Genomic DNA, 144,179 nt, shown 5'->3' on the forward strand with positions numbered 1-144,179 from the left:
GTTTCAATGTCATCCAAGACCACTGGCTAACTCTTGCCTGGAGCTTGTGCCCTACAAAGGGATGTCTCCCACTCTGGTAGCAAACCATACAATACTTGCAGATATAACTGTGCAAACATTATTCTCTCCACTTTTATACATAACCCACTGCCTATGATCTGCTGTTTTATTTTTTTCTCTATACCTTCTTCTCCCTCATTTATAATTACTGAGCATCATCAGTGTAAATCAGGAGCAACTCCAATGAAGTAATTTGAGAAAAATAAGTGTAGGAGAAACAGAATCAGAATCCTAAGGATGTTTTTATGAACATTTGCATTCGCCTATTTGATATGCCACCTGACAAGTTAGATCTCCCCAAGGAAAATCCTGCACATTTTAACAGGAAACGATGATTTCTCTACATCTTTGTTGTAAACATGTTATAGAATTTAACAAAGAATTGTATCCCTGCAATATAATTTTGTGACACCTACAAAAAAGCAGACAATTCTCTTTCAATTCTATAGGTTTTACAATAATTTCTATAGAACCCTATCACTTTCCTTACTATTAAACTATACAAGATCCTGTCAACTCAAGAATGTTGTTTTCCTTTAAAAACAAAAACAAACAAACAACACATTTCATTTTAAGGAACAGGGCTTGAGCAAAAACCCATTGCAGTCAATGGAAAGACTCCCATGAGCACAAGTGCAGAAACAACAGACAATTGCAAGCAAAGAAAAATCACCCTTAAAAAGGCCAATGCCTATAAAGTACAATCTGGCTATAAGTATCAGTGTCCTATCTTGAAAATGTGATACTGTTATTACATCCACAGCTTAGTGTCTAACTTCTTTTGCAGCTATTATATGCTCCTGTATTAACAATAATACCTAAAATGCAGCTGCATCTCAATCGGTCCAGTGACATGATATTGGGTTCAAAGGAGCCTCAGACCACCTTGTATACCAATGGGATTCTTCACTTCTTTCAAAAAGAAAATTAAATTCAGCAAGCTGTGCTCAAATAGCCATAAGGCTCGGCTATAAACACACTAAAGCAGGAAAAATCTGAATGGAAATGTCATCTTTAATCCACTGCGTTTTGGTTGGGTATTGCCAGATTTGTCAACTAGTCATTTATCTTACAAATCAAGACACAACAGTAGGAATTAAGGAATTGGATGACTTAGGCGCCTGGTAATAGAGCCTGGACCATGTTGGCAGTGACAGTAAGTGAAAGTTGATGCTTATGTGGTTTCCTATATGTAATGAGTTTTGTGGTCTCACTCTAATTCCCAAAGGGCATTCACAGTGACAAAACCCACCCACATCATTGTCTCCTTTAGACTCCACAGAGAACTGAATGGATATAGACAGCAGACTACAAAGCCCTCCACATCAGGGCTGAGCTATTTTGGTTGAGGATGCAGAAGTTTCATTGCCACAATCCATTACTATAGCTGTTCTTTGGCTGCGTGCATGTAAGACTTCAGTGCTTATGAAAAGGGCCAAATTGACAGCCCTGGAGACTAAAGTCACACAGAGTAGGTAGTGGTTGTGGTTGTTTTAAAGAATGGTTTAAGGACAGAGTTAGAGACTTTAATCTAATTTTCTGTCCTTCTTTGTATTAGGGCTATCTCGTGATTAAAAAGATTAATGGCGATTAATCGCACGATTAAAAAATTAATAGTGATTAATTGCACTGTTAAACAACAATAGAATACCATGTATTTTAAATATTTTTTTGATATTTACTACATTTTCAAATATAGTAATTTCAATTACAACATAGAATACAAAGTGTACAGTGCTCACTTTATATTTATTTTTATTACAAATATTTGCACTGTAAAAAACAAAAAAAATGTATTTTTCAGTTCACCTCATACAAGTACTGTAGTGCAGTCTCTTTATCATGAAAGTTAAACTTACAAATGTAGAATTATGTACAAAAAACTGCATTAAAATATAAAACAGTGTAAAACTTTAGAGCCTACTAGTCCACTCAGTCCTACTTTTTGATCAGCCAATCACTCGGACAAACAAGGTTGGTTACAATTAGCAGGAGATAATCATAGAATCATAGAATCATAGAATATCAGGGTTGGAAGGGACCCCAGAAGGTCATCTAGTCCAACCCCCTGCTCAAAGCAGGACCAAGTCCCAGTTAAATCATCCCAGCCAGGGCTTTGTCTAGCCTGACCTTAAAAACCTCTAAGGAAGGAGATTCTACCACCTCCCTAGGTAACGCATTCCAGTGTTTCACCACCCTCTTAGTGAAAAAGTTTTTCCTAATATCCAATCTAAACCTCCCCCATTGCAACTTGAGACCATTACTCCTCGTTCTGTCATCTGCTACCATTGAGAACAGTCTAGAGCCATCCTCTTTGAAACCCCCTTTCAGGTAGTTGAAAGCAGCTATCAAATCCCCCCTCATTCTTCTCTTCTGCAGACTAAACAATCCCAGCTCCCTCAGCCTCTCCTCATAAGTCATGTGCTCTAGACCCCTAATCATTTTTGTTGCCCTTCGTTGTACTCTTTCCAATTTATCCACATCCTTCCTGTAGTGTGGGGCCCAAAACTGGACACAGTACTCCAGATGAGGCCTCACCAGTGTCGAATAGAGGGGAACGATCACGTCCCTCGATCTGCTCGCTATGCCCCTACTTATACATCCCAAAATGCCATTGGCCTTCTTGGCAACAAGGGCACACTGCTGACTCATATCCAGCTTCTCGTCCACTGTCCCCCCTAGGTCCTTTTCCGCAGAACTGCTGCCGAGCCATTCGGTCCCTAGTCTGTAGCGGTGCATTGGATTCTTCCATCCTAAGTGCAGGACCCTGCACTTATCCTTATTGAACCTCATTAGATTTCTTTTGGCCCAATCCTCCAATTTGTCTAGGTCCTTCTGTATCCTATCCCTCCCCTCCAGCGTATCTACCACTCCTCCCAGTTTAGTATCATCCGCAAATTTGCTGAGAGTGCAATCCACACCATCCTCCAGATCATTTATGAAGATATTGAACAAAACGGGCCCCAGGACCGACCCCTGGGGCACTCCACTTGACACCGGCTGCCAACTAGACATGGAGCCATTGATCACTACCCGTTGAGCCCGACAATCTAGCCAGCTTTCTACCCACCTTATAGTGCATTCATCCAGCCCATACTTCCTTAACTTGCTGACAAGAATGCTGTGGGAGACCGTGTCAAAAGCTTTGCTAAAGTCAAGAAACAATACATCCACTGCTTTCCCTTCATCCACAGAACCAGTAATCTCATCATAAAAGGCGATTAGATTAGTCAGGCATGACCTTCCCTTGGTGAATCCATGCTGACTGTTCCTGATCACTTTCCTCTCCTCTAAGTGCTTCAGGATTGATTCTTTGAGGACCTGCTCCATGATTTTTCCAGGGACTGAGGTGAGGCTGACCGGCCTGTAGTTCCCAGGATCCTCCTTCTTCCCTTTTTTAAAGATGGGCACTACATTAGCCTTTTTCCAGTCATCCGGGACTTCCCCCGTTCGCCACGAGTTTTCAAAGATAATGGCCAAGGGCTCTGCAATCACAGCCGCCAATTCCTTCAGCACTCTCGGATGCAATTCGTCCGGCCCCATGGACTTGTGCACGTCCAGCTTTTCTAAATAGTCCCTAACCACCTCTATCTCTACAGAGGGCTGGCCATCTCTTCCCCATTTTGTGTTGCCCAGCACAGCAGTCTGGGAGCTGACCTTGTTAGTGAAAACAGAGGCAAAAAAAGCATTGAGTACATTAGCTTTTTCCACATCCTCTGTCACTAGCTTGCCTCCCTCATTCAGTAAGGGGCCCACACTTTCCTTGGCTTTCTTCTTGTTGCCAACATACCTGAAGAAACCCTTCTTGTTACTCTTGACATCTCTTGCTAGCTGCAGCTCCAGGTGCGATTTGGCCCTCCAAATACTGCCTGACTGCAAATAATACTGCCTGATTCTTGTTTACAATGTCACTTGAAAGTGAGAACAGGAGTTCGGATGGCACTGTTGTAGCTGGCGTTGCAAGATATTTATGTGCCAGATGCGCTAAAGATTCATATGTCCCTTCATGCTTCAACCACCATTCCAGAGTACATGCTTCCATGCTTCTGACGGGTTCTTCTTGATAATGATCCAAAGCAGTGTGGACTGATGCATGTTTATTTTCATCATCTGAGTCAGATGCCACAAGAAGAAGTTTGATTTTCCTTTTTGGTGGTTTGGGTTCTGTAGTTTCCGCATCAGAGTGTTGCTCTTTTAAGACTTCTAAAAGCATGCTCCACACCTCGTCCCTCTCAGATTTTGGACGGCACTTCAGAGTCTTAAATCTTGGGTTGAGTGCTTTTTAGAAATCTCACATCAGTACTTTCTTTGCATTTTGTCAAATCTGCTGTGAAAGTGTTTTTAAAATGAACATGTGCTGGGTCATCATCTGAGACTGCTATACCATGAAATATATGCAGAATGCAGGTAAAACAGAGCAGGAGACATACAATTCTCCCCCCAAGGAGTACAGTCACAAATTTAATTGATACATTATTTTTTTAATGAGCATTATCAGCATGGAAATATGTCCTCTGGAATGGTGGCCGAAGAATAAAGGGGCATACGAAAGTTTAGCATATCTGGCAAGTAAATACCTTGCAACACCAGCTACAAAAGTGCCATGCGAATGCCTGTTCTCACTTTCAGGTGACATTGTAAATAAGAAGCAGCCATTAGTGTAAACAAACTTGCTTGTCTTAGCAATTGGCAGAATAAGAAGTAGGACTGAGTGGACTTGTAGGCTCTAAAGTTTTACACTGTTTTGTTTTTGAGTGTAGTTATGTAATCAAAAAAAATCTGCATTTGTAAGTTACACTTTCACGATACAGAGATTGCACTTCAGTACTTGTATGAGGTGAATCGAAAAATACTATTTCTTTTGTTTATCATTTTTCCAGTACATATAGTTGTAATCAAAAATATAAAGTGAGAACTGTGCACTTTGTATTCTGTGTTGTAATTGAAATCAATATTGAAAATGTAGGAAAACATCCAAAAATATTTAATAAATTTCAATTGGTATTCTATTGTTATAAGTGCGATTAATCACAATACATATTTTTAATCATAATTAATTTTTTTTAGTTAATCGCGTGAGTTAAATGCAATTAATTGACATCCCTAGTTTATATGAGAGCCCACTGCATTATATTAATTTCAATTGTTTGTCTTAATGTAGTCAGTTTTATCATAAAAGAACTGCTGTCTTTTCAGATTCAGCACTACAAAGTAAATCCTTCTCAGGTGCTAGCCAGTGCTTTTCAAAAGTTGTGAACTGCCTCTCCCCGAGGCTTTGATCAGCATATACCTCTATGCCATCAGGATCAATATTTGCAGAATGTGTTTGATATGCTTGCCAAACTTCCTCTTTCCAGAAACTTTGTTCCAGATAGATTAGAAACGATCCAGTACGAGTCTGAAACTTTTAAAAAGCTTGATGCCTTGCCAGATAAACTACAGGCACTACACACTGTAAGCAAGAGAAACATAGGAAAATGAGGACAATAAGGAACAAAACAATTAATAAGAAATATCGTATCATCTTCTCCACAGCGGAGCTAGGGCCTAGTGGGGTCAGAGAGGGGTTAGGCTATAACGTTTCAACTCATTTTGTAAGCTTGTGCTGGATACCCAGTGCAGATATTCCATAGGGGATGGACCCGAATCAGTTAGGCTGGATTGGTAAAGGATTTAAAGGAGGTGCTCTTTAAAGGCTCTTATGACTTCTACAGTGGAGAGCAAACCCCCCTGCTCTTTGTTAGTGCCTCCCTAATGCTTATACAAGGGGTGGGTGGCAGTTTCCCAGCAGCAGGTTGAATGGGATCAGGATGGATAAGGGGGAACACTGATGGAAGCCCTCAAGTACAAGTTTATCTACTGGATACCCCAGATATTTCAGAAAAAAGTTGCCACCTAATTAAAACCACACCCAGTACCTCTTGTACTTCTGCTGCCATAGCTGGACAATAGAAACAACAATAAGAATCAAACAATTAATGAGGAATATCATAATTGACTTTCCTTACAGCTGGCATCTGAGGTCCATAGTGCTGCTTTTTAATAGGTAGCATTCCATTTCTTACAAATGAGGGTCTGCCAAAACCACAGCTCTATAAAGGAAATGGAAAAAAGAAGAAAGAAGCATTTCACTTTTTATGTTTCTGGGAAAAATTTGCAAATTACATGAACTCTCTGATTCTGAAAAACTATTGAGTGTCCAGTTATAGACATAGGTTTCAGAGTAGCAGCCGTGTTAGTCTGTATTCGCAAAAAGAAAAGGAGTACTTGTGGCACCTTAGAGACTAACAAATTTATTAGAGCATAAGCTTTCGTGAGCTACAGCTCACGAAAGCTTATGCTCTAATAAATTTGTTAGTCTCTAAGGTGCCACAAGTACTCCTTTTCTTTCAGTTATAGACATGTGATTCTTTGTAGATCATGATTAATTCTTTCCACTTCAGGCCTGCAGTTGTTGTACTTTGTAATAATTATAACCCTAGGAGTATCCATTTGTCACTTTTGGTTTGTGGAAAAATCAATTATTAACTGCTCAATATTATATTTTTAATTTTAATTAATATTCTACAGCTGAACGACCGAAAGTTTGACACAGATTTTTTCATTTATAAACTCTTATTTTTATGCTCTTTATTTTCATCATTAGGGCTCGATGATGGCATATATGGCAAATAATGATGAAGACAGGTCATTTACACAGAACAATCTGGAACAAACAGATTGCAGTCAAACAACATATATTCCATCCAAAGGCTGGAAGCTGAAGCCAGATTCTTTTTTTTTTCTTTTACAAAGTATAATTGAAATGGTTATTGAAAAATTTTATTTACAAAAAACCTTGGGTTTGATAAATGAAATTGTAGCGAGGGGGCACGGTCTCTCTCCCTGATGGAGGGGGAGAGAGCCACGACCACCCCCTGGTGGGCACCAGTGACCACACCGCCAGAAACAGAGGGGCAGGACAGGAACTGGAGATATAAAAGGCAGGCTCTCCAAATCAGTTGGAGGAGAGCTGCCAGAAGAGCAGGATGTCCCATCCCATCCTACGCTACTGGAGCTCAGACCTGACGGAGGCCGCTACAGCGCCAGAGATGTGGAGGGACTGTCAGACCTGCCAGGCACCGGGAACACTGAGGAGCTTTTGGGGCTGCCAGTAGCCGTTACCCCAGCGAGATGAACAACGACCCTGGAACCCAGATACCCTCTGACTGGAAGTGTAGGAAGGAGCCCAGGGAAGCTGAATAGAGTTTGGCTATGTTATTGACTGCAAGCCAGCCAGCATGTTGCAGCCAGATTTCCCTGCTGACCCAGTGGCAGACCACTCCTCCACTGTTAGGGCCTGGGCTGGGATACAGTGCAATCGGTGGGTCTGCGTCCCCCTGCCACACCATCCCTGGGGGTGGCAGCCTCCCCACCTTTAGGCCAAGAGGCCTGCTTTGGTCTGTCACCCGCCCAAGCTAGGACACAGATGGTTTTGCTGTCTTTCCCGCCAGAGAGCTGATCCCCCTAGACTGCTGTTTTGCTCTGCCTGACTGCAGGCCAGAGCCATTAATTGTTCACTGCCCCATGCTGGTTGAGGGCCCTGGGCATATAGATGTGCTGCTGCTCTGCCTGACTACAGGCCAGAGCCATTAACTGTCAGCTAATTTCCCCCTGAACTGAGTGGCTCCAGAAGCATTGTAGCAGGGGGCGTGGACTCCCTCCCTGGTGGACGGGGAGAGATCTACGACCGCCTGACAGAAATATGTTGATAATATTTTCAGTAATATTTTTGACAATTTAATTGTCAAACACACACCCACTTGTAGCAAAGAATGGAACATTTTGACAGCATTGACAATCTTTTGTGAAAATTTTCATTTTTGAAAAAATGAAGCCATTTTTCAATTTAAAAAAATGTGTTATAAAAATTTCAGCTTAAAATTTAAATAAAAATTTACGTGGGGAGGCTATCTGATATGAAAGGTTCTTTCAACTAACAGACAAAAGCATAACAAAATCTGATGACTGGAAGTTGAAGGCTGACAAATTTAAAACTGGAAATAAGGTGCAATTTTTTAACTGCGAGGGTAGTTAACTACTGGAACAATTTACTTGAGGATGTGGTGAATTTTATATCCGTTGACCTCTTTAAATCAAGGTTAGATATGATGTTGCTTGGCTCCAATTATTGGTGCAGAAATCACTGGGTAAAATGCAGAAGTCACTATGTTAGGCATGCATCCAATGAAGTGAGCTGTAGCTCACGAAAGCTTATGCTCAAATAAATTTGTTAGTCTCTAAGATGCCACAAGTACTCCTGTTCTTTTTGCGGATACAGACTAACACGGCTGCTACTCTGAAATATGTTAATGCAGTAGGTCAGAGTAGATGATCATAATGATCCTTCTAACCTTAAAATATACCTCACATTACTCCAGATAAGCTCCAGAAGGCACTGTACCTTAGGTGCATGTGTATAGACTATAAGAAGAGGAAGAATGTGAACACCTAAAGAAGTGTAGAAGCTAACAAAGAGGAAAATTGTTGCCCAGGGTCTTGTTCTCAAAATAGGTGGTGCACAAAGTTCTCAGCACACATGAAACCTTACAGTCTACATCTAGAGCTTCAATACCAGCAGAGAAATGAAATGACGTCAAATTAAATTCTTTGCATCAGTTTCCTCACTATGAAGTGGAAATAATAATTATAATTTCCCAGCTCATAAGGTATTGCATTAATTAGTCCCAATCCTGCAACTGATTTCACATGGGCAGAGCTGTTGCAGGACAGGGTCTAAATGTTTGCAAAGCGTTTAGAAGAGGAGCAGTGCCAACTATGAACAGTTGGATTTCCTACCCTAACTGCCTAATGCTTTAAGTAGCAATAATTGTTTACCATATGTCTTCTCCACAAAGAAAATTTAACAGATGCTAAGCTCATAAAGATGTAACAATGATCATAGATAGGAAAGACCTGTGGGTTAATGCGCAATATGTCAGCCAGATTTGCTTCCGGAATACTGTCTTCTTTATATGGCCTGGCCTTTTACGGTTACCTCCATCTGGTTAGTTGGGTAATTCAATTAGAAGACCGACTTTGACTGCAGACCTCATTTATCTATATGAGATGGGGCAATAAATCACTGTTTTCTAAGCAACAGTACAAGACAAGTGCCCAATCCTCCTTGCTGATCGATCGATCCTCCACTGGGCTGCTTGTGTATGGTCTAAGTGCTGTGTTGTTCCTTGTATCTGCGGCAGCCTGACGCCAGAAGCGCACAGCACAGCCAAACAGATGAAGAGCTGGAAACCACACTGACCTTAAAAGAAAACTGCCATCATTTTGCTTAACACAGCAATTGGAAAAATACTTGTGGAGAGAAGCATTTCTCGTCACGTGTAGTCTGCAATAGTATTTTATAGTAATAACAATTTTTCTATCTGAGTCTTACTTCTGGCTGCAGTTTTCCAGCTAATATTAGAGCTCAGTTTTAAAAGATTATGGTACAAGTTTCCATCACTATTAATACTAGCTTAACAATTCAGAACTTAGTAATGTAAGTGTATAGATTCATAGATCTTAAGGCCAGAAAGGTCTGTTGTGATCATCTAGTCTGACTTCCTGTATAACACAGGCCAGAGAACTTCCCAGAATAATTCCCAGAGCAGATCATTTAGAAAAACATCCAATCTTTATTTAAAAATTGTCAGCAATGGAGAATCTACCACAACCCTTGGTAAGTTGTTTCAATGGTTAATTACTCTCACCATTAAAAATGTACACCTTATTTCCAGTCTGAATTTGTCTAGCTTCCCTTCAACTTTCAGCCATTGGCTTGTGTTATACTTTTCTCTGGTAGCCTGAATCCTTTATTTAGATGTCTAGATTTACACATAAAGCAGCACAGGTAAGTATGGTTTATAAACCCCCACACCATTGGGGCAGCTGCACTTGAGGGGGTTCCACAAGAGGAGGGAAGCTTTAATTTATGATGTAAACCAGGGGTCGGCAACCTTCAGCACGTGGCCCATCAGGGTAATCCACTGGTGGGCTGTTGGACATTTTGTTTACGTTGACTGTCCCAGGCATGCCCCCCCCCGCAGCTCCTAGTGGCTGCGGTTTGCTGTTCCTGGCAACGGGAGCTGCGGGAGGCGGTGCAGGCCACAGGAATGTGCTGGCCGCCGCTTCCTGCAGCTCCTATTGGCTGAATGGTGAGCCGCGGCCACTGGGAGCTGTGGGGGGAGTGGGGGGGGTGGAAGCAGTGCCTGCGGATGGTCAACATACACAAAATATCTCACGGCCCACCAGTGGATTACCCTGGTGGGCCGTGTGCCAAAGGTTGCCGATCCCTGGTGTAGACTAACTGGGGAATTTTGTGAGTCACTGCATGACCAAACTCTCACCATGGATAGTGTTACCTGCTTCTGGGTTTCAGGATAGGGCACAACTTGGCCCAATGTATCTTACAAAGCAAAGCTGACACAGACTCATTTATTGCTATGCCTCTGCTCTTCTGGAATTACCTCTTCTTTGGATGTGTACATCAAAGTGCCCCTTGTATATAGCAAAATGACTCCTAATGGCTCAGATTTATCAGGGGCCAAAATCAATTTTTGTAAAACATAGCCTCAAACAAATCATATTGGCATGGCTCTAAGGATCCCTTATGATTGTATTAGCTTAGAAAAACATCTCTAGAAGATGAAGTCCTCATGAATTTTAGATACAAATGTGTCTACAACACATATTTATGTCTAAATGGTACTTCCTGACTTGACAGTTTGTCTAATGCTTAGAAATTGGTATGTCACTCAATCTTGATAAAGGCTGAGTGCAGATAATGGGTTCATCAGCCTATCAGAACATAATGAAAATGTTCTGTCCCAGGAGAGCACAGATGCACAAGACAGAATGATCTGTGGGTTGGAATAGCCCATCAATAATTGAAAATACCTTGTTCTTTGATATGCACCTATTAATGCCAGTGATGCAGTGTATGATTTACAGTTTGGTCCCACTTATACTCATTTGTATGGGTAAGTTATTATTTGAGGCACAAGGTAATTAAACAACCTTCCCCAGCATTATGTAGTAGATGATTGGCTTAGCGTGCCTGAATTTAAACCACAGGTATGCTGTGGTAACCAAGGGTACGTCAAAATTATTGTATTCGAATTTTTGGAAGCGATTTTATACATTCAGTCTTGTGTGTCCCCACTAAAGCACGTGAATTTGGCGGAGTGCATCCACAGTACCAAGGCCAACATCTAAGGTTGGAGAGGTGCACTGTGGGTAGCTATCCCACAGTTCCTGCAGTCCCCACTGCCCATTGGAATTCTGGGTTAAGCTCCCAGTGCATGATGAGGCAAAAACATTCTCATGGGCGTTTCTCGGTGTGTGTCGTCAGTCGCTCTTCCCTCCATGAAAGCTACGGCAGACAATCGTTTCTCACCTTTTTGGCATGCAGACGTCATACTGTTCTCAGCAGACGATGCAGTACGGTGCACCGCTTCGCTCCTGGTACTATGAATCCACCTTGCATTTCCTCTCGTCTTTCTATGTAATCTCTATAAGTATCTACTCTTTCTCTTCCTCATCGACCTCTTCCACTGCCAACTCTGCTTGGCCATCGTGAACCGAGCAGCACAGCTTCCACCACCAACTCTGCTCTCCTGCTCTTGCCATGCTACCGAGCTTCTCCATGTTGTCTGTCCTGGGTTCCCGCCTCCGTGAAAGCTACAGAAGACAACCATTTCCTGCCTTTTTTCAGCTATAGTGAACCGAACCGCACCTCTTCCGCTGCCACTCTGCTCTCCTACATTTCACGCCCTTTTTCCAGGATTACCCGTGTAGGCGCCATAGCGCAGCAAGCATGGAGCCCACTCAGATCTCCGCTGCAGTTTTGACCATTGTAAATACCTCACGCATTATACAGCAGTATGTGCAGTACCTGCAAAACCAGGTGAGGAAGCAATGACAGAGCGATTACTATACTGATGAGGGCATGGATACAGACGTTCCTAGAAATATGGCATATGGCGATTGGGAGATCATGGTGGCGTTGGGCCAGGTTCATGCCGTGGAACGCCGATTCTGGGCCTGGGAAACAAGCACAGACTGGTGGGACCGCATAGTGTTGCAGTCCCACGAGGGAGGGATAGCTCAGTGGTTTGAGCATTGGCCTGCTAAACCCAGGGTTGTGAGTTCAATCCTTGAGGGGGTCATTTACAGATCTGGGGCAAAAATTGGGGATTGGTCCTGCTTTGAGCAGGGGGTTGGACTAGATGACCTTCTGAGGTCCCTTCCAACCCTGATATACTATGATTCTATGACTTTTTTTTTTTTTTTTTTTTTTTTTTTTTCCACCAAATGCATCCGATGAAGTGAGCTGTAGCTCACGAAAGCTTATGCTCAAATAAATTTGTTAGTCTCTAAGGTGCCACAAGTACTCCTTTTCTTTTTGCGAATACAGACTAACACGGCTGCTACTCTGAAACCAGCAAAATGAGAGCAGCCCTCACAGTTGAGAAGTGAGTGGCCATAGCCCTGTGGAAGCTTGCAATGCCCGACAGCTACTGGTTAGTCGGGAATCAGTTTGGAGTGGGCAAATCTACTGTGGGGGCTGCTATGCTGCAAGTAGCCAACACAATCATTGACCAGCTGCTATCAAGGGTAGTGACTTTGGGAAATGTGCAGACCATCGTGGATAGCTTTAATGCGCTGGGCCCCCCTAAATGCGGTGGGGCGATAGACGGAAGGCATATCCCTATCTTGGCCCTGGAACACTGGGGTGGCCAGTACGTAAACCGCAAGAGGTACTTTTCCATGGTGCTGCAAGCACTGGTGGATCACAAGGGATGTTTCACCGATATCAATGTGGGATGGCCAGGAAAGGTGCATGATGCTCGCATGTTCAGAAACTCTGGTCTGTTTGAACATCTGCAGGAAGGGAGTTACTTCCCAGACCAGAAAATTACTGTTGGGGATGTTGAAATGCCTATAGTTATCCTCGGGGACCCAGCCTACCCCTTAATACCCTGGTTCATGAAGCCGTACACAGGCACACTGGATAATAGTAAGGAGCAGTTCAACTATAGGCTGAGCAAGTGCAGAATGGTGGTAGAATGTACTTTTGGACATTTGAAAGCTCGCTGGAGCACTTTACTGACTCAGCAAAACCAATATTCCCATTGTTATTACTGCTTGCTGTGTGCTCCACAATATCTGTGAGAGTAAGGGGGAGACGCTTATGGTGGGGTGGGAGGCTGAGGCAACTTGCCTGGGGCCAATTTTGCACAGCCAGACAACAGGCGATTAGAAGAGCACAGCAGGGCGCGGTGTGCATCAGAGAAGCTTTGAAAGCCAGTTTCATGACTGACCAGGGTACGGTGTGACAGTTGTGTTTGTTTCTCTTGAAGTTACCCGCTCCCTATATATATGAAAGGAAATAAAGTCACAATTGTTTAAAAACCATTCTTTATTTGTTGCACAACACATTGAGAGAAATCAGAAGGTAGAATGGGCTGGGGGGGTATTGGGTTAGGGGCGTGGAGGAGGAGGGAAGGACAAATCCAGAAACCAAATCAAAATTTCAGATATGCCAGCTTTCTGCTGCTTGTGCAATCCTCTGGGGTTGAGAATGTGAGTCCCCGTAGCCTTTTCCCCTCTCCCCCTGTGTTCTTGGGTATCTGGGTGAGGAGGCTATGGAACTTGGGGAGGAAGGAGGGCGGTTATACAGGGCTGCAGCAGTAGTCCGTGGTCTTGCTGCTTTCCCGCATTAGATCCACCATACAGTGGAGCATGTCAGTTTGCTCCCTCATGAGCTTGACCATAGCATCCTGCCTGCTCTCATCACATGCATCCCTCCTCTCTTCATGTTCATTTAACACTTTACGGAACTCTGCAATTGTTTGCCTCCACACATTCATCTGGGCCCTATCAGTGTGAGAGGACTGCATGAGTCAGTGAACATGTTGTCCCGACTTCATTTTTTCCGCCTTCTAATCTGGACCAGCCTCTGGGATGGAGTAGATAGGGGCCACGCTGAAACATTTGCACCTGCTGGAGGAGAAAAAGGGAGGGTAGTATTTTAAAAGATAAATTTTAGAGAAGAAAGAGGACACTTTCTCAGTGAAACAGGCAATTCACAGTACACATCACATGTTCTTTCTGTACTAGGTCGCATTTTGCCTCTTATACTGAAGTGCCTGCCACTTTGGTATGAGTAAACCATCACATGCGGCCAGGCAACAGAATTCAGCTTGCAGGCAGCCATGGTAAGCCCTAGGGGCACGCAGGGTTCTGCTTCTTCCGCATTCATTTCAATGCTTTCAAACTGCTGGGCCCTCTTTCCAATAGCAAGCAATGCCTGGTGGGTTTGCCATACAAAAGGAGGGCCTGTGGGCTCTCTGGGATAATCACTTCATACAACAGCCCCCCGACCCCACACCCACCACGTGGCTCTGATGAGGCTCTGAACAGGGATGAGCCCTTTAAACTAAATGTGAATAGCCCAGCACAGCTGGGTTTCCCCCCACCCCCAACCGTGTGGCTCCAATCAGGCTGTCACTCACCAGAAGTGCCTTCTCCAGGGTCATGGTCCGGGAGCCCACCTTGGGAGTAGGGGGAGGCTGTTGGCTCCAGCATTAAGAATAATTTCTGGCTAGGGGAGAAAACGATTCCCCACTTGCCGCCTGTGCACTATCCTCCTCCTCCAATAACTCATCCTCCTCGCTCCGTGCAACTCCCCCCTTGCAGGCATCCATGGACAGTGGTGAGGTAGTGGTTGTGTCACCCTCCATAATTGCATGCAGCTCATGGTAGAAGTGGCATATATGGGGCTGTGACCCAGAGCACCCGTTTGCCTCCCTGTCTTTTTGGTACTCTTGATTTTTGAGCTCCTTGATTTTTGCAGGATACTGCTCTGTGTCCCTGGAGTAGCCTCTTTCCATCATGGCCCTGGAGACTTTAGCGTAGATATTTGCATTTCTTTTTTTGGAACGTAGTTCTGCCATGAGAGATTAGTCTCTCCAACATACATTGAGATCGAGTACCTCCCGTTCGGACCATGCTCGAGCTCGTCTGTGAATCTGGGACTGCATGGTCTCTTGTGATGGTGGACTCTGGATGGTTGCCTGTGATGGTGGACTGTGCTGATGATCGACTGTGCTGATGGTGACCAAACAGGAAATGAAATTCAAAAGTTCCCGGGGCTTTTACTGCCTACCTGGCTAGTGAATCGGAGTTGCGAGTGTTGTCCAGAGCGGTCACAAGGGAGCATTCTGGAATAGCTCCCGGAGGCCGATAACATCGATTTGCATCCACAGTACCTGTAACCTGGAACTGCGATCTCGATTTTAGCCCGACTCCACTTGCCAAGGTGGAGTACAGAAATTGGATTAAAGAGCCCTTTAAATCGAAACACCAGTTTGGTCGTGTGGACGGAATCAGTTTTATTTTGAATTAACTCTGCTAATTCTGAAATAACGGCGTACTGTAGACCAGGCTCAAGTCTCAAACCTTCTTCCCCATCCTGCCCAAATTAGACACAATCCCCTGTATGTGAAATAGATATAATTGGCAGCAGTCACCACTTAAAAAAAAACACATTAACAATACTAAAAAAATCAGTATATTTATTTTCTACTTTAAGTAGTGACAAGACTTGTGATATTTCAGTATCACTGTGGTAGCGTAGTAAATGCTGGTTCCCCCCCTTAAGGGCAATCACTGTGCTTCATGAAATGACCAGAGACTGAGGAATTGAGCTGAATAGATATACAGTACTAAAGTGCATGAAGAGAAATAGGAGGAGAAACTGTGGTTTTGTTAAACATCATTCAGTATAAGCAACTGCATAGGATGAAGTGAGCTGTAGCTCACGAAAGCTTATGCTCAAATAAATTTGTTAGTCTCTAAGGTGCCACAAGTACTCCTGTTCTTTTTGCATAGGGAAATTGAGTTTTCCCTGTTTTAGCTGTTTATGCATGAAGCAGCGTGAACATTCATGACTTAAAGCCTGGAGAGGGAACACATGCTTTTGCACTTTTCTTTCTTTCTTTCTTTCTTTCTTTCTTTCTTTCTTTCTTTCTTTCTTTCTTTCTGTTTAAGTGCCTTCGTTATTTTTGTCCACACCCTCTCATAAATCATAACAAACTGAACAAGGAAGAAAAATAAATTCAGGCACCAGAAATAAAAGAAGAGAACTCTTTTGTACTCCCTTTGACAGGCAAAATATATGCAGAGCCAATTTCTGAGCCTTGTTCAAGTCTGGAGATGGCTGAATAATAACAAAAAAAGAATTATGAATAATTTATTTGCCAAAAAAATTCTCTCATTAGTCAGATGAATTATTCACAATGAATAATTCAGCCAGCTCCATTAAAGTCTTTAAATAATTTCCAATTTATTGACTCAGCCCACTTCTGAAATCCAGCAGTAAAAATAAAAGGACCATTTGCACTTGTAGTCATGATGTTTCAGTGGTACCTCTAAATTCTTACTCCTGTTTGAGGAGCAGAATAGTGACTTTATTATGGGAGTGGGAACTGGGAACTCCTGAATTTTAGTGCTGAAATGCTTCTCTATTGGCTCGCCAAGTGATCTTATACATGTTATTTAAACACTCTGGGACAAATTCGTCCCTGATGTAACTCCATTGGATCCCAAGATGTTATATCAGGGCAAATTTGTCCCTCTATGTCTCGGTTTCACCTTTTGTAAAATGAGGCTGATATATTTCACTCACAGTGGTGCCTTCAAACACACCTGCAGTTACTAGTATGAATCTGGACTAGATGGGTAGCGTGCAAACTTGATTACCATTTGACAGCTACTTAGTAGATTTAGTGAAATGTGTGGGCAGTCTCAAGCCATCTCCTAGCAGACTGTAGTGCCTGGCACATTTGACACTAACAGTCACCCTTGCTGCTGTACTAAGGAGGGAGGCCAAAGATGAACGTGCATGGAAAATGAACAACCCACTCAGCTCCATGTGTGGCGCATCCAAGTCATATAAAAAGGTGAAACACATTCTCAAGACACCATATGGAAGTTTCCACTGTCACTGCTCATGCTGCCCTGCTCTGTGGCTAGAGTGTCAAGCTTCAGGGTTGTCAATCTGTAGTACCTTTCACCAGAACTCAGGTCACTTTAAAAACTGAATGAACATATTTTTGATGATCTATTTTTTAACATTATCTAAGATTTAGTTTAAAGTACAGAATCTCTCTCTTGGAACAATCTCCCTCTTCCTGTTTACCACTCTTTGGCTATTCCATCAAATCTCTTCTTAAAATATTCTGGCCCTGGGTCTTCCTTGCCCTGCACCTTGTGAAGTCATGTACACCACTGCAAAGTGGGTGTAAAATGTATCATTCTGGTGAGGTATAATTTTATACCCACTTTTCACTCACTTTATACTTGTGTAGGGGATTGTATATAGTGCAGGGCAACAAAGAATTGGGTTTGCTTTCTCCACAAAGCCTTGCAACAATGACCTCTGCAAGATTGCTACACTGCCTTCAGCTGATAACATGATTATACCACTCAGAATTGTGGCTGAGCTGTTTTGTTTGTATTTGACCAATACTGCAACTTCCTTCCTTATACCTCATGATAACAGACCACCCATTACCTTCCCAATGATCCTCTGTTTCCTTTTCCTTTCCTGAATATTGAAGCTGCAGACTGTGACTGGATAATTCTGATGCCGTTTTGCATAGCACTGCTGATCTAAACAAATGTCAATGAGTCCCCTATGTTAAATTTAACAGCAGTAGCTGCTTAGGTGAGATTTTGGTTGTGTGAGCCAGGGACCTCTTGATGTCAACTTGATGTCAAGAGGGCAGAGGAGATGCATGAGGTTTTACCCCTGGGTCTGGTACATGCATACTAATTCACCAAAGGGTGGCATCTAAGATGTGTACCAAGAGCCACTAGCTTACTGGTCATCATAGTCACTGCAAAAGATATGTATGGATAATAGTTAAGAAGTTCTGTATCTATACTGGAAATTATGTTCTTAAAACCTCAAAGTTAGAAGCAGGTCACCAGCAGGTGACAGGCCTTGGACAGATTCTGTTCTGGCAGGAGGTAGGAGTTATTTACCTCTCTCTCTCTTATTAGGTGTGTATTGTGCAGTGTATGTATCAAAATGAAGGCCTATTTGCATTACTGAGCCTGAGGCTAATAGAGAGATTGTGAATTCACATGAGAGAAGATCTGCAGGAAGAAACAGAAACAGCCGGTGCGGGTTTGGAGGTGGGGGTACATCATCCTGTTTATGAGGAAAGACAATGGATCTGAGGGCAATAACTGGAGGTATTAAAATACACCCGAGACCCTTCACTGAGAAGACAAGCTGAGAGTGTGGCTTGTTTCATGAGAAATGGATCACAGCTTGTCTGGCTGAAAAAAGAGGATGAGTAATAGAATCAAAGAATATCAGGGTTGGAAGGGACCTTATGAGGTCATCTAGTCCAACCCCCAACTCAAAGCGGGACCAATCCCCAATTTTTGCCCCAGATAGATCCCTAAATGGCCCCCTCAAGGACTGAACTCACAATCCTGAGTTTAGCAGCCTAATGCTCAAACCACTGAGCTAAGACATGACAGTAACTAGTTCAGTAAGACCAGCTTCTAGAATGCACGTTATGATTTTATTTTACTTGTAACCGTTTGTTTCCAATATAGCTACTTGCTCTCATTTAATCTCTACTCTTTGTTAAATAAACTTTACTTGTTTTCACTATACCCATATCTAAGTGCTGTGTGTTAAATGGAGAGGTGATCCTGAGGTGAAAATGGTAAGATGGTGTGTACTGCTTCTTTGGGAGCAGTATATCTGCGAATTCTGTGAGTGGGCCTGGGGCTGGACACTCCAGGGGACACTCGAAGGGCTTGAGGGTTGGAGTTTGCTTATCTCTAGCCTATAGAGAGACAGAAAGCTAGGTGCAGGCCTTGAGTGCTTGTGTTGCCCATGGCTGATAGGGTTGGAGAGCTCCCTCCAGGCAGCACAGGAGCTGAATTTTGGTTTTGCCGGTGGGTACCCAACACTGGCTCCACCTCCTCCCATGGGGGCCTCACCCCCACTCCATCTCTTCCTGTCCCCACTCTACCCCCTCCCCCTGAACACCTCCCACCCTCCACTGGCTCCTTTCTGCCCTCTCCTGCTTTAAGGGCAGTGAGGGGGGAGGGGCAAACAGGAGTGAGTGGGGGGGGGCAGCCCTGCTCAACAGCTGATGGGTGGGGTAGTCTGCTCAACAGCTGATCAATGATGCAGCCGCTGAAGAGCTGTTGGGGACATGGGGCCAGCTGCTGAACAGTTGATTAGTGGCCAGACCCAGGGATGCCAGAACAGCAACATTGGCCAGCCTATTTTTTTTCCATGGGTGCTTGAGCCCCTGATGACCCACGGAGTCCACGCCTATGCCAGGCAAGCCCAGATAATGTTTCCTCATGGCAAGGGCAAGAGGTAGCAAAGTGCCTCACAATCCTGGGAAGCCTCACAGCTGGAGTCATTTTTTTTCTCTTTCTGCAAACAGTGACGCAGCTGAACTATTGACATTCTGAAATCTTGGTGCCCAATTTAGAGACTACACTGTATTACAAAGCAGAGATTCCAGCTGTTTAGCTACTTTTCTTAGCAAGGCCAGTCTGCAGTAGTTTGCAAAGTGTGTTTAACCCATTCAGAACACACATTTTATTAAAAAAAGCTACAAGTTAGCTTTCCAAGCTGGTACCTTTGTCACATCTCTTGCAGCTAGTTTGAGATATTACAGAACAATGCAACATGCAAACACAGTGGGGTGTAGCTAGCAGATTAAAAATCCCCTTCATTCTAGGTCTGACCATGCTCCACTTCCATTGTTTTAAACCCGAGCAAAACTGGGCCATTCCTAAGAGAAGAGCTGCATCCTAGAGCCAACCTTTTAGATGCTGAGGAACCCTGAGTTCAATTGGCATCGAGGGCATCAGTACTTTCCATGATGTGTTTGGCAGATGGCAGACTCAGGCTCTTATTTGTCAGTGTGCCAACTAGCTCTTCTGCAATACTCCAGGTGGAAAACAAACATTAAGACATTTTATTTAGAGGATAAATCCAAGAAATGACATTAGATTAGTTGGAGTTCCCTATTTTCTGGCACAGAAATACTTTAAAGCTTGCTCAGCACTTTATCTCAGATGCTGATTGTCTGTGGTCACAATCTCAGCTTCCTGTTTATGTACTCCTAATATTTCTAGTGAGTCAGCATCTTTTCTGTAAAAATGTGTTGTACAGGACACACTTTTCTTAGACATTGCACTTTTCATGAATGGCAGGGCATGAGTCATCTTTGTTCTTCAATTCAAGGCACTGTCTGATCATGTATTTTTTCTCATGTTTCCTTCAGACTGGTTGCCTTTTAAAGCTTTTCCCCTTACCCAGGAGTTCAGCATTGTTTCAGAAATATAGTAAGTGAAAACAACACTGATCAGTTGTGAGATGCAAGAGCTTAATTTTTAGGACATTTTTGCCTTCAGAAACCTGTAGTTTAGTACCTTGTAAGGGGAGTTAGATGGTACAGTGGTGTTAGAGGGCTTATTCCTTCACCCACTTACTTCCCTGGTCCTTCTCGCATGAACAGAGAGCAACAATACCCGAAGTCCAAAGGTGCAGACAATTGAATGTTTATTGGGGTGAACTTTATTGGGGTGAGCAAGCATGATTCCAGTTTCCTTCCTTAGTGTCCCCCTTCCCAGCTCTGACACCACAGAGCCTTACCTGTGTCCCTGTTCCCATTCCCCTCTTAGCAAAACATGATTCCAATTTTCCTACGCCCATTCCCTGTTCCCATTTCCCCCCATTATTTCCTGATTAACTGCAGACTATATAGTAAAACTTGAGTTCTGCTTAGTTATACCTTAACCAATCATTTTCCTGAAATTTAACTAACCAATCCTAACATATTGTAACATGATTATTTAACCGATTCTATCCCATCACCTTAATTAGTTTACACCCAGCAAACTTAATTATACAGCAGACAGAAACAATCAGACAGAGATTATACAGACAAATATAGGTAAATGGGGACTACCGTGATAGAACAACACAGAAATGAGGATTTCACATCCCAGCTATTGATAAGTGAGTTCTTGCCAGACAGGATGCTAGCACACTAAGTTTCCTTTTACATCTTCTAGGTACTTCCATTTCTCTGGAGGCGATGGCATTATCAGGACAGGACTGTATTCCTAACAGCCCAATAGCACCTTTTTTCAATGTGACTAGGTTGGAATGTGAGGAGGTGACCGGACGCTTCCCAGCTTATGGCTGCCTCTGCTGCTTAGCCAAAGGCCTTACCCTAAGCACAGGGTCTCAGACTGTCACAGTGAGAGAAGGCCCTTACACTGGCAGACAGTGATTTTGATTCTTTCTTTTATACCTCTATAACTAGCCAAGTGATAAGAATACACCTAAATTCTTAGCGTATAGGTCTTTACAGACAGGCCTGAATATCTATATCCTATCAAGTGGCATTTACCAAGATTTTGGTAAAATGGTGGCTTGTATAACAAATTAAAGAAGTTACTTGTGGGTGGGAAGCCCAGGATACAATATATTTTTCTCTACCTCATGCAGATCAGCTCAAGACCTTTGCTGGTGTATATTTCAAACATGAATAAAGCTTTCCCCCTTTTTGGCCATAAACAGAAGTGAAGCCTGACTTTGTATAAAGAAATATGGCTCAGGTTCTCACACACCATCAAAAAGTGGGTGTATTGTTTATAAGGGCATGCTTATTAGGGCAGTAAAATAGCTTGCAGCCACACTGGCGTTCTAATGATGTAGTGCCTAAGTCCCATTTTCAAAAGCAATTTAGGGACTTGGAGTGAGCCACACTTTCCAGGGGCCTTGAGTTCCTATGTGTCTTGTCACTTTTGAAAATGGGAGTTAGGCTCCTCTGTCACTTAGGTACTTTTGAAAATATTCCCTACAGGGTTTAATCTGTGTTTCATCAGCTGAATGTGTTGAAGTCAGAATCCTCTTAAAGGTGGAGTTCTTGAGAAAGCTTAGAGAAGAGATCAAATCCAGAGTTTCCCATGACAATCTTCATATTCGTGACCTCTAGACTTTATTGTTACCACACTTCGTATCTTAAAATTGTTTCAACTGGTTCACAACCCAGCAGGTTATCTGTTGAACAGTGCACGCTGCCTAGAACATATTACCTTGATGCTTTGCTGTCTTCACTGGCTGGCTCCCCATTGAATACTCAGGGTATGTCTATACTGAACCCATCCCACCTCAGCCCCCCCCGAAGCAATGAGTCTCATAGCCCAGGTCAGCTGACTTGGGCTCACACTATGGTGCTAAAAATAGCAGTGTAGACATTCCCACGGCACTCGGGCTGGAACCCAGGTTCTGAGACCAAACCTCCTTGCCTGGTTTCAGAATCAGATTTTAGCTCCATAGTGCTAGCCTGAGTCAGTTGACCTGTGCTCTGAGACTCACTGCTATGGGGTCTTGTTTTGCAAAGTAGATGTCATATTCAATGTTTCAGTCCTCGATTGGCAAAGTTCTCCATAAAAGTGACTCAGGTTACTTGAGGAACCATCTCACTCCCTGTGATCATAACTTCCCATAGTAACTACATTCTCCTGGAACAATGGAATTGTTAACTTTCCAGGAAACATCTTTCTTGGCAACTGACCCATGATTATGGAACTCACTTATGGAATAGATCGGAGTGACAACACGCTTTGGTGCCCTTGGAACAAACATACAATTCATTTCTGAGACTGCAGGATGGAGAGAGAACAAAGGATAAGATAGTCTACAAAGGCCTGATCCTGCTTTCATTGAAGGCAATGGGAGTTTTGTTACTGATAGAAGCAGGAGCAGCATTTGATTGTATATAGCTGAATTTCATCAGTTTTAATAAAAGTTGTTTTTTTCCATTTTACTGCTCAGCTGTTTAAAAAGGGAGTGGAATTTAGGCATTATTTCTTTAGCAATTGCATCATTCATCTAAATTAACAGGTTTAGAAATAGAAATAGTTTAAAAATTTTTAAATAAGGATGAGTTGTCTTGTTCCTAATGTACTTGGGAAAGGCCTTATTATTTATCTTAACCTCTTGTGCAATCTTCTGCTCATTTTCTATTCTTTTTCTTTGTTTTTCTTATTTGCCACTCGCTTCCCTTCATTCCCTTTTCAAATGTATCTTCATCATACCATACAAAACAACAGTTAGAAGCCTCTGGAATAAAAGAAAGAAATTTTAAAAATGGAGCATCGCCCCTGTAATTTATAGCAAGCTGAAATAGTTTCATACGCACTGGAAGAGGTCAAATTGCACAACTGTGCATGTCTGACTGAAGAGACATCCAGGACTATTGCAAACAGGAAATGTTTACACAATTGAGTTGCTAATGAAGGACGCGTGAACATTAGTCACTCTGCATATAGCATGTATTACAGGACAGATTCTACGGACTTTACTCACTCCAACAATCTTCACTATGGGGTGTGTGTGTGTGTGTGTGTGTACGGAGTCTATCAGATCAGCCCCTGATATTTTTTTTCTAATGCATGACTTGATACAGTACTATGTATGCCATGACTTCAGTGAAAAGGGGCTTTTCAGTTGTTAGTTCACTGTTAACTTGTGAATCAGGATTGGGTTTATTGTAAGGAACAATGTATTGTAATAAATTGCCATGGGCAAGGATTCAATTACATAACAGGTATTTTCTGTCTCTAATTTCTTTAGTTATTACAATTCTAATAGAATATAAAAAAATCATGAAGCAAGACTAAGGCAGAGGGGCTAGGGAAGGTTGAGGAAATGGTTCACTATAAGAATCCTGTGTTCCAGGATTTTTTTTATTTTATTTTTATTTTTAAAAAATCCAGACAACAAATTTAACATGTCAGAGGGGAGCTCTTGTTTTAACAGACCTTGTGGAAAGACATTACTTGAAGGAGGAGTTGCGGGGGCACAGCAGATTGGATCAGGGATTGGAATTAGGGTATATGGAAAGGCGCAGAGGCAAGAAAAGGCAGAGGATAGGAATGGGGCAGTTAGTTGTATTACTTGAGTACAACAAAGAAGACAATGAAAGGCAATAAGAGCAGAGAGGTAGATTTTGTAGAGATTTGGTGGTAGAAAATGAAGGGAAGCCATGACTTTGGGGAATAGTCCTCTTGATGCCAACTGAGTTATCTACATATTTAAAGTTAAGCAGGTACTTATGTGCTTCTCTGAATTAGAGCCAGAGTACTCAGCATGTATGAGGATCAAGCCCATGATGAGGCTGGGTGTGGTCAGAGTGGCCCTTAACCTAAAATATGCTGAAGTACAGATGTTTGTAGCCTATGCATCTACTTCCACTACTGTTGCCAGACCTCCCTTAGGGAGCTTTTTTTTTTTTTTTCCAGACAGTAGTTTTTATTTCCATCCATATGTCCCTCTGTTAATGGCAATTTATTTCCTATGATCTCTCTCCTTCCCACCAAAATACATAATACTGTGTAAATTCCACTGCACTTTTCATCTAAAGATCTCAAAGGTCCTTTAAAAACATGAATAAATAAAGCTTGGTTACAACAGAGGGAAAATATTATCTGTAGATGGGGAAGATGAGGCTAGAAAAGTAAAGTTTTCAAGTAACCACTGCTTTTTGATGACTTAGTTTTTGTGACCCAACTTTGGCCTGATTTCAAGAAGTGCTGAGACTCAAAACTCCAATTGAAGGCAAGGGAGTTGTAAGTCCAGCAAACCTGTGAAAAGTGGGTCCACCATATCGCAGTTTGGGCCACCTTTCAAAAATCTAGCCTAAATAATTTACTCCAAGTTACACAGTAAATCAGTTGCATCTGTGATTAGAACCTAGGACTGCTAACTTCCTGAGCCCTCTCTAATGTAACAGCTTCTTTCTAGGTGCCCCTTGGTTGTAGGCTCAGGATCATACTGCTTAGTAGATTTGGGGTCAAGAAGGAATTTCCATCCCCCCGTCAGATTGGCAAGGATCTTGTGGGGGTGGGAAGGGGGATTGCCTTCCTCAGCAGCTTGGGGCATGGATCACCTGTGTATATCTCACCTAATCAATTTTCTGCTATTACAGGCACCTCCAGTACTGGTGGCTTGGCTGCTCCTGTTCTCTGCCTGTGGCATGCTGTCTAGTCTCCTGAGAACTGAAATGCATTCGTCTAACTAAAGTCTTTGGGCTTAGTATAGGGGTAACTGGGTGAAATGGAGTGGCTTCTGATATATAGGAGGTCAGGCTAGGTGAGCTAATGGCCTTAAACTCTATGAAAGGAACTACTTCACAGCATGCATTTATCCCTTATTAGAGTGAGTGTTTGCAGAAAAACTGTAGGTGTTAACTTTTTACATATGAACACTGTTGCTAAAAGAACGCAATTTATGGATTTCATTTTGTATTGGTATGTTACAAAGGTATGTGTACGCTACACCTGTGCCTTTCACCTTCAAAGCCTTCACACAGTTAAGCTGCTCTGAAAGAGTTGATGGCTTGAATCACAAACTCATGCTAGTGAACCTAGTAAATGATGCATGCTTCCCTTTTCTTGTGAAAGAGATAAATAACACTACCATCACAACATTATATTCAGCATCAAAAGAAAATACTGAACTAGAGCTGACAGTTTCCTGTAAAAGCCACTGACCATCTGCTATGTCAGATTTCTGGGTAATGACTGGTGTCAGTTTCACAACTGAGAGCCCTCACTGTCTTACAGAAAGAACCACAAGAACGCCTTTATTTCTCGAGATATTGCGGGGAAGAGCTCATCTGTCTTTGACATTTGTAAGTAAAGGTCAGATCAGAAGTGTTTTCCAGTTCACTAGTAAACTTAAACATTTTGTATCTCCAGAAAATCCAAGTATAGAATGTATACTACTAAAAATATGTACATTAAAATAATAGTGTTTACATTAGTGATGTACATAAAATGTTTCTTTCAGGAGAAGTACTCAATATGGAATTGATTTCTCTCTAATTAAATTAAAGACAGGTTTCTGGAGGGACTAGTGTGCCAACTAAAGTATCGAAGTCTTGTAAAAATGCTGAATCTGCTTTAAATAACACTCAAATAAACAGATGGAAAAACACTATAAATCTATTCTTGCTAAAATTAAGAGCTCACTGTTAATTTGGGGATTTATGATGCCAAAAAGATTTTTAAATAATGACTATTTATTTTTACTAATATTTTTGCTAAATTAGCATATATTTTTATTCTTAGTGAAGGATTAACCTCCTCAGCTATAACCCATAAGCTTCATTTCATTGTAACATGTATCTTCATCATCAACATCACCACTCCAACCTTTTAAGAAATTATCTGATTACAAGTAGAAAGGTTGAAGGACAATTGGGAATAGTCTGTATATCTAATTTTTTTTAAAAAATGAGCTATTAAGACACAATCTTAGTCATTACCTTGACTTCACTTGTATTTTGTCCCCTTTTCCCATATGCTTTTGCATTTGGTTGACTTTCCACATTCTAATCTCTTCAGGGCAGGAATTGAGTCTTCATTTATGTTTTTACAGCAATTGACATTATGGACACAATCAGATATAAAATAAAATAAATAATATAATAAAGCAATAAATATAACAACATGATTTTCGGGACTCTTCTCAAGGTATTTTCTTGCCACTCTCCTCCATAATTAACCAGTCTTTAAAGACAATAAATGAGCCTGCCATCCCTGAACTCTGGTGGTTGTGGAAGGATATTTTAGTCTTCCTGACCCATTCACCTGGCCTCTTTGCATGTCTACCTGGCCGGACCTATAAATTGTAGGTGTTAACTTTTTACATATGGTTGCTTCCAGGGCACAGTTGGAAAAGTTAGGCACTAACCTGCCTTAGCTGGGTAGCACCACTGACGGGACTTTTAATGGTGCTGACAAGAGCAAGGTGACCCAGTGCCTTACATGCCGCTACCCTATCCACGGATTGAAAAACACTGATCTAGACCAACCTCCTGCATAATAGGCCATAGACTCTGACCGAGTCAAGACCATAACTGCTGCTTGAGCTATAGCATATCTTTTAAAAAGACATCCAGTCTTGAGTTAAATATTTCAAGTGATCGAGAATCTATTATGTTCCAAGGTAAGTTGTCCCAATGGTTAAATACCTTCATTCCTAAAAATGTGAACTCCTTTATTTTTAGTCTGAATTTGTCTAGCTTCAGCTTCCAGCTATTTGATCTTGTTATACCTTTGCCTGCTAGATTAAATCTATTCCCCCGTAGGTACTTGTAGACCAGAGGTTCTCAAACTGGGGGTTGGGACCGCTCAGGGGGTCGCAAGGTTATTACATGGGGGATTGCGAGCTGTCAGCCTTCACCCTAAACCTGCTCTGCCTCCAGCATTTATAATGATGTTAAATATCTAAACAAGTGTATTTAATTTTTAAGGGGGATCGCACTCAGAGGCTTGCTATGTGAAAGGGGTCACCAGTACAACAGTTTGAGAACCACTGTCGTAGACCATGATCTTACCCTTCTCTTCCATAAACTAAATATAATGACAGGTTTCAGAGTAGCAGCCGTGTTAGTCTGTATTCGCAAAAATGCATCCGATGAAGTGAGCTGTAGCTCACGAAAGCTTATGCTCTAATAAATTTGTTAGTCTCTAAATATAATGAGTTTCTTAACTCTCTCAATATAACACGTTTTCCTCAAATGTCTTACCATAAGGTAAGTCTCAGTCCCAATGTCTAACTAGAAGACATGTTCTCCTCAATTATTTCCGTGAACGTTTCACCTCTAATCATTCTTATAGCTTTTTCAGAACCCTTTCCAGTTTTCCAACATCCTTTTATAAGTGTTGACACCAGAACTGAACACAGTATTCTAGTAATGGTCTCATTTATGCCATATACAGAGGTACTGCCACTTCCTTAGTCCTACTTGATATCTGACATCTGTAGACTGTGTGCACCTCCTACTACAGCATTACACTGGGATCTCATGTTACAGTGGTTATCTGCTGTTGCTCCGAGTCCTTTTCAGTTTTTTCTGCATTCCAGGGTAAATTTCCCCATCTTGCAAATGTGACATACATTATTTTTTACTGTGTCTAGTTGTGACTTTAACTGAAGATTTTCCCAGCATTGTCTTTCACCTCCCTTAGTATGAGACAATGTTTTGTGTCATGAGGCCCTCTTCCAATAGTTAAATCAGCAGTAGTGATAGCATAACCTTACTTTAATATCTCTGCAGCAATTAGTTCTCAGCCATAGGAGCCTTCACTCTTATGAACACTTCCAATCCATAGGCTCAAAATGCACACAATGACAGCAAAGAAAAAGAGGACAAAAAAGAGAGATTTCAGAGAAAAGAGAATGATTAGAAAAAGTATGTGTTGGGTAAACAGGAAATGTTTTCAGTTCATCCTCTTAACTATGGCTGGCTCAGATGCATGGTAACAAAGTTTATCTGTGGCTTTCACCCAACATAACTTTAAAAATCTCCCTTTCTACTGGTATAGCTACAAAACATACTATGCCAATTCAGCTCAACGTAGTTGTTATTTGAGTGGTATGTTCCATTGAATACTCCTTTTGAAACATCATTTTAATTTCTCTCTTCTCTTATTAACATTCTTTTTCAAATACGTTCGTCTACCTTTTCATGAAGCAGTATCTACCAGACTTTCAAAAAACAAGAAAAGAAGCAAAGATGACATGGGGTACATTGTCAGAGATTTTCTTTATCAAATCACCAATGGTTTTTAGTGAGATGTTATATAATCAGGAAAAACAGCACTGTGAGGAAATGAAGAAACCTGGAAAGCATCTCATTAAACTCAAACCAATGAAGAGGTGACAGCATCATATTAATATTCCTATTTGTACCATCTTATTCCAATACACATTTTCTTCACTACCAGACAATGGTGCTAATGTAATGTGCTGTAAGAGATGTGCTTAATGTATATGAAATGCTTGCCCTGATTATAAAGATTCTTAGCTGTTCCTATTAAATTGCAAACTCATTACGTAGTTGTACTTATTTGATCTGGGCTGTTATTTACTCTGCTTTTAGCTAGACTGATCCTAATATTCGTCTCGTTCATATGCATACAGCGCTTGCATGTGCCATCTCAAGATTAGTACACCACCTGCTTATAGAATTCTCTGACTTAAAGATAATAATGTCAAATCTGTAGTTGTTTTAAATGTTTCTAGTTTTAGGTTCATAAAAGCAGCATTTCTGATTATCTTGATAGGAAACGAACTGAAACACTGTTATGTAAAAGCTCAGTTCTGGATTTTTAAGCAAGAGCCCACAGTACTTATAAGGTAGATTGGACTGGAAAAAAGTGCAAGGAGGGAGGTCTCGAATTCAGCCTATCCAATTCCAAAATGCTGAGGAATGAAGACTCTATGCACCAGTAAATTTGATTTTGTATTTTATATTGTACACCTCTGCATGAAAACACAGTAGCTTCAACTCTGCAGCCAACCTAGCGGTATTAGAAAAACCCTAAGTGGATCAGGAAAACAACTTGTTCAAGATCTGAGTAGATACAGCAGAGTGCAACTCATTAATGCTTGAAGTCAAAGCAAGCACTGTCGCAGAAGCAATGGGAGAACACCATTGTCCAGCAACTACAGGATTAGTGAAATATTTGACAATAATGTGTAGGCAACATTGCTTTGATCGATGTTGTAAAGGTGCGAGATTCCAGTGCTGATTATTGGCAAGAAGAGTATGTAAACAGCTATGATAAAGAATCCAGGCTCTCCTTCTCTAAGTGTAGGATGCTTGAGGAAGGGCATTCAGAAGGCTTTTGTCATTGAGAATCTGAGTTCTTACAACACATCAGCCTGGGAGAAATGACTACAGGAAAAAACATTCATCTTTACAGCTTACTTCTCCTTACGAAAGTAATGCAACCTCATGCTCTAGATTTTATACTTCATGTTAAATCTTATTGCAAAGATGCATTCTCTCATCACTACACATCCTATGTGTACACAAAGCTCTTTGGTCTAAGTGGTAAAAACTGCCACAGGCAAGTCGGATCTAACCAAATGATATAGCTGCCCTAACGAGTCATTTGAAGTTCTTCATTATCTGTCCCCTCCCCCCAAAAGAGGGTGAAATGAAACCAGGCAATTTCCTGTGTGTCTAGTTTTTTTAGGGGGCCTTCAAAGATAGGTTGTAGACACTGAGTCAGGCTCCTCTTTGTTCTTAATCATATGTTCCTGTGGAAGATATTAGTCGTTTGCATCTCTCTTTCTTTAATGGCTTAGAGGTTAAGGTCAGTGACGTACTCTAAAGAATCTTTGTGTGATACTTTACCCATCTTTGGCACTTTGAAACATATGCTTTAACTTTATCTGACAATATGACTCTTATACTGTACCCAAAGCATGTTTTCAGTCGTAGCAGCCTGGCATTTTTAAGGAAAAGGACTTTTTCATGTTAGATAACAGAAGGCTGCCCTGCAGACAATACATGCAAAGGACTTAATTCTTTTTCACACCCACTGACACAGGAGAGAAAAGATAATTAGGAAACTGATTTACGTATCATACAGTCAGAAGACTGTGAAGCAATATCATGAGAAAAACAAAAATATATCTTGCTTATTATCTTTAACACATTAATTTGAATGGATTTTACTGGAAACCAGACTACATGATGCAGGTGTAGCTCAGCATAGTCAATACTGGAGATCTTGCCAAAAAAGTAGATATCTTAACATGATTTTTTTAAGATCATTTGAACAATGATTACAGAAGTCTTCCCACAGTTCTAAATATTAAGATTTGTCCTGTTCAAAAAATCCATGTAGTGGATTGCTAGGTAAATTAAATCTTCCAGTTAACACCATGAAATGGGTACTCATGATTTTGTTAATAATAAAAAATGTAATAATCAGATAACAGAACTCTAACACAACTCCAGTACATTACAAATGGTAGAAACAATATCAAAGCCTTAATGGAGAAAATTTAACTTTACATGGGTGACAAAATGGGGAAAAATACACTATTGAGGTCATGATGTAATATGTCTTTCATGTACGATGGCATTACAAAAATCAACATTTTATAGATGATGAACCAGATCCCCAAATGGTATAGATCAATATGGTCCACTGACTTCAACAGAGGTACGCCAGTTTAAACCAGCTAAAGATCTAACTCAAATATGTAGTTTTTAATATATTGATGTCAGGATTTTGTGATCCTGTGATTTAAAAAAAAAATTACAAAAAAAACAGAAGTTAAAGTGGTAGCTGTGTATGTTTGCATATCTTCCCAAGGAGCTGGGATCTGGCCACAGCTGTCAATCTGAGAATTTCCCCACCATTTCTCAGATGGTGTGAACCTGGCAGAATCTCTGGCTCTGAGCAGATCAAAACACAGGAGAAAATATGCCCCCCATTGTCTGATGCTGTACAATGCTTCCTAATGCACTGAGGTCCTGGCCCTTAATCTATAAAAGGGGCCTATCTGTATTAGGAAAAGACTAGCTGTTAAGTGATCAACTTCACCCAGACTACAGCAAGTTTAAAACTATGACCTGGCTTACACTTGCAGCTGTGCTGTGTATCTAAAGGGAACAAACAGATTAGTTCCCATACAGTAGCAACAACAAATTGTGTGTAATGAACCTTCTGATTAAAGAGTTTATAGAAGGTTTGGATATCTTGGGCTTTAGTAATGAGCCAGAGATTTTCTATTGGATCTTTTGCATTCAGAGCAGTAGTTGGCTGGTTTGAATCCAGGTCAGTATTGACAAAATTATTACCATCTGTAAGATAAATCGGTGTTTAGTCCAGTTCCCTGGGGACAAAATCCCACCACCACAATGGGTACCAACTGGCAAACTCAGTAGAGCCTCTGAGGAAGGAATAGGCATAGACACTAATCTAAGCCTTACAGCTGATTTCCCCCTAGCCAGGAATGTAATGTTGTAGTAGGACAGTATTTGTCATATTGATGTTTGTATATGAATCAATAGGACCGCCAACTCCAGGGCCATCAATCCAATGCATAGGTAAGTATTAAATTGGTGCCATTTTAACGAATGAGATGTTTGACTTTACAGGTGACTTATGTGTTTCTAGGGAGTTAGGCCAGACCATAAATAAATGATTAAAAATTGCATGATTTTTATCTCTCTCCCCATCAGAGTATATATAATCAATTGGCATCCAGATTTGATCTTGGGATCTAGGCCCCTGAGCCCTGTAAAAGTCCATCTCCTAGAGACTCTTATAGAGGTGATACAGATAGTCCCGCCGTAAGTTTAAAAAGTATAAAGAATTTCATTTTTCTTATTTTTCATGGATTGTAGTCATCGACAGGTGTGTGATGGGATGGAAGTTATTCACACAACTTACTCTCATGATTTCATGTATACACCTAAACTTTGTAGCACCACCACCTCTTCATTTACTTTTGTGAAGTGCTGCACAACTCATACAGACTAGCACCCTTTTTAATCTTACGTACCGATTTCTAGTCGGACATATTGAATATCCATATAGACACATAGACACCAGTTTTTAGATACAGGAATAGAGCATGGCATTTTAGGGCAGATTCTGGTCCCTGCTCTGCTTTGGGTTGATTCAAAGGGGGAGTAACCTGGTCACTTCTGCACTCTGGTTTTCCTTAGTCTCTGGAACAGCCCTTCGGGGTTGTTGTGGGAAGCAAGGGGTAAATTAAAGCAGTCTTCAGGGATTGTACTACTCCCCATCCTGCGCCGCATTGAGTGGAGGCAACTTAGAATTAGGGCCTCTGGAGTCAAATTATAAATGGCTTTTAATGTTTGCAAATAAACACAGGGAGTTAAAACTCCATGTGAATTTACATTAAACCTTTCCTTACTATACTACTGGAGACATTTACAAGATCTATTTTTATTTATTTTTAAAGCAAGAATCTAACAATTTTTTTCATTCATCAAAGAATGTTGTTGCAACATCTGGATCACACTATACGATACTCAGCTGAGTCAGACTGGACAAGTGTCAGTCTGAAAACGAATCAGTAATTCCTACCTATAAGTTAAGATTTCAATGACTCACTCAAAAGAGTCCCATGAAATGGGATTTGTGACAATGCTAGCTACTCATGTAAATGGAAAAAACATTAGAAATGTTTGTGTTATAGCCAAATGAATCTTCCTTTTCAATCTCCTGCAACAGACAGAGTTACATAGAGACATGCACCTTTTAATTACAGCATCTCACCAGCCACTCAATCAAGAAAAACTCCTTCCTTTCACCGTGATTCTTTTCTGCAACTCCATTTTCTGTGGCACATGGCCAATTCTCAAGGTCCAGTATATGTGGAATACTACTGCCTGCTTCTTGCACATACAGAGAAGCACTGCTGCTTCACCTCTGCTATCCAAACTCTACCAGCTTGTCATTGATTTCAGGATCCAGTTCAAAATTGCTCTCCTTATTCTTAAAACCCTCTATGCACTTGGATCCAGCCAAGTCCAGCCTACCTCACAGAACTTGCCTCTCTCTTGCCCTCTGTATTCCCTCTGCTTGTCTACAACTGGCCTCTCTCTCTTCTACAGGACTTACTTGTTGATGTGAAACCTCTTCTGCACCTTTTGTTAGCTGGAAAAGTCTCTCTGCCCTCCTGACTCTCCATCTCATTCCAGTTATTAGCTGAAATATATCTCATCTCAATTTCTCTCTCCCCCTAGTTATTTTTAATGATCTCTGCTATTGTGTTACTTCACTCAGCGAAGTATTTTGTGGCACCATACATGAAAGATGCTATGCAAAATAAAGTACTTTAAATGCAGTACATGGGCTTTATCATCAATCATATGCTATGCATTTAATGAAGATCTAGTCTTTTGTTTCCTATCCAAACAGTTCTGAGATATTCAATACAGCATGATTTCAATACTTAATGTGCTCAGTCTCTACTTTTCCAGCCAGTCTATGAGATCTAATGCCTCTCTCACTGTGAGGTCAAGAAAATGTTACTCAGGTAAAACCTCAGCCTGCAAACAAACAACTTAATCAGTGGTTATTGGTGTCAGCAGCTGCATAGCAGTATCAAGAAACACAGAAGCAATTCTAGAAGTGGGGGAAATAAGCATGTTGAAGAAAAGGCTTCGCAACAGAGCCTTTCTATGAACAGCTTTCAAGCCAGGGATTTCACAAATCACACTTTGTGCTGGGATTGAATTTCAAATATGCAGCTCTGGAAGGAATTGAACATTTAATTTTACTTTGAATCAATTTAAGATAAATTAATAGAGTTTCCATTGTATTTGCCAGGATAATTATTTTCAGCATGTTTAAACATATTCACTGACTACACTTCAAACAATAACAGGATAGATTTGAAAAGATGCTGGGTGTGGGGAGGCAGCTTCCATTTTAGGGCACTGTACCAGTCTCACCGTTGGGTTTGGCTGTAGCAAGAGAAGCTATACTGGCTTTAACTTGCTGCAGAAATGAGTGACTAGTTTCATGTTGCTTCTATTAATTTTACCAAGATAGAAGAATCAAAAGCTTTATAAATACAGGGAGCAAAAAAAAAAAGACATGAAGAAACATTTTTTAGCACAACATCCTTACATTCTTAGATGCTGAATGAAGAACAAGAGTATGTGTATGTGAAAATGCTGTTACTGATATTGATGTCCTGATTTGGGGCCCAGTACTGCAAGGTGCTGAGTAAAGCTGGGCAGGAAATAGTTTTCTTTCCCATTCAAATTTTTGAGACTTCAAATTTTTTTCCCCTGTACGGAAATCAGGACAAAAAGTGGAAATCAACATACAGGGAGTTCTCGGACTTACGACGCCCGACTTACGTCAGACGCCACTTACGATGCTTTTCTATTGACTGTCCGTTTCGCCCCTACACAGAACCGGCTCTAGGCACCAGCAAAGCAAGCACGTGCTTGAGGCGGCACAATTCCAGGGGGCAAATTTTTTGCTTGGGACAGCAAAAAACCTAGAGCCGGCACTGCCCCTACAATGCTTTTTTTGCCCTTATGACACTCAATTTGCATAAAGTTTGCTTGAAATCACTTCCTGGTTTCATTATAATGGTAGGGAGCTGGAAGGAGTTGCTTCTGACTCGCTTCGAGGCAACAGGGTAGCTTGCTGTGGGTAGGGTTGCCGCTGGCTTTTGACTGGCTCCCGGCCCCAGCCAATCAGAAAGCTTGAACAGTGATTGGTTGAGGCTCAGCATGTGAGCCATTCTCCCTGGCTTTCTGAACCTGTGTTGCCCGCATTTTGAGCGGCATATGTCAGTTTATATGTTTATTTGAATGTGATTTACAAAATACAGTGTACAGTAAATACATTGATGTTGCAACATTAGTCATCTATAATTCATTTAGTACAAAAATCTGAGTTATTGGGGTGAAAACAGTGTATCAAGCCTTTGTTCAGGAACCAATCCTCCCTTCATACCATTGATTCCTATGAGAAAAGCGGTTTTGACTTACAATATTTTGACTTACAATGCAATTCTGAGAAATGAATTGTGTCATAAGTCCGAGGACTCCCTGTATTGAAAAGCGGAAATCATGACCTGAAAATCTGGAAATAAAAAAAAAAAAAAAATCAGATTGGGTCAATTGAAACCTTTCAATTCAATAATTCTGGAACCTTTCTTGTCAAATTTGACCTTTTTATTTATCTACACACACACACACACACACACACCGCATTTTTACTGGAAAAAAATGTTTTGTCTAAAAATTCTGACCAGTCCTAGAGCTGGACAATTTCTACCCCTCATGATTCCAGGGAGAACTGAAGGCACTCGGCACCTCATATTTTTCCCAAATAAGCAGTTAGCCTCCAAGTTCTCCAAAGCAGGGACTGCAGATTACTCTGTTTTTATACAGTACCTAGCACAATGGGGCCCCAATTCTTGTTTTGTCTCTAGACATTGTCATAATACAAATACAAAAATACAGCTCAACAATGCAGCTTCACAGTTTCAAATGGCTGAATGGTAGCTGGATAGAGGTTTATTGTATTTGCACTTCACAAAATAGCCTTTTCACTGTGGTGCTAGAATTGCCTCCTATTGCTTAATGTAACACATAGCTTGTCAGCATGTTGTCAAATCACTAGTGTAAGACATCCCTAGCTAACTAAATGAAGTAACTTTTAGATACGTCTTCCAGGCTACTAAACACAAAATGATTTACACTTTAAAAGATCAGACATGATAGATCAAAGGATGTGGGACATATTTTCTAAACAACAAAATACATCTAGAAAAAAATGCATTAAGAGTCAAGATCAAGAATTCCAAATATCTTCTTCCCAGTTTATGGAGCAACTGGATGTGGAAAAACTTGCTGAAATAAATCAAATGCAGTACTTTGTGAACTTGTGCAAACTACTATATGGCGGAATAAATTCCCATTTGTCTTTGTAGCATCAAGTTCCGACCACTTTTAGAAGCAGAATACCAGATATGATGCATCAGTGATCTGATTTTGTATGGGAAAGACTATCTATATTCCAATTAAATATATATAAATTAAAAACAAGAACACTAGGAAACTGGGAGACAAAATTTTATTTGTAGCAGGATAAAGTGATGTATTTCTGCTCTCTAACTCAACTTTTTATAGCTTTTTAAAAAACATCACCACATGTGGCAATATATAAAACTGAATTCTTTGTTGTTCTTACAAATCTTTTCATCACAGTCTTATGTTGCAATTTTGAAATTTATTTGGTAATGAAAGATGTGACGGGTTCAGTCTCCACTATTATGGGTTTGGTCACAGAACCCATAATATGCTTTATGCTTTTTTTGCATAAAGCATATTCTAGTTACATCGTATTCACACTCATAAGCATATTTCCATAAAACACATGGAGTGCAACGTCATACTATCCTCCTGAATTTACTGCCATGACACTGTCCATGGCGGAGGCAGTACATCTAAAATTCCTCTTTTCTGGACAGGGCATCCTGTCCAGTTCTCTTTTCTTCTCCTCCTGAGCATGCTGCCTCTCTCTTTACCTCTCCTCCTGGGCAGCTTTCTGTGCTTCAGTCTCTGTGTCTTTTAAGGCCAGTGCTTGCTGGTGTGCAGCCCCTTGTCTGGCTGCTTCTGCCTTCATGGCAGCCTTTTCCCGGGCAAATTGTGCATCAGTTTTCATTTGTCTTCCCTTGAGATTGTCACTTAATGAGCTGGGATACCATTGAGAACAACCCTCCTGCCAGAATAGGCGCCCCTCCACTCCTGTCTTGCTGAGTTAGACACTTCAGGCAGCTTCAGCACAGACCCAGAGGTTGGGCCACAGCTCTCTGCAGTTCACTAAAACTGGGATGCACTCAGCTCAGGGTCTTCTTAGTTAACACAGACTTTCCCAGCGCCCAGTGTTCAGCCTTTTTTGGGCAATCTGCAACCTGTGCAGTTCTAGCTTCTTCTGAGCTTCACTCTTACTTATTTTGCTTACTTCTCTGTCCCTATTTCCTTTCCCAAAATAAGCAAACAGAAAACAACGAACTAGTAACCACTTTGTCTGTTGTTCAGCCATCACACTTAAAACTCACTTAAAATCACTACAAGTGTCTCAAAACAATCAGCTGTGCACATATCCTGTTTGACTACGCTACTGTGATGGGTTCGGTCACAAAGACCTTTTGCATAAAGCATATTCCAATTACATTGTATTCACACTCATAAGCATATTTCCATAAAACATATGGAATGCAATGTCACAAAAGGATCCTTTAAAAAAATCCCACTTTTTACAAAACAAAAATACACTTATAGGATGAAGTAAAAACAATACATCGGACATTGACTGTAAAATGTTAGTTTCTGAAATCACAACAATAGTCCACCGGGTGACCAATGTTTAATTCTGTAATTCTTATTCAGGATACACTCATATTATCCTTATGGACTCAGTGGAAGTTGTGCCTGTACAAGGACCGCAGGGTTGGACCCCAAGTGATCAAACACATTTTAATTTGGGAATACTTGACCTATGGATCAGATCATTAGCTGGTCCGAACTGTTGTAGCTCCACTGACTTCACTAACTGAGGATTTGGCCCTGAGTGTTTATATACCCTTTCCAGTAGAAATGGACCCTCTGGAATCCCTGAACCATATGACATATCATAAAGCATCTTAATTACGGTTGTCCATGGCTGGGAGAGGAGAGGGATTAGGAAAGCTCCCTGTGCCTTTCCCATCCCCAGCACTCCTGTGCTTAAGCATCCATAATTTGGCCCTCAGGGCATAGTGGTAAACAAGGCCTTGGCAAGGCCCTCTGCACTGGGATGAATTTCACCTAAATGGAATAAATAAATGGGGGAATACAGCTTATGGCTAAACAGTTCTTTATGCTATGAAGGAAATGGCAATGAGAACATTTATACAACTACAGTCCTGGATGTTAAAGTAAGAATGGTAGTATTTGGATGTCAAATTATAATGACATTTTAGTATGAACTCTGTAAAGCAGTGTGGTGAGTCCACACCAAGTACATGGATCATCACATAAAAGCTGGTTTAGAAGCTGGGAAATGGTCTTTCCAAATACAATTTTTTAAATAGATCAGGCAATAAATAATGGGACCAGTTAAGATCTCAGCAATCTTCTATTAAGGTTCAGTTCTGCTCTCTTTGAAGTCAATGGAAGTTTTGCCATTGTCTTCACTGAAGGCAGGACTGGACCTTAAAACTGGACTGTATTATAATTGTTTAGCAAAGACTTCCATACAAATAAAAATATTCCCTTTAAAGAGAAATTATTGCACATTTAATCAACAGAGCTAAATTGGAGTAAATAATTTTTTTCTTAGTGTTTAAGGCACAAACGAGTCCCTTGTTAACAATAAGTTATGAAACTCTTCCATAGTATATTCATTTTCTCAATTTCACACAGATTTATTTTTTTCAGTAGTTTAGCAACAAATTCTATTTGTACAGCAGAGGATTAAATTCTGCTGTCACTTACATTGGCCTCACTGACTTCAAACACAGCAGAACTTGTGTTATTGAGGACAGAATTCAGCCCTTAGACAGCAGTAGGACATTTGATATGTTTCTGCAGACAAAACCCAGCTTAAAGATAATGCAGTAGACAGGCTTGCTGATAGTTTTTTTGCCATGTGGATTAGAGGTCAGACATGCATTATGACATTCAGCAGACCTTTGAGGCTAGAGTTTAAAAATGAATGACAAAAAGAACAAACAAAAGCTCCAGAATCATGTATCTATTATCACTGCTGTAGTATCCTTGTGGAGAAGAATCCTAGGCTTCCAGCCCAGGGACCTTGATGAATACTTGTCAAAATAATCACAGCTTTGTAGCTTTAGCACTGCTCTTTGAACAGCATTCAGGTTTAACTGACTTTCCTGAGATTAGCACCTTGGCAATTATTTATGAAAACAGTTGCATCTTCTTTAAAGTAAATTGGTTTAGACAAGATACAAATTATTTGTATCAAATTTGGTTCTTCAAAAAGTGATATTGTATAAAAATATACAGTAAATGACACAATGTTTATGCTGCCTTACCCCTTTCAAGGGAAATAAAATATATTGCAAATACTGAGTTAATTTAAAATACACAAGGACAGAGAAGGCACTGAAGTCACTGGGTATTTTGTCTATGTAACAACTAAGGGTCTGATCGAAAGCCCACTGAAGTCAGTAGGAATCAGCGCATTGCCTTCACTGAGGTTTGGATCATGCTCAAAGTAAAGAGAACAGAATTTGAGCCATAATAAATAAGCATAATAAAGAATGATCAAATGTCAACATTATATATATTTTCTTAAAAATCTACATTAATCCACATGACCCAAAATGGCCACACTCTACACCCAATACTGATTGTGTTTCAAAGCTGGGTTTGTTTTTCGACAGTGCTGGAGCATTTCAGGATCAAGGTTTAACCAGCTGTTTTGCAGAGAATTTTTTTCAGCTGAAGCAACCGGTGTGGGAAGGAGCTGTTTACATCTGACTGCCATGAATGGAGTGGCTGTGCAGTTTGCAGCCCCTTTTGGAAGAGGCGTCACTGTGACCATGGGTACGGTCAGGCTCCGTTCTGGACTGAGACCTGGAGTACTGGGAATGGTCTTTGTTTGATTTTTGATGAGAGATTTTGCCTTTTCTGTCTTATGACACATTAGAAAAAAACACACAGAAATAACAGCGATAATGAGTAAAAGAGCCACTGATGTAAGTGGGATAATGATGGACAAAGGATTACTGCTTTCACGTGGCTTCACTCTGGGACTTTTGGCATTTGCTTTAACTGTGGTCTCAGTTCTTGCAGATCTACTCTCGACTGGTTCCCCATTAAGCAATGAATCTTCCTCATTTTGATTTCTCCAGCGATTTCGGTTTTGCCACCTGATCTGTACAGTCCTTCCCGGTGTTTCCGTATGTCCCTCATCCTGTTGGGAAACCGATGGCTCATCCTTGGAAGTAGCATGAATTTTTAAAGTATCCATGTAGGTTAAGAAAGGCACTTGACTTGTAAAACCCTGCACAAGTAAAGGATCATATGGCACTATGACATATTGAAAATAGCCTACAGCAGGCTGCACGTCATCAGCCCTGAGTATGAATGTGAACGAGTCATTTAACATATCAGTACCTGTCATATTAGCATCTATATCAACCAGCACAACACCTCTATCAATGTCATTTTGTGTGAACAAATTAATTCCTACAAACGTAGCATCATTTATCGACCTTCTTCTTACAATTCTTCCATGAGCTGGGGGAACTATCACTTCAAATTTGGGATTGCTATTTGTCAAATTAGCTAATTCTGTAGCATCCAGGTCGCTGAGCCTTAATTTATAAACCATCCTGCTTGGAATTTTCAGGTCAGATGCAGCTTTCACCAAAGGCCCTACTGTGATATTGAGTACCTGTCCTGTAAGATTACTTTCTGAGGTGAACAACATAAACTCCAATATATCCTGGGATGCACTGAGATTTGTCATAAGATAAGATAGTCTTCCAGAGTGTAAGTCTGCCTGCTCAAACTTAGTAACCTGCTCATTTCCAATCAGTAAATGGCCATATTTGAAGGGCACTGTTATTTCATAACTAATGTCAGTACTTTTTCCATTTGTTGTAGCTGATAGCTGTACATTAGTAATAGTGACAGAGGTCTGACCCTGTGGAAGTACCACATCAGTAAGGTTGACTAGGGTGAGAGAGACTGGTGTGACTTCAAGGTTGAAAAGTTTGTATAATGGGCGATGTTTGCCATCAGTCACACTAAAGTAAAAAACCCCAGAGGATGAACTTCCATCTTGTACAAACCAAACTCTGCCACTATCAACATCAGCTTGTGTGAAATTTTGTATGGATGTACTGAGATTGTTCATCATTGATAAATAGCCATTGGTGGGATTGCTAATGACGGTGTATTTGATCTCCCCTGGACTGTTGTCTAAGTCTTCGACTTTCAAATTTTCTGGTCCTAGCACAGACGTATCTCCTTGCAGAACTTTCAAACACAGCCCTTTAGTCTTCAACTCTGGAACTTGGTCATTCACTGGAACAATGGTGATATTAAACATCTCTTCCAAAACATCGGTATCAGGCTTTGTTGCAGACTTACTCTTCAGGTTTAACCAAACAGCAAAAGTGAAATGATCAGCAAGTGATTCAGAGTTATCATGCATGTAAACGATTCCAAATTTGTTAAGTATGTACTGGGAGAAGTTAGGTTTTTCTTTAGTAATATTTCTTTCTCCAACCACAATTATGCCATGCTGAGGTAAAGATATAACTTGATACCAGACTTCATATATAGAACGTTGCACGTCAGGTAACTTAACCAATAGATTTGAAGCATCTAAATTTGTTTTGTTGATTAGGACTTTACCTCCTTCCTGGACAATAGCACCTTGCAGAAAGAAAAAGAGAAATTTAAAAACTATTACTTGGTCATAGCAACACTTCAGAAATAAGATGCACATGTGCAATAGTGATACTAATGGAGCTCAGGGAAGACCGATGTGGAGTCAATGTTTCAAATGCTCTCCTGGTATATTGATATCCCACATGACCCTCTGTCCCAGCTGGAAACATATTACCATATTTTTTTAAAAAGTAGAGATTTAAAAGGCAGAGATAAATTCCTATATTGATGGATTGGTGTTGGATTAAAGATGTAGCAATACGTTACAGTTACAGAAGACACTCTATTATTATCCCTAGAAATTACTACCACATCATTACAGCAAAAAAGGAGAATTGCAACCACAACATTAAAGAGAAAAAATAAATATAGTGAATTTCTAAAATGCTTTAATATTTTAAGGTCTTTTTTTTTAAAAAAAAAAAAAAAAGGTTTTCTGAACTTTAGTTTCCAAGACTAGTCTTCTGGCCAGGCATCAGAAAAAGACATATAAAAGAAATATTTCACAAAAAATTTTCTATTAATAATAAACTCAAAACCCTTTCTGTTTTTGCAAAACTTACGTTTGGACTTAAACTACATTTTGACCAGTGTCTCTTTAAATGTTTACTAAAACAATTGGAAATCATTTGCAAAATATTACCTACACTGCAATCTATGCTATAAATATTTTGAGGAAATTAATTATAAATTGTTATTGAGGAAAAGTTTGCCCTGCAGTTTTTCTAATTTGCTCATTGGATCCCACATGTGATAATAAACATTAGGTGTCTCAAAGAGCACAGTAACCTCACCTGTATTTGCAAGCAAGCGACTACTCTGATCATGTTTGTTAATTTCATATGAAATGGCAACGTGAAACACCTGGAGATCCAGAGCTGCTGGTGGGGAGGAGACTGTAAATGTAAAAGAATCTTCTGCACTCCAGCCCACAGCCTCATTATGTGTGTGCTCATAGATGATCAAGCCTTCATCCACCTGTCCAAAATAGAGGAAGTCAGTCACTTGAATATACAGGTACAACTGGAGAATAATCATAGGCACAACAGTCTGAAGCAAAACTAAGTGTCCATGACAATGTTTAATGATTGTATACATAATATATGTGGGGAAATTACTTTGTAGTTCTACTGCCTTGAATATATAATCTGTGCGACCTTCAAGTCACTAGTTCCAGACTGGCAGAACTCCCCAAGCTCTTAAATTTGTTTTCCTTTGAGGGTAGTAGAAGTGACATAGAAATAAGTGAGTAGGCCCTCAAAAGGGTAAGACACTACAAAATAGCTAGTAAGGCACTGCTGGGAGCTGGAGGAGCTGGTTCAATGACTGTTAAGTCATGAAAAGAAAAGGAGTACTTGTGGCACCTTAGAGACTAACAAATTTATTAGAGCATAAGCTTTCGTGAGCTACAGCTCACTTCATCGGATGCATTTGGTGGAAAAAATTTTTTTTTGTTTTTTTTGTTTTTTTTGTTTTTTTCCACCAAATGCATCCGATGAAGTGAGCTGTAGCTCACGAAAGCTTATGCTCTAATAAATTTGTTAGTCTCTAAGGTGCCACAAGTACTCCTTTTCTTTTTGCGAATACAGACTAACACGGCTGCTACTCTGAAACCTGTTAAGTCATGCTTTCTCTAGGGCAGCTCCTTCACCACCTATGGCCCATAAGGAGCTGACTGGAGTCCATGGCGGGCAGCTTGTATACTCAGCAGGGAATGGCACACAACAGCCAGAAAGGAACCTACCTCACAATCTATCCTGCTATTGCTGCCTTTGAGAATCAACAAATTTAAGAGTTAACAGAGTTCTGCCAGTCCGATGACAAGAAGTTAAGACTCAGGAGTGAGAGTCCAGTAGGATATCTTCAGAGAAATAAACATATCTACATACAACATTTTGCCCACCACTTTTCACATCAACACCTTTTTTATACAACTGATACAAAGTATACATATATACACAAACACACCACTTGTCCCACCACTGAAGTGTATCTGTCCCTGGGAATGAATATCTATTCCCAGCAGCACACAGCAAGAACACTAAGCATCAATCAGGGCAAGAAATGAAGAATATATTTTCATCTGAATTTCTGGTCTACAAAAAGCAATTACTTGCACTGGAATTTGGTCAGAATCTCAGGGTTAATACCCATAATCTTGTGAAAGTGCCCTGGTATCTCTAGTAAGCAAAAGAGGTCAGGACTTTGTTTTCAAGTCTCATCCAACAGATTTATCCTCATGCTGAAGCACTGGTTCACTGACTCAGAGAGAAGAGTGTGACATACTGAATCCTGGGAGAACTCTCATTCAGTTAACTGACCTGGCTTAACCTGTGTTAGTTTGTGATTGCCAATGAGATCGCTGTTGTACCCATAAGTACTTCTTTACACAGCTTGCAGTCATCTCATGGATTCTCTAGCACAGGTTTCCATGACATATTTTTGAATGGACTGACTAATTCTATTTCATCATTTCTAGTGTTTCTAAAGCATGGAACTATGGAATGTAAGCTCCAGCTATGAATGGGACCAATCTGCTCCCACTGAAATCAATGGAAAAGTTTCCACTGACATTAATAGAAGAACTGAGCCCTGGGGGCCAAACTTCCAAAATAACGTCCAAAATAACATGATGTGTGTTGCCCCAAAAATATAGTTATTGCTAAACATTGCCCTTTGTGACTGGTGTTTGCCAGAATCCCCAAAAATGATGCAAAAAGGTCATATGTCCATGTAGACAGGGGGACAGGATCACTCTCTTAAGTATAGCTCCAAGCTGGACAAAGTAAATTTACTATTTTTACTATTCCTTTAAAATCTCTCTAGGGTATTTTTATTGCATGCACATAGGAGTGTCTGGGCTAAGGAGAGGATCCCACTGGCATGGGGTTTTTTTGGTCCATTTATGCAACTGTTTCAAATAGGATTAAAAATTAGAAGATAATTGACAGGTTTCAGAGTAGCAGCCGTGTTAGTCTGTATTCGCAAAAAGAAAAGGAGTACTTGTGGCACCTTAGAGACTAACAAATTTATTTGAGCATAAGCTTTCGTGAGCTACAGCTCACTTCATCGGATGCATTGAACGAGTTGTATTCAGTTTAATTAAATAAACATATTTGGATTTAGTCTGGGGAGGAAGCAAGCAGCTAGCTGAATGATAAAAAAGATTTTTGAGATATCATGAAAAGATTGCCAAGGAAACAATCGACTGTATTCAAAATTAATCTAACAGGCTTGGAAAATAAGATGCACAAACTAGTTTTTTATGCTGTCTGCAAAACAGCTGGCCGTGGACAAGTTCAGTGGAAAGTGGGTGATAATTATGGCTTTATTGAGGCAGTGAAACACAGACATAAGGAAAGAGATTAGCTAACTTCTTCTTTAGTCAAGATAAATGAGTTTCACTTGAGATGAGAAGTATATATTTCTGAACACTGACTATAAGGCCAAAGAAACAGAAAAAACTAAATTGAACCAATATGCTTTCCAGTTCAAACCTGATTCACAAAGACTTTTATTAACAAACAGAACCTGAATTTCTTATTCTTCATGGACTTCACTATTTTTTATCTCAAATTCCTACTGAATAGTTGTACAATTCTATGCTCCAAATATACATCAACCATATTTGCTACCTTTTCATTGCCGTTTAGCTTGCTCCTATATGGCTAAAACACACTGAGCTAAGTCAGGTGAGAATTTTTCTCAACATTAAAATTTTCCTTCTCTTTCCCCATTTCCTTCATAAGGTTAGAGGACAATGGTTAAAACACCTGAGTCTTATCTACAATACAGCTACCACTAATGGAGCTGCACTGGTTGGAGACTATGGATCCAAAAACTCCCAAAGACAGACAAGGCCTAAAATGGAGACAGACACACAACATTTGGCTGAGTACTTTTGTAATTTGTAAAAAGGCATTAGAATTTGTAAGATTTAAGGTTATAGGAAGAAGCTGCATGACATTTTGAAGTTTTATTTGATAAATAACATTTAAAGACTGTGTTATCTCTAAAAGAGAACAGAGTAAAAGTTACATGTAAAACCTAAGCTATGGCATTTCCTGACGTGAGCACATAACTGTGTAAACCTAATGTTCATAAATTGATAGATTTTAAGAACAGAAGGGACCATTACAGCCATCTGAGCTGACTTCCTGTGTAACACAAACCACAGAATTTTACAGAATAATTCCTGCATCAAGCCCAATAACTGTGGTTGAACTACAGCATATGTTTTAGAGAAACATCCAGTCTTGATCTAAAGATTTCAAGTGATGGAGAATCCACCATATTCCTTGGTAAGTTGCTGGTAAGTGCTGTTAAAAATTTGCTCCTTATGTTGGATCATATTAAAGAAGTTCTGTATTAAAATCACAAATGAGTTTGATACCCATAGTTTAAATTCCAGGGTATTACTAATTAAGAGGTCTCTTGGTTTTTGGTACTGTTTCTCTCCCTCTCTGTGTGAAACTTGCAAGCTGCTAATTGTGTTAGTACATTCTAAGACAGAGTCTGTTCTCAAAGCAATTCTTTGTAACAACAACTACTCACACAGAGAGAGACTCAAAGCAATACTCTGTAACAACAGAAACAGCATCCAGAGACTCCCCACCCTTTTGTTGTATTCATCTCACTTTGTTAACAACTGTGATTAAAATAGAGATAAAGGATGTATGTGGGTGGATGCTTGGTGTGGATAATAACTGAATGATTAGGGAGGTGCCAGCCTAAGAATCCAGTGTCCATTGGCTGAATAAGGTATAAAGTGGAAATAGCCAGGGGACCCCCGGAGGGCAGACTGGAATCCACCCAACAGCCTCAAGGATGGAAGAACCAAAGAACAAGATAACATCTGGCGGTATGGAGCCGTCAGGAACGTGCCATCTGCTGATTGATTCAGCAACAGCATGATGAAGCAATTCCCATAGACTGGCATAGGAAGAAATTCCTATAAAAATGGACTCTAGAAAGTGAGAACTTTGGGGTCTGATTCTGCAAACCAACTTCCAGGAGCAACAGATGTGCATCTGACAAGGCTCTGCTCCCTCCTTATGTCCACGCCACCTGGCCAGTAGCTTGGCATGAGCAACTGTAAGGCTGGTAACTATGATAACAACCTTGCAGAAGCTGTGTGTGTGTGTGTGTGTGTGTGTGTGAGTAAATATGAAATTGAATGGAATGTTATAGCTATAACTAACTGCTTACTATGATTATTTCTGTATTCACAATAAATGTGGCATTTTGCCTTTTCCCCTTTAATAAGATCCTGCTGGTTTTTATTTTATTGGTATAAACTTATTACCAGTTTTATATTGGTCAAGCTTCAACTTCCAGCCACAGGACCTTGTTATGATCTTGTTTGCAGATTAAGTAGCTGTCAACTATCAGATATCTCTTTTCTTTGTAAGTACTTCTAGATCGTGACCAAGTTACTTCTTAACTTTCTGTTCTATAAGCTACATAGATTGAGCTCCTTAAGTCTCACTGTGAGGCATGTTCTCTGAGACTAATTTGTTTTGTGGAACGCACAATTATATCCAGATGCTTTACACAAAGGCTCAGTAATTCTCTTTTAGTAGCAGCCAAACCTATAAGGTTCTTCATGGAAGGTAAATGAAGTTCCCTCTTTTTAACCCTTCAAATTCAAGGTCCTGCATCATGGTTAAGAGTCTTCTATCCAAGCACTTCCTTTGGAGGGATGCTCTTTAAGAGCCTAATCTAATGTTCACTGAAGTCAACAGAAAGACTCCTACTGACTTCAAGGGGACTGGGTCCAGCCTAAGTGATCATGACATTTGCTGTTAAACACCCCAAGGGACTTCTTGGATGACTTCTTCACCCAAGACCAATGACTTCCAACCTGTGCACCAGTGAGGAGTGAGAAATCAGGAAGGGAAACGGGATCAGCTGACTAGCACTGGACATTGGAAAAGTCCACCTTAGTTAAATAAATACCATTATAACCAAAACAAGAGAGTGCAAATTATTCAGATTTCACCAATTTCCAATAGGGAGAGCAGGGGCTTCTCATCTAGTGGTCACTGAAAATGGCCAGATATTGAATGACACAGCTAAATTGGGCAATGATTGTGATGGGACACATGGCTGGCACTAAAACCAGTGTAAAAGGATTGGGCAGAGACTGAATAACTAGGATGCACTTTACAATAACAGTCTACCACTGGATCTTCTGTAATGTGAATGCTTACCATGGACTGGGTAAAAGTGGAAATATCCTGTGTGGTCTTGTCAGAGTCTATTCTAATCAGTCTTCCAAGTTTTGGGGCTCTGACAATAGTAAATGTGATAGTTCTGTTTCCTATGTTGTCCACATCATTGGTTACAGCTTTCAGATCATGAGCTGAAATAAGTTTTCTAGACCCTAAATAATAATTAAAAATAATACAAGTTTACAACAATGTAAATATTTTACCACAGGAAAACTTTCATATACACTGCACAGCCCATAATCTAAGTATATTATCATTTATATAGTACTTTATAAAATTAGCTGTTTGACTAGCTTCCTAACTGTCATCTCTCAATACCCAAAGAATAAGGATGTCCCCCAACAAATGCAGATCTTTGTCATGAGGCAAGTTCACATACAGTAGCTTTTATTTATATTGTAGTGAGGTGGTATGGCCTCCCTCCAAGCCAGAGGGGGAGGAACCACTCTCTCTGCCCAGGTGAGCGGAGTCAGGCCGGGCTCAGCTCTCCCACCAGAAGTTGAGGGGCGGGGCAGGAAGTACAAAAGATGGAGCCCCTAGCTCAGCTGGAACAGAGCCAGGGAAGAAGACAGACATGTCCTTCTTGCTGCTGCCTGCTGACCCATCTGCGAAGCCAGGCAACACCCTGGACCTGGAGAGGACCAAGTCCGGAGAGGAGCTGGTGGGACTGCTGGTGGCTGAGTACCTGACGAAACAGAGGAGCCTGAGACTACGGAGCCTGATCTGGAACTCTGGTAGAAAGTAGCCCAGGGAAACCAGACTTTAGTTTGGTGGTGTTGCAGCTTAACAGCTGATCAGCGTGTTGCAGGAGCATCCACGCTGACTCAGTGGCAGGACACCTTGCCACCTTAAGGGCCCTTGGCTGGGATGCAGTGGAGTCGGGTGGGCCTGCATCTCCCTAGCCCTGCAACCCCACCGCTGGGATGGCAGCCTCCCCACCATAAGCCACGAAGCCTGTGTTTGTCTGTTGCCTGCCAAAGTCAGGATGCTGGACTGTTGGCCAGCGCTCCCCTGCCTGAGGGCTAGTGCTCTAGACTGTTGGCCAGTGCTCCCCTGCCAACAATAAACAAAAATTCAGGGAAGCTGTGACCTGTCTGTGACTTTTGTTGCGGCAGCTCCATGGTTTCCCCCACCACTGTGGTGGCTGGGAGCTGTGGGGTTTCCTGTCTGCCCACAGTGGCTGGGAGCTGCAGGGTAACCATATTTCCCAAAGAGAAAATGGGACACCCCAGCTGCTTGTCCAAGGCATTCTCCTCCCCCCCGCACAAGGCTGTCGCCTGTTGCTGGAACCCTGAGGAGGGGTCCCTCAGAAGTCTGTCACCTGTCGCTGGAACCCTGCCAGGGCCCCACTGGCTGTCAGCTCCAGAGCCCTGCAGCCCCTGGGATGAAGGAGAATGTCACAGAGATCTCTGGAAGTCATAGATTCCATGACTTCCATGACCTCCGTGACATAAACATAGCCTTAGTCATAAAGCATGGGCAGAGTAGCTCATGCTCAACTTCGAAGACCAGACATATGCTCTACAATGTGTCCAGGCTTCACCTGCCCATAGAGCAAAATTCCTGAGGTTGCTTCAACACTGAGGCTTCCTTCAATCCCATACAATGTAACCAGACAGTGACTATTATATATTTGTGGGTGGGAGGCTAGTGAAAAAGAAGAAAAAACAGTGCCATTACCATAGGCACAACCCCTTCAGGATAGTCAAAGTGCTGCAGTTCAGAAAAGCTGAATGAAACATCGCTACACAGACAGACAATCTCAATGTTTAGGAGCAAGCTTTTTCATTTTTATAGAGCAAGTGGCAAAAAAGAGAGAGAGAGGGAGAATGGAAAACCCCTGAAGAGTTAAGGTTAACCAAAGTGTGAAAAAACTTCTCTCTCTCCATATATATATTTACTAAGTCAAAGTAAAATAACAGCTCAGCAAAGACTGTAGACCAAGCTGAGCAGTGGTGAAGGAAATATATTTTCCTTGCTGGAAACCTGTCAGAAAGTCTAGAGGCTCTTCCTACAAAAATGTGTCAGGAATATTTTTCTTATAATTATATTTGGCTTACAGAAATTCCTGTAAACCCTGTGCCTGAGGCAACCTCACAAACCAAAAAACACCAGACAGGCATGGTACAGATTAATAAGGCTTGTAAGTGGATTTATTTTAATCACATTTATACTGTCTGAATTATAAGACCATGCTGCAATAACCTGATTTTTTGTTTCCTTTAAGTGGTTTGTATTATGAGGCTTTATTTATGAGAATTCTGTTTTAAAAGGTAAACAAACTTAAATATTTCTCTCATGCTAGCTTAACACAACATATATAGATGAAGAGCTGCAGTGCAAACTTCCCCATTGCATAATGACAGGTTTCAGAGTAGCAGCCGTATTAGTCTGTATCCGCAAAAAGAAAAGGAGTACCTGTGGCACCTTAGAGACTAACAAATTTATTTGCGCATAATCCACTGCATGCATCCGATGAAGTGAGCTATAGCTCACGAAAGCTTATGTTCAGATAAATTTGTTAGTTTCTAAGGTGCCACAAATACTCCTTTTCTTTTTCCCCAACACTGAATCCCTCCCTGTGATAATGGACAACCTTCTCTGAAAGAGAAAGGTAGTTCAGGCAACATACTATCTGTATGAAAGGTATAACACGCAGAAGTGCTGGTAAGAGACAAATCTTTATTTCTTAGGCCCCAATAACAAGATGTGAGTGAGTTACAAGAGTTAAACCTGGGACCTTTCCAGAAGTTAGTGTCCGGTGTTAAGCTACTGTCTCATCCAGGAATCACTTCTGGGCAGAACTGTGCTATAGTAGAGCTTGAAACTTGTCTACTTGCCAATGATGAGTACAAAGCATCTCTGATGAGTGTGGCTCCTAATCCATCAGCTCCCTCAGGACTTAGGCTTTCATTTAAAAAGTTAAGATGTTGGCTCTTATGGTTGCAAGCATAAACTTTCAAATGTGAATCAAAGCAATTCTATCTTCCCCAGTCAACAAAAAGACAACTGTATGTTGCTGCTGCTTTTCATAACATTCACAAGGAGCAATTAAGTGAATCAGCCCACTGGTTAGTATCAATGTTGCTATTCAGAATCCTGAGGGCATTAAACTTTACTCTGTTCCTATAACTTACGAGTAGTTGAGACAGGCTCAATATTCTAACATGTACTTTACGCCACTAGCTTTTACGAACTTAAGAAGAATTTTGGAATTAATTTAGTTTAGTAATCTCCTGTGTTTAGAAGTAACAACACTACAGGTCATACTAATGTGCATATATATCAATACCCATATCAATAAAGTTAAACACTTGACAAATAAATTCAACTGTGGTTTTAAAAATTACAAATTTGGATATGTGAGAAATAAATTGGGTGAGAGCAACAAGCTTTTATGCTACACAGAGCTCTTTTTCGGGTCTCAGTGTAAGCTCAAAAGCTTGTCTCTCTCACCAACAGAGGTTGTTCCAATAAAAGATATTCCTTTACCCACCATTTCTTTCTAATATCCTAGGACCAACATGACTACAACACTGCATACAACAAATTTAGATGTGTGTCTATCTACAGCTGTTTTATAGCCAGGCAGATATCTATCATATAATTGTACACATTTTTTCCTATGCAATTATTTCAAATAAATTGAATCAAAATAATTTAATAGCCGAAGTCATACCTGGAAACACTCCCAATCCTTTGTTAATTTCTAGGCTGATAACTAGAGTGCGAGCTGTGATACTAAAAATTTGTCGAGGTGCAAAGTTCAAACCATCTGTAACCTGAAAGTTGAAGCCTCCAGACATTGCTCCTAAAGAAAACAAAAATAATCACTTTCTTGTAAATTAAATATTATTTTAAAAATCCCTTGTTATTTATTCAGAATATGGTGGGAATACACATTGGGACAAATTCTCTTCTCACTTACACCAAGGTAAAGCAAAAGTAATACCACTGAGGTCACTTCCAATTTGTACTTTTTCACCTGAACATCCAAGAGTTAAATTAAAGCATAATGCAGAGGCGATTAGAAACAATAAAAACTACTGAGTTCAATTTGCATTTTTAAGGCCAGATCCTCCACTGAGGTAAATCATCAAAGTCCATTTGACTTCAATGGAGCTATGCCAATTTACATTAAAGGAATATCTGGAGCTTAACCTCTTTATTCTTCCCTTCTTTTTATTTTAGCAGTGGTACCATCATTGAAGTAGCAATCTGGCCCAGATGCAGTTTTTGCAGCAAAACAACTATAATGGCATTACTTTGGAATATGTTTGTAGAGATAAATCGTCTCTGAGTTTAAGCTATAGCAATTAAAAATATTTCACTTCAAGATAGCTTCATTGAAGAGAACACACAATTGCAGACTAAACTATTACACAGCCAGTGTGTGCTAGAAAGAAATACATTTCTTCTTTAAAATCTCCGAGCCTGGATTTACTCTGGCTTGACTGTCAGCAAAACATGTCCCAATGACTCCCAATGTGGATTGGAATATTGTAAAATTATACTATCATGCTCTACTAGTCCAAAGCTCATAGCACTGCCAGTAAACTGCTGAACAAGTCATGAGTAGGGGATGCTAAGATTATTTTTTAAGAAAAGGATCAATGAAAAATTTAAAATGTTAACTGCTGTCAGTAGCTGTTAACATTTATAAGTATCTGCCTCTTGTACTTAATTTTGCTCCTTTATATTGCTATATGAATGTATTTCCTGTAAGCAGAAGAGATCATTACACACTTTCATGTAATGATCAGCGCTTTTTGACAAGTTATAAATTAACATATCAGAAGAATTAATGTTGGTTCTGAGACCACAGTTAATGACTTCCCCAAGGAGTAACCTCAAAACCAGCTAAACAGAATATAAGCTCTAGAAGCTCAAGCTGCATCATTTTTGGTTTTAAAGCTTTAACTTTTCCAATGTTTTCTCTTGATAAAAATGCACAGCCAGTTGCTGTTTTAAAGGGCTGACAGGATGTGCCTCAGGTGAGGAGAAAAAGGCTTATTTAGCTTCACTTGCTTTCTGATTAATGTGGATCAAGTGCCTGATAGAAGTGAACAGAAGTTTACTATGGAAGCGGAAGTAGGCCATAAAGAGCTGACTGGATAGCCAGCTCCTATTCACTGACTAACATTATTATAGTATTGTGTTATTTCTATCATAAGTGATTTTAAAGGGGCCATTGAATAGTTTGATCAGAATGAAGAAAAGGTGAAGTGAAAAGAAAGGAGGCCAGAGAGAAGAAGGTTGTAATTGTTGCAGTAAAAGATGATGAGGCCCTGGGAAAGGGTAGGGCTGGGAGACTAGAAAGGAACAACTTGAATTCAGTGATACTAGAGAGGAAGAATGTGATGATTTAGTGGCAGATTCTGTGGAGGGAAAGGAGGAAAGAAATGACACAGATTGCAAGCCTGGGTAGGGTGAATGGTGGAATGCTGATTATGACAGAGAAGAGAGGGTAGGATGGATATGGAAAGAAGGAGAATTTCAGTTTTTACTATGCTGAGTTTGAGCTGGTGACAGGACAACCAGGATGAGATGTGGAAGAGACAGATAATGATACAACATTGAAGGGAGAGGGAAAAGGTGCGGATGAAGAAGACCACTTATAACTCACAAATTAATACCATCATAGGGCCTAATCACATCAGCCACACTATCAGAGGCTCGTTCACCTGCGCATCTACCAATGTGATATATGCCATCATGTGCCAGCAATGCCCCTCTGCCATGTACATTGGCCAAACTGGACAGTCTCTACGTAAAAGAATGAATGGACACAAATCAGACGTCAAGAATTAGAACATTCAAAAACCAGTTGGAGAACACTTCAATCTCTCTGGTCACTCGATCACAGACCTAAGAGTGGCTATACTTCAACAAAAAAGCTTCAAAAACAGACTCCAACGAGAGACTGCTGAATTGGAATTAATTTGCAAACTGGATACAATTAACTTAGGCTTGAATAGAGACTGGGAATGTATGAGTCATTACACAAAGTAAAACTATTTCCCCATGGTATTTCTCCCTCCCACCCCACCCCCCACTGTTCCTCTGATATTCTTGTTAACTGCTGGAATTAGCCTACCTGCTTGTCACCATGAAAGGTTTTCCTCCTTTCCCCCCCTGCTGTTGGTGATGGCTTATCTTAAGTGATCACTCTCCTTACAGTGTGTATGATAAACCCATTGTTTCATGTTCTCTGTGTGTGTATATAAATCTCTCCTCTGGTTTTTCCACCAAATGCATCCGATGAAGTGAGCTGTAGCTCACGAAAGCTTATGCTCTAATAAATTTATTAGTCTCTAAGGTGCCACAAGTACTCCTTTTCTTTTTGCGAATACAGACTAACACGGCTGCTACTCTGAAATCACAAATTAAGAGTTATTAATCAAAGCTGTGTGATACCAAAGTGAAAAAGCACAGAGTGCCGAGGACATAGCCCTGGAGGACATCAAGAGAGCCAGAGAGAGGATAAACCACCAAGAGAGTGGTCAGAGAGACTAACCAAGAGCCAGAATAACAAAGTCACTGGTGCCTAGGGATGCAAGAACTTTCAGGAGGATGGAATGATCAACAGTATAAAAAAATGGCATAATGGATGGAAGAGAGTAAGAAGGGGATCGTTGGCCAGGAAAAGGCCAATGGTCACCTTTGGTAAGAGAGGCTCCAGGGAATGGAGGGAGCAGAAGACAGATTGCAGGGACTGGTTAGTGGAGAGGAAGTCAAAGAAGCAGAGGTAGATGACTGGAGATGAGAAGTTGAGTGACACCTGGCAAGGCAAGCACGGCCAAAAAAGGGGCTCCGAAGACTGGGACAAGAACAGTATATCTGAAGGCAGAGGGAAGGAAACCAGATGAGGAAGATGAAAGTGGTGAGAGAAAAGGAGTACTTGTGGCACCTTAGAGACTAACAAATTTATTAGAGCATAAGCTTTCGTGAGCTACAGCTCACTTCAGCAAATGCATCCGATGAAGTGAGCTGTAGCTCACGAAAGTTTATGCTCTAATAAATTTGTTAGTCTCTAAGGTGCCACAAGTACTCCTTTTCTTTTTGCGAATACAGACTAACACGGCTGCTACTCTGAAGAAAGTGGTGAGAGAGATATTGAGGGAAGGTCAAGTGTGGACAGGCTCCAGGGTCAGACTGTGAGGTCAGAGTTTGAGAATAGAAGAAACACCTCCAAGTCAGAGGCCAGGGTGAAGTAGAGAAGAACGCAGGCAGAAGGAGAACCAAAGCGGGAGAAAGCAGGAATGGTGAAATATTTGCCAGATAGGTCTCCTTTTTCTCTTTGAGGTAATTGGTGTGATTCTGGGCTAAGAGTTTTTCCACCAAATGCATCCGATGAAGTGAGCTGTAGCTCACGAAAGCTTATGCTCTAATAAATTTGTTAGTCTCTAAGGTGCCACAAGTACTCCTTTTCTTTTTGCGAATACAGCCTAACACGGCTGCTACTCTGAAACCTGGGCTAAGAGGAAGACTCAAGAGGAGAGTTGTGCAGCATTACAGTTCAGACATAGAGTAGGTTCACACTTCTGATCACCGGAAAATAAACTGTTACAGACTGAGTTTCACAGCCTAAATGGGTGCAAATATCTTTATCTATGTTAATTTCCTATGGCTGCAGATGTGCATTTGTCATTTCTCAGACCCAAGTGATGAAAGATTCAGTGCCTCAAACCTAGGACATTACCCTTCTTCCTCAATTGCAAGGATTTAACAAAAGGTCAAAATCTTCCCAGAGTCACTAATCTTCCCAGAGTCACTATTGTTAAAATTACTAACCCATATTTGCTGCAGCCTGGATAATCTCTAAGACACAGTTCTTTACTCTGTATTCTTCCTAGTACCCCCTCCTTTCTGCTGCTGAGATAATAAGGGAATGGAGGAGGATGAGAAGTGGTAATAGCTTTATTAAAGCCCACCCTACTTTTATGGGTGAAGTTGGCTATGGGACATGTTCATTCCTGTAGCTTTCTCACCACAGCCTCCTGGGGAGCTGTGACCGACCCCTGCTCCTTTCTCATTGTACATGCATTCTGTTTGCAGTAGCAGGAATGAGCAAGCAGAGAAAATGACCCCATCTCTGGCTTTATCCAGTATCAGGAACAAGCCGAGTGGTGAAGTGGTTATCCTCCACTGCCTCATGGGAAGCCTGATATCACCCATGGGAAGCATAGTGTAGAATATCATTAATCTGTTCTTCTCTAAGCAGCATTCCTGGAAATCTGCTTTTAAGATGGGGTTTGTGGTTAAGCAGCACACAAATTAGAAACTACGTATAGTGCCTTTCATCAGAGAAGAACCCACACACTTAACATACTGTGGTAACAAAGGCCCCAAAATTATGAGTTTTTTCTATTTAAGAATTGCCCAGGCATGAAGGACTGCTAGTAAAGTGACAACAGAGTGTTGAGAGAATAAAAAAGGTCTAACGGCTACATTTCTTCAATAGTTTGAGGAAACTCAGAGCTGTTGCAGCCTTTCACAGAAGCGTTCTGCGGTGTAGCTAAAGAGACTTCCCCTTTTTCCCTGTCTATGAATGAATTAAAAATCGTATTACATTAACATCAAACTGTGATGTAGACAGACTAGTTGCCAGCTCATGCCAAGGCCCCAGGGTCTCAACTGCCAACAAATGCATAGCTGGAACCAGTCTGGTTCACCTGTGTGTTGGTACTGTTAAAACAGGTATTAGAGTTATAAGAATGTGTTTAGACTTTGTCAGTTGCTGCACTTATTAATCTCACTTATATCATCTGTATCCCATGTTATAAGGTAATATTTAAGTGTTTGTTCTGTAACTGTAGATCACCAGACAGGAGAGAAGCATTAATGAATGTGAAATGACTAATTTCCAACAGGATGTGTTGTCTCCTGCCCAACAAAGAAGGCCCATCAACATCAAATGAACTATTGTGGAACATCAGGGGACAAAAGATTTTGTTGATTGCTACCCCAAACACGACCCCCACCCCAATGAAAAAGAGACATGCAAGTGAATTCTTCCCAACAATTCAATTGGCAAAGTGAAGCAGAAGGGGAAGGAATAAAAAGCCCTTAAAAAGAGGAACTGTATCTTTTATGCAGCTTGAACTCTGAGGCACAAGGATTACTAAGCATAAGCAAAAGATCCACAGTACTTGGCCTGAGTTATTATAGAAGCTTCTATTACTTTTTGAAACTTAGGATTGGAACTCGTGTGTGTGTGTGTGTGTGTGGGTGTGTGGGTGTTTACCTGCTTTAACCTTCTAAATAATCCTCTTATTTCCTTTTCCTAGTTAATAAATCTTTAGATAGTTTATTACAGGATTGGCTACAAGTGTTGTTTTTGGTTTGTTAAGCTGCATTTGACCTGGGCTAAGTGACTGGTCCTTTGGGACTGGAAATACACTAAAAATCACAGCAATATTCAGGTTAAAAGATCATCTATCACAAAAGTAAGCTTACCTGGGTAGCAAGATAGATCTGAGTACCCAAGGGCACTGTCTATGACTCAATGGCAAGGCTGTTATTGTGTTTGAGGAGTTTACACTTGATAATTGGTTGGTGAAATCTAAGTATAGAACTCATAACCAATTTGGGGTTTGCGCCCTGGTTCTTAACAATCTTCCCTGAAGTTGCTACTCACACTTGAGCTTTGCAGGACAGTTTGACACAAATATGGATATGATATGATGTGCCAGATACACAAGCAAAATGGGGAACTTCCTGGAATCTGTTGTTATAAATAAAATGTGTACAAAAGAGAAGCCAACTATAAGTAATACAGATTTGAGCAAAATATTATAAACTTTAGTGACATAATTTACTTAATTGGCAATTCTGTTAGAAAAGAAAGTGGTTGCATTCATGTTGGTTTCTTTTAGTTTAAGTGATAAAGAGAAGAAGTAAGGCTAATGTTTGCAATCAAACATACTTATGCTATCCAGTTAGTGAAATACATCTGTGCTGAAAGAGGCAGTAAAAAAAAGGAACTGAAACCAAATATTGTGTTTATAAATATACTTCGCCACAGAGCAGAATAATCAGAAATGTAACTGTTTGAGTAATAATGCACAAATTCAGATTAGCCATACAGACTACCACTGTTGTTAAAAGTACAAAGAAAAGGAGTACTTGTGGCACCTTAGAGACTAACAAATTTATTAGAGCAAGTACAGAAATTGAAGATTTATAAAGCTATTCTGATTGGCTGGAGAACAACAGTTCTTGAATTGACTTTGCATTGTATAATAGAATAGTACATTTAAAGAGCATAAATGAATATGAAGAGACTTTATACAAACTACATGAATTTTAAACTGGACATTTCAGCAGCTAGACAAGTGTTGATGGAGAAATTGCAACTTGACCAAGCATAACTGCAATGCTGGCCAAGGGATGCACCAAAAAGGGGTCCATGGAAAGCAACATGCTGAGGTAAGTTGCTGACAGGAGCAAACCAGTCAGCGTTCAAGGTATGTCCCAAGATGACTGCAACAGTTATGGCCTAACTTTTCTTATACAAGCTGGTGCAATAAGGTGTGTTACACAAAAAGACTGCAAAATTCCAGTCCCAGTTACAAGAACTCAAAAGCTAATGTCTTGTCCCTGACTGAGGAGATGATTCTTATTTTGATTGGACAATTCAAATCTTTGGAAAGAGATCTGTCGCAATCTGATTAGTCAATGCCACCATTTCCAAGAGGAGAAATCAAGTTGGACCACACAGAAGATACAGAATAAAATGGCCTGTGTCTTCAGTGCATTGCTTCCCAAAAGCCAAAGACACCTGGAAAGGAGAAGACTGAGGTCCTGGACCAGCCACCTGGGAGTCTTCCTGGTGAGAACAAGAACCTATCTCAGATAGGCATCTTTAACTGTCTTTTATTAATTTCCAGCAACTTGGGTTGCCTGGTAGCATATTAGGAAAAGACTACAGTCATGTGCATCCTTTGCTCCACCAGCATTTGCAGTGTCAACTCCTGCTGTGAACAATAACTGAGCTGAAAGCTGACAGCTGAGCATAGATCCGGTGAGAAGTACCATATAGAATTTCTCTTGGATAATTACTCAAATCAGTCAATTGACCACTTCCTGAAACTGAGTACCTAATTAATAAGTAAGTGTACATGCTTGGTGTATGTGTTTTAAAGATTGTCAGTTATATTATCTCTCTTTGTTTTGGAACTGATTCCAATCAAAATTTTTGTAAAGTAGCTTTAAAACTGAGGAAGTTACAGTTAGTAACTAAGATTGTAGAACTGTACATGTGTCTATCATAACTAATAGTTTCATACCGTCTTTCAAATTCTAGGTGTATACAGACATAAGATGAGACCAGGTGAGTGAGCTTCTTGTACAGCCCTCAGTCTATACAATCTGTCATACATATAGGAGTTTATTTTAGGTTGATTGGAGTGTTAGTCAGATCCTGGGGCTAATATCATTCATTGGGAAATAGGTTAAAAGGGTTGACTACTATAGATCTACTGGGAAGGAGACCTTGGAGAATTGGCTTGTAAAATAATTGACCAAACAGTTTTATGATTCAGTTTTGGATTGTTTTCCCTCTGTCTTAGCAACACTGGAGTTGATAACCAATTGGCACAAGTCAGGCCCTATCCTGAAGGAATCAGTCAAAAATCTAAACAACGTCTCCTTCACAATAGAGTAATTATGTGTAAGTATTATTTTGTGTTGTGGTTGTGATTTTGAAATTTGATTTTGAATTTGATTTTGAAAACCTAAATATCAACCAATTTTCTAATTTATGTAGCCAAATCACAGTCCAATACCATTTTTGTCTTCTTATATCCTATACTATTAGCTACTGTTCTTAAGAACGTTTAGTAAACTCTTTAAAACTAATTGAATACTTTTTCTTTAGTGAAGCAGTCAAAATCAAAGAACCCTAAGACAGGTGGTGCTGCAGGTAATCAGTTACTTAACACAGGTTTGTTTTATACCCTTTCTTATAATACACACTGAAATATGAACAATACAGAAAAATCATTTCACCCACTACAGAAATGCAGTGAAATGGGTGAAATGCAGCAACTGACAAACAGCACACAGCAACCATACACCAGAGTTTAGAAGAGGCATTAAGGAATACTATACATCTAAAGAATGCTATATCCAGTTGAAACTGCATAAAAAATTAAGGTAAGTAAATATAAAAGCTGACATCTAGCTGAAACACTAGAGTTAAGAACACTTCCCTTACAAAAAGTCCCTTGAGATCCTTAACAAGAAATGGTCAGAAACTCAGTTTTACATCACATTTGAAAGATGGCATCTTCAGTATCACACTGTTCCCTAACACAAAACGCAGGCATCAGTTCAGTACTGACACAGAAGGAAAAATACCGTATACTAAGATACAGCCTTTCCTATCCCTCCACACAGCTAAAACTCTCATCAGGCTCCTATCTCACATCTCAATTACTGCAACATCCTTTTCTGTGACCTTAACAAATGAAATATTTTCCTGCTCATATCCATTCAGAATGCTGCTACTAAGATCATTTTCCTAGCCTGTCACTTTGTCCATGTCACCCCTCTCCTTGTATTCCTTCACTAGCTCTTCTCTTCTCTATCTCTATCAAACTTGACTTCACTTTCAAGGCTCTTCACAATCTATCTCCATTTGACATATCATCTCTCATTCAATATTGATATGTCGACTCCCACCTCCAATCAGCCCATGATGTCAACCTCCATTGGTCACTTGTTAAATTTTCAAACAGGCATCTTCATGCTTTCACCCATCCCACCTTTCACATTTGGAAGAAGCTTCCCCTAACATCCTCAAAACTAGCTCATTATGCACCTTCAAACCCCTTCTTAAAACTCTCCCTTGCTGTGAGGCCTACAGAAAGCTTGAGAGCGGCTTGGCTGCTGCTGTGCTGAGACCAATGCCTATCGTGATGACCAATACTGTGTCACTGTTTCCTTGTATCCCGACGGTCTGCCTGTATCCAGCTGTTGTCTCTAGTCTTATACTTAAATTTGTAAGCTCTTTGGAGACAGGACTGGTTTTTGTTCTGTGTTTGTACAGCATGTAGGACAATGGGGTCCTGATTGATGACTAAGGCTGCTAGGTGCTATGGTAATACAAATAAATCAATCAATAAATCTACTGAATTATCATTATTACTTCCTACAACACCTAGGTGTTTGCTGGAAGTTACCTACTCAGGTAACGACCTGAACCCTTCCCTGTTTTTCTTGTGAGATTATACATCACTTAATTACTGCTTCTAAAATTACATCATGTTACAAGAATATCTCCATGGGATTACATCTGTGAATATCCCCATAGGATTACATAACAGAATATTCCCACATGGTAGTTTTAGAACTACCTACCATTGTGTACAAACACCAGTTGTCCTTCCATTATATGAGCCTGGGTAAAATTAAGGATGCTTTTGTTTGGAGAAGACTTAAGAGCCAAGTGGCCATTGCTAGGTGGAGTAATAGAGTATACTAGCTCTGATGCTGAGGAGTCTTTATCTTCTGCACAGAGGTCATCAACTGTTATTTCCGTAACTGAGCCCACCCAAACCTTAAAAAACAAAAACAGACGAAGAAAAAAATTACATAGATTGGATTGATTCACTGTCTCTCATGTTGCTAAAACAAGTAACCCTGTAATCCAGTATGGTTTCTTATCATTGACTGTAGTGTTTAACATTCTGAAATTATTTAAAACTTCAAGGTATCAAGCAACACCAACGAACAACCTAACTAGTTTAAAAATGGAGCTTGAAACGTTATATAATCCTGTTTATGAACAGGATTACATAACGTGGTTACCTGTGACAGCAGGGAACTGGACTTGATGACCCAGGAAGATCCCTTCAGACCTGTCCATCAACCAACTCCTGCATAAATCAGTATTTCAGAGGAAAGTGTAAATGTCTGACAGTGTCTGTATTCTGACAAATGCAGCAGTTTATTTCATGGAGTGTTAGAGCCATGTTCTTCCCTGTGGTCAAAACACTCAGCATCCTCAACTTCCAGTGCAGTAAATGGCACTGGAGATGTCACAGATTTGGGCCATAAGAAAGACAACATATTAAAGTACAATATAACTACTAATAAAAAGGCAACACTTTTTTAAACTTTTTTTTTTCTTTCAACTCCCACCTACTCATAATATGCACCAAGGGCTCAATCCTGTAAAGGACTGATAACTCTTGGATGTACTGACTGCATGGGAGATGAAGGCACTCAACACTTCTGACAGTTGCTCAACACTTTGAATCAAGGCCTAAACTGAGACAAAAAACTAGAGTTTATGAACACAGCCCTGTGTCTTCGGGGCAATGATAAGGCCCAGGGTTTACTCATGTTTGCGGGCAGATGAGCACTATAAGTACTGATGTCCCAGGAGGGAAGCATTGTGTGGGCTTCATTTAATTTTGGGCCGTTATTTTCTGGTTTGAAAGATAAGAGCAACTGTTGGCTTTACTTTTGATCTGTTTGCATTTTTAATTATGGGTTAAGGTGCCTAGAGCCCAGGATAGGACATATCTATTATAAACTGAAATCAAGTCCATAGATATTCAACACATGCACACCAGCTCATCCCATGAAGAATTGATTTATAGCAGGGATCGGCAACCTTTGACCCGTGGCCCATCAGGGAAAGCCGCTGGCGGGCCGGGACGGTTTGTTACCTGCTGCATCTGCAGGTTTAGCTGACTGCAGCTCCCACTGACCGCAGTTCGCCGCTCCAGGCCAATGGGGGCTGCAGGAAGCAGCGTCCAGCACATCCCTCAGCCCACGACACTTTCCAGCTTCCCAGTGGCTTTCCCTGGTGGGCCACGGGCCAAAGATTGCCAATCCCTGATTTATAATATAAAATCTTTAATAATCAACAGTTCTACTTAAGGTGCAGAACAGATACCATAATGTACCTCTCTGACTTTTAGTGTATTAATATCATATTGCATTTGATTCCATTGGCTTTTCTTGTCTCTGCCGAATTCCTGCTCTTTAATTCATTATCAATAGCTATTTGATGGTAAGGTTATGTTAGTAGTTTAATGAGGAAAAAATATCCTTTACAAAAGTTATTTCACTTCTCCTAAAAACAAAGATAGGAGATTTCTTCCTGATCCAACAACTAAGCATTTTTTCTTCATGAAGCGTGAGCTTTTGTAATTTTTTTTGGGGGGGGGGGTAATCTTTGAAAACAAAGATGTATCTTTAAAGACATATGATAACTGATGATAAATGCTGACTTTTTAATAATGTCCATTATGTAAAGGTTTTATTGCCACTTGTTTGTTGATCTGTAACCACCCCAAACTCATGCCAATAATACTTTTATATCACATCATCCTGTGCATAGAAAAATATAATACATTGCATATAAATGGTAAAACACTATGGAGAATATTTACAAAAGAGTATGCAAATGTGTAGCCATGTGCAACTCCAATGCTAAACCTCCGCATGGCTTACAAATCTTCCTCATTCAAACTTAAAAAATAATAGGGCTTTTTAGCTATAAAGATATTGTTTATTCCATGCCTCCCCAGCACGCTTACACACAATGCCTTTTTGTATGCACACTGTGTTATAAGATTCTCCGTTTGCTGTATAATGTGATACATGAGGAATGAAAGGAGATCCATGAGCTGAAATGGAATGTAAGGAGGCAAAACACTTGAAATACTGCAAATACTTTACAAGTGACTTATTTGCATCACATAGGGAGGAGATCAAGGTTTTCTTAAGAACAGAACAAAAAAAGTATGCAGAACTTCCGAGATGTCAGTTTTGCACTAATTCAGCATTTGCCTAACACATTCCACTACTACAGTAGCAGGAAGGTTCACGACCTTGCTTGCTGAGAAATGAAAAATACCCCATTGACCTAATCCAGTGTTCTGCTTAGAGAGATACCCTGTTAAGCAGAATTAATTAACAAGAAGGATAATAACTGTTAGATTTTTTTAAAGAAAAATTCCACATATATATGAAAATATAGCCACCTTGTGGCTACAGTGCGATACAGCCACACCTTACTACTACTAAATCTTACTTAAATGCATAAATAAATGGGACCAGCAGAGTCAGGATTTTTATTTTCTCCAACCTGAATTTCAAAAATGCTGCTTAAAACATGCTTAACTTTAAAAGCTTCTGTTTAAGACACAATGAAGTAAATGGGTTTCAAATATGTGCTTAATGTTTACCATGTACTCAAGAGCTGTCATGAATAGGGACAAACTTAAGCCCATATTAGTGAGCTTTTCTGAATCAGAGCTCTCATCTGTTAGCTATTCTCTGACAGGGTTTCTCTTTTTGATTGTTCAACTGGACTAAAAGTCCTAGCAATTCCCTTGTAATTGTTTAGAATACTTATGGTTTTAAGTTACAGAGTGAAATTAAAGACGAACTTTTCTCTTGTTAATAAAACTTTTCAAATCTGTTATGTTCATGCAAATATTGCAGAATGATACAGAAGTTCAAAAAAAGGAAAATCCAATAGTCCTCATCCCTTTAAAAACAAAACATCACCCACACACAAACACTAAGGGGGCGGGTAAAAAACCTGCTCTGTTCACCACCCTGATACCAATCATAAACACAGTGGTTTAAAGAGGGAATAGTGAGGAGGCCTCAGAAGTGAGGGAATTGGAGTAGAAGGAATCTTGTACTCACTCACTCAAATGTAAGTTTGACAGTTTGTTGTGTTTGGCAAAAAGTCCCATTACAAGACTAAAATTTAACTTCAATATCCATCTGGAGACCCCCAAGAGCATAATACTTACTTCCATAGGGGCCCTCTGTTGCTAATGGATGCCCATAAAGGGATCTGATACTTTTAACATTTTTGATCTGCTTTGTTACTGATTTAACTGTTCTTTTAAGAGCTTTGTTACACTCCAATCTTGCAAGCTTGCTCATGTACTTAGCTTTATGCACTGTGAGGAGTCTTACTGAGGTAAACAGTGTGTAAAGTTATAACATGAACTAGTGTTTTCAGGATCAGGACCTTATTCTGTAGTAGGCAACATGACCAAATCTATTGCTTGAAATGCAAAAGTTTCTTGCAAGAAAGGTTATCTTCTATAAAAGGTTTTGCAACAAGGTCAACAAAGTGGTTTTCAGGGAATTTTCATTCAAGTTTGTACATTTACTTCTTATCTCTAAAAAGGTATAAATTAAGCCAGGGCTATTGTATTTAAAAATACATAGATTTAATAATTTTATTGAGATAATGTTGAAGTAAAAAGAAAACGGTACAGAGTTTAGGCATAGAAATTTCTGGTTATCAGGGAATAAGGTACAGATTATCAAGGGGTGCGAAGTTCAGTTTAGGAGCGGGTGGCATAAGGAATACATAATCCGCAATCTCCCCGATTGGGGGTAAAAGTTTAACGGGACAAAGTACAGACATTGAGATATGGGGGTATGTTGTCCATATAATGCCTATGTTCAGGTGTGGAGTATAATGAGCAGGTATGATGATGAGGATGGATCTAGCCTCATTTGGTGGGATTTAATGTTCAGTGAGTTTATGGTTCCAGTTCATATGGTCCAATGAAAAAAAAGTTTCTCAGCCCCTTTCCCATGGTTGATGCACGATGTTGTACCGGCTCACACCTCCTGGTACTGTCGGTGGCCAGTGATGTGTTCGATGTAGATGTCCCTGGACCATCGGATTGTGTCCAAGACCATGAGGCACCGCATGAGCCGTGCGCACCGTCGACCGATCCCGCAGGTCCGCAGCACACGCTCGTTGCAGGGGTCCCAAGCGCCCAGGGATCCGACAATCATGGCTCCCCCACTAACTGACCACTCCGTGATCCTTGACACCAGGCAGCTGGCATAGAGCTTGTACATCGTGGAGCAGAGGGAGATGGGCCTCCAGTTGCTGGGGTCGTCTTGTACACCAGTACCGTCATGGCCTTCTTCCCGGAGGTGGGAGTCCAGCAGAATCGCTTGCACTAGTTGAAGAGCGTGGCGAGGACCAGGCAGCCGGGATCTCGCTTTTTCAGGAGGCTGGAGGGGATGCTGTCTTTCCCAGGAACTGTGTTTTTTGTTTTTGAGAGTCTGGCCATCACTTCCTTGGGCGTGAAGTCAGTTTCCAGGACACCTCTTTCGTCAACATGGGGCAAGGGGCGGAGACACTCTGGGCGCTGCGTGCCATTCTGGGCTATGCAGTCGAATACATCCTTAAAGTAGCAGTAGAGATGCTCAGATGGGATCGTGCAGTAGGGCGAGGGCCCGTCTAGGATTTCCCTCATGGCTTTGGAGCATTTTGCTTGGTACAGTTTTGGATCCTTGAAGCCGCTGCTGGATCGTAGCAGCGGCTGGTGTCTCTACTTCTGGCTCCCCTGGTGGTGGTGTTTAGGTTTAGAGCAGGCGTTCTGTGGGCAGGCGGGGCATTCTCCTGGTTCGAACTTCTCCTGGGAGCGGTTTCAGCAGACAGTTCTTGGGTGAGCCTGTTTACGAGGAGGTCAAAGGAAGCTGTCGCTCGCAGCTCCTTGGTCCAGGCAGTCTGCCACAGAGTGGCAGCCCTCACCACCGGCTGCTGGCCCTCATGGTCCTCGACCTCGTCTGGTGCAGGCTTAAAGCCTTCATGGTCGGTGTGCCACCTATCTCGTGGCTCAGGATTCCCATTGGTTGGGTGCTAGGGCGGGATCTCTGGCGGGATGCTGGCATTGCTAGCGGTCGGAGAGATGCGGTCTGGCTCGGAGGTTGCTGGGACACTGCTGGTCCTTCTAGGAGTGGCTGCTGTCTGGGCGGTTGCTGCTGGAGTGGGAGATCTCCCGTAGGCAGTGTCCTGCAGAATGGACTCGGGGGCCGTGCTGGGCTGTCTGGTAACAAAGGCCCTGTACTTTGCTGTGGCTGCGGGGCTGGTTCCTCCAGTAACACCTGGAGTTTGTAGGGCGATCTGGGGCATGGTGCTGGCTCCTCTGGTGGCTGGAGCTCGCAGGGCGGTCTGAGGCTTGGCACTGGCTCCTCTGGCTGCCGGAGCTCGTAGGGTGGTCTGAGGTGTGGCTCTGGCTCCTCCGGCGGTTGGAGTTGGCGGGGCATTCTGAGGGGCAGTGCTGGCTCTTCCAGCGACAGGATCTCGAGCAGCTATGCACGGTGGGGCGCTGATCCTTCTGGGGATGGGGACGTGCTGGGCAGGTGGCAAGGTAGTACTGAGACGTCTGAGTATGGAGATTTGCTTGGCGATGTGAGAGGGTGAGATGGGCCTCCTGCTGGCCAGGACCTGAGTGATGTTCCCCGAGGCAGCAGGTACCTTCTCGGTCGCAGCACCCCGTTGCGCTGGCCTGGCAATGGGGATAGGCTTGTTGACGGCAGCTTGCAAAATCACTTTTCTTTGTTGAGGCTACAAGCAGGTTAAAATTCAACAGCTAGCAACACAAGATTCCTGGATGAGCAAGCACAGCCCAGCTGGAACCTGGAATTTAGCAAGTTTCACCCTAGGTAAGCACTGCCTTGGAACTCCCAGCTGATAATAGTCAGCACTGAGCCAGGCTGTCCGTTCAAGAAAAATCTTTATAATCCATTTTTCCCCATCTATTTTAGGCATTCATCTTGGTTTAAAGTGATTGGTTGGAATAAATCAGATTCTCCAGCTTTGTATAGTGTGCACATAACTATCAGAAATGCAGTAGTTCTGTATTAAGAACAGGGTATGTAAGCACAGTAAAGGGTCAAGTGTGACAAGCAAAACCACAGTCATAAATATAAGAACCATGGATTTGGTGTAGGCAGGCTGCCCAATTGAGTAGTTGGCATTTTATCTATGTTCTGGATGACTGACATATTTCAGGATTAGATTGAAAAGTTGTGTTATTTATTTATGTTTTAAAATAAAGGTAAATTTTGGGTCTGCCAATCAACTTCATGTGTTCCTATGAAGCCTGGTCTTAACAATCATTTTAAAAAAAAAAAATCAATGTGCTGTGCTGCTGGGTCTCAACTCTGTCAAAGGATATTTCTTGAAAGCAATTATACACAAGGAAAGAGAAATCAAGAAGTAGTCTTGGTGGACATCTTTCCCCTGGGTGTATTACTAGATTACAGTTAATACCTGCTGTGTTGACGCCTAAAGAACCCCACCAGTGGATAATTATCCTCCCCTGCGGGAGTTTACTGTGTAATACTTGATGCCTTCTTCAAGAAAATTGCCAAATTGTCAGGACTCAACATGGTCCTAATATCGATGGTGCACTGTGGTGTGGATGGATGCCTGAAGTGGGTAAATGCCATCACTGTGAAGCGCAACTCTGCTAAAACTGATTAGTATAAAATATTATATTTTCTCTTTTTTTCTTCTGTGAAAAGGTTTATGGATGATGCTAAAATATGGTAATCTCTACAGTACTCAATCTTTTCTACACAACACGCAAATACCATTCATACTCAGGATTAAATGCAAACATGTTTTAAATGTTACAATTTGTAAATTGCACTGTGCTATACTAGGGCTGATGCACTATGTAAATATCTAACATTATCCTCCTTCAAATCCATCCTTTAAAAAACTCTTCTCTGGTGTGATGCCTACAATAAACTTTCAGCTCATTTACTGTTAGACAGTTGATATGCCATGACCACCATTTTTCAAGATGCTCAATATCATTTTATTATCTGTGCTTTCCCCCCCCACACCCATGTATGTTTGTTTTAGTCTGCAGTCAGCTACTCTTCAGGGCAGGACTGTCTCCTATGTTTTTACAGTGTCTAGGACAAGGGGGCTCTGGCCTGCAGGTACTGTTATAATAATCCTCTCACATTTATGTAAATCTGGAATTATACCACTGAAGCAAATCGAGCCACACCAATGTGAAATAGGGATGAGAAGAAACCATCCTTTATTCTTTACACGATAAAATGGTTGTTTAAATGCTATCTATGGTTACTAGGAGAAAAAAATAGACCAATTCTACAATCTTCAATTCTACAAGTTCTTTGGAAACTATACAAAGTAAGCAGGCTTTGGGTGTTTCAGAATATTATCTTTAATTCACAATTAACAGCCACACCCAACAAACCTACAGTAATAGACAGTAGTTGCTCCAGTCTCTCTAGTAATACTGTGAGGAGCTGGTAATAGCTCACCTTAAGTGATCACTCTCGTTACAGTGTGTATGGTAACACTCATTGTTTTATGTTCTCTATGTATATAAATCTCCCCACTGTATTTTCCACTGAATGCATCCAATGAAGTGAGCTGTAGCTCATGAAAGCTTATGCTCAAATACATTTGTTAGTCTCTAAGGTGCCACAAGTACTCCTTTTCTTTTTGCAAATACAGACTAACATGGCTGCTACTCTGAAAACTGTGAGGAGTGATTCTATTTTGGACCTTTGTATAATACAATATTATTATTTTTATTAGGACTTTTAAAAAAATCTGCATACATTTTCTGAGGGAAACTCATATCTCCTATTAGAAATGTCAGATACTTAGTCAATTCCCTAAAACATAGTAAGTGGATGAAATTCTGTTCTCTTACAACTCTGCTATCTCACTGACTTCAGTGAGGGCTGCAGAGATACAACAAAGAGCAGAATTACTCTCAATAGGCCTGATCCTCAGGAATAGCTCAGAGGTGCTAGGCGCAGAATCCGAGGGATGGTACAAAAATAATCTGAAACCCCCTTTATGGTCCCTCAATCCTGAAGCTTGCCAAAGGCCAATGCCTCAAGACTGCTCTGACTTATGCTGGTTAGTAACTGCATCCAAGTTGCCATTAGTCCTGCCAGGGAATGTTAAAACACAGCAGTGCTCCACCCATATACCCTTCACCACCATGTGTCCCCTGTCAAGGCCAAGAGGAGGAAATGGCACAGATCCAGCTATAAGGCCCTAGGCCACTCAGGGATTCCTCTTAGACAAAAGGAATCATCAGCCAGACTCTTAGGTGAGTTTAAGGTCTGCTTTGCACCACAAGGACAGCACAACGCAAACTTAGCAAGAGCCAGGATCTGATCCTATATGTATAAACAATTGTCACAGTATCCAATCTATCTTCAGAGCCTATCACCATGGTATCTAAGTATCATAACTGGCTTCTAGTACATAACATATATTTTCAGGTTTACACATATCTATCTCTAGTCTCTGTGTTATTATAGTCCAATAAAATAATGTCAGGTTAAAAATGAAGATCTTAAAATTATAAAGACGAAAGTATGCAGAACTTACCCTAAGTATTTTGTTTGTATTTATAACAGGAGCTTCATCATTTACCGACGTAACAGTCACAAATATAGTTTGGGGCAAACTTTGTTTCCACAGTTCTGTGTTATTTGCTATGACAGTAAAATTGTCAGTCAGCCCCTCACTATCATCATGAATATAGTAGATTAATTCTTGCTCTACCTGAAAAATAAATGGACTGAAAATTAAAGAAATTAAAACAAAAACTGTTTTGAAATTTTAAACAAAAAGCATTCAACCATTCCAGCTCTGCAATAATTCTCTTTCAGCCTTCATGACCCCATTCTTCTCCCTCTGATGCACACTCTTCTATCTCTAGCATATTGCATACGGGCATTTGGTTATTCTGAAACAACCTCATATATAGAGAGGCACATATGCAACTGTATCAGAAGGTCAGAGACAAACCAATAAATCCCAAAGAACTCATATAAAAATAGCTAAAGCACAGTTAAGAGGGTTCACTTTTGAAAATCAGTTAAGTGTTTCATTTTTATATAGAAGAGGCAAAATGACTTAAGACATCTCTATCTGCAGTTGAAAGTCAAATTTCTGGTTTTGGGCCATAAAAATTAAAAATCCCATATTCATTAACATTTGTCAAAGGTTAACACATTTCAATTTATGCATTTTGAAACAGTTAAATATTAAACCTTCAAATTAGAGAGTTTTCATTCAGATGTAAAATAACCCTCAACTACGTTGGCAGTATAAGATATCTGTCAGGCTTCTACTCATTTTGAATTGTTGGCTTATTACATCCTATGCTATTTAAGACAATTTACCATATTCAGGAGTCTGAAAAGTAGTATAAAATCATACATATTCATGTCTGAGCAGGAGTTATCCCACTGGAATATGACATATCAAAATAAATAAATAATGTAGATCTTTATTTTCAAATAAGCATATTAAGGAATATATATGTTTTTATGTGCATCAAACACCCATAACTCTGGTGTAGATTTTTGAAAGGGAAAAATACTTTGCAAACCTTTAATATGTTATTTTGCATCAAACCATTATTATTTGAAACTGGTGAATCACAAAACATCTTACCATAACCCCTGCTCCAGCCCCATGCCAAGGGACGGGGTGGAATCTCCATCACTTGAAGTCTTTAAATAAAAATTGGATGTCTTTCTTAAAAACATGCTCTAGCTCAGCCACAAGTATGGGTTTGATGTAGGAATTACTTGATGAAATAATGTGCCCACTGTTATGCAGGAGACCAGACTAGAACATCATAATGGTCTGTTCTGGCCTTAAAAATAGAAGATTTTGAGACCCTCACTGGCTTTCTCACCTTTTTCATAGCCCTTTAAGGCTACACGAAACTTATTTGCACTTGTATCTTATCATTGAGACTCCACTTTCTCTGCTCCACCAACAACGCTGATATTTGTCCACTTCTCCACTAAGCACATCCAAGGTTTCTTCCTTGCCACTAGTTTGACATTAACTCAGAACTCGACTGGAAAACAATGTCCTCCCCCTCAACCCTGCTACTTCTACCATGACTTTTGCAGGAAACTGCCAACTAGTAATGGCTAAATAGGGCCTATTAGAGAATTGTGACATATCTTATTTGTATCTTGTAGCTGCAGGCATATAAAAACATATGTGTACCTGTCATTGTTTCCCTCATTCTCCCTTCCCCATTGCATCTTGTCTTAGACAGTAATCTCCTCCGGTAAAGGACTGACCTTTATTGAGCTTGTATAGTGACTAGCACACCTGACCTGCAGGTGTGACTGCAATACATATAATAATCAGCATTTTAAAAATACAAACAAAAAAAGGACTGACATTTAGATCAAGCTTACCACAGTCACATTACCTGTTTTTTGGTAAATTTGGTTAACTTCATTCCAGGAAAGCGAGAGTTTCCAACATGTCCATTCTTTGGTGGCTCAACTAAAATAAATTCACAATTGAGTCCTGTGAAATGCTGATTAGAAATTTTTAGATAGTCTTCCACCAGAGCTTTAGAACCACCTTCTATTACTGTAAAGTTCTGCACTTCTAATGGAATCAGCTTAGGGATGACATCAACAGAGATTTCTATTCCACTGACCACTCGGATGCCATTGGTCACATCCAACGAAAAATGGTCTTGCAGCTGGTCAGAAACTGTCTGCACATACTGAACGTTGCCATCATCAATATCTTGCTGGGTAAAGGTCAAAACTGGCTTTTGTTCTGCACCAAGGTAACCTTCTTCTGATGCAAACTTCCGAATGTATCCGTGCACTGGAGGAGCCCTTAATGTGAACACTATCTCTGATGGAGAACTGTTTTCATGCACAACCTTAAATTTATACATACACAAAAAGTCATTCAAGTAAAAATAAGACAATTTCTTCTTTAATTCTATTCTGAATTTCTCACTTCTAATCCTGGGACAGTAAATCATGGATTATTTATCCACCCGTTTGGCTGGAATTCTCCATTTATAAACATTATATCTGCAAATGCCTAGCACAATGCATTTCCAGTATTATGTTAAGTAGATGCATGTTAGGTAATATTGCATGAGAAAGTGTTTCAAAACCAAAAACATATCCCATAAGATCTCTCAACTTAAAAAAGCAAAAACAAAAAACATCATAAGTTAATTATCTAAGAACTGTGGCATGCTGCTTGGAATGATGATTTCACAATCAGCACAATAATGTACAACATGAGCCTCCTTGTGGTAGTTACTTTAATGGTGAAAATAATCCCAATAGGTGCAGAGAAAAATATTAACCAGAATAGGCCAAAGATAATGCTTCTGAACTGATGCTTTCAAAACTCCAAGCCATATCCTCAGCTTGTGTAAACTGGCAGACCCTTTGAAAATAAACAAATACTTTGGATACAGTTTAAGTTTTTTTCCCCAATATTTGTTATTGGTTCACCTGCCATGAAAATGCAAATACACTGCAAATACATGATAAATGTATTTAAAACTATCTGGTTTTCTTGTAGTGTTGATAATCAGTGTCTCTGCAGCTTAGTTTTCTCAAGTATCAGTACTCAGGGAATCAAAGCCTATGGTCTCTGTCTTATTTTAACAGATAGATTTTTTTTTCCTTTCTAGTGATGGGAGGCATGCTAGTGTCAGAGTGCTGGGCTACCTGAAGTCTATAGCCCTTTCTGCACTGATGCCAGCAGATTCTCAAGTGCGGACACCATAATTGGAGTTACTCTCCAAAATTAATATCTAGCAATAATTTAAATTAGTTAGGTTAAAGATGACAGTTTTGTGGAACTGAGACATTGAAAGGGCTTGCTATGCCTGGGAAACAGGAATAAAGAAGAAAATCCATTACAGATAGAAGATTAAAGCTAAATTTTAACTCACCTGCAATTTCCCCTTACTGATTTTAACTGGTTTTCCTTCTTCAACTAAGAGGTTGTTATTATGTACAATATTTGGTGGATGCTGATGGCTTTCCAAGTACATACGAACATGCATTCCAGCATCCTGGTGGATATCCTTAGCATAAACTGTGAAGTTAAATGTGTCAACAAGGTTGTTACTGTCATCATGCCTATAAATCACATGTCCCCTTTTTAGGTCAAGTTGGGTAAAGGAATCTGTTGTCCAATTTTTTACATAGATTCTTCCATGTTTTGGAGATAAGAATATCTCATAAATAATCTCGTGATCCCTTCTAATGTCTTGGTTTGTGATAGTACTAAGGTTAGTTGTAGTAATAGTTCTCTCTTTTCCTTTTTGGACCAATAAGCCTGTGTTGTTTGCTAGTCTAACATAGGGATCTGAAGCACTCACGTCTAGAAGGGAAGACGTGTAGTGTTTGCCATCGGTTACAAACAACACAAAGCGCCCATAATCAGCGCCACTATGTATAAACAGGACTCGCTTTTGCTCGAGGTCTTCTTGCTTGAATTGATAGAGTCTATGAGTGGTATCATTCACTAGAGTCAAGTCTCCATTTGGAATGCCACGCCTAGTGTACAGCAACTGCCCGTCATCAAAATCAGAATCAGGATCATGGTAGCATAGGTCTGCCAAGGTCAATAAGTGCTGCCCATTCTTAACTACATGAAATACCTTATCAACCACACGTACTGGTTTCTCATCATTCTTCAGCTCAACAGAAATATTAAATCTTATCTCTGCGGATAAAGGCTGTGTTCCAGCAGCAGAGCTCACCCATTCTCCTGATTCTTTGGTGGATGCTATGACAAGAAATTCATCGTACCTAGTTTCAGTGTCATCATGGACATACATAAGGCGTTCACCCATTATATCTTGGTTACTGAAAGTGGTGAGGTTATCATTACTTTCTGGCGAATCTGAAAAGTTAATGAGTTTTAATTTCCCATGTTGAGGACTCTTTGTAACTTTATATTGAAAGGCCTTATTATCCAAGGTTTGTGCAAACAATCTGCTTTTTGTTATTAGTGCTCCTTCACCTTCAGTTACGGTCAAGCCGTTGTTTGTCAAAATAATGCTTGTGAGATCTGCTTTAATGTTGATTTTGAAATCATAGACATTTGACTCCAAATATTTTGTAAAAATTAAAAATCTAAAAGAATCCTGAGTGTTCTCATGGGGTCTGTTGATTAATTCATATTCTACTTCATGATCTATAACGCTTTTTTGGCTAAAAGTTGAATTTTTTTTCAAGGCTTGGTTGTTAAGGAGCATTTTCCCTTTCTTGGGTAAGGACAACAACTTATAATTAAGTTCATTTTCAGGTATTTCTATATCCACCATCACAGCAAAAAGATTATCAGAATTCAGACATTTCTTTTTTGCTTTTTCAATTTCTAGAGGAACACTTTTCAATAAATTATACCTCAACCATTTCACTGTGATTGGAAACATAAGCTCATCACTGATTTTGTTTCCAATATGAACCTTAAATTTAAAGCGTTCTGTAACATTTTTCAGCTGCAATGCTTTGAAAATACTGTAGTACCTCACTCGGCTGCGCCCAATGGAGCGCTGAGAAAAAGTGTTTACTTGCTTCCACCCTCCACTAGAATGTTGCCTTTGAATTTCACCAAATTGGGGTGATTCTGTGATCTCATATCGTATCTCCATCTCTTGCTGGATGGCATTTGTTTCAACTGCCAAGTGGCTGAGTGTGATCAAAGCGGCATTGCCTTGTAGCACTTTTATTCCTGTGTTATTGACCACTTTAAAATCCAAAGGAACAGCCATGACACGCAACACAACTGTGTTGCTCACTTTCTCTCCATCACTTGCTCGCAGCACAATCCTTGAGTTCTTGACCCCAGTATGGACAAAGAAAATGTTGCCTTCTTTTAAGTCCTCATTAGAAAAAGTAGTAATGGCTCTCTCGGGATTCTTGGAATTTTCTAAAAATCCTGCATCTGTATTCAGATTTCCAAGTACTGAAAGACTGAGATCAGCAGAGTCTGTGTCTTGATCTGAAACCTTTATTAGGTCAGCAGTCAAGAGTTTCTTTGAATTCTCTAACAAAAGAAATAAGTTTCCCTCAGGGAGCATAAGTTCAGGAGCATCATTTGTCGGAGTGATGGCAATCCTAAACACATACTGCTCATTTCCTTGCAGATATGAAGGCATGTCCTTTTTACTACTGGCAGAAATGGAAAAAGTAAAATTATCGTAAGTGTCCTCAGAACCATCATGGACATATAGAACTCTTCCTTGCCACAGGTCTAACATAGTAAATGTGCCCTTCTCCTGCTCTGGTTCAACCCCTAACTTTAAGTAACCATGAGAGGGCTGCTCCTTTATTTTAAAAAAGATCTGTGACTGACGAACCCCTAATTTTTTAAACTCTAAATTTACTTTAATATGTTTAGATTCAAGTGGAGCTTGTCCACCCTCTGGGACAATCAAGTTATTTAGAACCAAGAAATGGCCACTATCCTCTTTGCCTTGGGGTTTGGAGATTTCAGGAAAATTGACAGAAGTGGAGGCTGCTGTTATAAGAGGAGTCTTTTCTGTTGTCACTACAGAAGAATTTGTCTTAAAAGAATTCTCGGTTTTGCATCCAGCTGAAACATCCTTTGTAACCAGAACATTCTTTAATGATCTCTTTTCTGAATTGGCTTTCAGGTCTCTTAAGCAACCTTTGAAGGATCCTCCTCTGGCATATTTTCCAGAAACTGAAGTTAACTCTAACTTTATCACTTCTGCCCGTGTGCTGTCATCTACACCACCTACAAAGAGTGGCCCTTTAAGAAGGGGTATCTTGCTGTGGGAAGGCAGTGATGTTTTCACCATTTCTCCATCTATCATCAGCTGCAAATATTGTGTGGTAAATTTTAACTCAATGGAGTGCCACTTATTATCATTGACTGACGTAAAAGAGGAAAGCTGCATTCTACTTTTACTCTTTCCAATATGGGCCTTAATTCGTCCATCCTCAATTTCCATTGCAATGAAATCTCCTGCTCGTCCAGAATGATAAAGAAGCAAGCCTCGCTGAGCTGAGGTCTGTATTGCATACTCCAAGTGTCCTTCACCCTGGACATTCCACAGCTGGAAAGAAACATAAGATTTGGAACTAAAAAAACTGATAGGCTCATCTTCACTTGCAAAGAATTCATCACTGCATCCCAGTGACACTTCATGAACATTTCTGAACCCAGGATAAGATCTCAGGGTTGTTAGGATCTCATGCTGATTAAATAACACGTCATCAATACATCCTCGGAAATTGGTTAGTGCTCTATCAAGGTAAGGAACATCAAGGGTACCGCTCCCACCAATGTAGAGTCCATGTTCAATGTTTAATTGATATAGAATCCCAGGCATTTTTGTACTAGTTCTATAATGTTTATCAATTGCCAGTGTGACATTATCATTTTCATGATGTAATTCAACCAGGTGCCAGGCTAAATCATTTAGCCGGGAGCTCCGTTGAGAACGCAGCACTCGTTCCCCTGCTCCAAAGTTCATTCTCAACTGTAAGAGACAAAATTTTAATGATGAAAATCAGTGAGTGTATGGATGACAATTAAATGAATTGTGTGTGTCTCAAAGAAACAAGTAATACTTAAATGTTTTGACAGCTGCTCAACTTAAGTTTCAATCATTGCATTTTCAAACTATGAGCACAAATGTATTTATTATTGTTATGGATTTGCTAACATCAAGTCCAAACCCATTGTACATTTTGGGAAGGTTTACCTGCCAACACAATTTTAGTCTGGGTCAGATGCAAAACCAGAAAGCAACTATTTCCAGTTCTGCTCTGACCAAAATTTACAAGAGCCCAAAGTAAGCATAAAGTGCAAGGTCATGCATGAATTCCTGCTATAAGTTGGGAGCTCAACAGTTGAACGTGAAAGGGGAGGAGAGACACACAACTGTATACTTGATCAGAGGATGACTACGAGCTACTAATGTGATGCGTCTGTGGAAAGACAAATGCAGTCCTAGCACGTGTTAGGTGAGGTATTTCCAGTAGAGATAGGACAAGGCTCTGGTAATATGTCATTTTACAATTGTGTTCACCCAAATTGAAGAAAGATGAATTCAAACTAGAACAGGTGCAGAGAAAGGCTACTAGGATGATCAAAGGAATGACAACCTATCTTATAACAGGAGACTAAAAGAGCCTGGCTTGTTTAACCTAGCAAAAAAGAAGGCTGAGAGAGGATTTAATTGCTCTCTATACATTTATCAAGGAGATAAATACCAGGGACAGAAAAGTGATATTTAAGCTAAAGAACAATGTTGGCATGGCACAAGAACAAATGGGTAATAACTGGCCATGAATAAATTTAGGCTGGAACTTAGACGAAGGTTGCTAACCATCAGAGGGGTGAGATTCTGGAAGCAGTGGGGGCAAACAATCAGTTTTAAGATAGTTCTTGATAAAAGTATGAGTGGGACTGTATACCATGGTTGCCTGTGGTAGTGTGGGGGCTGCATTTGCCAGTCCTGGGGGGGTCCCTTTATGTCTTATATTCCTACAATCTCATGCTTCAACTAGACACCTGTGGGGGCCATGAAGGGAATTTTCACCTCAGTATATTCTGGGAGGGGGGAAGGGATTGTCTCCTTCCTCTGAAGCATCAGAAATGGAGACAGGACACTAGATAGGCAGGGTCAGGGCTCTGAGGTGGCACCGAGCATTCTCTCTCATAGATACTTGGCTTACTGGTTCTTGCTCACATGGTTAGGGTCTAAATGATTGCCATATTCAGGGTTGGGAAGGAATTTTTCCCCTGTTCAGAAATTTTGGGGGGTTTTGCCTTCCTCTGCAGCATGAGATGTGGTTCACTTACCAGGATTATCTGGGTACAGCAGAACCTCAGAGTTACGAACACCTCAGGAACGGAGGCTGTTTGTAACTCTGAAATGTTCGTAACTCTGAACAAAACGTTATGGTGGTCTCTCAAAAGTTTACAGCTGAACATTGACTTAATACAGCTTTGAAACTTTACTATGCAGAAGAAAAATGCTGCTTTTAATCATTTTAATTTAAACAAAACAAGCACAGAAAATTTCCTTACCTTGTCAAATCTTTTTTTAAACTTTCCCTTTATATTTTTAGTAATTCACATTTAACACAGTACTGTACTGTACAGTATTTGTTTTTTGTTTTTGTTTTTTGTCTTTGCTGCCTGATTGTGTATTTCCGGTACCAAATAAGGTGTGTGATTAACCGGTAGGTTGGTAACTCTGGTGTTCGTAACTTTGAGGTTTTACTGTATATCTTACTTTACCAATTCCCTGCCATTGCAGGGGCCTCAGGCATTGGTACGCCTTGGTCCCTCCTCTTCTCTGCTTGCAGCACACAACGGTTTAGTCTCCTGAGAGCTGTAGTGCTATAGTCTAATTTTGGTTGTTGGGCAAGGTGCAGAGGTGGCTGCGTGGGGTTTAGTGGCCTGTGATGTACAAGAGGTCAGACTAGATGACTTAGTGGTCCCTCTATGACTCCAAAGACAAACACTAGGCAAACCAGTACCTGTGCTCTCTATTTTTTATAATTAAAAATCACACCTGTAAATATCCCGAGTGCAATTCCACCAAACAATGATCCTCTTTTCCAGCTGCAAGAAAAAGCAATCCATGTGGCTTGCTGGTTCGAAATCGTAACTGCAGTGATGTTCGAGTGGATGATTCTGCAATGTTCAATTCCACGTAGCTATCACCATAAAATGATACTAAAAGAAAAAAAGAGAGACTTACAATATATGTACTTTTGCAAAATGCCTCCTCATCCTTACCATACACATACACACACACACACACAGGGTATCTACTAGATACCTAAATTAATAATAAGAATTAAATTTCCTTATTCACATGCTAGAATACACCAATCCAGACAGCTGGTGCAGTGCACAATAGAATGCTAAGTAGATATATACTATATCAAAGAAATAATGCTACTGAGAACCTTGTGGCCAACAGCTAAACACACTGATGGCCCTACATCTCATGTTTAGAGAAGCAGTGGAAAGACTTTAATACCATCACTGTACTTAGTTCTACAGCAAAGGCAGACGACACCAAAGAGGGCATAAACCTAGGGCTGTGGTTCTCAATCTGTGGTCCAAAAATCTCCAAAAAAAGAGAGAAGATTCTAGTAGTAAGGAGGGAGTTCAGGAAGTTATGTGATCCACTAAAGCAGGAGTTCTCAACCTTTTTCTTTCTGAGGCCTCCCGCAACATGCTATAAAAACGCCATGGCCCACCTGTGTCGCAATAACTGGTTTTCTGCATATAAAAGCCAGAGCCAGTGTTAGGGGGTAGCAAGCAGGGCAATTGCCTGGGGCCCCATAACACAGGGGCCCCCAAAAAGCTACATTGCTCAGGCTTCAGCTTCAGTCTCAGAAACCTGGGCTTCAGCCCCATGCGGTGGGGCTTCAGCTTTCTGCCCTGGCCCCCCAGTGAGTCTAATGCTGGCCCTGCTTGGACGCCCTCCTGAGACCTGCTCGAGGCCCCCTAGGGGGTCCCGGACCCCTGGTTGAGAACTACTGCACTAAAGGATCTTTCTCTAATGAAATAATCTGCAGAATAAAAATGCTGGAAAACAACTGATCTAGTCAAATAAGTTTTGGAGTTGAATGGACAGGAGTTCCTCTTCCCATAAACACACTGTAGACAGGAGGCAAGTAAATGGACAATAGACATCAGATGCCTTAGACCAGAGCCTCTCATACAACATGTGCCTGAAAAATCAAAAGCAGTTTTCTTGACCTTTTTGTTGTTGTTGTTCTCTATAGATAAAATATTATTGCTCTGATAACAGAGGAATGTAAGCATCTCCCTTTTTCAAAGACAAGAGAGATGGAGAAAAGAGGTACTATCACCCCCACCCCCACCTCATACAGATGGCAATCTGAGGCACAGAGAAATTAAGTGTTTTGCCCCAGACTCATGTGAAGTCTATGCCACAGATGGAAAATGAACCTAGATTTTTTCAAGTCCCCATCCCATGCCTTAATCACAAGATCACCACTTCCACTATGGCCACAGTACATTTTAAGAGAGCAGTATAATATCATGGGCCACGAGAAGTTCATCTGGAAGAATGCAGAGGCTTTCAATCCCTGTATTAAGATTCTGAGGAGTTATATTTCTATTGTTACATTAGATCCTACAACCCGTAATGAATAGGAACAATGGTATGGGATTTGACTAGAGTCCTACCAATGAACTCTCTTAGGAAATCTATAGTTGAAGTTTGAACCTTTCACAGATTTTAAGGTCAGAAGGGGACTATTATTATAAGTATAGTTATAAGTATATAACTATACTTATAGTTGTAACTATGACAGATGTAGGTGTAACTATGTAGATAGATATAACTAGGATCATCTAGTCTGACCTGATGCATAACACAGGTGATAGAATTTCACCCAGTGATTCCTGCACCAAGCCTGATACCCTGTGGCAGAACTACAACATATATTTTAGAGAGACATCCAATCTTGATTAAAGATTCCAAGTCTTGGAGAACCCACCACATCCCTTGGGGTAAGCTTTATTGTGCACAGAGCTATGCCTTTATCTATATCTTCCTGGATGAACTAGAGAACGACTAGGATAGAGGTAGTAGAGGATCAAAAATGCCTCACAGTGAACCACTGGGGGGAAAATATCTGTGTTATACAGTGGAAATGACAGAACAATTGACAAAAGAATCCTTGGGATTATAAATTTTGCCTTTTACAAGCCAACCCTTCAACTCCATAGTTGTGGGTAGGGCAGCTAACTCGACAAACGGATCAATCAACCTAAGCATTTATCCATGGCTAAAACACTACTCAGGCCAGGACCACCTATAGTGTCCTGGCATTGTCTGTGTTTGGGTTCTTCACCAATGAAAGAAGCATGTTATTATAGTGTAGCAGTCAGGTTCCCCAGGAGAACCTCTTCAGTATGGTTTTTGGCTAAAACCACATTAGAGGTGGTTCTGAATGTCTCTGGGACCATATCTTTTGAAGAGAAATTGTTTTTCCTCTGGTTACAACAAGCGGCCAATCATATCATCAAGGAATATGAACGGAGTCAAGCCAGTAACATCAGAATGTCTCTTGCTGTTAGAACATGTGAATTTAGCACATCATTTAAGGAATTTGTTTTTTATATTCTTTCTGAGACTGGGAAGTACATTCCATAATACTAAACTGAGCCCCAAGAAAGAGGGGAAAGGTCCTGAGACAAAGTCAGAGCATCCTTCTTGACAATGATTATAACAAACCAGTGTAGTTGTAGCCATGTCCGTCCCAGGATGTTAGAGAAACAAGGTGGGTGAAGTAACATCTTTATTGGACCAACTTCTGTTGGAGAGAGGCAAACTTTTAAGACACACAGAGCTTTTCTTGAGATCTGAAGAAGAGCTCTGTGTGACTCAAAAGTTTCTCTCTCACAACAACAGAAGTTGATCCAATAAAAAATATTACCTCACCCACATTGTCTCTGTAACAAATAAGAGCAGATATGGAGAAAGAGCTCTAATTTATAGAAGAGGGCTTTTTTCAGTCAATCATTTAAATACAGTAGGGGGTGGGTATTTTTTCCCATTAACTCAGACACCACCTATAACTTAGTCTGTAAAAGCTCAATCCACTTAAGCAATGAGAAGTTTCTATTTCCTTAAATGTGTCTTGCGAAGTTTGTACATGAATATGTAGGTATGTGACATTAAAATTCACTCACTCTATAGTTATTGCCACTAGTTGTCTCTATATTTCTATAGCTGCAAAAAAACTGAATGAGTTCTCATTTTAAATCTTCTGCATATCGTGTAATTAGCTGATTGCTTTAGTTCTAGGGCAGCCTGGCATCTCTTGCTCTTTTGGGGGACTTTGTATGCAGAACTTAATCATACTGGCTTTCACTGTCACCATATAACAAAGATCACATTTAAATTATTGTCCACTTTCAGCCCTAGTTCACTAATATTTAAGCATCTCCAGTCCCACTGAAGACTGCTTTTCAAATGATTTTTCTTTGTCCTTGTCTACCTGAAATACAGAACAATAAATAACTTTTTTCTTCCCTAATTTTAAAAAGCAACACCCAAAACATGTAACTACCAAACACAAGAAGCCTAATTCTGCACCCAAATTCACTTGTGCAATTACCAGGAGTTGTGCATGCATATCTGAGAACAAAATTGCGATCAAAGACTTTACTTAAAATTAGCAACACAATTTGTTCTATCACAATGTTCACTCTGGTCTAGATTAAGCCCTGCAAAAGGGGTGGCATCTTTCCTCCTTTGCTCTTGGGGGGAAATAACTTAATGCAAGCTTTTACAGGGTGCATCTTACATCACCCATCACGTCTTCTCAGTTCCAATGCCTTGGGGAGGGAGAAGCCAAGGCTCTGTCCATTCCCTACCTTTGTGTGTCCCCAACTCAGTCCCAAGGGGGAATAGCAGCAGGGGTGAAAGTAAGTTAGAGGACTTACCGGTACACCGGAGTCCTGAGCAGGGGGCGTGGCCTCAACTGGAAGAGGTGTGGTCTTAACGGGAAGAGGCACGGCTTAAATCCCCGGGGCCTTTAAATCTTGATTTAAAGGGCCAGGGCTCCAGCTGCGGTAGTGGTGGCTGGGAGCCCGGGGCTCTTTAAGTCACCCCCAAACTACCAGCTGCAGAGGCAGCTGGGAACCCCGGGACTCAGGGGCAATTTAAAGGGCCCAGGGCTCCAGCTGCCACTACCACAGCGGAGCCCCGGGCCCTTTAAATCACTGAGAAGCCCTGGGGGCTCTCGCCTGCCACCGCTACTCCAGGGCTCTGGCAGAGCTTTAAAGGGTCTGGGGGTCCACTGTGGTAGCGGCTGCCAGAGCCCTGAGCCCTTTAAATCCCTGCCTGAGCCCTGCTGCCCTAGCCCTGGGGTACAGCAACCGGGCTCCATCGGGGATTTAAAGGGCCCCGGGGCTCCAGCCACCGCTACTGCCCCAGCACTTTAAATCCACTCCGGATCCCCGCCACCGGAGCCCTGCTGCCGAAGCACTGGGGTAGTGGCGGCAGGGCTCCGGAGTGGATTTAAAGGGCCCCAGAACTCTAGCCCCTGCTACCGCCCTGGCCTTTTACATCCCCGCTGCTGCTACCCCAGGGCTCAGGCAGCATGGATCAGGTGGGGATTTAAAGGGCCCCGGGTTGGGGTAGTGGCAGCTGGAGCTCCGGGGCCCTTTAAATCCCCGCCTGAACCCTGCTACCCGAGCCCTGGGGTAGCAGCAGCAGGGATGTAAAAGGCCGGGGCAGTAGTGGGGGCTGGAGTTCCGGGGCCCTTTAAATCCCTGCCAAAGCTCTGCCGCCACTACCCCAGGGCTTTAAATTGCCATCTGGGAAAGCCGGTCCCAGTACGGCACACCGGCTCTTACCGGTACACCATACCAGGGTGTACCGGCTTACTTTCACCTCTGAATAGCAGCCACATGGAGCCTGTTCTCCCTACTATGCCTGGATTTATAATCAAGGAGAGTCTCTCACATCCATTCAAGGTACAAGAGAATGAGACTTTACTAAATTCCCTCACCCCCCAAGTTTAAAATTAGTAGTTTTTTAATATGAAAGTCTTCAGCTACACCATTCCATCTCTTAAAGCAATAAACATGCATCCCACTCCTCCACACAATGTAAGACTCAGCTCTCACATGGCAGAACAGCTGCAAAACATTTCTGGTCTTCAAAGTGTTTAACAGATATTGGCATCAGTGCTTCTCTTTAAAGATAACATAATGTTTTGGCTGTTTGCCCACAGTGCAAGCAAAAACAATGTAACTAACACTGAAAGTACTTCCAGAAACGCTGAATCCTTCTGATGTGGAAACAAAAATATGCTAACTAAGCTATTGATTTTCATTTTTGGCATTAAAACAGAAATATCAGAATTAGGCAACAGGACAACTGCTGCTCAGATTAATTGCACTAATGTAGCCCGGTAACATTCCACCCAGTTAGAGAACACAACCAGATAAAACCTTTGTGTTATTATATCGTGAAATGTCATGCAATCTAGTAAATTATCTAGTTATTAAAGGTCAAAACATAAAAAGCAGAGGATTTGTCAAACAGTTTCTAATTTTTTTTTTAATTGCTATAGTATCTAAATTTTATGATCACTACTTCAGGAGGTGACACATTTGCTGTTCTTAGTAGGGAACAAGTCACTTCTTGAAAGTTAGGAACATAGGAATTGCCATATTGGATTAGCCAGCGGTTCTCAAACTGTGGGTCAGGACCCCAAAGTGGTTCGTGACTCTGTTTTAATCATAGAATCATAGAATATCAGGGTTGGAAGGGACCTCAGGAGGTCATCTAGTCCAACCCCCTGCTCAAAGCAGGACCAATCCCCAACTAAATCATCCCAGCCAGGGCTTTCTCAAGCCTGACCTTAAAAACATCTAAAAGGAGGAAATTCCACCACCTCCCTAGGTAACCCATTCCAGTGTTCACCACCCTCCTGGTGAAAAAGTTTTTCCTAATATCCAACCTAAACCGCAGCAACTTGTGACCATTACTCCTTGTTCTGTCATCTACTACTACTGAGAACAGTCTAGATCCATCCTCTTTGGAACCCCCTTTCAGGTAGCTGAAAGCAGCTATCAAATCCGCCCCCCCCCATTCTTCTCTTCTGCAGACTAAATAATCCCAGTTCCCTCAGCCTCTCCTCATAAATCATGTGCTCCAGCCCCCTAATCATTTTTGTTGCCCTCCGCTGGACTCTTTCCAATTTTTCCACACCCTTCTTGTAGTGTGGGGCCCAAAACTGGACACAGTACTCCAGATGAGGCCTCACCAATGCCAAATAGACGGAAATGATCATGGCCCTCGATCCGCTGGCAATGCTCCTACTTATTCAGTCCAAAATGCCATTAGCCTTCTTGGCAACAAGGGCACACTGTTGACGCGTATCCAGCATCTCGTCCACTGTAACCCCTAGGTCCTTTTCTGCAGAACTGCTGCCTAGCCACTCGGTCCCTAGTCTGTAGCAGTGCATGGGATTCTTCCATCCTAAGTGCAGGACTCTGCACTTGTCCTTGTTGAACTTCATCAGATTTCTTTTGTCCCAATCCTCTAATTTGTCTAGGTCCCTCTGTACTCTAGCCCTACCCTCCAGCGTTTCTACCACTCCTCCCAGTTTAGTGTCATCTGCAAACTTGCTGAAGGTTCAATCCACTCCATCCTTCAGATCATTAATGAAGATATTGAACAAAACCTGCCCCAGGACTGATTCTTGGGGCACGCCGCTTGATATCAGCTGCCACCTAGAAATGGAGCCATTGATCACTACCCATTGAGCCCAATGATCTAGCCAGCTTTCTATCCACCTTGTAGCCCAGGGGTAGGCAACCTATGGCACACGTGCCAAAGGCAGCACGCGAGTGTGGTACTGACACTGCCCGGGTCCTGGCCACTGGTCCGGGGGGCTCTGCATTTTAATTTAATTTTAAATGAACCTTCTTAAACATTTTAAAAACCTTATTTACTTTACATACAACAATAGTTTAGTTATATATTATAGATTTATAGAAAGAGACCTTCTAAAAATGTTAAAATGTATTACTGGCATGAGAAACCTTAAATTAGAGTGAATAAATGAAGACTTGGCACACCACTTCTGAAAGGGTTGGAAGGGACCTCAGGACCTCTGTTGTAGTCCATTTATCCAGCCCACACTACTTTAACTTGCTGGCAAGAATACTGTGGGAGACTGTATCAAAAGGCATCACCAGGGCTGGGGTTAGACTTGTCAGGCTGAAACCTGACCCCACCGCCGGGGCCAAAGCCCGAGACCAAGGGCTTCAGCCCTGGATGGCAGAGCTCAGGTTAGAGGCCCCCGCCACCCAGGGCTGAAGTCCTTGGGCTTTGGCTCCCCCCACCCTCACCCAATGCAGCGGGACTTGGGCAGGCTCAGGCTTCGGTCCCCATCCTGGGGTCCTGTAGTAATTTTTTTTGTCAGAACAGGGTCGCAGTGCAGAGAAGTTTGAGAACCCCTGGATCTATATAGCCAGTATGACGCCTCAGAGAAGGGTGCAAAAACCCCACAGTAGTCAGTTATGGAATAATCTGCCCCCATAAAGGTTTGATCCTAATCTCTCAGAGTTAGAGACTTCCTTAAACCCTGAATTATTATCCCATCCAAAATTCTTTGTTTGTATTAATTGTTATAACTCTGGATATTCTCGTTCTCTATATGTCCAACCCCTGTTGAATGTTACTAAATTCTTGGCCTCAATGATACCCTGTGGCAATGAGTTCTACAGTCTAATTATGTACTGAATATTTCCCTTTATCAGTTCTGAAGTTGCTATCTCTCAATGTTAATTATTGTTATTACGGTAGCACCTAGGACAATGGGGTCCTGGGTTATGGAATAATCTGCCCCATAAAGGTTTGATCCTAATCTCTCAGAGTTAGAGACTTCCTTAAACCCTGAATTATTATCCCATCCAAAATTCTTTGTTTGTATTAATTGTTATAACTCTGGATATTCTCGTTCTCTATATGTCCAACCCCTGTTGGATGTTACTAAATTCTTGGCCTCAATGATACCCTGTGGCAATGAGTTCTACAGTCTAATTATGTACTGAATATTTCCCTTTATCAGTTCTGAAGTTGCTATCTCTCAATGTTAATTATTGTTATTACGGTAGCACCCAGGACCCCATTGTCCTAGGTGCTGTACAAATGCAGAACAAAAACACAATCCCTGTCCCAAAAAGCTTACAATCTTGCATATATGCTCAAGAAAGAAAGTTCTTTTTCTCTGTGCCCGAGAGATTTCTGCGGATAGTAGTGGGTGATTGCATAAGAGCGTTCTTTTGTCCTGATGGCCAAGTTCCCCAAAGACTAGCTGAGTGATTTATCCAGTGTCTGACTAAAACTTGGGGCTTTGAGGAAGGCTACTCACCAGAGGCTTACCACCAAAGGCTCATTCCAGACCAAAAAAATATCTAATGGGAAAAGATTGGGGAATCAATCACAATAAATAATGGAGATTACTACTTACCCCACTGAATGAGAGTGTGTACCTACCACTTATTACTCATGTTGGCAATTTGGAGTTCCTTTTAGATTCTCTACTGCTCATGGATGCTGAGCTAGCAGCTATGTCCAGGAGCAGTTTTTTCCCCATCTGCACTTGATAAGAAGGGTGCAAGCTCTGCTTTTGAATGCAGAGGTCACTGCAATTTATCCCTGCCTTCTCCATGTTGGGATTAGATTACTGCAATATGCTCTGTTTGGGACTACAGTTTGAAACCACACAGAAATTGAAGTGAAATAATTCATCCAGCATGCCAACAAACTTTTTTTTTCTTTCAGCTGTGTAACAGTCAAGTGCTTTTTGTTTTGGCACTGCTGGCATTGGCATTTGTCCTATAATGTCTTTTTACAGGTGGACTGGTGGTAGATAAAGATGTTGTGGGATCTGTATGGCACAAAGGTAGGTGCCGACCTTTTGAAAGTACTTCTAGAATAGTATTTAGTGAATAATAGCCCCATCAGGGCCATATTGTGATAGGACTGTGCAAACACAGTAAAAGACAGCTCCCACCCCAAAGAGCTTACACTCTAAGACAAGATATAACTAGTGGGTGGAAAATCATCAAAAGGAAGTGAAAGAATGAAGGAAAAGGTACTAAGAACATGCATTTACATAGGCCAGATGTGTGCATGACTAGATGGTTCTAAGATGTTTATTTTTGATCTTGTAGCTCAAAAAAAAATTAATCAAGTATGAGAAATATCAGAAGTTTCTAACAGCAAACTATATAGATACAAACTACACAGCTGTGTGCTCTCAATCTTTAGCATATAAGACCCTTCAATAAAAGGTAGTGTAAATCTTCCTTAGTCTAGGATTTTAGTGAGGGAAATAAGTGTTCATTTTCTAATCATAAAGATGGTTTTCCTTTTCATGCAACTAGTTCTTCAGGTTGTTGATTATTTGTTTTGATACATAAAAACTTTTAAAAATCTGGTTCATTTTCACTCATTTCATGACTGTCCAACATTTGTGGTGTCAGGTCAGGAAGAGAGAACAAATAGAAGACAAATGGTTCCACTTCTATTTATCAAGCTCAAGATGCTCTTAACAGCACTACAACAAAAAAAAAAAGTGTAAGAATTCAATTATAAATTCATAAGCATCCCAGACTCTCACTACATGTCCTATAAGCACTCGTTGAAAGGCAGCCCATAAAGCACATGTCCTATAAGTAGTTGTTGAAAGGCAGCCCATAAAGCCCACTTTCCTACAAACCCCAATAACACTTTATTCCTATACCACTGCTAATAAACACATTCTCACAGTAAACTCCCAGGACCTCTTTTATATCCCCATCCCTATAAGGGATGGACCCTGGGCCACCCACAAGTGCATTCCATATAAGAGGGCAGTAAACAGCCTCTCTGTTTTTGGGAAATGATCAGATAATTATCTGCAGGTGAAGTGCTTTTCTTTAGAAAAAATGTGCCTTCAGATAGAATGCTCTGTTGGAAAACTACCAGAACTATTCATCAAAACTTAATCACAGTGATTCCGTTAGATTAATTTATACCAAAATTTTATGACCTACAGATTTATTTACAAATGTTTTATTTTCTTCCTTTAACTTGTGACTGCAGGTTTGTTCTCTGAAACAGTCATTCAGACTGTAACAGAGTTAGTGTCTCTAAATCTAACCCTAGCAACTCCAGAGTATATACAAAATGCTTGAGGTAATTTGCAAAGATAAACATTAGTCCTAAGTCTATTATACAAGTGTCAGTCTGTTGATAGTGACTAACTTGTACTAAAACCTCTAAAAGAAAAGTCTCCAATTCTGCATAAGAGGCTATCGCAGTACCATTATTAATATAGAAAACCTTTTTGTTAGAAGCTGTCATCTATGGAAATAAACTTGAGTTTTTATGCAACATTCATGTGCAGCTTTTAACTTTTTTTGCTGATGCTTTTGTAAAGGTTTGTGTACACTGAAACTAAATATTGTGCTAAATATTAAGATTACCAGTCACATAAACCAAAAATTTGAGTAACCCAAATACACTTAATATACGCACAATGGAGGGAAAAACAAATTTGGAAATTAAAGAGATTGCCTTTTAAATATTAAAAGGGGTCATAGTAATCTGTGAGAATATAGGGGGGGGAAAAAACCTTGATGAGGTTGTTTTACAATGCTGATTAATACTAATTTGAGATATGCTTCCACTTTTATATGGAAAGCAACAAATGGGTCAGATCTCTTTTGGAGAACGTCATGCAATCTTTTTAACATGAGATACTGTGAAATTCAGCTTTACTGCTCATTCTACTACAGGTAAACCCCAGATTTTATGAAGGTCTCCAAAACCCTTCTAATATAGTTTTGAACAAACTAATGTTGATGTTTTAAGATTTTAGAAGTGAGGGAATACATTTCAGATAACTTGAGTTTTGAATCACCGTTTGGAAAAATTGGGATTTATTTGTAATTACTTTCTAAAGGTAACCTTTTATTTGTCTCTTGCTTAAAATGGAGATCATGATATTGACCTACTTTGTAAAGTGCTTTGAGACCTAGTGTGAGGTCTGAAGCCTTTTTCTGCAGTCACATTAGGACAGCAGCAGCCATGAACTAAAAAGCAGAAAGTCAGCCTCTCATTCCATCTAAATTACATTAAAACAATGAAATATCAGTCTGTTAAGAAGGCGCTCCTGTTCTAATAGTACTCACCATCACCAGATTAAAGAACAGATAGTAAGATGTTTAAAGAAAACTTTCTTTGATAGCATTCTGTCTGGCAAGGAATCACTTACCAACAGTTGTGATTGTGAAATCTATACTACTTTATTGTTTTGACTTTATGGTCCCTACTTCTCTATTGTTTATCTGTATGGTCTCTATCTGGTTCTTTGATTGTTTCTGTCTCTTGCATAACTAATTATGCAAGATTTAAATTAACTAAGGTGGCAGGGTATGATTGGTTAAGGAATTGTTTTGCAATATATTAGAACTGGTCAAAGAATTATTTTGTAATACTTTAGTAAAATGACTGGTCAAGATTTAGGTAAGTGTAAGGCCAACAGACCCCGGTCATTGGTGGGCAGGATCAAACCAGAGTTAAGCGCCAATTGGCTATTAGCTAAGGCTGTAGAGCAGACTCATTTTCTCTCTCTCACTCTCATTCTAAGTGGTCTCGGTGCCGCTAGATGGGACAGAACACCACACCCAGGTCTTTCCTTCCTTTTCTCTTTTCCCTTCTTTCACTATATAAGCTGGGGGGGTCCAAGAAGGCAACCAGGTGGGAAAGAAAGGAAAAGAAAAAAAGAAGGAAAGACCTGGAAGCAGAAGAACTCACCTCCAAGACACAGCCCAAGATCAGAGCTGCTAAATCGTATGCATGACTGTGACATGCAGCAACCGGAACCGAGACAAGACTGACTTTGCATGGCCAACAAGGAAAGTCCGTCCATGTAATCAGGATTGGTGAGCACAGCATTGTATGCTTAGCATGTGTATTCTGCTTGGTGTATTCTGATTGTTACTAAATAGAGGTTGAGGGTATTACTGTGTAAGGCACTTTAACCAGGAGAAGGCCCTGCAAATCTGTAGAAGATTAAGTCCTGAGCCCTAGGAATTGGGTAAGGGTGGCCCTTACAGTGTGTATGATAAACCCATTGTTTCATGTTCTCTGTGTGTGTGTGTGTGTATATAAATCTCTCCTCTGCTTTTTCCACCAAATGCATCCGATGAAGTGAGCTGTAGCTCACGAAAGCTTATGCTCTAATAAATTTGTTTGTCTCTAAGGTGCCACGGGTACTCCTTTTCTTTTTGCGAATACAGACTAACACAGCTGCTACTCTGAAACCTGTCATTATGCAAGGCACTGAATTTAGCCGTATAGAGTGGAAATCTGTCAACTTCATGAAAAAACTCGCACAGATACAGACAGACATCATCTTCCTCTCCAAATGCAAACAGATGGACATCATACCGAAAGGACTGAAGGTAAAAAATCCATTACAATCTACATACCACACAGACTATGCTGACAGCTTGTGCCACACACTCTCAAAGAAACTGCGGAACCACCTGATCAACATCCTCTACAGCAAACAGGGAAAGATTAAGAATGAGCTCTCAAAACTGGATACTCTCATAAAGAACCAACCTTCCACACAAACTTCCTCGTGGCTGGACTTTACAAAAACTAGACAAGCCATTTACAAAACACACTTTGCTTCTCTACAAAAGAAAAAGGACACTAAGCTATCTAAACTACTATATGCCACAAGGGGCCACAACAATGGTTCCCGTAACCCACCCAGCAATATTGTTAATCTATCCAACTATACTCTTAGCCCAGCAGAAGAATCTGTCCTATCTCGGGGCCTCTCCTTTTGCCCCTCCACCCCCACGAACATGATACAGTTCTGTGGTGACCTAGAATCCTATTTTCGACGTCTCAGACTCAAGGAATATTTCCAACACACCTCTGACCAACATATTAACCCACAGAGACCTTCCTGCCAACACTACAAAAAGAAGGATTCTGGGTGGACTCCTCCTGAAGGTCGAAACAGCAGCCTGGATTTCTACATAGACTGCTTCCGCCGACGTGCACGAGCTGAAATTGTGGAAAAGCAGCATCGCTTACCCCATAACCTCAGCCATGCAGAACACAGTGCCATCCACAGCCTCAGAAACAACTCTGACATCATAATCAAAAAGGCTGACAAAGGAGGTGCTGTCGTCATCATGAATAGGTCGGAGTATGAACAAGAGGCTACTAGGCAGCTCTCCAACACCACTTTCTACAAGCCATTACCCTCTGATCCCACTGAGAGTTACCAAAAGAAACTACAGCATTTGCTCAAGAAACTCCCTGAAAAAGCACAAGAACAAAGCCGCACAGATACACCCCTGGAGCCCCGACCTGGGGTATTCTATCTGCTACCCAAGATCCATAAACCTGGAAATCCGGACGCCCCATCATCTCAGGCATTGGCACCCTGACAGCAGGATTGTCTGGCTATGTAGACTCCCTCCTCAGGCCCTTCGTTACCAGCACTCCCAGCTATCTTCGAGACACCACCGATTTCCTGAGGAAACTACAGTCCATTGGTGATCTTCCTAAAAACACCATCCTAGCCACTATGGATGTAGAAGCCCTCTACACCAACATTCCACACAAAGATGGACTACAAGCCGTCAAGAACAGTATCCCCGATACTGTCATGGCTAACCTGGTGACTGAACTTTGTGACTTTGTCCTGACCCATAACTATTTCACATTTGGTGACAATGTATACCTTCAAATCAGCGGCACTGCGATGGGTACCCGCATGGCCCCACAGTATGCCAACATTTTTATGGCTGACTTAGAACAACGCTTCCTCAGCTCTCGTCCCCTAATGCCCCTACTCTACTTGCGCTACATTGATGACATCTTCATCATCTGGACCCATGGAAAAGAAGCTCTTGAGGAATTCCACCAGGATTTCAACAATTTCCATCCCACCATCAACCTCAGCCTGGACCAGTCCACACAAGAGATCCACTTCCTGGACACTACGGTGCTAATAAGCGATGGTCACATAAACACCACCCTATATCGGAAACCTACTGACCGCTATTCCTACCTACATGCCTCTAGCTTTCATCCAGATCATACCACACGATCCGTTGTCTACAGCCAAGCTCTATGATATAACCGCATTTGCTCCAACCCCTCAGACAGAGACAAACACCTACAAGATCTCTATCATGCATTCCTACAACTACAATACCCACCTGCTGAAGTGAAGAAACAGATTGACAGAGCCAGAAGAGTACCCAGAAGTCACCTACTACAGGACAGGCCCAACAAAGAAAACAACAGAACGCCACTAGCCATCACCTTCAGCCCCCAACTAAAACCTCTCCAACGCATCATCAAGGATCTACAACCTATCCTGAAGGACGAGCCATCACTCTCACAGATCTTGGGAGACAGACCAGTCCTTGCTTACAGACAGCCCCCCAATCTGAAGCAAATACTCACCAGCAACCACACACCACACAACAGAACCACTAACCCAGGAACCTATCCTTGCAACAAAGCCCGTTGCCAACTCTGTCCACATATCTATTCAGGGGATACCATCATAGGGCCTAATCACATCAGCCACACTATCAGAGGCTCGTTCACCTGCGCATCTACCAATGTGATATATGCCATCATGTGCCAGCAATGCCCCTCTGCCATGTACATTGGCCAAACTGGACAGTCTCTACGTAAAAGAATGAATGGACACAAATCAGACGTCAAGAATTAGAACATTCAAAAACCAGTTGGAGAACACTTCAATCTCTCTGGTCACTCGATCACAGACCTAAGAGTGGCTATACTTCAACAAAAAAGCTTCAAAAACAGACTCCAACGAGAGACTGCTGAATTGGAATTAATTTGCAAACTGGATACAATTAACTTAGGCTTGAATAGAGACTGGGAATGGATGAGTCATTACACAAAGTAAAACTATTTCCCCCTGGTATTTCTCCCTCCCACCCCACCCCCACTGTTCCTCTGATATTCTTGTTAACTGCTGGAATTAGCCTACCTTGCTTGTCACCATGAAAAGTTTTCCTCCTTTCCCCCCCCCTGCTGCTGGTGATGGCTTATCTTAAGTGATCACTCTCCTTACAGTGTGTATGATAAACCCATTGTTTCATGTTCTCTGTGTGTGTGTGTGTGTGTGTGTGTATATAAATCTCTCCTCTGGTTTTTCCACCAAATGCATCCGATGAAGTGAGCTGTAGCTCACGAAAGCTTATGCTCTAATAAATTTGTTAGTCTCTAAGGTGCCACGGGTACTCCTTTTCTTTTTGCGAATACAGACTAACACGGCTGCTACTCTGAAACCTGAGCCCTAGGAACTCGGTACGGGTAGGTGCCTTTTGCCCCGAGCCCTAGAACCTGGGTAAGGTGGGGATGGCCTAAATTAACTGCGTTATGCCTTGGAAGCTGCAGGCAGCCATACCTGCGGACAGTAAGTGTAAAACTGTCTCACAGCCTGCCAGCAGCTTATCCAGGTTGCCCACCACTGCCCTAGAGTGTGCGGGTAACATTATGATTAAGAAATGCTATAAAAGAGTTGGGTAATAGTATTATACTGATCAGTAACCCCTGTGAGGATCAGATTAGAAATAACCTAGTTTTCTAAAGTTTGTGAAGTAAGAAAGATTTTTGAATTGCAACTTGTTTGCAGATTAGTAAAAATTACAGTCTGGAAATTATAACTAGATTGCCATGACTTGGCTTTAAAGTGCTGAGTCCTTACAAAATTGAGACTTTGCTTTTATGCATGTGTCAGATTGCTAAAACAAAGCAATGAATTTTCCATTAGAAGATGGGAATACCTAGATATTTGATGACACCAACTACTGTATGGTTAAACTTAATACCATATATTTTTTTATAGAGGAAAATCCTTTGATCCTGATGCAGTTGTGTGAGACATTAAAGTGTTTTACACTATGAAACAGATACTGGAATTAAAGAAAGTCTTTGCTATGACTTCAGTATTGTGGTTATCTACATATACATTAATCAGCTAACTGCCATTATAAAGTCAACATATGCTAAATTATCACAGTGGTATCTGAAACATAATTGTTTCCTTCAAGTTTAGGGAAATACATGTACAAGTTGACAAATGTATAATAATGTTGAACATCTACAGTAGACCTAGTGCCAGAAGCTTAAAAGATGAAGCACAGAATATTCCTACAAATAAAAATATACACAAGGCCTTTAAAACTTGTTTTCCAGATGCTTGGAATCACATTAAAAATATCCCAGATATAACACAGTTCTCGATGCATTATAGATCTGATCTAATTCACATCTCCCAAAAGCCAAGTTAGAAAAAGACAATTCAGCCAAATAAAGGTATGCCACCATATACGGAAAAATAATCCATAATAGAAGAATTATATTTCAGGACCGCCGAGTGTCTTATTCTATATTTCCTAGCCAGAGAGATTAACCTACCAGCCAAAGACCAATATGAAAGACTGCAGAGCGAAAGAGGGCCCACAATCGGGGTGAATAAGTAGGTGGGCTCTTGGGAAAGTGGAGAATGCTTGAATTTCAGGCAGTGTTGTCCCTGGACCTTGCTGAGAAATGCCAAATTTCAGATCAATTACTGGCAAGCTCAGACCTAATAAACTTTAATCCCCACACCCATTCTTTGGGGGCTGGAAAGGATGAACATTCTTCCTTAGTGTCCCCCAGAGATTCTTGACTGCTGAGAAGAGGATGTCTATCCCTTACACTACCTAAGTTTTTGAGTTCTCCTTCAACTATATTGCTATAGTAGGTGCCTCTGTGGCTGCTAACAGCTTTTCCAAGCCACAGTAAAAGTGAAATTGACTTAATTCTTGTTAGTTTCATTGCTGCCCAATGCTTTTGAACACTAGTAAGGGCAATCTATGAGCAGCTGCAAAGGCACTGGAGCTGTGTCTGAAGTCTTAGGAAGTTAATAAGACATCTGTTTAGGCATGGTTCATATCTGTAAGATTATCTTCCCAGACAGAAGAGCTAGAAACTTATGTGAGTGGGGGGAGTGAGGGATCGTTTTTAATTTAATTTAATTTTGCAGAAGTTGATAGCCCTTGTTCCCTTGCTTCTCACAAAGAGCTCCCATGTATGGGTTTATATTGTGTTTACTTGGCTACTTAAATGTCTAACCCATTTTTACAGTGGCTGTTCATCATATACAATAATACTCAGACTACAGCTCACAAGCCGCAAGTGGCTCTTTAATGTGTCTCCTGCAGCTCTTTCCAGCTCGTGTGTGATTTAATTATTAACCAACCAGAATGCTTTTGCTAGGTTATTAACCAGTTCAATTATCAACTTGCACTAAGTTATTAACTTATTTGCTGTGAGAATATATAAACATCTCCCTGTCCCTCTTTTTAAATATCAATAGTACTATAGGTAAATGAAACAAAGTCACACAACTGTGGCTCTCTTAGGTAATGTTAATTGCTAATTTGGCTCCTGAACCACTGAGGTTGCCACAGACGGACAGAATTGTAGGGCTTATGTCCCAACCGTATAGGGACAGTCCCAATATTTGGGACTTTTTCTTATATAGAGGCCTATTACCCACCTCCCCGTCCCGATTTTTCACACTTGCTATCTGGTCATCCTAATAGGGCTGGAAGGGATCTCCAGAGGCAGGTAATCCAGTGCCTTGTGCTGAGGCAGAACTTGGTATACCTACACCAACCCTACCAGGTGTTCATCTAAACTGGTCTTAAAAATCTCAAATGATGGAGATTCTACAATCTCCCTTTGTAAACTATTCCTATAGTTGGAACATTTCCCCTAACATTTAACCTAATCTCTCTTGCTGCAAAAATTATGCCAATTAACTTCTTGGCCCGCCTTCAGTGGACATGGAGAACAACTGATCATCATCCTCTTTATAACAGTCCTTAAAATATTTGAAGACTTATCAGGACTCCCCAAGAGTAAACATGCCCACTTCTTTCAGTCCTTCCTTATAGATCAGGTTTTCTAAACCTTTTATCATTTTTGTTGCTCTTCTCTGGACTTACTCTAATTTGTTCACATCTTTCTTAAAGTATGCCATCCTAAACTAGATACAGTGTTCCAGCTGAGGCCCCACCAGTGCAGAAGAGAACAGAACAAGTATCTCCCATGTCTTAAACACAACACTCTTGTTAATGCACCCCAGAATGAGATTAGCCCTTTTCATAACTGCACTCGCTCAAATTCAATTTGTGATCCACTATGAACCCAGATCCTTTTCAGCAGTACTACTGCCCAGCCAACTTATTCTCCATTTTGTAACTGTGCATTTGATTTTTTAATTCCTAAGTGTAGTACTTTGCACTTGTCTTTACTCAATTTCACCTTGTTGACTTCAAACCCATTATCCAACTTATCTTTGAATTCTATTCCTGTCCTCGAAAGGGCTTGGAACCCACCTCAGCCTGGTGTCATCCACAAACATAAGTATACTCTCCACTCTATTATCAAAGTCATTAATGAAAATAGTTAATAGAACTGGACTCAGAATGGACTCCTGTAGGATCCACTAGTTATGTCCTCCCCGTCTCACCGTGAGCCATAGATAACTACTCTTTTAGCATAGTCTTTCAATCAGTTTTACACCCACTTTATAGCAGTGTCATCTAGACAACAGTTCCCTAATTTGCCTATGAGAATGTCATGTGGGACTGTGTCAAAAGCTTTCCTAAAATCAAACTGTATCCGGTCCCCACATCCACAAGGCTAGTAACCCTATCAAAGAAGAAAATGAGGTTGGTTTAGCATGATTTGTTCTTCACAAATCCCTGTTGGCTCTTACTATTTACCCTATTATCCTCTAGGTGCTTATAAATTGATTCATAATTTGTCCAGTATCTTTCCAGGCATTAAAGTTGGGTTCCGTGGCTCCTCTCTGTTCTCCTTTTTAAAGACCGGTACTATGTTTGTCCTTCTCCAGTCTTCTGGGATCTCACCCAGCCTCCATTATCTGAAAGATAATCAGATATCCTAGATTCCTTCAGCTATGTCTAAGTATCCTAGGGTAAATTTCATCAGGCCTGGCCAACTTGAATACTAAATATTCTTTAACCTGTTATTTTCCTTTTCTGGCTTCTACCCTGTTCCCCTGTGGATAAACACTTAAACAGTCATTGGGCTGGGGAGTGAAGATAGACAGAATGACTCTGTAGTCCAATGGTTAGGGCACTCACATGGGGAGGTAGGAGACTCCAGGATCCAATCCCTCTGCTCCAATCACTATTTATCCACAGTGAAACAGCTTCTACAGGAGAGACTGAGGGAGCCTAGGAGGAGTCTCCTGTTCAAATCCTTTCTCTGTCTCTGGCAGAGAAGAAGGAATTGAACCTTGGCTGTCCACATCCCAGGCAAGTGCTCTAACCAACGGGCTAAAAGTTACAAGGTGGGTGGTGGCTCCACCTCCTCCAGCCATTGCGTGGAGCGAGGCAGGTGCCTAACTCATTCCCTCAAGAGATGGCTTAGGTTCTAAACTGTCTGACAGGGGTTCCTGTTTGTGGATTGCTTAGCAGAAATAAGTGCCTCCCTGAAGCCTGGACTTGGGCATCTATCTCCGAGAGAAGGGTGGAGCTTAGCATACACCACTGTCATCGGCATCCATAGGCAGCTCCCCGCCTAGCATACTAGCTTTTGTGGATCACATTTTTAAGCTTTGATCTCTTCCCATTAATTATATAGGGAGCCTAGGCACTTAACTCAGGCTTTGTGGATCACAGTGTTCTCCCAGTCATTAGTTTTTCTGGTAGTGTTCCCACATGCCTGTGCTATTCTTTTATACTCATATACATACATATACATATATACATATATATATATATATATATATACACACACACACACACACACACACACCGAATACCACCCATTTATATTACTGAACTGTTTATTTTCTAACCTGACTTCACTTTTTTTACATGGGAAATGTTTTGGTAGCTCTCACATTTCTGTATAACAAATATAATTAGAGGTGATATCAATTGAAATAAAGGCCCAGATGGCTTTCACTCCCTGCCTCCCATAAGATTCATGGACAGTCCTCCTGTGTCCTGAGCAGAAATAGGGGTGAAGGAGTTAGTGGGATAATAACATTGTCCCCCACTTCCTGGAATCCTATAGAAGGCTCTGCAAGGAAGAGGGGTGAAAGCTGGACAGGCCATGGGAGTGAAAATATCATCCCTTCATAGAGATTCCTCAGAAAAAGGCAGCACAACCTAGGGGTGCATTATCTTGTCCTGAACCCTCCTCTGTGCAGGGGTATCCCACCTGAAGAGGTTCCTGGGACACCTGCACCCAGGGAAGGCACATAGAGCCTACAATAGAGCCATACTGCCAGGGAGCAGCACATGCCCCTACAGGCTTTGGTGCTCATGAGAATAATTTATGGGTAACTTCACAAGGGTTTTCATAGAGTTCTCCTCCTTCGCCCCCTTCTGCAGGTTCTTTTATAGGAGAGTGCTCTCTAGGCCAAACATTTTAACAAACTGCAAGGAAAAGATTCCGTTTTTGCTTGTCATAGTCACTGAATAAGCTACAAGAACTATATTTCCTGAAAATAACAAATGCCTCAAGGGAAAAAGTCATTAACAATATTTTATGTACCATTATGTAAACAAAATAAGCTTCCATTCAAATCCAGATCTACATCCAGACAAAACAATTTCTTTTTCTTCATTAAAAAAGAGAAAACAGCAAAAAAAACCACAAGATTTCTCCCATATTTTAAATGATTTTAATGTGCTATGAGCAGGTCCAACACTGAATTCAAAGCTAGATTTATGTATGATGAGAAGGATTTGGCCCCAAATGTGCTCCTGTAGAAATCCCCATGCTTCCTTTTATTTAATAAACAAACAAACAAAAACTTGACCCTGGATCCTATTAATGAGTCCCAGAAGCCACCATCTACTGCACAGATAATGGACTTAATTTTGTTCTCACACTGGCGTAAATCTACAGTCAATGGAGTTGCTGAGAGAAGACTCAGATATGATATATTTACAATGAGATAATATGATATTTACAACGAGAAGTAAGACTATTCCAAATTAATGTTAAAAAAATCACATGGAAAGTAAATTTGGAGGAAGTTCTGTGGTCTGTGTTATACAGGAGGTCAGACTAGATTATCACAATGGTACCTTCTGACCTTGGTATCTCTGAAATGATTGACTCACATGATATAAAACTTTAATAGCGGAGTTCACATTAATGCAACAAAAATACAGAGGACACCTATTGAATATCTTTTGCATTGACACATACTTGGTTGCTATAGTAGACATACTAAAAGTAATACAGTATACTAACAGTGATATTTCCAGTTTTCATAAACAATGTCCAGGCCTTCCTTTCAGTTTTATAGTTTTTTCTGGGAGGAATTCTCGCTTTTTGGTTTAGGCACGAGATGAGGACTCTGAATTGAGACTAAATTCCCAGCTGTCATAGAAATCTCTCTGAGTCCAAGTCATAGAATCAAAGGACCGGAAGAGATCTCAAGAGGTCATCTCGTCCAGTCCCCTGCATTCTTGGCAGGACTAAGTATTATCTAGATCAGGGATCTCAAACTCGAATCACCAGGAGGGCCACATGAGGACTCGTATGTTGTCCCGAGGACTGCTGCCCCTGCTCCCCACTCCATCCCCACCCCTGCCCACAGGGTGCAGCAGGGGGCTCAGGGCAGGGAGTTGGGGTCCAGGAGGGAGTGCGGGGTGTGGCAGGAGGTTGGGGTGCAGCAGGGGCTCAGAGCAGGGAGTTGGGGAGGGAACGGGGGGGGCCGCAGGGAGCTTGGAGAGCCGCAAGGAAGAACCCCGTGGGCCACGTGTTTGAGACCCCTGATCTAGATCATCCCTGACAGGAGTTTGTCTAACCTGCTCTTAAAAATCTCCAATGATGGAGATTCCACTGTTCTCAATCTCTAAACCAAGGATAATGCTTCCCTACACCATAAAGGTATTGTGAGGATAAATGCATTAATGTTTGTGAGATGCTCCAAAACTACACTAAAAAAAAAGCTAATAGAATGTTAGGAACCATTAGGAAAAGGACAGATATATAAAACAGAAAATATCACAATGTCATTACATAAATCCATGGTATGCCCACACTTTAAATACTGTGTGAAGTTCTGGTTGCCTCATCTAACAAAAAACAAAAAACAAAAAAAAGATGTATTAGAAGTGGAAAAGGTGCAGAGAAGGGGAACAAAAATAATAAGCAGTATGGAACAGCTTCCATCTGAGGGGAGATTAAAAAGACTGGGACTGTTAAGTTTAAAAAAGAGACATGGACATGATAGAGATCGATAAAATCATGAATGATATTGGGAAAATGAATAGGGAAATATCTAACCCTTTATATAAAACAAGAAGCAGGGGTCACCTGATGAAATGAATAGGCAGCAGGTTTAAAACAAACAAAAAGAAGTACTTCTCCACACAATGCACTATCAACCTGTGGAACTCATTGCCAGGGGATGTTGGGAACATCAAAAGTATAACTGCTCAAAAAAAATTAGATAAGTTCCTGGAGGATAGGTCCATCAGTGGCTATTAGCCAAGATGGCCAGGGATGCAATTCCAGGCTCCAAGTGTCCCTAAACAGCCACAAGTTGTGCTTGGATGACACAGGATGGATCACTTGAAATTGCCCTGCTCTGTTTATTCACTCAGAAGCATCTGGCATTGGCCACTGTCAGAGACAGGATACTGGGCGAGATGGACCATTTGTCTGACCTCATATAGTTGTTCTTATGTTCTTACAATGATGGGAGCCATAAGTACCTAGATATTTCTTCACTCATCTTCAGCAGCTGCTTTTCCTAAATGCAATTGTATATAAAATTTTTTTAAAAGAGTGCAAGAAGTTTCAAAAAGCACTGGCAAGGTTGAAAATCTTATATGGTGGGATGTTGAGTTAACAGGTCTCTGTTTTAGAGGGTCAGGTCCTTTGTGGCACTTTATAGTTCCAAATTTCTCCTTGCACTGCTTTCTCCATCAACACTACTGTGCTTCGACTAAGTGCACACAAGTCAAGAGCAAGGATCTCAACTACGGTTCTTTGAAGCACAGTGTGGGCTTTTCACAACAGAATTTTAGTAAATTATTCTTGACTGTTAGTACAAAGAGCAGAAGCAGAGCAGGACAATGCTAAATTAGGAGCAGAGCCCCAAAATGAAGGCGCACATGAGCCTAGGGGAGAAGATAAGCTTTTGGAGACAGGAATTAGGGGAGAAGGAGGAGGAGAAAAAGAGATGGCAGAAACAATATTACATGCCAAACTGTTGCTAAATGACACTGACAGCACAAAAGGAGCGTGGGAAGGAGTTTTGCTACATTAGCCTTTTGACATTATAAAGCACATCTAACCTTTAATCCAAAGTAAATCTTCTGTTTATCCAATCTTTCCCCACTATCACACTTAGCTATTTTGTGTACAATGAAAAGCAAATACTAAATGAGTTTGCAAGCAAATAACCCTCACCGGCAGAGTGTGCAGCATACCTGAAATACACTTTATCTGTAAATCCTTCACCTATCACAATTCAAGAAGAAAGGTGGCCTTGTGATTAAGGTACTTGACTGCAATTTAGTAGGGCCCAGTTCAAATCCTGGATCTATTACATACTCTTTGTGAGAATGTGGGCAAGTCATTTAACCTCTCTGACAGCTTGGCTACCCTTGCAAGTTAGACCGCATTAAAGCAGCCCCAGGTCCCTAACTCCCAACCCGTCCACTCTGGCAAGGCACTTAGAGCACCTGGACTCTGCAGCTGGAGTGCTCCTGATAATCCAACTCCACAAGAAGCGTAATACTTGCTGCATCTCTGCTGAAATGCCGGGGCATTAATGTGAACGAGGTGTTCCATTACTGCGCTATGATCGGCCTCCGAAAACATCCCATAATCCCCTTAAGTGAAGTGGCCACTCTTGTCATTGTTTTGAACTCGGCTGTAGGAATGCGGATATCCCCTTTCAAAGCTCTGTTTCTGACAGCCGGCATGCTTATCTGCTCTGGGACAAAGCAACCATTACTGTGGAGTGCTGCTTGGTGGGGGTGTATGGGTGTGTGAGAGAGAGAGAGAGAGAGAGAGAGAGAGAGAGGGGGGCATGGGGGCAGAGGGGTCTGCTGCCGTCCAAATTTACAAAACAGCATGCTGACACACTCTCAGCACTCCGAAAACCAACTCTCTCTCCCCCCACATACACACAACACACTCCCCGTCACACTCCACCTTCCCCCACATTTGAAAAGCATGTTGCAGCCACTTGAACACTGGGATAGCTACCACAATGCACTACTCTCTGTGGCATTGCAAGAGCTGCTAATGTGGCCACGCCAGTGCGCTTGAATCTGACAGTATGAACACACTACAGAGCTTTCCCTACTGTGCTCTCTGAGAGCTGGTTTAACTCACAGTGCTCTACATCTGCAAGTGTAGCCATGCCCTGAATCTCAGTTAAGCTTTTGGAGGCAGAAACTGTCTCTCAGGCCTAGATGACACTAGAAAAGCTTTTCTAGTATAGCTATACTGGCAAACTGTCCAAGTGTAGACACAGCTGATACCAGAACAAGGGTGCTTTAGCCGGTATAGCTTATACCAGCTTCTCAAGTGAATAAGCTATACCAGCAAAAGCACTTTTTTGCTTGTATAACTGCGTCTATACTATGGCTTTTGCCAATATAGAAATGTTATAAAATAAACAAATAAGTCACACCCCTAAGTGACATTGCTACACTGGCAAGTTTCTAGCGCTGACCTGGCCTTGTCTCTTATTGTGTTGTTTGTAAACTGCCTAGCATAATGGAACTGTAGGGAGTAGACCTGAATATTGATGTAAAAATAGTTACTAAAATATTTATTAAAATTTTTGCTTGTTATAATCATAAGCAACTCTTTATCAGACTCAGAAATTCAAGAGTCGCCTCTCCAAGGACTGGTAAAAGGAAAGACAATGCCATTTTTAATAACCGTTTAAGTTTAGAGACTCTCTAAGAGTCATTAAAATTAAGCAGGTTATTTAACAGCAAAAGCATTTTATACAGGAAATAGGAGTGCTGGACTCATTTGAAATAGAATTTCAACTTCTATTCAATCCTGAAGGGATTTGGGGACAGTGACTATGCATTTTAATCATACAAAAGGCTATTTATTCAAACTATTGAGCAGAGATTAAAATTAATGGATCTAGTATCATCTTGGTGAATGGAGAGTGTCACGTGTAATTCCTGAACACTGAGAAGAGAACAAATGATCCATTGAAGATTAAATACTCTTAACATCAACATGCCAAGCACATTCGCCCTAAAGGTAGAGGGGCAGAAAGAAGATCTGGTATTTTATCAGTAGTAACTGATGATACCAAAAAGGTCAAAACTCATTAATGGTGTTTACAATGATGTGGGAACATATGGATCTACATTAAAGAAGTGAGAGATCTTCTGTCGTGTATATTTCAGAAATATAAGTCAACAGACAAAAATCTAACTAATTAAAAATGCAACTTACTTCCAAGAAGTAAAACAATTAAAACACTCATCTATTATGACAATTCAGAAGAAAGACCATGATCCATGATCTATACATATATCTATCTTTACTCAGATAAAGTGGTCCATGGAAGTCACTGAAACTACTTGTGAGTGTAATTCCATGTGTGCGTCTTTAGATTGGATCCAAAATCATATTGAAACCTATATACATACACTACACTTCATTAACAAAAAATGTTATTCAGAAAGAAAAAATGGTGACAAACTGAGTCCCAATCCTGCAACTTCAAAATGTGTCAGAGGTTTGCAGGACCTGGCTGATAAAGACAGTCCCACAGAAAAAATATCTTTTGAAGATAAGTCCATTTATTCTGTGTACTTCATTTTTAGCCATTAATATGATGATGAAAATACAATATAAATCAATTTCTGCTGGGATCTTACTAATATAAGATCTAATCCTTTGCAGCTAATACAGATTTTTTAAAAAACTATCAAAGAATTTCCTAACACAGAAGTCTGAAAACTTCTTAACTTTTAAATATAGTTTCAATGCTGTTTATAGACTTCTTACATCTATACTATGTGTCTTAGTATAAAATATATGTTTCACACCAGTGTTTTCTCCAAAGAACTCACTTTCAGAGAGAGACTTCAAGACTCAAGGGATTTTCAAATGTGCTCAGCATGGGCCTAACTCTACCACTATTGCAGTAAAAGGCAAAACTCTCATCAACTTCCACAGGAGTTGGGCCAAAGTGAGTACTTCAGAAAATCACATCATAGAACTATACATAAAAGCAACAACCACTCCCAACTGTAATTGGGATTTCTGGTCACGAAAACCTGTGAGAACACCATCTGGGACTGCATATCACAGGTCAAGATGCCATGTTGCAATACCAGCCCCATATATTTAATGGAGAATGCATGAAAATAGTTCTTGAGGGAACACTACCAAATATCTGAAGTACTGCACATTATTTTAAAAGAAAATTATATTGTCTTTACAAAGACCCACTATCTCTTAACACTTAATCCCAGATAATTAAGACATCTATATTACACTTATAAGATCTCTGAAATGATGAGCATCCTCAACTTCCAAGGAGAATTCCACTACAATTTACTCACGGGCTATGGGTTTCCAGAGAGTTGTGACTCTGCTACAATGCACACTTCTACAGCTACTTAATGTATCACTCTGTAAATGGCTATTTCAAACTGCAAAATTACACCCACTGTTAGAATATAGGTAATAAGAAAAACTACAGCAGCTGATATTATTTATTATAAGGAGAAGTAAAAGATTTGAGATTTTAATTGCACTGTTACTTTTAATGATAGCATAAGGGAATTTAAAGTTCTTTGTCTAGAAGAGTTGCAGGTGCTCAGGCATGAGGTGTCTCAAATTTAATGGCTAGTTCTGAAAATTTGGAACACTACTTTACAAGCAAACTAAGAAAAAGGGGGGGATCTCCTGCTTGTGTCTTTGATTTAACTTCTGTGATGTAGGATGACCCCCTGCAGTTTTTAAAATAAGAGGAAAACCTTTTAAAAAAAAAATTATTACAGAGATGGGACATATCAAGTTTTCAGGAGGGTCCCCCTGAGGACTGCAGACCTCTGTGGAATAGAGACATCACAACAGACTAAAACCTGAGCTGACGTTTCTTTGCCCTCAGTTGAAAGGGAAGAGATGTTGACTCCTTGACAAAAAGCTTTTATCCTGTTTGTCAGGAGCTTAAGTTAAACCAGTCTTAACAAAAAGTAGTTTAAAAAATTGACTGAACACCAACTCCCCTTCTACTGAGGGACAGGGCAGCTGCAGCTCGTACTTTCAGCTTTGCTCCTGAAAGCCCTTAGGTATGTACCTAATTCCTCACTCTTGGCACTACTCTCATGAATAAAGTTATGTGACTATGTCAAGTGTCTGGCTTGTGATATCACTGCCCCACTGACAGCCCTCCAACCAACAAAACAAAAACAAAACCAGATATCAATGCCTAATATTTCAGGAGACCAAAACAAACAAACAAACAAACCCCAAGCTGGGGGGGGGGGGGGAATCTTCAAACTAAAAAGCTTTTAAGGTTTTTGTTATGCGCCACAAAGGAGCAGAACAAACAACGTCCTCTGCTATACAACTTTAAGGTGCTGATAAATCTACAATCCACTGTAAGCAAATAATATGCAAAGAAAAGGTCTAAACGTTACGCTAAGGCCTGACCTTTCTTAAATCCCAATTCAGACCCCTGATCCTGCATTTCTGCTCCCACAGAACGAACGTGTCCACCAAACCCTTGCTGACGGGCTAGCTCTGCCTGAAAACTGGTACGAAGTGGGGGAAGTGCCTGTCAAATGAGTCTGACTCGGGACCGCAGGTCTGTACACAAATACCCCAGGCCAGCAGGCAGAACAGCGCGCCCAGGGAGCGGAGCCGAGCCCAGCCCAGCCCCCGCGCTCACGTAGCGGGGTAGCAGCGGAAAGCGCTCGCCCCGGCAGGGCCTTGTGGCCGGAAGTGCTCGGGGGCCCTTCCCCCGCTGTGCAGCGACCGCCGGACCCAAACCCGCCACGCACGTGTCGGCGCCCGCGGTCGGGCTGCGAGTGGCACCGTCCCCGCGCGGCGGCCGAAGCCGGAGGGCTCCGCACGCCCGGCAGAGCGCGGGCCGGGCCGGCGCTCTCAGCCGCGCAGAGGGCGGCAGGCCCAGCCGAGCGCACCCGGAGCGGGGCAGCGTTTCTCCGGCGTCGCGCAGAAGCCCAGCCCGACCTGACGAGAAGTTTCCCGGAGGCCCGGCCAGGGGTCTCTCCAGCCCTACCTGCGAGAGCCCGGAGGCTAAGGGCGAGCAGCAGGAGCAGGGCGCCGGGGAGGCCGCCGCCGCCGGGACTCCTCCACCCCGGGGCCATGCCGCCTGCGCTCCCAGCTTCACCGCCTCCCGGTCCGGCGAAGGAGGCAGCAGCGGCCCCGCCCGTGCAGCAGCTGTCGCGCTGGCTGCGGTCGAGTTACACTTGGGGGGGTGGGGGGGGGCAGGCTGCTCCCGGGGCGGGGCTCCGGGGTGCCTGGCCCTGGGGAGAAGAGGCTACAAGGCAGCTGCCAGCCCCCATTCTCTACTACCTGCGCCCCCTTGCCGCTGAACCGCCCCGCTGCCCCCATTCTCACCCGCTGCCCTGTCTCACTCATTCCCCCTTGCCTTCGCAGCTTCTCCCCATTATCACCCACACCCCTTTAAAGCCAGTTGTTTGGATCATTTTAGATGGGATTTTAAAAAGTGCTTAGGTCTGTTAGACATTTCAGCCCAGATCCACTTAGGTAACTACGTGCCAGTTTTGGGTGCCTAAAACTGCAATCCACAAAACACCCATTTGGCTCATATCTAACCCTGTAAACTGTTCAGGCCTTCCAATGGCCTCGCAAAAGAAAAAAAAAAACCCTACCTGGCTTCAAGACTGAGCTTGATAAGTTTATGGAGAGGATGGTATGGCGAGAGACTCCTTACAATGGCATGTAACTGGGATTTAGCAGCAAATAGATCCAATGGCTGGTGATGAGACACTAGATGGGAAGGGCTCTTGAGTTACTACAAAGAATTCTTTCCCAGGTGTCTGGCTGGTGGGTCTTGCCCACATGCTCAGGGGCTAACTGATCACCATACTTGGGGTCAGAAAGGAATTTTTCCCCAGATCAGATTGGCAGAGACCCTGGGCATTGTGGCCTTCCTCTGCAGGCTGGGGCACGGGTAATTTACAGTTTAAACTAGTGTGAATGGTAGATTCTCTGTAACCTGAAGTCTTTAAACCATGATTTGAGGACTTCAGTAACTCAACAAGAAATTAGGGGTGTATTATAGTGTGACTTAAGGTACCTGGAGTAGCCCTCACTGAAAATGCCAAGATCGTGCAATGCAAAAGGGAGAGCAGATTCTCTCAAAGACTGGTGCTTAACACTGAAGTTAAAAACAAGGAATCCGGTGGCACCTTAAAGACTAACAGATTTATTTGAGCATAAGCTTTCTTGGAGGTTTTTACCCACGAAAGCCTATACTCAAATAAATCTGTTAGCCTTTAAGATGCTACCGGACTACTTGTTGTTTTTATGGATACAGACTAACATGGCTACCCCCTGATACTGAAGTTAAACTCACCAATCAGTCACAAACTGTGCTTCTGATCCCCCACACTGGTTATCAAGAAGAAAAAAAGAAATCACACAGCCCCCTTTATTGCATTCCACCTCTCTGGCTCCCAATCAGCACTTAGGTCCTGTACAGTGAGAAGTTATTTTTAAAAACTGCATAGTATACACAAAATGTTCTTCTGACCCCAAAGGGTCAGCCATGTTACCAGGTCAATATTAGTTTATTAATCTTGCCTAAAATATCATGCTGCCAGCAAATCCTTTAGTATCTAAAACTAAAGGTTTATTATAAAAGAAAGAAAGAAGAAGAAGAGAGTTGTTAAATCATAAAGCACTTCAATACAGAGACTTCAAAGTCCATATATCAGGTTCTTAGCAGTACTGGGGAATTTGCTGGTTTGAAAGTCCCTCTGAAACACATCCATAGCTTGGATGGGTTATTCAGTCCTTTGTTCAGAGCTCCAGTTTGTAGAAAAGTTACTACATAGGTAAGAAGCAGGAGTGAAGACAAAATGGAGATGATGCAGCTGCCTTTTATATTCTTTTTTTCCCATGTGGTTGGTACTTCCTTTGTCCCAAACACAAGCTTCATAGTACATGACATGGAAAACCCTTAGAGTTCTGTCCATAGGCATGCCCCTGCATGTCTTGCTGACTCATTAAGGTGTTGTCCCCGGCCTTTCAATGGGTTCATTGTACAGCTAATGACCCTTTACGGGCCATCAAACAGGCTAGGCAGTGCTGATGTCAATCTGTCTGGGGGTGTCATCCAGAAACACAGGAAAAGTTTGGAAATACAGATATACCCTACATATCTATAACCCACAATACAAAGGTGATACAAACAAGATGATCATACTTGGCAAATTATAACATTTTTGTAAATACCTTACATGACCTATCTGGTCAGATTCCTTGCAATTTTGTAATATTGATATCAACAGTATCATAAAGTGTCTCCCATATTCCGTACAGCATCACATATAGGAATGGATGGGTGAGGTTCCTGTGGCCTGTAATGTGCAGGAAGTTAGACTAGATGTTCAGGATGGTCCCTTCTGACCTTAAAGTCGATGAGATGCCTAAGATTTTGCTTCTGGACATGTGCTTTCCTGCCTATCTCCAGCCTAAGGCCCTGAGGGAGCTATGAACAGAGGAAAGATACGTGCTCCTCACCTAATTCACCTGTGGGACCTGATTGAATAGGTGTGCTGTGGGCACACCTATCAGATCAGACCCTATTCAAAATCTTGATGGTGACCACGACCACATAACTTTAAACCCAGTGGTTAGAGCAATCATGTTGAAGACCGTCTGCCTGGGGGTGAAAAAGGATTAGAACAGGGGTCTCCCACACTTCTCAGGTAAGTGCTCTAACCGCTAATATGTGACATTCTGATGTGGGGCTTCCTTAATATCTCCAGCTGAAGCTTTTCCACTGTATACATATAATTAAAGACTCCTGGAAGCAGGAGCACTGGACCCTGGGTCACTAACCTCTCAGATGGGTGCCCTAACTACCAGGTACAGAATCATTCTCACTATTGCAGTCACTCATTCTGGCCGAATGACTATCTCAACAGTTAGCCAAAGTGGTGAGAGCACTTGCCTGTGATACTGGGGCAGACACTTGTTCAAATCCTTTCTCCCCCTCAGGCAAAGAGGGGTTTGAACCTAGAGTTCCTGCATCCTAGGTGAGTGCGCTAACCACTGGGATGTTATGATGTGGGTAGCACCACCACCATTTTGTGTTGAGTAAGGCAGGTGCCTAACTCGTTCTCACAAGAAATAACTTGGGTGCCTAAGCAACCTGACTCCAGGAGAGGGGTTCCCAGCTGTGGATCAGAAGCAGAGATAGGGACCTCCCTGCAGCCTGCGCAACAGTAGCAACAGGTTGTCTATATCAGTGGTTTTCAACCAGGGGTACATGTCAGAGGTCTTCCACAGGATACATCAACTCATCTAGATATTTGCTTTATTTGTTTTACAACAGGCTACATAAAAAGCACTAGTGAAGTCAGTACAAACTAAAATTTCATAGATAATGATTTGTTTATACTGCTCTGTATACTATACACTGAAATGTAAGTACAATATTTATATTCCAATAGATTTATTTTAAAATTATATGTTAAAAATGAAAAAATAAGCAATTTTTCAGTAATAGTGTGCTGTGAAACTTTTTGTATTTTTATGTCTGATTTTGTAAATTTTTAAATGAGGTGAAAACTTGGGGGAACACAAGACAAATCAGACTCTTGAAAGGGGTACAGTTAGTCTGGAAAGGTTGAGAGCCACTGGTCTATATCATAAAGAAACAGTAAAGGGCAAAAACTGTTTTTTTTCTTTTACTTGGTAATTATACTGTGGCCAATACTATTTAATAGTTTATAGCTGCAATTCTACACATGTATGAAAAGTCAAAAATAGTCTAAAATATGTCAATGATTTCTATATCAAGTCTGTCTAATGTACTTATATGGCCCCATCTGAGCAATGCACAGTGATTCTATTTATCCTCACAATACCCCTGTGAGGTAGGGAAGTAATTATGCCCATTTTACAGATGGAGAACTGAGACAGAGAATAAGTGTAACATTTTCAAAAATGCCTATATGATTTAGAAGCCTAAATTCCATTTTCAAAAGCAAACTTTTCAAACACACCTAAGTGACTTGCCCAGGGTCACAGAGGATGTCTGGGATGGAACAGGAATTGAACCCAGCTACTTTGGCTAGTACTTTAGCCATGGGAACATCTTTTCTTTCAGCCCGTGCTTTACAAGTGTTTTCTGACTGCCATCCCTGCCAAGTCAGCCTGGGATCTGATCATCAAGTTTGGTATTTTTCTAGTTGGGCATCTTCACCAGTAAAAAAGGTTCTGTAGGTTATACCAGGCCCTCGGTTAAGCTGTACCACTTTGTTGCCTTCATATCATGCTCTCAGTAATACCTGTGCCAATCCTAGGCCAATTAATAAGTAATTTGAGGTCATTACCGAACTGGGCTGAATTCACACAGGCTATCCAGGCTGATGAACCTTGAGCTCTCTAATCTCACTTCAGAAACCCCTTAGGCTCTGATACTGTAACAGCAACCATGTGAACTGACTCCTGTGGCCCATGAGAACTACCATTGAAGTGAGCTGTAGCTCACGAAAGCTTATGCTCTAATAAATTTGTTAGTCTCTAAGGTGCCACAAGTACTCCTTTTCTTTTTATAGAATTCAAAGAGGCTCTGAAGGGATGCAGAGGTCCACTTAGCTGAATGTTGTGAAAAGGCTCTGGGTTGAAACGGAATTACAGATCAGGAAGCCTCACTTCTGCCATGAAGCAAATTATGAGAAAATAAAGAGAAGCATAGGAAATGGTGAAGTTTCATCATGGCAAAAGTTTAACAGCAGGGTGTCTCAGGGTTCTGTACCGGGTCCAGTGTGTCTAATATATCTATTTATGGTCTGGAAAAGAGGATGAGCAATGAGGTGGCAACATTTGCAGATGGCACCACATTATTTAGGTTAGTCAGTGCCAGAGAAGGCTGTGAGGTGCTTCAGCAGGGCCTGACCAAGCTAGGTGGAAGTGCTACATGATGGCAGATGATGGTCAATGCTGATAAATGCAAAGTAATGTACTTTAGAGAGGAAAATTTAAATTACTCTCAGCACTACCCAGGGTTCTGAATTAACTATATGAGTTGAGGAAAGGGATCTGGGTGTCATTGTGGACAGCTCAATGAGGATCTCTGCTCAATGTGCTCTTGTTTTGCAATCTTGTTTGCTTTTTTGATTACAATGTTGTCATAAAGAGGACAGTGGTCAATTGTTTTCCATGTCCACCTCAGGGTGGACAAGAATTAATTGGTTTAAGAGTAGCAGCCGTGTTAGTCTGTATTCGCAAAAAAAAAAAAGGAGCACTTGTGGCACCTTAGAGACTAACAATTTATTAGAGCATAAGCTTTCGTGAGCTACAGCTCACTTCATCGGATGCATTTGGTGGAAAAAACAGAGGGGAGATTGATATACACACACAGAGAACATGAAACAATGGGTTTATCATACACACTGTAAGGAGAGTGATCATTTAAGATAAGCCATCACCAGCAGCGGGGGGGGAAAGGAGGAAAACCTTTCATGGTGACAAGCAAGGTAGGCTATTTCCAGCAGTTAACAAGAATATCTGAGGAACAGTGGGGGGTGGGGTGGGGTGGGTGGGGGGGAGATCATACCACACGATCCATTGTCTACAGCCAAGCTCTATGATATAACCGCATTTGCTCCAACCCCTCAGACAGAGACAAACACCTACAAGATCTCTATCATGCATTCCTACAACTACAATACCCACCTGCTGAAGTGAAGAAACAGATTGACAGAGCCAGAAGAGTACCCAGAAGTCACCTACTACAGGACAGGCCCAACAAAGAAAACAACAGAACGCCACTAGCCATCACCTTCAGCCCCCAACTAAAACCTCTCCAACGCATCATCAAGGATCTACAACCTATCCTGAAGGATGACTCATCACTCTCACAGATCTTGGGAGACAGGCCAGTCCTTGCTTACAAACAGCACCCCAATCTAAAGCAAATACTCACCAGCAACCACACAACAGAACCACCAACCCAGGAACCTATCCTTGCAACAAAGCCCGTTGCCAATTCTGTCCACATATCTATTCAGGGGACACCATCACATCACATCAGCCACACTATCAGAGGCTCGTTCACCTGAGCGTCTACCAATGTGATATATGCCATCATGTGCCAACAATGGCCCTCTGCCATGTACATTGGTCAAACTGGACAGTCTCTACGTAAAAGAATGAATGGACACAAATCAGACGTCAAGAATTATAACATTCAAAAACCAGTTGGAGAACACTTCAATCTCCCTGGTCGCTCGATTACAGACCTAAGAGTGGCTATACTTCAACAAAAAAGCTTCAAAAACAGACTCCAACGAGAGACTGCTGAATTGGAATTAATTTGCAAACTGGATACAATTAACTTAGGCTTGAATAGAGACTGGGAATGGATGAGTCATTACACAAAGTAAAACTATTTCCCCATGTTATTTCCCCACCCCACCCCCGACTGTTCCTCAGACATTCTTGTTAACTGCTGGAAATAGCCTACCTTGCTTGTCACCATGAAAGGTTTTCCTCCTTTCCCCCCCTGCTGCTGGTGATGGCTTATCTTAAGTGATCACTCTCCTTACAGTGTGTATGATAAACCCATTGTTTCATGTTCTCTGTGTGTGTATATCAATCTCCCCCCTGTTTTTTCCACCAAATGCATCCGATGAAGTGAGCTGTAGCTCACGAAAGCTTATGCTCTAATAAATTTGTTAGTCTCTAAGAATTAATTGGCTTAGTTTGCAGCAAGGGAGATTTAGGTTAGATATTGGCGGAGTGAGAGATGCGGGGGACTTTCTAAGGAGAATTAAGCACTGGAATAGGTTACCTAGGGACATTGTGGAATCTCCACCATTAGAGGTTTCCAAGAACAGGTTAAACAAACACCTGCCTCAGTATGCAGGGGTGGACCAGAGGACCTCTTGAGTTTCATTTCAGCCCTACGTTTCTATGATTCTATAAGATTTTAGGATGCATAAGGAATGGGTTGGAGAATAATACAGAAAATATTATAATGCCATTATATAAACCAATGGTGCAGCCTCATCTGGCATGTCACTCCATCTCAAAAAGGATATTGCAGAATTAAAGAGGGTTCAGAAAAGAGTGATGAGAATGATTGGGAGCATGAAAAGAAAGAGAGACTGAGAAGATCGGGACTGTTTATCTTAGAAAGGAAACAAATAAGAAAAGGCATGATAACAATATATAAAATAATAAGTGGTACAGAGAAAGTATATCAGTTAATTCAGTTTTCCCTGTCTCATAACTCAAGAACAAGGAGACATTCAGTGCAATTAAAAGGTGGCAAATTCAAAGTTGATATAGGGAAACACTTTTTCACAGAATGCAAAATATGGAATTTATAGTCTCAGGTTGTTGTTGGAGCCAATAATTTAGCAAGATTCAAAAAAGGTTTGGACATTGAACTATAAGGTGAGTGCACAACTGGTTGAAAGACACCACTCAAAAAGTAGTGGTTATTTATGGTGCGCTGTCAAACATGGGTCCGTCCTGTATTCTGGTACTAGTCAATATTTTCATTGACTTTGATAACAGAGCAGAGAGTACGCTTATAAAATTTGCGGATGACACCAACCTGGGCAGGGTTGCAAGTACTCTGGATGACAGAATTAGAATTCAAAATAACCTTGACAAATTGGAAAATTGGTCTGAAATCAACAAGATGAAATTCAATAAACACAAGACAAAGTACTTCACTTAGAAAGGAAAAATCAAATGCACAACTCTAAAATGGGAAATACCTGGCTAGATGGTGGTACTGCTGGAAAGGTTCTGGGGGTTATAGTGGATCACAAATTGAATACAAGTCAACAGTGTGATGTAGCTGAAAAAAAGGTTAATTTCATTGTTGGGTGTATTAATAGGAGTGTTGTATGTAATTGTCCCTCTCTGCTTGGCACTGAGGAGACCTCAGTTGGAGTACTGTGTTCAGCTCTGGGCACTTCACTTTAGGAAAGATGTGGAAAAATTGGAGAGAGAGTCTAGAAGAGAGCAAGAAAAATTATAAAAGGTATAGAAAACCTGAGCTATGAGGAAAGGTTAAAATAACATGGGCATCTTTAGTCTTGAGAAAAGAAGACTGAGGGGGGACCTGGTACATTAAGGGCTGTTATAGAGAGAACTAAAAAGAAAAGGAGTACTTGTGGCACCTTAGAGACTAACAAATTTATTAGAGCATAAGCTTTCGTGAGCTACAGCTCACTTCATTGGATGCATTTGCATTTCCGATGAAGTGAGCTGTAGCTCACGAAAGCTTATGCTCTAATAAATTTGTTAGTCTCTAAGGTGCCACAAGTACTCCTTTTCTTTTTACGAATACAGACTAACACGGCTGCTACTCTGAAACCTATAGAGAGAACTGTGATCAGTTGTTATCCATGTCTGCTAGAGGTAGGCCAATAAGTAATGGACTTAATCTGCAACAAGGGAGATTTACATTAGCTATTAGGAAAAGCTTTCTGACTATAAAGGCACTTAAGCTCTGGAATAGACTTCCATGGAAGGTTGTGGAATCCCCATCATTGGAGGTTTTTAAGAACTGGTTGAACAAACACCAGTCAGGGATGGTTTTAGGTTTATTTGGTCCTGCCTCAACACAGGGGTCTGGATTTGATGACCTCTTAAGGTCCCTTCCAGCCCTACATTTCCATGATTTATATGAATAACAAGACTATCCAGAGTTAGTGCAGTTAATACTAATAAAAAAGTTTAAGGAAGGGATGTAAAACCTCATATTTTGGGGGTTGAACTAATCTCTAACTTTTAGGGGTTAGGAGGAGACCTAATGTGAGGGGCGGATTATTCCACACCTGACTTCTGTGAGGTTTTACACCTTACTCTGAAGTATCTGGTGATTGGTATGTGACTAAAAGAAAAGGAGTACTTGTGGCACCTTAGAGACTAACAAATTTATTATGCTCTAATAAATTTGTTAGTCTCTAAGGTGCCACAAGTACTCCTTTTCTTTTTGCGAATACAGACTAACACGACTGCTACTCTGAAACCTGGTATGTGGCTGATAACCATGATATCTGATAACATGGTTATATCTTATCTGCAATCAGGAAGTGTGACTGCAGCTCCTGCAGACACATCCAAGCTAGCTTTGATCTAGTAAATCAAAACAAGGTCAAGTAACAATAGGAGGAAAGCTGCGGCAGCATGGGCAGTGACAACCAGAGCACATTCCTAGGGTCCTGAGGGATCTGCAGAACTAGCCATGCAGCCACCTGTACTGCTGCTGCTTCACTGCTATTGTTCCTCAAGCTGGCTTTGATCTAGCTAGATCAGGTATGTGTCCATGTGCTGCAGTCATACCCTTCCTTGCAGTGTAGACATAACCTATGTGTCTGATATTTGGAACAGTTCTGAGGGCAGTGTGTGCTAAACAGGGATTTATCAAGTATTGTTGTGGATCATCTTAGTAATGGTCATGTGTTCTTGCATTTTACAAAAGTACGTTTTTTTTATTTTATTTCATCCAAAAATATTTCTTAAGGAAGTCTAACCAAAAAGAACCAAAAAGAAAAGGAGTACTTGTGGCACCTGAACCAAAAAGACAACACTGTAGATACATACTAAAGTAAAATGTGGCAATAATACACAGTATGAAATTCTGGCTAAAGTTCAAACAATTCCTTCCAGTTTAACAATTATTTTTGATTTTATTTTTTTAAAATCAATGTTTAGATTCAGTCTGTGTGCCATAAGACAACTACCAGTAAAACATATTAGACAAATTGATACTATAATTTTTTTGGCATGACTGTACAGTGACTTCAGCAGTATTTATAGATACATATAGTGGTAATTTATTAAACTCTCTTTAATCCAAAAAGGTCCTTTTGTCTCTTAGCCTTATTTACTAGGCTATTGTGCAGGACACAGCATAGCTCTCTGATATTTTTTTTTAAAGTTGTAGGTGTTCCCTGAGACTTTTTTAAACTCTAGCTTTACCTGTATTCAGTTAAGGAGAATGTAGCAAAAAAAGGCATTTTAAACTTCGTGCCTGTGTTTTCTCTAGGGTGGGAAACATCAGTCTGACACTAAAATAAAGGCTTAAATTTGTCTTGATTTGTGGGAAAGAGGTCTATAAAAACTAGGGGAAATAATAGTAACCAATGGAATAGTCATAGACAGCTGAAAATAAGAAAAATTGGATCCAGATGCTTTATCACATTATTATTGCTCTTACTGGTAGACTATATGCTAGATACTCTACATACATAATGAAAAGATAATGAAGTTTACTTCCTAAATATATGATGACAGGTGAATAAAACAGACAGGGTGCACAAGATAACAGTGAGATGATTATGATTGGCACAGACTCCAAGCCAGGTCCAGAGGAAGTTCCATACTTGTGATTGTTCATCCCTTGTGCCCATTGTTTTAAAGCACTAAACAAGATTTAAATATTAAGCAGAGCCCATTGGAACAAGTTGGCCACAGGGCCCAACATAGTCTTTTCAAAGGTGCAAACATATGCTACTGTTACCTGCAAAATTTAGGGCACTCCACCTACACCCTACCAAGGGCTCAAGGCATGACCTGGTCAATTTAGGGCACCCCCACCCTTTCCCTTCTCAGGGCTCAGGGTGTAAGGCACCTATCCTTACCCACACAGCTCAGGAAGAAACCTAGTTAATTTAAGTACCTGCCCTTTCCCTCGAGGCTGAGGTCTCTACGGGTCTGCGGAACCTTTTCCCAGTGAAAGAGTCTTACACAGTTGTGCTCTAAACATCTATTTATTAGCAACACACACAGAATACATATACCAAGCAAATCTCTTCTGCTCACCACTCCCCTATACAGGCAAAGTTTACCCAATGGCCAGTCAGGATCTTCTCGTCTGGGAGTTCCTGGCGATGCCTCTGCACATCAAGGTCGTGCAGACTGGTCAGAGTTTCTGCAGCTTGATGTTGAACTGCAGTCCGGAAATGGTTCCCAAAGAATATTGTTTTTCATTTACATTATATAGGTAAAACTAGCTCCTCCTTCAAATTTATTAAACCTATCACATTATCCCACTCCTAAATAACAAAAAATTTAACCAATTACTCACTGGTACCTATGTGTCCTCCTTCCTGCCCAAGTTTTTACATATTATCTTTCATGACTACATTGTAACTTAGTTGTGACCTTCTCTGTTTATGCAGATGGTCAGCATAAAAACACTGGTCAGAGCTTATTTTACCATTTATTGAGTCTCTTTCTGTATTCTCCCTAATTTGCCAGCGTCTTTACAACTTTGGTGGATATAACTCTCATTAGGGACTTTCCTGAGATAGGAGTGCTTGATGAGCAGCAGAACTCCCCCCCCCCACCAATTTTAGTGGTGAACTCCCTGAGTTTCACCCAAGGCAGGTTTAATATGGGGATGCGGGGTTCATCAGATCTTAGGCCTACACTATAAAGTTGCATACAACAATTGTGCAAAGAGTAGATTTGAAGTCATATAACATTAACTGATATTATCATCTGGAAGATGTATTTTAACATGTCCAAAGCAGCTTTGTTGCTTGTTATTTTTCATACAGGCAGAACTGGAGCTTGGGTACTGAAATCAGACACTGACTAAGCAGATTTCAGAGTAGCAGCCGTGTTAGTCTGTATTCGCAAAAAGAAAAGGAGTACTTGTGGCACCTTAGAGACTAACAAATTTTTTTAGTCTCTAAGGTGCCACAAGTACTCCTTTTCTTTTGACTAAGCAGAGCAAGTAGCATCAATAAGGATCCAAAGCTGCAGAAATAAAGAAAGTTACAATACAGTATATCTGTTTTCTAGGTCTGTCTGGTTTCTTTTCTCCCTATGAGATTTCAAATCATCATTCAATCTGGATTTTCTTCAGCAACTTTTTAGCAGATTTTGTCCTCTTTATATGTTTTTAATAGCATGTATTGACTTGAGTGGAGAGTATCCAGTGGGAAACCACTGAGAGTGGTGTTCACCCTGATATTACTTAACATTTTAATTAAAAATCTGGAAGGTGGGGACCAGGTAAACAACATGTTAATTATATTTGCTGGTGACACTAAAGTGGGAGGTTTTGGCACAATGAGATTTAACCTGGAATAATGCAGGTTAATGCATCTGAGGCTAGTGCATGGTGGAAAGGCACAGGAAGTGGCAATGCAGATCTGCACAGTTCAGGAGAATCATGGGGAAAACTGAGCCTTGGGGAAGTGCATCTCTCTAAACATTCCTTCGCAAAGTGGGAGTTGTACAAGTTCATCTTCCACCTCCATACTTGGTCTCATTTTCAAAAATGGCTTAGGCACTTCAGACCCTAAATCCTATTAACTTTCAGTGCAACTTAGGCTCCTAAGTAACTTTTGAAAATGGACTCCTAGGTTCAGATTTACAAAAGGTATTTAGGTGCCTAGAGATGCAGATTGGCAGTTCGTGGGCTTTTCAAAGTGCCTAAGGTACATGCGTTTCAGAGTAGCCGCCGTGTTAGTCTGTATTCGCAAAAAGAAAAGGAGTACTTGTGGCACCTTAGAGACTAACAAATTTATTTGAGCATAAGCTTTTGTGTGCTACAGCTCACTTCATCGGATGCATTCGGTGCCTAAGTCCCATTTACTTTAGGCACATAAATATTTCTAAATATCTGTACCTGGAGCCAGATCTACATATACAGTGCTGCAGTGGTGCAGCAGTGCATCTGGTGAAGGCGCTGTATGCCAGCTGGAGAGATCTCTCCCATTGACATAAAAAACCCAACTCTGTGAGCACTTATGCTGGTGTCACTCAGGGGGTGATTCATTCATACCCCTGAACAACATAAGTTATGCCGACATAGGCTGTAGTGTAGACATAGCCTTAAACACTTAAAAATATGTTACCCGTAGGCTTCTAAGTTCTTGAGGGCCAGTATTGTAAAGGTATTTAGGCACCCTAAAGAGGCAGACAGGCATGTAGTAGAATTTTCATAAGCATGTAGGTACCTAACTCCTATTGAAATCATGATGAACCAAGGAGGAGGGACACAGCAGTGCATTGTGGGAATGTAGACCAACCAGGGAGCCCAGCCCATAAAGGAGAATGGGAACATGTCAGGGAATAACACAACCTAGCAAGTTGTTTACATCTTTAATTTCTGATATTGTATCCTAGAACAAATATTAATCATCTGCGGAATTAAAAACTTTCTGGAATATAATATGATTGCTAGTGTGGCTTTCTCCTGGAATGTCTGTTACTCCGGCTGTTTCCTCTTACCTGTGTGATATAGGGTTAATGAGTGGAGGTAACTTTAAAACCTCAAGAGGCTCCAAGAATTCTGAACATCCAATAATCTAGAAACGGAGGGTGCCTATTTTATCAGATTCACCACAGAGATTCAATAGTGTTTTTAAGCCTTTCTTAATCCATATAGGGACAGATCTTAGAACTCAAAATAAGCTCATCCGTTAAAGAAATTCTCATTGTTCTTTCTCTCCCTGGTGGCATTCCAGAATCACATAAATATTTTTGGGAATGCATCCAATTTTCCAGGCGTCTCTGCCTGTGTTTCTGTGGCAAAAAGGTTTGTAGCCACCACTTTGTGATTTTTTTGAGAAGCTGATGACTGCACTATGTAGTTAAAGTCACACAATGATTCAAATTCAATAACTGAGCTGCCATGCTCTTCAGCCTGGTCTCTGCAGCTCTGAAGGTTTATAATTAGGGCTCTCAAGCAATTAAAAAAATTAACCACAATTAATCAGGCTATTAAACAATAATATACTATCATTTATTTAAATATTTTTGGATGTTTTCCACATTTTCAAATATATTTATTTCAATTACAACACAGAATACAAAGTGTACAGTGGTCACTTTATTTTTGATTACAAATATTTGCACTGTAAAAAAGAAATAGTATTTTTCAATTCACCTCATACAAGTACTGTAGTACAATCTCTTTATCATGAAAGTTGAATTTACAAATGTATAATTATGTACAAAAAATAACTGCATTCAAAAATAAAACAGTGTAAAACTTTAGAGCCTACAAGTCCATTCAGTTCTACTTCTTGTTCAGCCAATTGCTCAGACAAACAAGTTTGTTTACATTTATGAGTGATAATGCTTCCTGCTTTGTAAACATTGTGTTTACAGTGTCACCTGAAACTGAGAACAGGCGTTCACATGGCACTGTTGTAGCTGGCATCACAAGATGTTTATGTAAATGTGGTAAAGGTTCATATGTCCCTTCATACTTCACCCACCATTCCAGAGGACATGCGTCCATGCTGATGATGGGTTCTGCTCAATAATGATCCAAAGCAGTGAAGACTAATGCACATTTCATCATCTGAATCAGATGCCATCAACAGAAGGTTTATTTTCTTTTTTGTGATTCGGGCTCTGTAGTTTCCTCATCAGAGTATTGCTCTTTTAAGACTTTTAAGACTTCTGAAAACATGCTCCACACCGACCAACATGTGCGTGGTAGTGATCCGAGACAGCCATAACATGAAATATATGGCAGAATGCGGGTAAATCAGAGCCGGAGACATATAATTCTCCCCCCAAGGAGTTCAGTCACAAATTTAATTAACACTTTTTTTTAAAAAACATTATCAGCATGGAATCATGTCCTTTAGAACGGTGGCCGAAGCATGAAGGGGCATATAAATGTTTAGCATATCTGGCACATCAACACCTTGCAATGCCAACGACAACATTGCCATGCAAACACCTGTTCTCACTTTCAGGTGATGTAAATAAGAAGTGTGCAGCATTATCTCCCATAAATGTAAACAAACTTGTTTCTCTGAGTGATTGGCTGAACATGAAGTAGGACTGAGTGGACTTTGTTTTGTTTTTGAGTGCAGTTATGTAACAAAAAAAATCTACATTTGTAAGTTGCACTTTCATGATTAAGAGATTGTGCTACAATACTTGCATGAGGTGAATTGAAAATACGATTTCTTTTGTTTGTTATTTTTACAGTGCAAATTTGTAATAAAAATAATAATATAAAGTGATCACTGTACATTTTGTATTCTGTGTTGTAATTGAAATCAATATATTTGAAAGTGTAGAAAAACATCCAAAAATATTTAATATATTTCAATTGATATTCTATTATTTAACAGTGCAATTAAAACTGTGATTAATCACAATTAAAAAATTTTAATTGAGATTAATGTTTTGAGTTAATCGCTTGAGTTAATTGACAGGCCTATTTATGATTGGTCTCTTTTCATATTTACTGCCCAAGTATCCCTCATGGTTTGAACTTGTGGCAGGATGTGTTTCTTCAAAGATTCCTGTTGTCTGGTCTGTGAGGCAGAAATCCAGAGTATAAAAAATTCTGTTTTTTGTTCTTGCTCACCCTTTTAGGCATATGTCCATATGATTGGCTCAGAGGCCAGCTTTTGCTCAGCAGTCTACTCTCAACACACTACCTCTGTGAGCACTAATAAATTACCCATCCAATAAATGACAAAAATGAGTTACAAGTGATGTCAGATGCTACATTGCCCTGAATCCCTCTGACAAGTTAGTGCAGGGGTGGGCAAACTTTTTGGCCAGATGCCCACATCTGGGTGTGTAGAGGGGGCTCAGGGCAGGGGGTTGGGGTGCAGGAGGGTGTGTGGAGTACAGGAGGGGGCTCAAGGCAAGGGGTTGGGATGCATGAGGGGTGAAGGGTGCAGCAGAGGGCTCAGGGCAGTTGGTTGGGGGCTCAGGGCAGGGAGTTGGAGTGCAGGAGGAGTTCGGGGTGCAGGCTCCATCCCGGCATTGCTTACCTGGAGTGGATCCAGGGTAGTAGCAGTGTGCAGCAGGGCTAAGACAGGCTCCCGGCCTGCCCTGGCCCTGCGCCGCTCCTGGAAGCGGCCAGCACCACATCCTTGCAGCCCAGGGTGGATGAGGGGTTAGAGGGCTCCGTGTGCTGCCCTGGCCTGCGGGTACCACCCCTGAAGCTCCCATTGGCTGCAGTTCCCCATTCCCGGCCAATGGGAGCTGCGGGGGCGGAGCCCTCTGTCCCCCTCCCCTCCGCTCCCACAGGAGCTGCAGGGATGTGGTGCTGGCCGCTTCCAGGAGCAGTGTGGGGCCCCTGGCTCCATGAGGGTGGCAATCCCGCGGGCTGGATACAAACCCTGACGGGCCGGATCCGGCCCAAGGGCCATAGTTTGCCCTCCCCTTGGTTAGTGGGTTTACAACACCATATTACTATTAATTCAAACTTTTTCTGTCTCTTTGGTTGTGTGAAAGATCCATACAAACTTAAGAAGAAATAGACTGAGAGTGCAGGGGAACCAGTGAAAATGACTGCTCGCTAAGGGCTATTAAATGTATAATATAAACAAACACAGAGAGAAATACTTTAGACCTAAGATACTATGTATCATTACTGCAACTACAAAATATAGCTTATTAGCTAATTAGCTTATACTAATACGTTTAAAAACACAAGAGTCTTTTAGTGCACTGATAATCTTAAAAGAAATACAGCAATGCAGATAGAAAGAGACTGATACAAATATGAAGAAAACATATGAAATAGACTATTTCTGAGTCTTGTTACATCTATGCATTCTGGAATAGACATCTGGAAATTAATATCTGATTTCTTCTTGCAGTATTCAGAATGCTGCAGGTTCCAAAGGTAGCATCGACTTGCATAATGAAATAAGGAAGGTCCTAATGATGAAGCCCATATCACATTTATCATCATCTTGCCATGTTGCCATGTTTATTCAGCAGACGCTCAAAATTACGAGGAACATAATTTCTAGTTTTTATTTTAAAGGGGAAAAAACCATGCAAATATCATATAAATGATATGCTTCCTGCTTCGTGTTTACAATGTCACCTGAAAGTGAGAACAGGTATTCTGTTGTAGCCAGCGTCACACTCCAAATTAAATGTATGCTTTAACCCTATCTCTGAGTGTCCAAGGGTGTGCAAAGACAAGTGATTAAAAAGGGAATCTACGGGTAATCTATGGGTAATATGTACCCATATTTCCAACACGTGTTCAAATACAGACTTTGAACAGTGACACAATATCTGTGTCACTTTGTCTCCTGTGCTATTGCAGGGAAGCTGTTTAGATGATGATAAAGGCTGTTTTTCATTTACTTTGGAACAAATCCGTGCAGGAAACTAGGGCAGAAAGAAATGCAAAAATAAATCTTGAATTTTTCATTTATTTGTATTAGTATTATTATTCGATTATAATATAGTTCAGTGAAGAGGTTAGAGCAGAGGGAAGCAGTCCTGTAAGGTGGCCAAGACTCTAAGAGGTACTGAGTCCCAGATCCTCAAATTCCCACTGAAATTAATGGGAGTTAGGCTCCTAGATACCTTTGAAGATCTGGGCCTTAGTGCCTTCAACTCTCATTGGTACCCAGTAACTTTCAGGATAGAGCCTATAAGAGAGGCATGGGAAACAGAAGAGAAGATGTCAGGGGCCAGAATAGCAGAGGAATATCAGAGACAACTAGAAGAGTATCAAAGTAGGAAGGGTCTGATTTTAGGAATTAGGCACCTAAATACCTTTACAAAGCTGGCCCAAAGTCCTGAGAGTCCTGAGTGGGGGGGAGAATACTGAGTTGTGAGGTAAGTAATATTGAGAATTATAATTCTGATTTTACCTTGACAGACACAGGAGCTATGGGGATCATGATAGAACAGTCCGTGTAATACTCTGTGTTTTCTGATCAAGGATTTAACTCACTCCAATAGATGGCTAGCTACCAACAGTCTTATCACTGCAATTAGTCACACATTTTGTGCAGTTGTACATATAAATGACATTTCATTGCCTTAGCCTACTACCATAGATGAGTAGTTTAGGCAAAAACTGTCTTAAACATAGTGAAAACTCTTGGGGTTCCTACACCTGCTTATTTGGCAAATCAAAGCTTAATTAATGCTGTTACTGCAACTGTGGCTCTCTCTGTGACTGTTTTTTGCTACCTCAAGAGCTACTATAGAACTACCCAACAAAACATCACCTATTTAAGAATTGCAGTGTGTTACATATGGTGATCAGTGATGATACTTTTAAAAAATTCAATTCCCTCTCCAGTGCACTAACAAACTTATGCAAAGATATAAAGGTTTAAAGAATTTTACAGCAGCTGTCATGTGAATAAAGTCACTGATTGATACGGTGCTGGTACCCATTCAGTTACATATCTCCCATTCACTAGCAGACCATGTTTGAGAATCTTATATTGGTATAGAGTGTGGGGAAAGTGATAATGCTGGATCAAACATTGATCCCATGGGAGAGGAATTAATGGACTCTTTTCCATAACTGTAGGAGAACTGTAGCTACCAATTTTAACATCAGACACTTAAAGACTATTTAGAGTTGAATGTGTGCTATGACTGTGCGGTATCGTATACTATGTGCCAATTTTGCCAATGGCTCAGACCATGAAATGTGGAGTATTTCCTGTTGATCCAGTGAGCTGCTTCAGTGATGACACCCTGTCTCCAAACAGCGAGACTTCCTGGCAATTGCTGCTTGGACCAGGATTGTAGCTTATAGATCACCCCAAAACCCAAGAACCTCTCTGCACCTTGTTCATCTGCTTCATGTCAGATTTTTATTTGGTTCAGATTAATCTGAGATTAAATCTGCAGGCAACACCAGCACTGGAAATGTAGCAAACATACAGGGGGACAGACCCAACTACTACCAACTGACCAGGAAAGATTAAAGTAGTGATGGCTGCAAGCAATCAGGAAACATTCTATGCTAATAAATGCAAAGTCCTACACTGGCAAAAGGAAATTAACAGCACTGCTAAAAAATAGCGGATGTAAGAGCAATGCACCTATTACATTAAAATAAGGTTTTCATCTTTATTATTTACTATTACATGGAATTAATTTCTTACTGCCCTTTTTTAATCTTCCTCCTTTCACTTGGCTTCAGTTTTTCTTGTCCTTTGACAGCATCGATACCATGTCACCCGTTTCTGCTATCAGATGGCAAGTGATCCTATTCATGTTTTAGAGACCAGGTGGGTGAGGTAATATCTTTTATTGGACCAACTTCTGTTTGGTGAGAGAGACAAGCTTTTGAGCAACACAGAGCTTTTCTTCAGGTCTAGGAAAGGTACTCGTATTTTGTGAATGAAGTGACAGGTAAAGTAACTCACCTATGACTGAGTCAATAATTCTGGAAACCTCTGGTACCAGCAACAGGCAGTTCTTCATATACAATTTATATTCTCCCCAAAACAAATGTAAAAACTGTATTGGCCCAAACCTATCCTTTTAAAAAAAAAAAAAAAAAAAAAAAAAATTGGGCCCCAAGACCACTAGATGGAGCCATTAGGTTGCCGAATAGAAACGATCATGTAACATTTTCTCAGGTAAATAATTTCTTATCAAATAAAATCATGCTTAGGTCCAGCTTCTGAGAAAATAGAAGAAACAGTAAAGTAGTATTGTTCAGTTCACGTGGGATCAACCAATATTCTATTCACAAGTTCTAAAATCCCAGTTTAACAAAGATTCCATTAACAAGCCAAAGAAAATAAAAAAGGATGCTGTGTTAATGGAAGCCTTGTCTATTTTTGTAGTAAGGTAGTTGTTTAAAGCCAGCATACAGGAATGAAGTAGAGAAAATCTCTTGTTGAGTTAAACTGGAATACTATTAAGGTCCTGATTCTGAAAATTCTGTGCATCTCCTGCAAGGATTTAGCATCCTCAATTCCCATTAAAAAAAATTAAAAGCTAACGCATTCCATCTAAAATTTTCAGACTTGGACAACTAAATTCATGTTGAAGTCAGAGGTGGCTGTAGATGCTCAGCACCTCTAACAATTAGGCTACTTATTGACTTGGGATTTTAGAAGTATCTAAGTGACTTAGAATCATAGAATATCAGGGTTGGAAGGGACCTCAGGAGATCATCTAGTCCAACCCCCCCTGCTCAAAGCAGGACCAATCCCCAATTTTTGCCCCAGATCCCTAAATGGCCCCCTCAAGGATTGAACTCACAACCCTGGGTTTAGCAGGCCAATGCTCAAACCACTGAGCTATCCCTCCCCCTAAACTTAGGAACACAAGTTTAGGGGAGGGATAGCTCAGTGGGTTGAGCATTGGCCTGCTAAACCCAGGGTTGTGAGTTCAATCCTTGAGGGGGCCATTTAGGGATCTGGGGCAAAAATTGGGGATTGGTCCTGCTTTGAGCAGGGGGTTGGACTAGATGATCTCCTGAGGTCCCTTCCAACCCTGATATTCTATGTCTTCTAAAGTTCCATGGAAAGTCCATGGAATTTATGCTCCTAAATCAGTTAGGCACTTTTGAAAATTCCACCCTAGGTGCCTAAATATAGATTTAGGTGCCTGACATTAGGCGTCCAAATTTGACACTTGATCTAAATATCTTGGGATTCTATTGAGCCTTTTAAACACAGCCTTGCCTTGGGGTGACCGTGGGTGCATTGCCACATTGTACCTTAGGACATACAATATCTTCAAGAGGTTTGTGGAGCACAGGGCCTGTTTTTAATTAATGAAGGATGCACTTGACTTTGCTGCCAGGTGTAGAGCAAGGAGTAGGTGCATTGCCATGTCTCCCTCTCACTTTCCCTGCACATTTTTAAGTGGCTAGTAGTATTAACTGTACTAACTTCACAATGTCTTTGTGATCAGCTGAGCAATTGGTCCTATAGGGGCATAAGAAGGGAGAAAGGCATCTTGCCCCCACCTCTTTGTCCACCGATGTAGGGGCCTGACACAATCTGGCTTTTCACATTTTTGACAAACTCTTCAACATATTTTGTGTTTAAAGCATGATAGAAGCAAAACACCAATGGACTCCCTAGCACCACAGGGACAGATTTCTTCCACCATGCATTATCCTGTTGAGGTAGATAATTGAGTTCCACGCAGTCTACTGTGTGACATCTTTCAGATGAACTACACTGGCTCCCTAGAGAGTATTGAGTCAAATTCAAGGTCTCTTATCTTCAAGGTGCTCAATGGCCTGAGTTCAGCACATGTAAAAGGTAATCTACAGCTCTGGGACGAAGACTGTGGTTGACAACTCCAATCCTCTAATACAATGGATCATTCTACCATTAGGGTAAATCTCGTCTACACAGGAGACCGTGGTTTCTCAGAGGCTGGTCCAAGACTGTGGAATGTATGCACACAGGAAGTAAAGACCATAACAATCCTCTCCCCCTTCCATTCCATGTGCAAGTGCAACAATGGGCAACTGTGAGTGGGAGGAGGAAGAAAGGAAAGGGAAAATATTAGGTTAATCCATTAGTGGCCCATTTAGGAACAACACTTTTGTTGGTGAAGCAGATAGAATAAAAGTGCTCTGGGCTAACATTTTAGAGTTATGTGCCAATATTAAAATGGCTGAGTTTCAATGGTGTTAAGCAACTGTAGCTCCCATGAAGTCAGCACCTTTGAAAATAAGTCCGCTTGCTGAGGTGACTAAATGTAATTTGGCAGCCTAGTTTTAGACAGCTAGATTTGAAAATGTGGACCAAAAATCTATAGTTCTCATGTTCAAATCATTACTTTCAAGAAGCTTTTCATTGTTCTGTTAGGAGAATTTTACTATAATTTACTTTAAAAGAGTAAATATTATACCATGCTTTCTCTGAGCTAATATTCCCAAATCATGTGGTAACCAAAGTCAGTTTAAGATCATCAAATTTTCTACATCTGTTGCTGCTTTCTACTTTGTGGGCTCTTAAATGTAAACTGAAGTGGATATTTTTGTTTCATTTATGTCTTACAGGGGGAAAAGGTCAAAGCCAGTAGCCGCTGTTTCCTGCCTCTAATTCAAATTATTCTATAACATTATAACAGACATATTTTATTTGATCCTATTACACGTACTTGCTGTCAAAATTAATCACATTTTTCACAGAAGTGCAAATAAATGCAGTTCAGCTGCCTAAGAAATTATATGATGTGGATTCTGCAAGTTTTCATAAAATTGATTTTGATGTATAACTTCGTGTCCAATTTTTATCAGGAATAACAAAGCTGCTGGTCCCTGAAAAGGTGAAAAAGGATGTTTCTGTCCTAGTTAATTAATCTTTTAATTAGAGAAAAATGCACAGTGTGTAGATAATTACGAGGGAAGTGCTGGCCGCTGCTTCCCGCAGCCCCCATTGGCCTAGAACAGCAAACCGCAGCCAGTGGGTGCTGTGATCAGCCGAACCTGCACATGCTGCAGGTAAACAAACCGTCCGGGCCTGTCAGCAAAGTTCCCTGAGAGGCCACGTGCCAAAGGTTGCCGATCCCTGTCTTAGAGACTTCTATTCAAGCTAATTAATGTACATTTGTCCACATTGAAACATAGGAGCTAGAACTAGGGATGTTTGGGGTGCTACCATACCCCCTGGCTTGAAGTGGTTTCCACCATATACAGGGCTTACAGTTTGTTTTAATGGCTCTCAGCACCCTTACTATACAAATAGTTCCAGCACCCCTGCATTGAACTTCATTTCTCATCTGCTGACCAAGCATCAGACAATCCAAATCCTTTTGAGTCTGGTTATAGATCCTTTTCCTGTCATTAAATGCCCCTTTGGATTATAAGAATTGCCTTTATTATTATTGCTTCTGTTCTGGTTGAATCTAGGATCACATCCATGCTTTTCACATCCTGCTTCTAAAAATATTCCAGAAGTGAAGGAAGCTTCTGAAACTGTTCTGCTGCAAGTCATGTGGCTCCTGCCATTAGCGTTAAATCAGCAGCTGCTTTCTGCTCTGCAATTGAGGTTGCTTATCAAGTTGCAGCTTCAATAATTTCTCACCGTTGCTGTGTAGAAACTGTCTCCTATTGTAAATTCAGCCTTGCTATCACTAGCAACTGTTATTGAGCGCTTCAGTGCCTGCTTTGCACTCTTATCCTGTGCTGATCTTGGGCAGATGTTCCTAGAATGTGTCTGTGGCACTTACTGAGTGTCTTTGTGGGTTGTTATATGCCTTCCTGACATTAACTGCTTTGGATTTATTAAAATGGTTAGATTAACACCAATGAGTAATCACCCTCTATTTTTTCCCCCTCTTAGCCCTTTGCAGAACAGATTCTGTCATCCTTTCTCATGTTAACTTCAGAGGAAGCATTTGTATGTGTGTTACTGAGGAGCCCAAATTCTCAAGTGTAGGTGAGCTTTGCTCACCATAGCAGGACCTGGTGATGAAGGGTTGAGAAAAAGCAGCTGTCCCCCCAGTCCTGAGGCTCTCTCTAGCTTGTGCTGGCATGTTGGGGGCTCCTGAAGGCAGTTCACATTTTTGGTGATTACTGGAGTAGAGTACGCTGTGGCCACACTCCCCCCCTGCCCTGCATGTCTCCTGTGGCAGAGTGGATAGCAGAGTAGGTATGTAGTATGTTGGCCTTACACCATCAGAGATCCACCAGACTGGGGAAAGGCACAACTGTTCTTGTTAGGGCTGTGCTCTTTATTGCAGTTAAGATTTGGATGTCTTGTTTTATCTTGTGCTAATTTAAGGTCTGTTTCTTCACCTTTTCTCATAGACACCTTATGCTATACTTTTCATGATGACTCTCTGCTGGTTCTCCAGCTGTGCCAAGGATATGCTGGGCACCTCACTGAATAAATCATTAGACAAGGCCTCTACCCAAAGCACCAATCATCTAGAATGTAGACATGATGACATTACCAAGGAGGGGAGCACAATTGAGAGAGGAGGTAGGATGGTCTGGAGTACAGAAACTGAGTCCATAGAGAGACTTTAACATTTTTAATTAACTTTTTCTAGAAAAGGATCTTGAGGAGGAATTTGAATGAGGCTGGGATGGTGACTTGGCACATAGGTTCTGAAGGATGATTGCAGGCACATAGAGTGGCAGGAAAAATGCATTGAGACAGTTTGTGTGAGGAGAAGTCAAAGGGATTATTAAAACTATTAAAACTAGGGTCATTAGTCAAATTGAGGGGATGACATTCCATTGGAGCTGAGTGACGTATGGTCTTGAATGCAAAGCCAATGGTAGAACCCCGGCCCCACTGAAGTCAATGGGAGTTTTGCTATTGGCTCAAGGGGGGCCAGGTTTTAATACAAGAAGTCTGAATTTAATACACAGAAAAATGGGAAGGCCATGAAGGTCTTTGAGGTGACATGGACATAGCATGGGGCAGGAAATGATTTTAGCAGCCATATGGTTGCCAGACTGCAGGGGCTAGTGAGAATCAATTTTTCTGACTTTACTTTCTTATTCTCTATTGGCCATGGCTAATTTACCATCTCCTGAAGTTCAAAATTTTCCTGCCAGCATATTTATTTATGGAAGAGCAATGTAATTTTTAATCTTTTAATTCCTTTAATTTTCTTGAGAGGCCTGGCATAAATTTTAAGAGTTTCCTCTTGCACTTTCAGGCATGAACTTGACTCATACAATCTGGCAGAGCTTTCACTGTCCTACACCTCTGTGTGAACACTCCATTCTGGGCTGTTGCATTTTGACACTGTGAGTACATTTTTGTAGCAGCATGGTTGTTTCATCCCAAAACACACTCCAGACTTACTGAGTTTCAGACAGTTCAGTTTCAGTTGCCCCCATGAAGTGGGACAGTGATCCAGTGAACTGAGCATTGCAGTGGGCGTAAGGAAATAAGCTCTACTACTGACCTGTTATGTGACCTTGGGCAAGGTTTTGCCTCAGTTTTCCCATCTATAAAATGGATGTAATGATACAGATGAACCTCAGAATTATGAACATCTCAGGAATGGAGGTTGTTCGTAACTCTGAAGAAAACATTAGGGTTGTTCTTTCAAAAGCTTACAGCTGAACATTGACTTAATACAGATTTGAAACTTTATGCAGAAGAAAAATGCTGCTTTCCCTTTATTTTTTAGTAGTTAATGTGTAACACAGTAGTGTACTGTATTTTCTTTTTTTCCCCTTTTGTCTTTGCTGCTGCCTGATTGCATACTTCTGATTCCAAATGAGGTGTGTGGTTGATTGTTCAGTTCATAACTCTGGTGTTCATAACTCTGAGGTTCTACAGTACTTACTTTCCATTTGTAGAAATTTTTGATTTCTGTGGCTGAAAAAAATATTATATAAGAACTAAGCAGAAATATATTTGTTAATTGGCTTGATAAAATTCTTATAATTGCTAGAAAAAGTCAGCTTATGAAAAAAATATGGATGTTTGAGGATATGTTTACACTGCAGTCAGAAGGGTGACTGCAGCTCATACAGGTTTTAATCTTGCTAGCCTGGATAAAAATAGCAGTGCAGCTAGTGGCACATGCTTCAGTGTGGGCTGTCCAAGTCCCTCCCCAGAACCCTGGGCTCATACTCGTATTTCTTGCCCACAGTGGGGTCCATGCCAGCCCTCTTCACTGCAATTTATAGCCACACTAGCTAGATTAATGCTAGTGGGAGGATGCCTACACCAGCTGCAATCACACCTCTAGTTGCAGTATAGACATAGCCTATGTGTGGACTTGCATCAGAAGCTGATCAATGTGTGCATGTATCTTTTGTTGCCTTCTTTTTCAGCAGGGTTTTGTGTAGTGTTTGTCTGTTGACATTACTGGTGAAAGATCACTGGATCTCCGCAATTTAGTTAATTGTAAATTACACCCAATTCTACTATCTGGCCCTGTGCTATATAACATAGTTCATAGGTCTTGTTGGATTAGATGGTCACCAGGTGTCTCTCCTGATCATTGCCATAGCCTCATCAGCCTACTCGCATTCACTAGAGGATTGCTATTGACAAGAGGAATAAGAGCCCAGATAATGACGAATCACCGAAGATAGTTGCTTTAGAGCAACTGTCTCTCATGCTTACGATACAACATGTAAGTGCTCTAAATGCTATTGGAGACATCTTTCCCTTTCTTATTTGTGTGGTGGTCTCAAAATCACTGTAACGCTCCTGTTCTTCAGCTGGCCATATTCTGCCTTTCTCTCCCTCCACCATGTGCTATCAGAAGAACACATCCCAGATATAGGCAGATTTTAGTCTTGCTGATAACAGGGATATTTTCTAACATTTTTCCAGATTCAGCTCTACCAACGCTCGCACCATTGATACTCCACATGTTGACAGCTGTCTGGCGATCAATAGCATTCAGAACACCATGTTCTATACCCTGCCCAGAGCAATTCTCATACTGTATTAAAATTAATGGTTGCAGTTAGAGACCCACCTCCACTGTGAATCCTAGCAGAACACCAGTGTAGCTGATCTAGTATTAATAACAAGCAGAGACAGGGCCAAACGTGCTGTGTTCCAAGACTGCTTGCTGAACTGTATCCAGGCTGCTCTGTGTCCTTTGAAGATGAGCCACCCTGTGAAGCAGTTTCAAAGTGAAAAGCTCTTCATTGCAGTAGCACTGGAGCCAAACTCAAGAAGATTAATTGAGACAGAGAGAACCTGGATGTTAAGCAATGGTTAGGTCTGACTTTTACAAGGGACCAGAAAGGAAAAATGGGGATTATGGGAAGAGGAGACATACAGAGCCAGGAGAAAGAGAAGGTGGGGAGGCAGGGAAAACAGATTAGGGGAGACAAGTCCAAGGGAAACACAAAGACTGAATAGAGAAAAGAGAGAGAGTTTGTTCATTGCATTTACCTGTAGTGTCATGCTTGCATTTCAGGTAGGTATTGATTTACATATAACTTTGATATATATCAGAAAAGGGGTAACTAGCCAATAGACCCCTAATCATTTATTTTGTCACCTTGTCACAGAGCATGGTTCCCTAACCCTGAATTCCTTGTTGCAAACTGCCCTCACACACTTGTGCCAAGCTCAGCACCAAGTGCTTTATTTGCCAGGTACTTTCTATATGTTTGTTCCCAATAGCATAAGGTTTTTCCCCAAGTCTTTACCTACTACCAAGGCATAGGCAGCAAGAGGCTCTAAGACCTTAGGTATCTCTGACACTTCTTTCCAGCCTTTTCCCTCCTTGCTGGCACTTCCTGCCTGTCTTTTAACTCTTTTCAGCTAACAAGCTGAGTCACCCAGCTAACTAGTTAATCCCATACTGAAACTCTTACCTTGTCAGTTTACCCCACGTGGGGACAGTTCCGAAATGCACAGAGTGGAGAGTCAGCCATAGGCTTTTCACACTGTCACACACCTACAAGCCTATTCACTAAGGCCTGGGTGAGCTAGAGGGATTATATTTATTTTACAGGCAGAACTTTAAAATGCCAGTCACAGCCCCTATTAAAATTTTTTGAGGTAAAAAAAGAAAAGAAAAGGAAATTATTTAATCCGATTGAAAACCGAGTGAACTTTTTATTGGCATAGGGCAAGTTATAATAATACAATTGTTACCTGCACTTCCTCCTAGATAGCTGACTCTTATGTAGCTGTCCCTTGGGACTCAATGAGTGCACCCATTAAAAACTGATTCTTTTTTCGTATTGCAATAAGATTGCGTGGGAAAGAGTTTTTCCTGAGATGAATTTTGTTTTCTAGTAATTAAAGAACTGTAGGTTTCTTTTAACATATTCTACCCATATTTCTACTGCAAACACTAACTTTTAAGCAACAGGATATCTGGGTATTTTTGGCCTTGTCACTCTCTTTAGCTCTAATAAATAGAGCTAACCGAATAGAAAGAAAAATAGGTTTGTATTTTCAATGAGCATCGCTAAATTCTATATTCACACGACATAGAACTGAATGGCATTTGAATTGTGTATATACTTTCAACTGGCAATATTCTTGGGTTCTTTTCTCTTTGCTGTTGATTTGTTTGCTGCCTGAGGAATCTATTGTAGATGGATATTATCCAAACATCTTCAAACTAGAAATAGTTTCTGCAGTTCTGTTTTCTTCATGATTGGTGGTAGAAGCTAGTGCCAGTTCTGAGTCTGCTCCTTAGAAATGACCTCGTGCCTAACTGCTTGCGTATGTTTTCCCTGAAGGAGAAGAAAGATAGATTGCTCTTGGAGAGCCTGATTCTCCTCTCAGTCATGCTTATGTAAAGCCACTGAAGTCAATAGAGGTATGCTGCTGGAAAATGGATGACACAGAAGGGAGAACTTTGTGTTTGCAGTTCTAGGCTGCATAGTGTGATTTGCAAGCATATGTCATTCTTTCCCACTCGTTCCTGACTGTGCTTATGAACGGAAAACCAGACACTTGTGATGTGTGACATTTGATACACTAAACAAGATATTTTTGCAATTCTTAAAGAGGACAGTGTTTGTAAAAAGCATTAGTTTCCCCTTTGTGGGGATGAGGTTTTATGGAAAAATTAGTCATTTGATAGCTGACATTTGAATCGTGTTATGTTGCAGATAGCCATGTCCCCATTAAAATGTCAGTTAAAAAAAATAGACTTTAGCTTTCAGCTACACAGTCCAATGATAATAATTAAAACTAGAAAGGGACAGCCTGGTGGGTCCTAGTAATGCAAGGCCACTTGACTTCACAGATACACACTGTTATGGACATCTCTCGGCTATCAGACCCCATACATTATAAGGGGGTTCTTAAAATGTTTGGGGTGATAAATTATGGCTTTTAGGGCCCGATCCTTCACCTGTTGTAGTCAATGGGAGTTTTGCCAATGCGAGCAGGATCAGGCCTTTCTTTGGACCCATTCATAACTGTTGAATTGCACCATGGTTTCAGGGACACACATATTTAGGCTACTCCTTTGCTTTATATATAATTCTTCCCAGTGCTGTAACAGTGCTCAAAGGGAAATGAAACAAAAGGGAAAGTGACTTACCCTGTAATTTTATTCCTTTGAAGGTATTATCTCACAGGATACCCACTCCTGAGGGTCTCAAGTTTCCAGTGTAAGACAGAACTTCCCTACTGCTTAAATTTTTCTCAAGAATGTTGAATACCCAGCAGCTCCCACTAACTTCAGTGGAGGCTACCTGTTACATTCTACTTTTGAAAATCAGACCAGTTAATCAGGAGTTTTCACTGGGTGGACCTGACCCATAGCACCCCCACTGGCCAATTGTGGCATTGTAGGTGCTCCCTTCCTCAGTTCCCCTAATGTTATCAATAAGTTAATTGCAGCTTTACATACAGAACAATGCCCCTTCAGAGAAACCTACTTTATTAACCAAAGGCCCAATGAAAATACAAGAAAACCTCCACCCCAGCAAAGGCCAGGTCTACACTAGCAAGCTTATAGTGGCATAGTTGTACCGATGCAGTTGCGCCAATGTAAGATCACTTGTGTAGCCGCTCTATGCCAATAGGCGAGAGGTCTCCCATCGACATAATAAAACCACCTCCACGAACAGCGGTAGCTATGTCCACCACCCCTTAAGCTAGTGAAACTTATGTTACTATGTTTTTCCACGCCCGAGTGACATAAGTTTTGCCAACTATAAGTGGTAGTGTAGACATGGCCTAATAGATGGGAGACAGAGCCAGCTTTAGTTTATCAATTCCCACCCAGGTCCACCACTCCCCTCCAGCAGGGTTCTTTCACCTCAGGTCCCTTCCTTGGAGTCAGGCCTCTTGCCATAACCTGGAAAGAATCCTTCTCCAGAGCCAGGGGTCTGCCGAGATCCATCAGCTGCAGCTTTCTGTGAGGCAGCATGTAGTTTCTGATAGGCTGGGCTTCCAGACATTATTTGGGAGTTCCTAGTCCCTAGGAACACACCTTCTAGGCATCTTGCTCTGGTGAGTTCTCCTTGCACCTGAGCACCACTCCTCCGCAGCTTCCTATGTCTAGAAACCACCTCAGCTGACCCCTCGTAACACTTTATCAGGCTCATTAGCTGCCAACCAGCCACCTCAGTTGGCTCATTCTGCCTTACAAGAGCCTGTCACAGGTAGGCTGATCCTTGACTCCCCTGAAAGGGCCAGCTCCCATGACAAGAGCTAAGTATGGAGTTAGGAGCCAGCTTTAGGCACCTATTTTTGAAATCTTGGTATGATGTTATCTGATTAAAATATGACCATGTAGATCATTGTTGCTACCACTGTTATATAATTGCAACAAATCTTGTACAAAGGTTGTCAGGTAAGGTGTCTATGGAAAGGCTATGACTTGCTGAATATAATTATGCATGTATCATTTTTGTATTTGAAGTTATAAGCATTGGCTCTATACCTATATTTCAAATATGTTAGCTCCTGTGGTAATACCCACAAGGTATTTAGCCTGCACATCTAGAAGGTCTATTCAAGTTAAGTGGCCCATCAAAAGAACCCTTAGCTCACAATGGAAGATGCCCGTCTACACTGAATGGACTTTCCTGTTCCATCTGAAGTATAGGTAATGGCCTCTGCTATGACTAAGTGAAATCGTGCATGGACATGTGATTTGCCCATGTGACTCCAAACACCCTCTTGTTCCCTGTGATTTTCCATTGGCTGTGCTGAGGGTTTGTTTGAAATGGATTTCCCTCCACATGGCAGAAACTATAAAAGGCCCTGGAAACATCTCCATTTTGCCTCTTTCCTGCTCAGACCTCTGGACTATGAACTTATACTAATGGGAGCATTCTAACCAAGCGACTGAGGACCTTCCAATGATTTGGAAGCAACCAAAGACTTAACAAGCCAGCAGTTTATTACATCACTGCTACAAGCCTGAACCAAAGACCTTTGCAATTACTGTATGTATTTGACTCCTTTAACCAATTTTAACTCTCGCCTTTCTTTCTTTTTTATAAATAAACCTTTATATTTTAGATACTAAAGGATTGGCAAAAGCATGATTATTGGGTAAAATCTGAGTTATATATTACCTGGGTATGTGACTGGTCCTTTGGGATCAGAAGAACCCTTTTGTTTGATGACATTGGTTTTAAATAACCACTCATCTGTAAGTCTATTGTCTGGGTGTTGAATTCAGGACTGAAATGCCTAAGGAGACTGCTTTTCTGAATTCTTGATAGCCAGTGTGGTGAAATAGAAGTTTCCTCTTGTTGCTGGTTTGGTATATCTTATGGGAGAATAACCACCAATTTTGGGGTATGTCTGCCCTATTTCTTAGCAGTTTGTCCTGAATTAGGTATTCTCAGTTATGACCCACGAAGGCATGGTTACACTTGGCCGGTGTGTTTATCATCCCATAAGCATCTTATATGTTAGTACACTCTTGTGTGTGTTTATTGGATGGCCAGATTAAGCAGATACAGTAGTTGGACTACTAAATTCTTCCTTCCTACATTAATCCTTCAATACAGAGATCATCATTCTACATTCGCCAAGTGAAACACCATTGGCAAATGTTGGCCTTGTAATGGCAACCACTCTAACAATGACTGGTTAAGAGAACTTTTGCACTGTTAAGAATGATGTTTGAGAAAACTTTCTTGAGACTTGAGAGTAATTTTCCACTAGTTAAAACACTGAACACAAAGACTAATGTCTAAACTTGTGACTCCAGCTAAGGATCTAGCCTGATATTTTAATGTTACTACAGTGTAATTGGAGAAAGGCATCAGTGAATTATATGTTTTCTAGATGACATAACATGCTGTAATACTATGTTTTTTTCTAGTAGTTCCAAATCACTACCCACAGTGGACATTTTCCATAGAGAAAAGACATAATCCCTGTCCAGAGAAGTTCAACACTTTTCATTAATGTTAATATTATAAGTGATAGCTCACTGAACACTAAGCAACTCAATTATGTGTCTAACCTTTACAAATTTTCATTTGGTTGCGATGAGAAAATATGAATTTTGCAACTTGATAAGCTGAATCATGTTTATTTTCATATAACACATTCAGCAAGTTAAAGATAGCAGGGAATGTTACCTAATCGTCATGGCAAGGGACTGGGAACCTTAGGGGTTTATACTGCTGTTCATGACTGCAGTATCTGAGCCCATATTGGAGCATATGTGATTTATTCCCGTTTCTTCTAATGACTTGTTGTCATCTCAGTTTGTCTTGGTTTCTCCATATGTAAAATAGGAATTGTATATAATTCTGGTCTAACTCTCAGACTTAGTTAAAGATCACAAGGGATTTGGAAGACATTCTAACGAAAGGTGCCATCAAAGTGTTGTTGTTTTTATAGCTTGGAATAAACTCTGCAGCTGAGAGTAATATTTGGTCCAGTATTTTTTAAAGTATTTAGTTGTGCATGTTTTACTGGAAGCACTGAAATCAATCTAAGAACTGGTCAGTCCTAGAATATTTGTAAATTAGATGTGTGTGCTGCATCTGATCCAGGATGTCGTTCACAGTTTACAAACCATTGACCTACATCTTGATAAACCCTATGTGTTCCATTTAACTGGAATTGGGTTTGGTCTTGGCAAAATCCCCAAAGATTAAAAAAACAACTCCTATTGTGTATTGTTCCCACCAGTAGCTTTGGGAAACCTGTATGTTCTCATTTCTGGCAACCTTCTCTTTGAGGAATGTGATGCAGAGCACAGATAAAAGCACTAGCATCTGTTAAGATGCTTGGCATTGCACTGACTAAGATGGATTGATTCATGCGGTGGTAAGCAGACACAATCCAAAATTAATCCCAGACAGAATGAATGTTTGCTTTAATTGGATGGAGGTGTGATTTAGAAGAAGCACAAACTGCAGCCTGTAATTCAAGGAGAGGCATTAAAAGTTTCTGAAGTGCAGTTGCTTGCTGTGTATTTCCTATGCTTGACAATCATATAGCGGAACTAGGTAAATGCAAACAATCTTCTATAAATATTCATTCATAGGAGCTTTAATGAAGGTTTGTAGTTCATCCAAAAGCTTGTACTTAATAGAATCAAGATGTTAATTCATTGGCTCACTATTGAGTGAGAGAGAGAAAAGTGCCACCTACTAAATTATTGGCTCTATTTCCAGACACACCTAGCAATTTCTTAAAAGTTCTCTCATCCAAGCACTGACCTGACCTTGCTTAGCTTTAAGATCTGAAAGGCTACAGGCCATAGTCTGGAATTATTTTCTGTATATAAGGACTGAAAGCACATTTAAAACTTTAAAGTCTTCTTCTATAAATGGTAGTCTTCACAAAGAATGCATTGTTCTGGGTGGCTTTTACCTAATTATCTTTTTCTTTTCTCTTTTCGGTAGTTCAATAAAATGTGGGTGTCAAACTCAATAGAAACAATATATATTCTGTGGCTACAAAAGTGACATCCTTTTTCTGTTTCTTAAATATATTTAATAAAATATTAAGAGGTTTCACTACCTTTCGCTGAAATATACAATAAATGTACATCTTTGTGCATGGAGCACCAATTAATTTTGCTTCTGATTTGATGGCTGGATTCAACAATATAATCTTCTGGAAAAGGTCCAGCTGTTGCTACTATTTGCTCCCCATTATCTTATTTTTAGTTGTGGAAAATGAAATGCACCAAGAAACACTCCCAGATGTTTTCCACAAATACAGGTGGTAGTTTCCCTAAACATTAGTGAGCACAAATAGCTATGGTGATTCTTCTAGGACAATTCTGTCTCCTACCTTTTTGTAAAATGATCAGATACAAACCATTAGCATTCAAAACTAAATGAATTATCTTCTTACTGATTTCTCTCTTTGGTCTGCATGTAGATATCGAATTGATACTCTGACACATTAAAATCTGTTTTCAGCAACTGACTCAGACATAACATCATCACTTCCTGATTAGATTGATATGTGTTTCTATTATTTTCTTATTTTGCGCCTTGAGAAACAATTCTTTTTTGTTGTTAAACTGTAAACAGCACTGCAAGGCCTCATATTAAATCATAATTATTTACCATGCTGTTCATGCACCTTTGTCCCTAGGGAATGTGGTGACGTGAATATACAGGAAGATCGGGGTATTTCTCACCAACAGTTTCCTGTTATTGATATGCTTTTGTTTAGTTTTGATCTTTTTTTTACCCTTTCAGGTTCTCAGGGGAAAAATAAACAGGCACATGACATTAATCACAGTCCTAGAGTATCATATTGGGAGTCTTACAAATACTTTAAATGTGGAGTGCTAGCCTAGGACTGGATGTTTCGCAAACTACCATGACAGGTTATTGTTTATTATTATTTACATTCTCACCTTCTAAAAATGTTTCAAATAATTTTAAAAATTCTTTTGTGATTGGGTTCCTTTCTGGAAGCAAGAAGAGTTCAAAAGTTTATCAAGACAACCTTGAACTTTTTTCATATGCATTGAACATTGTACAACTACTCTCAGCTTCCTTTAAAGACAAATAATTCCACAGTGCATGGATCAAATAGGGATATCGAGTCGGCTCAAATATCTCTTGGCAGTAAAAGGAATTATCTTTGAATCCGTTCGTCAAATACCAGCAAAGAGGGCCACACAATGCATTTTGTAGAGTGAATTACCAAATCTTCCTCTTCCTCATAAAGGGGAAGTACTGTGGTCTCACAGGGGGGAGACCATGCTGCATCTCTTTAAAAGGATTGGCATCAGCTGTGCTCCTTGGAGTTCCTGGAGGGGTGGTGGGGTACACCTAACACATAGTTGTACCTAGCAATATTAAGGCTTCTAGTGCTTGATCCTGTGCCCATTGAAGTCAATGGCAAAACTCAGCTAAGGCCTCTAGGCATGACCTCAGTATAATGCTAGATAATAACAAACCTGTTGTGTTAGAAGCAGACATATGCATTTGGGTTTGTATGAGGCTCTTTCAGGATATTAAATTCAGGATGGAAAATCTGTCTGTAATTTTGGCACACAAATTTTTAAACTGTTTGGCCATCCATCTTTTGTCTCTGCCACTGCAGATTCAAGATACAGTCCTAGATAGCTGCCTTTTGATAACACCTCCCCTTTGCAAACAGCAGCTGCTCTGAGGCATCTGAGACCTATAAATGGCAAACCTGTGTTTGAGGATGTGGCATTGTTGTTGTGAGTCACTGCAGAAATAATGTGGGAAAATAACTTCCAACCTTTACTCAAATACCAGTGGTAAGCACCTAGACTGCTGGATTTACTGGATAGAATGTTCCTCACAAACACCATATAAACTAATGGAGTTGCACTAGTGTAAAAAAGAGGAATACAGTAACGTTTCAGGCCCTTAACGCTACAATCTCCATGATCAATGGTTTTGGTTCCTATACTGTAGATAGTATTTTATGTAAGGGCTGGTCTACACCACAAAGTTAGGTTGGCTTAACTACATCTCTCAGAGCCGTGAAAAATTTCACATCTCGGCCAATGTAATTAAGCCGACCTGTCCCTGCTGTAGACACCACAATGTCAACTGAGAATTCTTCCATTGACCTAGCTACCATCTCTCAAAGAGGTAGATTTACTAGAGTAACAGAAGAACCTCTTCCATCTCTATGGGAAGTGTCTACACTTTAGCACTACAGTGGCACAGCTGCAGCTGTGTGGCTGTAGTGTTTCTAGTACAGACTTACCCTAAGTAATCTTATCTAAGTAAAACACATAATTAAATTCTCCAAACGCTAAACATGAAAGCTACTTGTCCACATCCTGTTAATTTTTAGAGATCTGTGGGTATTCAGTCCTTATTGCTGTGCTCTGGAAATGTAGCCCTTTTAATAATGTGTGAACATAGAGTTCATATCAGTTATGAAAAAGGCACATCTGGTATCATGTAAGGAAAATTCAGTGCAAAGTTGCTTAATGTATGTGGTTTTAATTATGTTCTTTCATCCATTAGAGGGATTTCATTTCTCGGTAAGTGGTAATTTTTTTTTAATTAAAATATAAACTTCATAACACATTGTATAAAAATGTACACGTAAATGTACTTTTATAGTCATACACATAAAGGGCCTGATGCTGTTCCCAGTGAATACTTGTTGATCATAATTTGTAAGTTTAGCTAGGTGAGGTCTGACTAGTTGCTGGATGGGAAATCTTTAAGGAAAAAAGACTAAAAAATTCTGACTTTTTATCTTGGGGCATTCCAGGAGTAGAAACAAGTGCTGGGGCTCATTGGTAAACTGGGAATCTCCCAGGATTGTTGTGATTTTGTACAGCCTAAATAAATACAAAATAAAAACAAAAAAAAAGGCTTTGTTTTCCCTAGAAACCCCAGGGGGATGGGGGTGGGAGAACATGGCTATTTTATTAAATGAAACACACACAAAATTAACTGATTGTCTTAGTCACAGGTGATGTGACCCTTTAAGAGAGAAGAGGCCAATGCACCTGTGGCTGGTCAGCTGACCCCCCATTAGGCTTATACGCAGTGGTGCACATAGAAATAATTTCTTGACTGTACTGCACTCATGAGAGGGACATAAGGGAGGGCACGTGACCTCCCCATATGACCCTCCATGTGACTCCTCCCTGCCCCCAGCCCAGGGCCCCCATGCTCTCCCTGTCCTCTTTGACACCTCCCTTATCTGTCTAAAATTTTATAACTGCATCTGTTAAACAGATGCAGTTGTAAAATGATTCTTTGGGCCCCTAGTGCCACCTGTACTTCCAGGTGTCATTGAGGATCCAGCAGCACTGGATCTTAAATGAAAACATTTTAAATGAAAGGATAGAAAGGACAATCACCCCACTTTCCCTTAACACTCTATCAGTGCCTCCCTTATGTCCAAGTTAAGCTTCTACCAGCTTGCCTTTATCTAAAGTATTGCTCTCTACCAGGCACTAGGAGAGCAAATATG

At 40.9% G+C, this 144,179-nt stretch overlaps 1 protein-coding gene and 3 long non-coding RNA genes across 6 annotated transcripts; 3 read left to right on the forward strand and 1 right to left on the reverse strand.

Moving 5' to 3' along the window:
• Window positions 1-22,337: 22,337 nt before the first annotated feature.
• LOC119855815 (chondroitin sulfate proteoglycan 4-like) lies at window positions 22,338-107,895 on the reverse strand. 2 transcript variants are annotated; one of them, XM_038402584.2, is made up of 11 exons: window positions 107,714-107,860; window positions 79,357-79,520; window positions 73,741-77,310; window positions 72,232-72,702; window positions 70,377-70,553; window positions 61,553-61,751; window positions 51,867-51,998; window positions 48,167-48,339; window positions 42,749-42,932; window positions 35,541-35,619; window positions 22,338-23,287 (listed from the first exon to the last, which is right to left on the reverse strand). In XM_038402584.2, the coding sequence occupies exons 1-10, from the start codon at window positions 107,799-107,801 to the stop codon at window positions 35,567-35,569; spliced, it is 5,211 nt and encodes a 1,736-aa protein (XP_038258512.1). In that variant the 5' UTR covers window positions 107,802-107,860; the 3' UTR covers window positions 22,338-23,287; window positions 35,541-35,566. The 2 variants fall into 2 exon arrangements, with proteins under 2 accessions (XP_038258512.1, XP_038258511.1); XM_038402583.2 differs by lacking the exons at window positions 22,338-23,287; window positions 35,541-35,619 and adding an exon at window positions 36,602-41,939 and having other exon boundaries at window positions 107,714-107,895.
• LOC122460172 lies at window positions 59,068-76,538 on the forward strand. The gene is made up of 3 exons (XR_006281284.1): window positions 59,068-59,213; window positions 59,496-59,522; window positions 76,459-76,538. It is a non-coding gene; the product is annotated as an uncharacterized LOC122460172 (long non-coding RNA).
• LOC122460171 lies at window positions 89,248-90,142 on the forward strand. The gene is made up of 3 exons (XR_006281283.1): window positions 89,248-89,264; window positions 89,446-89,538; window positions 90,047-90,142. It is a non-coding gene; the product is annotated as an uncharacterized LOC122460171 (long non-coding RNA).
• Window positions 107,896-130,745: 22,850 nt separating the features above from the next.
• Window positions 130,746-138,084, forward strand: LOC122460173. 2 transcript variants are annotated; one of them, XR_006281286.1, is made up of 4 exons: window positions 130,746-130,996; window positions 131,159-131,333; window positions 132,022-132,112; window positions 136,377-138,084. It is a non-coding gene; the product is annotated as an uncharacterized LOC122460173 (long non-coding RNA). The 2 variants fall into 2 exon arrangements; XR_006281285.1 differs by lacking the exon at window positions 136,377-138,084 and having other exon boundaries at window positions 132,022-133,226.
• The last annotated feature ends 6,095 nt before the right edge of the window (window positions 138,085-144,179 follow it).

This window comes from Dermochelys coriacea, chromosome 5, assembly GCF_009764565.3.
Source record: "Dermochelys coriacea isolate rDerCor1 chromosome 5, rDerCor1.pri.v4, whole genome shotgun sequence".
Taxonomy (NCBI): Eukaryota; Metazoa; Chordata; order Testudines; family Dermochelyidae; genus Dermochelys; species Dermochelys coriacea.

Coding starts and splice junctions, on each gene's coding strand:
- LOC119855815 (XM_038402583.2), bottom strand. CDS start 107,801: ATGGCCCCGGGGTGGAGGAGTCCCGGCGGCGGCGGCCTCCCCGGCGCC. Junction 51,999..61,552: donor ACTGGTGTTTGTACACAATG/GTAGGTAGTTCT, acceptor TGTTTTCTTTAG/GAGCAATGTCTGGAGGCTTC. Junction 48,340..51,866: donor AGGATTGGGAGTGTTTCCAG/GTATGACTTCGG, acceptor ATTATTATTTAG/GGTCTAGAAAACTTATTTCA.